Source organism: Coptis chinensis, chromosome 9 (genome assembly GCF_015680905.1).
Source record: "Coptis chinensis isolate HL-2020 chromosome 9, ASM1568090v1, whole genome shotgun sequence".
Classification (NCBI taxonomy): domain Eukaryota; kingdom Viridiplantae; phylum Streptophyta; class Magnoliopsida; order Ranunculales; family Ranunculaceae; genus Coptis; species Coptis chinensis.
In genome coordinates this window covers 61,261,065-61,405,243 of record NC_141464.1, presented here as the reverse complement: position 1 = coordinate 61,405,243, position 144,179 = coordinate 61,261,065, and the positions used below count along the sequence as shown (strand labels likewise).

Genomic DNA, 144,179 nt, shown 5'->3' with positions numbered 1-144,179 from the left:
AGGAACAACACTCTTCATGGGCATTAATGGAATTTCCTTTTTCAACTAATCCTGATGTTTCCAACACAAATAAGTCCCACTGATAAATTACTTGTTACCAATGAGGGTACTAAAGAGTAGTCACTACCAAGGCGACGGGAATCTACTTGAAGAGATCTGGATTCAACCAATCCCTACAAAATGAAAGATATTAAACAGAAGTTAGAAGCAGTAGTTGATATGGCAATAGAAGGAGACCTCTGAAATCAGGCAAGAAACACTGCTTACTTGCTGATGTCATCAAGATGATCATCAAAGTCCACGACTCCTTCCCATTTCTGAGACACAATGTAGTCCAGTAAAACTATGTTTGCTGAAGGTTCCTTCAACGTTAAAGAGCCACTTCCACCTGATCCAGCCTGCTTCCAATTCTTGGATAGATCCCTCGTGTAAAGCTGTTTCATAAGTAAGAACGTGCAACTTAGCAAATCAAAATCAGGTCCCTGAGGTGAAGTGCAGAAGATCTGACTACAAAGACAACTGCTAATTGGAACAAGACTAGATACTTCGTAACAATAATGGGAATAGAGTACTATAGACACTAGGGATAATGACACAGATGAAAGTTCTTCAAGTTTCATGCAATTCAGTGGCTGCAAAAATGAAGAAAACTTTTATTCCTTCGTATGATTTCCAGTGGAGCCTTTGCCAAGACATAAGACACCTGAACAAATCCTTCTCTCACAGTACCAATAAAAACTTGCAGCCTATCGCATTCTGTAGCATAACTAGCAGGACCTTTGTAGGGTTCATTAAAACAGAGTTCATTTCTCTTGATTGTTGACTATTCAAATCATTTTTTAGAGATCCAAGGAATTAATAAAATCTACATTTAGGAGGGTTGCACTTGGCCCGGCGTGAAAAAAAGGCTTCCAAGAGTGACTTCCTATCACTAAATAGCAATAAACACAGATAGCTCAACTAATGCAGAGATTATAGTACCAATTAAACAACCTAATGTTATGGCATCCGGACAGCTCAATGTAGGACAAGTTTGAAAATCTCTGAACAATGGGAGGAATTAAATGTAGTTATTAAGACTCAATTCTAGATCATGTAGGACTTAACCTAGGCTGATTTGGTACAACCAAAATGCGGACATGATGTAAATCAGCTTAAGCTCAAAATTATACAATTGATATGTAAAGCTGGCTTTAAGTGATAGTATGTTCAAAAAGTACTAATTTGTGAGATTTTATATAAAGGCCATGAACTGAAAAAAGAAGAATGGTTTGTTTAACTTGATCAAAACTGTGTTGGTTTGTTGAACCATTTGGACCTTTTGGAAACAAAGAAATCAACAAAAAAAAAAAGTGGCTCTAGTCCTCCCCAGAATATACTAAAAAAAATTCAAATACTTGCATTCACAAAATTTTCATGTCTGAAATCTGAATGTCTGGTATGAGTATATGGCGTATGAAATACAGTGGATTTATCAAATGGTTCAGACCACACTACCACAGAAGATACAAACCTGGGATTCTCAACTTTCTTCTTTACTTTTATCTTTTGATCAGAGGAGGTCCTAACTTCAACTGTCGGTGAAATGCTTTCATAGCCATAAAAAAAGTATCTAAGACATGAAAAATTAAGATCAAGTTGGCAGCCAATTCGAAACTTCTGATGAGTAGTTCAGATTTGTTGCGAAATTGGAGAACAATTTTCTGTTGCCAAAAATGTTATTGGGGGGCCTCTACGCGATGACGATAAACAAGTCATGCAACAGTCAAACCAAACACCATCTCCGTAAAGGGAATACTCATAATATTTTGAGTAACTTATGGACACTACAAACAAATGCAGACCAGTGAACTAAATGGCAAACTGAGAATACAAAAGGATAATTCAACTGCAAGAGATAGAACTTACCTGCACAACCGGGTTACGATCTTTCCCCTTGATAAGAGATTCAAGCTTTTTATTATCCAACTGAGAGAAAAATAAAGGAAATACTTAACATACATAATAAAGTTTAAAAAGAGTGCTCCAGGGGTTAAATAAAAAGTAGACCCACCAGAAGTACGGAGACCTGAGGAAAATATCTATAGATGTGATCCCCAATCTTTTTAGCAACGTTGCCCAATTCGAGGTCATCAAACCTCTCATTGGCATGGTAATAACCCACAACACTCAAGCCTTGAGACCCAAAGTGCTCCTCAATCTGATAAGATATATAGACACCAGTAGTATGAGACTGAAAGATGAAACTTTATTATTATTATAAGGAAAAATAGGAGACCTGAATTAAGGCAATTTCAAGGGTGGGTAGAAGGCCGATGTGAGAGTGGGAGAGTGGGACTGCATCAGATATCTCGACCACTTCATCTTTAATAAGACGACCAATTAGAACACCATTAACAGCAGACGCCTTGTGCTTTAGAGCATGGAGAACCAGCTTAATGTATGCATTCTGTCCAATTTCGTACTTCAATTCACCTCCCATCACTAAAGTAATCACCTTTATCTGCATTCAAACTAGAATTAGAGAATGTCCCTAATAAAAAAAACAAAATTTTAAGAGCCACACTTACCAGATTTGCAGGAACCAAGGTGAGAAAAGAGAAGAAAACAGTCTATAATACTTTGATCGGGTTCGGCTGGGTGTTTATGGAGCGGGTTGTCCAACCGGCCCATTTGTGATGGCACATGGGCACCTACTAAAGGGGTGATAATTTGGCCATCAGGCACTCAACCCGGCCCTCAAAAATGCTATCAAAATCCTCAAAAGTTGGCCTCACAGATTTGAGGCGGTGCTGGCCCCCTCATGCTTGTTAGAATAATTTAGGTCTAGGATTACGGAGCATGGGCCTTGCCCTCATTTGGCCCTTCCAAACCCTCACTTGGCCCCCAGTACTCATAAGATATATTTTATTTTTTTTTACATTATATATGTAGGGTACCACAATTATTTCTATTTGAACTAAATATTTTCACTACAAATAATGTTTAATAATGGTAGTTTACTACATATCATATGGGGTATTTTGTTATTTGAGTAAAAGAGGTCAGATATAAAAAGAAAAGTGAACTATGATTATTTTGTGTAAACCCAAAATAGGAGTAATAATTTATGTATTATACTATAATTATCTAAATTGCATAAAAAAAATCATTAAATTAGTTTTCAATAGGGGATAAATTAGAATATAATATAGCATACACGTTTTTGTAATTGATTTAATGATATGTGTATATAAGTCATACGTAAAAGCAAATCCAACCTAACAACATAGTTAATTATAAAAAATGTAGATGTTTTAAGAATATCATCTCTTCCACTATCTCTATCTATTTTTTTCTAAAGACATAGGAATTAGTTTTGTCTACTTAGTTAAAATTGATATTCATAATTAAAGTATGATAAAAATAAATAAAAAATCACAAAAAAAAGTAAACTAGTAAAGTATAATTAGACCCGGCCCTTATTTGGCCCTAAAAAATGAGGGTCGAGGGGCGGGTTAAGGGCTTGAGTTTTCATGCTTGACCCTACTCGACCCGACCTCAATACAAAATAGGGGCGGGTTGACCCGACCCTCAATCATGAGAACTTTTATGGTTTGAGGGGCGGGCTAGCCCGGCCCGACCTTTTTATCACCCCTACCTACTATCAAAGACCATTAATACTGAACAGTCAAGAATGCTCCCAGTGAAACACGTCAGCCCCCTTTTTTCTCTGAGGCGGACACGTCACCGGCAAAAAAAAAAAAAAAAAAAGGCAAATCCACGCCCTTTTCAATTGTTCGTACGTCTGCCAAGGAAAAATAAACCTAAAAATATAAATTTCAAAAGAAAAATCGTTGTTCGCCCTCCCAACCTCTCTTTCCTCTTATCGAATCTCTTCAAACTTCAATTAAATAAAACGATTGCCTCAATCTCAAAATGGGTAAAAGCTTTAAAAAAAAAAACTGATGGTGGCAACATCTCTTAAATCCCTCTATACTGAATTTCATTTTTGTTTTATGATATTAGAAGAATCCAGACTTCAAATTTATCTTCTTCTAAAACAATCCCAAATCCAAAAGGATAAGCTTTCGAAATAAGCTTTTTCGTTTGCGCGTTTCTTTGGTTATTCCAAGTTAGCAATGAGACGTCTGATCATCGATGATGATGATGATGATGATGATGATTGGGATTATGGTTCTGTTGATACTGGTTTCAAACCGAAGGTATTTTATATTTTTTTTTTTTTTTTAGTTATTGTTATTGTACTTTTATTTCTTGTAATTTGATTAGTTGCGTAAATTAATTTTCTTCTTAGAACATTTTGTTGAAGAGTGAGAGTAGTTCTGGTAGTAGCAACCATACGAACGGAATTTCGGATAATGATGATAAGGAAATCAGTGGTGGTTTGGATAAGGATGTTAAAGATGGGAATGATGTTGACAAAATGGGCGACAATTCAGATGAGGATGTTAGTGATGGTAATGTTGTTGAGGAGAAGGGTGATGGTTTGGATGAAAATGAGAGTGATGGTAATGATGAGGAAGAAGCGGACAACCGTTTGGATGAGGATGATGATAGTGATGGTGATGATGCTGATGCTGATGCTGAGGAAATGGGTGAGGAAATTAATGATGATTGTGACAACGAGGAGAGTGGTGGCGATCAAGAAGAAGATGAAGAGAATGAGGTGATTGGTGGTGATGAAGAAGAAGATGAAGAGTGGTTTTTTATTGATAACCAAGAGGAGCAACTTACTCTTGCTCCTGTTATTGATGATAATGGTAATGGTCTTGAGGAAAAGGGTGATTGTAACCTCAATTTCTTGAGATGAGAAACGATTTGAACAATCTGTAGTTTGAAGACTACAGTTGTTCAAACAAGGTATGTGAAAACCCTAACTCAACTCTAACACTTTTCTATTTAAATTACTGATTTACATTAGAAAACACGATGCACAATTTTTTTTCTCTCTTTGATTTGAAAATTGATTCTATTAAATTCAAAATTTTTTTTTTGCTTTCACAGTGAGCAAGTGTAGAAGAAAGGAGAAAATGGGTTCAAGGCAGCTCAAGTCATCAAGTTTGTTTCAATATAATCTACAAGTGATTCATTGTCGTCCTCCGCTAAAGGGATTTTTCTGATCATATTGATTTGAAGTAATGCTGCCAACAAATTTGCGAAGAAGTCTAGTTTTATTTTATTATTAATGAAGTTCAATACTGAAATCGCAACATGGATTTGCACACATTGTCTGTCATTACCATCCTCATTATCACGAATTACATGATCATTAGATCACCACTAAATGCAATTTTAATTCTAACCACATGTCTCCTTTCCAAGACAAACTCCATACCTTATAGTGTACGTAGAGGTGAATAAAGTGTTAATGGGTTATGACATCCTCTGTGCACTTACTAGAGAGTGTGTCAATGGTCCACAGTTCACACAAATACTGAACATAGTGGTTATTGATAGTTTTGTCTTCTTTATCATTTGCCTATATTTATAGGACTGATTTTGATTATTCATTGAGTAGATAACAATAGTTGGTTGTCATCAGAGGCATATATGTGACTGATTTTCTATTTTCATTAAGTGGATAACAACAGTTGGTTGCCATTGGCAAAGCAACCGAAGATACGTTAAAACCAATAGACATACATCTACTCTAAGGTCAGCTTATAGGTATGGACAACATTATGAATGTGTGTTAGGTTTTGTCAAACATTTTATTTTTTCCATGTTCAATTAATGAGTGTGTGTCTTCGAATTATAGTGTGGGTTAAACAATTTTCAGTTATTCAAAGGATAAAAGAATAGTAGATTGCGAGCGGAGTCAACATGGCCTACCCTATAAACTTTCATCTGTAAGAAGGAATGTTGGTTAAGTTTACCATTAGTCCAACTAATGTCGGACTTTCTTAACCAATTTTAGTTTACCATTAGTCTAACTAATGTCGGACTTTCTTAACCAATTATTGCCCTGGAATCTTTAAGGAAATTGTTGTGACTACTGAAAACATGTTGAAGACACAGTTGGTAAATTAGTCTCCAAATGATATGAAATTGTTCCTAGGCATGACAACCAGGTATAGGGATTATCTCATCAGTGGCAGCCCACATTCTCTCATACATGGTAACACTCATTTCCCCTCAAAGGAGGTGGGCACTTGCATTTGAAACTGCAACTCATCCTCAGTGAAGAAGAGCGCAAGCGGATTCGAACCATGGTATGATTCTACAATTTGATTCATCTGTTCATTTAATTGTGTGGATTAAGTTGAAAAAAAAATTAAAGCTAGGTGAAAAGAATTGTATGAAATTTTGCTCTAGAGAATCTATCTTGATCAATCATTTATTAGTTTTTCACAATGAATCTACTAAATATATGACTCAAATAATCAATCATTTATTGGTTTTTGGCACTTTGATTAGTTATTATATTATGTTATTATCTGTCACAACTTCACTGCTAGAGGGAGTATGCATTGAAAAAGAAACAGGAGGAGCTTCTCATTAACAGTAAAAGGTACCCAGAAGCGACTACATGCGGGAGTGTTTTTTAAGTTCTTATATGATTTTTTATTGTAGCATTTTGGAAGTTATATTCTCTATTACATGTTGATCCTCTAATTTGTTGCAAGCAATAAAGATTGGACCCTAGATTTCCTTTACGTACTACGAACCCTAAACTAATAATCTACATACAGATATTTTAAATTTAGTGATGTAATACTATCCTATATAAGTAATGGATATAATGCTTGCATGTGATGGTACTGCATTATATTCTAAAATTAAGCCTCTAAAGTGTTCAAGTCCTACAACGCGTTAAGGTCATAGAAATTGTGTTGATGTACTTTTGGAACTCATGCCTTATGTTTAGTAATATTTCTTCTTTATTCTCTTTTTGTGTCTATTCATTTGTGTGAGGGGATGTTATATCTACTTCAGTTTTTATTTGTGATTAAAGTCTACATTTAATATATTTTTTCCCAATTTTTATTTTTCAAAGTTGACTAGGATTCACTAATGCATCAACGTGACTATACAGACTACTGATTTATCATAACAGTGTTGACATTACCATATATATATATATATATATATATATATATATATATATATATATATATATATATATATATATATATATATATATATATATATATTGGAGCATTTACTGCTGATCTCTTTTGTTGCTAGAATCCATTACATTGAGTAGTTGAGAGTGCGGATATGATGCATGTAGCTTGCACTACAGGGCATTCAATGATTACATTATTGCCAATTGGAGTGACATCCGCAAGTGCCAATTCTACTTGGTATGAATAATGAACGGGTGCCAAAATGGTTGAGAAAAATTGAAGCAAAGGACGACCAACACAGGCTTTTGATGCAAACATCCATTGATATCTTCAATTTTTAGGTACCTCATTAAATGTCATAGAAATTGTGTTGATGTACTTTTGGAACTCATGCCCTTCTGTCTAGTAATATTTCTTCTTTATTCTCTTTTTTGTGTCTGTTCATTTGTGTGAGAGGATGTTATATCTTCTTCAGTTTTCATTTGTGATTAAAGTCTACAATTAATATTTTTTTCCCACGTAACTATACATACTACTGATTTATCATAACTGTATTGACATTACCCTATACTTGTCATTTTTTTTTATATTTCGGAGCATTTAATGTTGTTCTCTTTTGTTGCTAGAATCTATTACATTGAGTAGTTGAGAATGCGGATATGATGCATGCAACTTGCACTACAGGGCATTCAATGATTACATTAGCGCCAATGTGATAAAACTCTCTTAATACACGTTTATTGTTTTCAGTTACTTATTTTCTTAAGTCCGAGGTCCACATTCCAAAGTCCGAAGTCCAAAGACCCAAGTCCAAAGTCCAAAGTCCAACATCCGTATAGTCGTACGTTTTAGTCAAGTTACCTTACTCACGTGGGTTTGGTAGGATAGGTCGAGTAAGGGATCGTCCAAACCTTAGGGCTCGGAAAAGGTTCACAACTGGAATTACAACTTTTAGTGAGTAGGATTTTAGGTTTTTTAGTTGGTTTTAATTAAAATTAACGGTAATGCAAATAATGTAAATTACTACGGTGATTATATGTGGGTAAACAAAAATAGAGAAACAGGGAGAGAGTTAATCATACTCATGCAAGAATCATTTTTTAACAGTTTATATTACCACATCACTACATCTCTAATTCGTCTTGTGTTCGGAGACGACGTCGAGTATTGATCCCTAGCGCATGCCCACATCTCTGAGCTGCATCACACTAGCATAAGGAATTGAACTAATATTTCATCTTTGGAATATCATTTCAGCTCTTGGCTCGATTCCACATTAGCTGGACAAATTGGAGAGTCAGTTCGACACCATAGAAGTCGCTACATGGAGACATTTTTTAGGTCGCTACCGAGAGCTGTTTCTCGAGCATCGAGACTCCAAATTTATCTGATCTCGATCATTTTGGGACCGGATGTCTAATCTATGCCTAATTCCTAAGTAGTGATTCTAGAATATTAACGAAGTCAATCCGATTCTCACACGAAGCAAAGATAACCCTCCCCCGAGGGGGATTAGCTCATGGTCATTGAAGGAATAATAAAACTTCTTTGTATACATTAAGTAAATAAATGCGGGGCGAGGAATTACACTAGAAAAGAAATGATGTTATTATTAAGGGCAAAATGACTTACAGTATTTAAGCTGCTGGAAAGTAAATGACGGAATGTAAGTGCTGAATTAAAACTAACTACTACTAAGCGGAAGCTAGAGCATAAAATGCTGAAGGGAAAATAATGAAGGCTACCCCCTCATATATATAGGTGGAAGACCCTTCACGTGAAATCCTAACAATTAATCAGGTTTGTTTGTTACCTAATTGAAATGTTTAAAACTTTGAGAATCAAAGTTTTGTTTTACCTGTATTAAATTTTGTCCTTTAGCTTATAAGGTTTTGTCTTTATATGTTTTAGTTTCGTCTTTTAGCCTAATTCAATTCAAACATTGAATTGGTACGTGTCTTTCTCATTGCAAGGTGGCACAAATTTGTGACCATTACTTGCCACCTGCCTATGCTGACTCGTCATGCCTTTTGGGCCCGCAGAGTGGGTCCACTTAGTATGTCCAGTGGCGGCGCCGATTTTGGCATTTTACAACTTTCTGTCTTTGCGTAGAGTTTGTCGCCCTGGTCGCTCTGGTAGTTCACTAGCCAACGTCGGCACCCCGATTTATCCGATTTGAGCTTCGGAAGTTTGCTGCTTCTTTATATGTGGACCAGTTCTGCACTGGTTTTGTTCTTTTGGAAACTTCGGCTCTAGTCAGGCTCTATTGGGCTTCACTGGGGTTGAGTGGGAAACTTCAAATATTCCAGTATTCCCGTACTTCGATGCACGTTTTATCATTATATTTATTTTAAATGCGGAAACCTGCAAAAGTACGAAAATATAATTATTACATGATTATTAAACACATAATCGACCAAAATGCTATGTCTCTTGGGGTTTAATATTACAGTTTTGGGTGCTTATCACACCACCCCCAAACAGCATTTTGCTTGTCCTCAAGCAAAGAAGAGACATCAAAATGATAAGTGGTCAAAAATGTGTTGTCCTAAGCTAAATCTCATTTCGCAGAGTGCGGTTGCATTGACCGTATGCAACAAGGCCTTGAACCACTAGGAATTCCCTAGTGGACGAGTTATAACCTCGTGAGAGTTTTCCAGAGAAGATACTCACAAACTTCATTTATACTACAACGACTCAGTAACAAATCTTGTTTCCTTAATTAATCTCAGGTATCTAGACATCTCACTAGCAGGGAAACAAGGATTTTATTCTTTCGAAATTCAAGTTAATATACATACAATAATCGAAACATCTACGTATGAGCATGCATGCAGTGATCTAATAATGAAATGTACTGAAGCGAGGGGCCGTTTCGGATCCCTTGGATAACGGCCTTAAATTAGTTCTCACGGTATGTGTCGAAACACAATTTCTCTCTTATTTTTCCACTCAAGCTTTGCTATCTCCGGTGTCAAATGTGGGCACACATTTCCTCACATACTCAATGACAAATGAGGAGCCGAGGTTGAGAAGTCACAACTACTACTTATTATCACACTATCCTATTCCTAATTGAGCTAGAGGTCTTTATTAGGTGTTATGGGGCTTAGGTGGTAGTGTAGAAGAAAATGGAATGGAAAATTCAAAAATGATAAGTATGAGAGAATAAGGTCTTGAGATATTTATACTAGAGAATCCTTATTTTATTTCCCGCTTCTAACATGGGTTTCCATACTTGGATTTTTCAAGCTTTTGTATTCCTTTTGATTTGATTTTTTTTGGGGAATTCTAACCTTGATATTTCTTTTGATTTTTGGAAACATATTTCTATTTTTTTTTTTTTTTTTTTTCAAAACAGTAACCGATTTTGATTTGTGACAAGATTTTTCTCTTTATTTTTTTCTCAAGACTTCATCCTATTTCTCATACTCATCATCTAGGTAGGCTTATTTATTTGTGGTTAATAGATGGGTAATGAATTTTTGGTGAAGTAGAAAGTATTAATGAAAGGTTGAAAGGTATATATATATATATATATATATATATATATATATATATATATATATATATATATATATATATATATATATATATTTTTTTACAGTGTGAATTTTTGGCTATATTGATCCAAAGAAGGTCTAAATTCTCGCCTATGATTTTAGTAGTGATCAAGTAAGTAGACGTGTGAACTTCTCTATTCGGAAGAACTACTCCTCCGTGTCATTACTCATATATCACACATTTTTAGGCTTTTGGTTAGATTCTTACAGGATATGGAAACTAAGTTGTCTAACCGTGGGTCCCAGAAACTTACTGCTATGTACATTTAATGATAGTCAGTGCATGCATGAATGCTCATGAAAAGATGTAAAAACTATTGCATACGTATTAAATTAAGTTTCTAAGAACAAGTCCTAATTCTGATGCTAGGGTGAGATTTCTAAATATTTTTCATCATAGAAAGGGAAACGAGAATTTGTCACTAAACACGATATTTAGACATTAAGTAAACTATATACAACTATGCATGCCTAATTTCTGCAAAAGGTTCTCACCACCCCAAACAAATGGGAGGACCGTGGTCCTCAAAGTGTTAAGAGGAAGAAAGAGTATACGAGAGGCTTTGAGCAAAAATCTAGTGACATCTTCTACGTAAATTTATTGTAACACACTATATATTATACATCACAAAAGTAGAAACACATCGTTAGAGTAGCACACTGTTAGGCTATTTATTTATTTCACATCAAAACGTAAAACAAATATGTACATGCATCAACTCACATTGCCCCAACCTTGAGGGGGGGATAGTCCATCCTTGCCTCGTCCCTGTAGAAATGCCATTCCCTTGCATCCCGCCAATCTATCATAGCTTTCCAGACTTCACTCCACTTCCTCTTTTTCTACATTGTCTAGATGAGCTATCATTTTATCATCATCGTGACGAACGAACTTTCTTTAGATACCTTGCATGGCGCCGCCATGTCCTAAATCGCAAAGAACGAATTATCTTGTTTGTTGGACACATAGAGTCGATCTTTACCCAAATCCGAAGGTGGCCGCGAACCGTGGGAAGTACGCCCTCACTATCCCCGCATGCGTGAATCGGGGTGGTGATATAATCTTTGCCGAAAAAGACCGAGCCTTCTTAAGATTCTCAATCACTAGGGTCAGAATGTCAAAGGCGGTATGTTCTTTGGGCCAATGCATGGAATGTCTTACACGCTGATTTTTTATGCGGTGGAAAAATGCCAATCCCCATGATGTTCGAAGAAAAAAGAACATGGCGGTTCCAACATTCATGGTCATATCGGCTAGTGGAATAGTGAAGTTCGGCCATCGGCCGCCTTCGCACGTTTTTCGACGTGGGCAATGCCATCGCCATACCGGCAGCAAAATCTTCCCTAGAATAGTCATTAAAGTCATTATCTATCATGTATTGAATTGGGAGGTCTGGCTGAAGAGGAGGAAGATCTAGGGCCATAGCAACAGTTGGCTCGTAAAACGAGTGTCTGGTGTTACCAATACGTAGTGTAAAACCATTCAAAGGAAAACCCCGGACGTTTGGTAGATCTTCCATGTGATCATAAAAATAAGTTGCCAAACCGGAGAGTATGTCCGCTCGGGTGTAGAATAAGAGAGTTCCAACCAACTTGAGTGATGTAGTCTCCGAAAAGATGTCCATATCTTGGGAGAATTCAAAGAACAAATGGAAAGATTGTTCTGGAATCATCTTTGGAGCTTCCATTGTAGAAGATTTGAAAAAAATGTGACCTGTTTAGACAAGGATAAACAAATATTAGAGTATGATGAGAATAATTAAGTAAAAACAAATTACCATTAAAAACTAAAAAGAAAATGACAAATAATATAAAATTGCTAAATTTAAATGGTTTCATTGGCCCAAGTAACGGCGAGGATCTTTTTGTGGGAGGGATCCATTTATAAAATTTTCTATGCTGTCAATCCGTGCAACAGCCCGTTGCAACATTTCACTCTCTGTTTGGTAAATCTTGGCGTGGTTCTCCATTATGAGAGTGTGATTTGCCAAGAACTGGTTGTGGTTGTGCAAGAATTGTGCTTGTTCCTCTTCGTTTATTGTCCGCAGGTCTTGAAATTTAAGAAGACTGTTGATGATAATGTTCTGACGTTTGAATAATGTCATCAGTCCTTGTTGCATTAAACGAAGCCCTTCCATGGGATTAAATACGTTGCATAATGCATTTTCAGTGAAGATGTTGTCAGCAGAACAATCTTCGTCGGTTTCATCACCGACATGGTTCTTTGCAACGTCGGGATTCCAGAATCCGTTCCTACATACTGAGTGAATGGTAAGAATGTTAGCTGTTCGAAGAGGTGTGTGAGGAGAAGTACTAGAAAAAGATAAGTGTCACAATGGTTGGTAAAGGAGCTGCCTTTTTCCTGGCACGTGCGATCGCGTTCCAGAGAAATTTAATAATGCAAAAATCATTGCAGTTACTCAGAAGACCCGAGTAGATGGAGTAGGGTTTGGTTATTTCGAAGTCTTAGGCGTCGCGAGAGCACATTATGAGCTACCCATTGGATCACAGATAATTGGTTATTTTGCAAAGATCGCTGATAAACAATACGGTTTTTCTGGTTGTATTCGCCGTGAATGATAGTTGCAAACATCAGATGCCTGATATTGTCGAAAGGTGAATCCTGAAGGTGTACTCCTTGGTTTGTAATAGGAATTTGAAGTATCTCAGAGATGATTTCCATAGTCAATTCACGCTCGCATCCGTTAGCACGAACAAAGAATTGCCCGTTTTGGAAATAACCGCTTTTATAGAACAACAAGACCAATTCTCTGGAATAAAAATCTTGCTTATGATGTAAAAGAGGGTGACATCCTCGACGTGATATTTCTATGTCAAAAAAGGGATGAAAAAGACCATTTTGGAAATTTTCCATAAAATTTTGCTCGGGCACAAAACTTCGAGTAAGGGCCATTAAAGATGGAGTGGTGAAGAAAAATATTTTTGGAAAAAGGGAAGTTAGATTTTTGAGGTGTCTATCCTTGTTATAAATAGGCACCAATCCGAAATTGTAAAAGATAAGGATTGAGGTGTCATAGGGTAGTTAGACCACATGTATCTTCTAAGATATGTGCAAAAGTGGATTTAGTGTGGATGAGAAGAATGGGGTATGTGACAAGAAGTGCCATTTAAAAAAAAAAAAAAAAACTATAGCGTAAGAAGAAGGACAAGGAAAATGTAGATATACTATCACAATAAGATGTAAGAACGTACAACGGTATGGAAACACAACATATTGATACGGGAAATGAAATACAAACCTAAATATTAGATAGAACTATATGCCACATTAACAACATTACTATAATGAAACAAACAAGCATGAAGACTTGATTAGCATATTCAATTTGCCGCTACTCAAACTTTTCTAGTGCATCCATGAAGCTTGAAATTTGGAGCGGACTAAAAACGATTTTGTAGAATAAGAAGTGTAGAGGGAAGAATATGAAATGAGTGAATGTGGAGGAAGTGTTGAACTTATTTATAGAAAGAACTTTGCCGTTTTCTGACCGTTTTTTTTTTGTGCATTTTCATGACCGTTTTTTGTGCGTTTTCATGACCGTTTTTTGTGCATTTTCATGACCGTTTAATAAAACGTTAGATTACGGTAAATTTTGCTGTTAAGTGTGACATCTAAAATATATAAGTATATATAATTATATATAATTATATAAATTATTATTACTAATATTATTATATATGTTCCTACCTATATAATATAATATTAGACATAACTAATATATCCAGGTAAATTTTTTTAGGAAATAACCTACTATTAAGCTGGAAATGCAAACACGTAAATCAAATATCTGACATAAATATTATACAAGACTGGAAAAATAAACTAGCTACTGATGATCCTCGTGGGGTCAGAGCGTAATCCCTGGGGCAGAAGAAGAAGAACCAGAGTCCCGCGACGCCGCGGCAAGACTGAGCTCCGTGGATGCTAACTGCTCTTGGATATCACCAAGAGTATCCATCACCGAGCTCAAATCGATCTGGCTCGCCATGAACATTCATTTGAACCGGTTTCCGCGAGTAAGCATATTGTCCTGAAATGCAGTCATGGAAACTCTCATTTCCTGTTGGAATTCGCCCATGCTGTCTGTTATCGACTCGTGGCGAGTGGTCATATCTGTCCTTAACTCACCCAAGGTACGTCTCATCGATACCTGGCGAGTGTACATGTCTCTCGGACCATCGCTCACAGAGACGTAAAGGCCTCTATGGGGTGGGTGATCTTACTCATGGCAGTCTCATCAAAGTAGGGTGGTTGAGAGGAGCCTACGCTAGCGTGCTCGGCAGCCCTAGGTGCTGTGGGTTCCTAAGGGTCCTGTATGCATTTCTTGAAGACAAACATATTCTCATATTGTGGTATAGGGAGTAGCGGGGTGGAGGACAGAAAACCCAAGGTAATCATAACTTGTGTTACCAGAACAGCAAGAGGGGCAGATCTAAGAGTGGCATGTGTAATAATATCAAAAAGAAAGGTAACGATGCAGAAGTTACCCTTTCGCTCCTGCAGGATCCAGAGAAGGTGGAGGAAGGTCTTGTTGATGTCTGAGGGCTTCGAGGTGCCAATGACGCGTTGAGTCCGACCATTGATCGAGTCCCGGTACCGGTTCCGCGACCGAAATACCGATACGCACATTTCCCGTCTATGTTGTACTCTCCCTCAATTAGTGTGTCGAGCATTAGGTCATAAGTCCGTGGATACACGGATCCGCTGAGAATCGTCGACGTGGTCGCACTGTGAGGAATGCCCGTGATCCCGGAAAGCAAAACAGGTGTGACTTCATGGCGAACACCCTCGACGGTAACCCAAAAATGGTCGCCATTAAAGCTCCCATTATCGTAGAATTTCATCACCAAATCCTTGGAATAAAGCCCTCCATTAGCATATAGCAAGTACTCCCATCCTCTAGAGTGAATTTCATTATCAAAGAATGGAGCAAACACCCCGTTTTCAAATAAATTTCCAAAAATTTTCTCCACGCAAATACGTCTGTTACCGGCCATTACTGGTCTTAGGGAGAGGCTGGATATGGATTAATGATGAGGGGAAGAAATGGGACTTGCTGACGGAAGGGAATTGTGGTCGGAGCTGTAAGAGTCGCGCGCGAGACCTGGATATAGTGTGGGCCTGTCTCGTGTGAGACTAAAGCGAGAGGGGGCAAGATCCGGTTTTTTGGGAAGAAGAAGAATGTAAGGGTGACGCGTGTTTTCGGGTTTTTCGTGTTTAAATGGACCGAGAATTCGATATTTTGGTTGGGCCAAAAATTTTCCGAAGCCCAAATCAAGCCAAAAGCCCGATTTAAGCCTAAAAAATCTAAACGCTTACCCACGACTCGTTTGGACTCCGAATTGGATGAATGAGATATCAAAATGATCGGCACGAAAAATGCTATCCAATTGTATGAGTCATTCAAAGGTCACAAGAGTTTTTGAAATGAAGGAAAGTGTTTTATTTATAAACAAGGGTTTATTTATATACAAAGGAGATATACGTGAAAAACACTGGATGTCCAGAAGAGTCACCATCTTAAATCATAGACAACTGTCATGTCGGCTTTGGAGCGAACCCAATCCAGCCAGACTGTGGCTTTACCTCTATGTATTATGGGGTTAGGGGCAGGATGATACCATCCTGGACCGTGCGCACTACGGTCTAATAAAATTGCCCTTATTACATATGGCTATCCTCAAACCGCCCCAAAGTAACTCAAAGTAACCAATTCTAGGGTTGGTTTGGTGGAATCCATTGCCCGTTTGTGTTCGAAGTATGCAACATCTGAGGTTGGACACGAATCTCATGTGCAAAACTTAATGCAAAGGGAAAAGGCAACAATATAAACATATCTACAAGGTGAGTCTTTTAACGTCAGATCCTCAAGACGAGTCGGGTCTTTTAACATCAAATTCTCAAGATGAATCCCAACCTGTAGGAGAAACGGCGCTACGACGAAGATTATCCTGCGCAGCTGGTGTCAGACAAAAGTATACCTTAAACTGGCTAGTATCGGATAGGAAGTCAGGGCCTAGACAGAAGGGTGTTTGACAATGCATACACCAGCCCATCCTTCGCGCACGTCGTTTATGAGCAAAAGTACTACGACTATTCCCTATTCGTGATGAGTGAGACTTACACCAAATGATTAGCTGAAGTTCGCGAGGTAGAGAGTAGAAAAGGGAAGAGAAGGAAGGAGGTGAAATTTTAGGTACCCATCGTTTACCGAAAAGCACGTTTGCTTTCGTCTTGGCCGTAAGACATTTATATTTCGGTTTGAAATAGAGTTTTTGTGGACTAAGGTTCCGGCGCTTGCAACCACACACTTCAAAGAACTATGGAGATCATGAGATAGAAGATGGCCCGGCTACCAAAATGGCATACCCTCTATAGAAACAAGATTGAGTACGCCAAACGAAACATTTAGTCTGTGTAGACCGGATCCTGAAGAAGAGTCTGTTCAACATCTGGTGAGCGTAATTCGTGGTAATGTTTTAGGCGTTGTCCGTTAACTTGAAATTCGCTGTTGTCTTGTGAATTAAGTAAAGAGATTGCCCCATAATGTTTCACAGCTGACACAATGAAAGGACCAGACCATCGTGTTTTCAATTTACTAGAAAAGATGTGTAATATGGAGTTGTACAGTAAAACTTTTTGGCCAATTTTGAAATCTTTACGCAAAATGTGCTTGTCGTGCACTCTTTTCATATTAGCTTTGTAGGATTTTGAGAGATCATATGCATCACTCCGAATCTCCTCAAGCTCATTTAATTGTAGTTTTCGCTTCTCGCCTGCCTCGATGATATTGTAATTGAGGCTTTTGATGGCCCAAAGGGCATGATGCTCAAGTTCAACTGGCAGATGACAAGGTTTTCCAAAAACAATGCGGTAAGGAGACATCCCTATAGGTGTCTTAAATGCGGTTCGGTATGCCCACAAAACATCTGATAAGCGGAGAGACCAGTCCTTTCTTGATGGGTTGACAGTTTTATCCAGAATAGATTTTATCTCTCTGTTGGAGACTTCCACTTGGCCACTCGTTTGTGGGTGATATGGAGTAGCAATCTTGTGAGTAACTCCATATTTTTTCATTAAAAACCCAAAAATTTTATTACAAAAATGTGTACCCCCATCACTGATGATAGCTTTGGGGACACCAAAATGAGAGAAAATGTTTTCTTTAACAAATTTCACGACAGTCTTATGGTCATTTGAGCGACATGCGAGTGCCTCAATCCATTTGGACACATAGTCTACAACGACTAAAATGTATAGAAAACCTTGAGAAATAGGGAAAGGTCCCATAAAATCAATGCCCCAAACATAAAAAATTTCCACAATCAAGATAGGATTTAGGGGCATCATATTTCATTTGGTAATTCGACCTAGGTGCTGACAACGAATGCAAGCTATGCAATGTTCGTGTGCATCGCGAAAAAGGGTAGGCCAGTAAAAACCACATTGTAATACCTTGGCCGCAGTTTTCTTTCCACTAAAATGACCTCCGCAAGATTGTTCATGGCAAAAGGATAATACGTCGGTGTGCTCCCAGTCGGGAATGCAGCGATGAATGAGTTGGTCGGAACAATACTTAAAGAGGTAGGGGTCATCCTAAAAATAATATTTTACAGTGGATAAGAACTTTTTATGATCAGGACGTGACCAAGAGGAAGGAACTTCCTCAGTAACTAGGTAGTTAACGATATCCGCGTACCATGGAGATGAGAAAATAGAGTACAAATATTCGTCTGGGAAGGAATCACAGATGGCTTCAGAATCACTATCAATGTCACCAACCAGCCTTGATAAATGGTCGGCCACGACATTTTCGGTTCCTTTCTTGTCCTAGATTTCCAGGGTGAATTCTTGCAAGAGAAGGATCCAGCGGAATAATCGTTGTTTTGCATCCTTTTGCGAGTAAGTACCGAAGTGCGGCATGGTCAGTATATACGATAGTAGGTGTTCCAACTAGGTAAAGGCGAAACTTATCCAAAGCATAGACAACAGCTAGGAACTCTTTCTCAGTTGTTGTGTAATTACGTTGAGCGTCATTAAGAGTTTTACTAGCGTAGTAAATGACAACGGGTTTGTCATCACGTCGTTGGCCTAGTACGGCGCCAATAGCAAAGTCGCTAGCATCACACATTAGTTCGAATGGTTGAGACCAATCAGGGGGTTGAATGATAGGAGCGGTAGTCAGAGCGGTTTTTAGAGTATCAAAAGCTTGTTTGCAATTGAAATTAAAGTCAAATACTGCATCCTTAAGCAGGAGATTGGTTAAAGGTCGAGCAACTTTAGAAAAATCTTGAATGAATCTCCTGTAAAACCCAGCATGGCCTAAAAAGGCACGGATATCACTTAACCGCACGCGTGGGAAAGGTAGCGAAGAAATTTTAACAATTTTAGCTTTATCAACCTCTATCCCGTCTTTCAAAACAATATGACCTAGAACAAGTCCTTTGGTAACCATGAAATGACACTTCTCCCAATTGAGTACCAGATTTTTCTCTTCGCAACGCGTTAATATTTTAGAAAGGTTGGATAGGCAGTCATCAAAGGAATTTCCGTAGATGGAAAAATCGTCCATAAAGACTTCCATATAACGTTCCACCATATCACTGAAAATGTGAAGCATGCAGCGTTGGAAGGTGCTTGGGGCATTACAAAGACCAAAAGGCATTCGTCTGTATGCAAAGGTTCCAAAGGGAGATGTGAAAATTGTCTTTTCTTGATCGGTGGGATCGATGACAATTTGGAAGTATCCGGAATAGCCATCAAGAAAACAGTAGTAAGCATGACCGGCTAAACGTTCTAGCATCTGGTCAATGAATGGGAGAGGGAAGTGATCTTTACGTGTTCTGGCATTAAGTTTGCGATAGTCAATGCAAATTTTCCATTTTAATGGAATGCGAGTGGAGATGCACTCACCATTTTCATTTTGTACAACTTGAATGCCGAACTTTTTGGGAACAACGTGAACAGGACTAACCCAATCACTATCAAAAATAGGGTATATGATACCCGCATCAAGTAAACGTAAAACTTCCTCTCTCACCACTTCCTTCATGGCGGGATTAAAGGCATTATGGTTCTCGCGATGTCTCTTTGTGCGTCATCGAGATGTATCGCGATGCGTGCATATGCTAGGGTCTATTCCCTTGATATCATCCAAGGACCATCCGATAGCGGAGCGGTGTTCACGAATGACATGAATCAAACGTGCCTCTTCGTCGGTAGTCAAGTGAGCATAAATTATTATAGGGTGACTACCATCGAGATCGAGATGCACGTATTTTAAATCAGAGGGTAGAGGTTTTAAATCCGGAGTTGGAGGATTGGGGATCAAGGATTTGTGAGGGATCATCTCTTCAATGGAAAAGATCGAATCCGGTTCTTCTGAATCAGTTTGCAATGCAGCAGTAGGATCGAATAGTGGTACCGACTCGAATAATGTGTGGACATCCGTTATGTACGAGTCATCATCAAACTCAGGATTATCAAAAGAAAGAAATTGGTGTATCTCATCTGGGGGAAAAGAGTTTGTGAAATAATCATGTTCCAGATTATCAACCAAACTAATCTCTCCCTCCATTATAGGATCGGGAAATTGTTTCATTAATTTGAATACGTTGAGTTCGACAGAAAGGTTCCCGAAAGACAATGTCATTGAACCATCCTGACAATTGATGAGAGCGTTAACAGTTGCAAGAAAAAGACGTCCCAAGATGATAGGAATGGAGTCACAGGCTACTTCAGTATCTAAAATTACAAAATCAACTGGGTAGTAAAAATCTTGGACCTTGACTATGACATTCTCTACTATGCCCTTTGGGTACTTGATGGAGCGATCCACGAGTTGCAGAGTCATATTGGTAGGTTTTAATTCATGAAGACCTAACTGCTTAAATAAGTAGTAGGGAAGTAGGTTAACACTGACACCTAGGTCTAAAAGTGCGGTAGCGGTATACTTGTCGCCCAATATGCATGGTACAGTTGGTCGATCTGGGTCTTTATACTTTACCACACCATTGGTAGTGGTAATCGAGGGAAACTGCTCAGTGAGGAACGCTTGTTGAGGAACATTCGTACGTCGTTTGGTGGTGCACATGTCCTTCAAAAACTTGGCATGCTTGGGTAAATGCTTAAGCGCATCTAGGAAAGGTAAGTTTATGGTCAAAATTTTGAAGGTTTCACGGATCTCATCGAAATGTTCGTCACGTTTGTTCTTTACCAAACGGGTAGGGAACGGAGCTTTTGGGCGAAATCGCTCATAAGGATCAGTGGCGTCTTTCCCTAGGGACGTGGGTGTAGAATTGGAAGGTACAACTTCGTCCGTTATAGGTTGCGAAGTAGGAGTTTGAAGGACATCAGCCGTGGTTTCCGTCGATTCCTCGTCTGGCATATGTATTTTATTATCGATCGTTCAACTAGAACGAAGAGTGGTAATGGCATTTACCTCACCCTGGCTTGGATTACTAGATCCTGGTGCATTGTTGAGTTCAAAGGCAGTGTTTGTAGGCTTAGGGTTTGGAACCGCTTGCCCGGGGAAACACCCTTTGACTTTTATCCCGAAAGCTAACGATTTGAAGAGACATTGGATAGAAGCTAGGATTTGATTATGTTGATTCATGTATGTCGAGAAAAGTTTCAGCTGTTTTATCGGCTGTGGATTGTACTAGCGGAACAGCAGGAACTAGTTCACGGTTATTATTTACGGGTTGATTTTGGTTGTCATATCCTTGATTAGCGGGAACAAGGTTGCGGTTGTTTTGGTACCCTATATTTGCATTGTTGAGAAAATTACTTTGCCCTTGCTGGAATTACAGAGGATTTCCTTGACGATAGGAATTTTAGTTCGCGGGTGGTCGTACAGGAACGTTGTTGACACTCGGAGGAGCTTGTTGTTGGGCAGGGGATGCCCAAGCTAAATTCGGATGTTATCGCCAAGGTGCATTAGGAATGTTGAAAGCACAAGCCTCTTCAGAAGGTTGGGGAGGGCACTCGTATACCAAAGGACAATAAGAATCGGTGTGCTCAGAACTTAAGCAAAGAGGACATGAGGAAGCGTTGGCAGCCATGACCTGTTTGGGTTTTTGATCATTTACTTGTACCGAAAGAGCATCGACCTTTTTGTTTAGGGACTCGATCAGAGTTTTTAATTCCGGATTGGGTTTGACCTCGAACATAGACATAACTTTGGTAGGAGTGTCTTTAGAAGATCTAGAAGAATAAGTGTTTCCCCAATGGGTGCTTCGTGAAGCCTGTTTCTCAAGAAACGTGTATGCTTCAGTAGCGCCCTTGTCTATGAAACAACCGCCGTTCATGATATCTAATGTTTCCTTTTGATGGTTAGAGAGACCATTAAAGAATGAACGAACTAATACAGCGGTGTTGAGTTGATGATGGGGACATTCGAGAAGCAGATCAGTAAATCTGCTCCATGCTTCCGAAAAGGATTCCTGGGGGTGCTGGCGAAAGAATTGAATCTTTTGAAGCATTTCTGTAGTTTTCTTCTGAGTATAGAACTTTATCATAAATGCTTGTACGAGTTTGGCCCATGTGTCAATGGATTCGGTGGCGCACCGCGGAGCCAAACCGAAGCTCTATCGACTAAGGTGAAGGGAAACAACCTAAGCAAGACTTGTTCGTTGGTAACGGTCGGATGGCGGAAAGTGGTGACTACTTCTTGCATCCGGCGAAGGTGATTGTACGGTTTTTCATGGTCTAGACCCGGGGGTAAACAGTAACAAACCGAAAATTTTTGCGGAATTCGAAAATCACCTACAATAGCATCGAGTTTAATGTAGGAGGGTGTCCTTCTTGTAAGGCAATATAGAAATCCGAAGGGTTTTCGACCGTGGGATTTTCTGGGCCATAATTACGGAGATGGCGGCAATGGAGATGTTTGACGAGGTTGGTTTACGAGGAGGAGGAGCTATGTATAGGAGATAGCATAAGCGGTTTTTATTGTATTTCGCCCGATATGTAAGTTCTAATTCCTTATGTTTACGGGACCGTAGTCTCATACAAATATAAATTTTAATTTAAGGTTCATAAGGAACGAAGTTATGACCGGAGGTTTTAGAATTAAGGAAAGAGAGAGGTGAAACACGCCTTCCGACATTGCTAACTTGAGTAGGTAAGCTAGGATAACGTGTGAATATTCTAGCAGTGTCAGGTCACCGAGAGAATTGAGGGAGGTTGTTTCGTGCTAGCACGTTCCTTAATTAGGCAACCTTAATTTTTTCAAGTTTCCTAGGCAAGCGATGGAATAGGATGATGATTTATGATAGTGTATTATGCGGGGTGTTATTAAGATGATTTAGATGAAATTTTTAATTACTATGATATTTTTTTTTTAATTTTTTAATTTTTTTTAATTATTATTATTATTTTTTATTATTTTTTTAATTTACGTAATTAATGTATTATGGAGACGTGATTACGAAATATGCAATTAAAAACGATAGATGCCCAAATAGAAACTAACTAACATATACTAGTTTACGTAAAAAGTCTACACATGCAATCTATATTACTTATACGTGCAACTATATGTAAGTTATATGTGAGCTAGGGGAATGTCGAGAACGAACTCATATAAATGAATACCGCGTACGTGAATTGATGTAACATACACATAAAAAATATTCTAAACAGGTGGTTTGAAACTACACATACATCCAAATATATTCGAATCATATTGATCGTGTTAACGTGAATATGTAATGACGAACCACATTTCTATGCAAAGAGTTCTTATGCCACACACAACATGCAAGGTAAAATAGATTATAGTAACAACCAAATAATATCCTCGACAAAGTTTGAGGAGTTTAAGGATTTGAAACCTGGTGTCCCGTGATTCCTCGTACACGATCGAACTAACTCCCGAGCTCGTGAACTTACTGGAAAAACTGGACAAGAGAGTCCAAAAGAGTACTAAAAAGGAAAGTGGCTTGTACCTGAAAACCGGAGTGTTGATACTCTAGGTTAGTCTCTCGCGCTACTAATTTAGTCTCGTCCGAGACTCTTTTGTCAGTTCAGTACTTCAAGTTGCTACGGAATACTTAAACTGTGCTAATAAAAATAAACAAAACTTGGTTAACAGATATTTGTTAGTAGAAAAAGTTAAGGCAAACAGTTACGTAACACGTTAGTATCGTAAAAGAAATGGAAATTTAAAAAATGAAGAGGTAGGGGTGGGGGTTTATGTTTGATGTATTCCAGTTATTACGTTAAGTCTAGAGTCTTTTAAGTCTTGTGCGGGGCCATTTGGTAAAACTCTCTTAATACACGTTTATTGTTTTCAGTTACTTATTTTCTTAAGTCCGAGGTCCACAGTCCAAAGTCCGAAGTCCAAAGACCCAAGTCCAAAGTCCAAAGTCCAATGTCCGTATAGTCGTATGTTTTAGTCAAGTTACCTTACTCACGTGGGTTTGGTAGGATAGGTCGAGTAAGGGATCGTCCAAACCTTAAGGCTCGGAAAAGGTTCACAACTGGAATTACAACTTTTAGTGAGTAGGATTTTAGGTTTTTTAGTTGGTTTTAATTAAATTAACGGTAATGCAAATAATGTAAATTACTACGGTTATTATATGTGGGTAAACAAAAATAGAGAAACAGGGAGAGAGTTAATCATACTCATGCAAGAATCATTTTTTAACAGTTTATATTACCACATCACTACATCTCTAATTCGCCTCGTGTTTCGAGACGACGCCGAAAGTATTGATCCCTAGCGATGCCCACATCTCGAGAGCATCACACTAGCATAAGGAGTTGAACTAATATTTCATCTCCGGAATATCATTTAAGCTCCCCGGCTCGATTCCACATCATTTGGACAAATTGGAGCTGTCGACAACATAGAGTCGCCTTGAGACATTTTGGGTCGCTACCGAGATCGCTGCTCCGAGCATCAAGACTCCAAATTTATATAGTCTCGGTCATTTTGGGACCGGATGTCTAATCTATGCCTAATTCCTAAGTAGTGATTCTAGAATATTAACGAAGTCAATCCGATTCTCACACGAAGCATAACCCTCGGGGGGGGGATTAGCTCATGGTCATTGAGGGAATAATAAAACTTGCTGTATACATTAAGTAAATAAATGCAGGACAGGAATTACACTAGAAAAGAAATGATTGTTATTAAGGGTAAAATGACTTACAGTATTTAAGCTGGAAAGTAAATGACGGAATGTAAGTGCTGAATTAAAACTAACTATTGCTAAGCGGAAGCTAGAGCATAAAATGCTGAAGGGAAAATAATGAAGGCTACCCCCTCATATATATAGGCGGAAGACCCTTCACGTGAAATCCTAACAATTAATCAGGTTTGTTTGTTACCTAATTGAAACGTTCAAAACTTTGAGAATCAAAGTTTTGTTTTACCTGTATTAAATTTTGTCCTTTAGCTTATAAGGTTTTGTCTTTATATGTTTTAGTTTCGTCTTTTAGCCCAATTCAATTCAAACATTGAATTGGTACGTGTCTTTCTCATTGCAAGGTGGCACAAATTTGTGACCATTACTTGCCACCTGCCTATGCTAACTCGTCATGCCTTTTGGGCCCGCAGAGTGGGTCCACTTAGTATGCCCAGTGGCGGCGCCGATTTTGGCGTTTTTACAACTTTCTGTCTTTGCGTAGAGTTTGTCGCCCTGGTTGCTCTGGTAGTTCACTAGCCAACGTCGGCACCCCGATTTATTCGATTTGAGCTTCGGAAGTTTGTCGCTTCTTTTATATGTGGACCGATTCTCAGAGCTTTGGTTTTGTTATTTTGGAAACTTCGGCTCTAGTCAGGCTCTGTTGGGCTTCACTGGGATTGAGTGGGAAACTTCAAATATTCTAGTATTCCCGTACTTCGATGCACGTTTTATCATTATATTTATTTTAAATGCGGAAACCTGCAAAAGTACGAAAATATAATTATTACATGATTATTAAACACATAATCGACCAAAATGCTATGTCTCTCGGGGTTTAATATTACAGTTTTGGGTACTTATCACAATGGGAGTGACATCTACAAGTGCCAATTCTACTTGGTATGAATAATGAACGGGTGCCAAAATGGTTGAGAAAAATTGAAGCAGAGGACGACCCACAGAGGCTATTGAAGCAAACATCCATTGATATCTTCAATTTTCAGGTACCTCATTAAATAAAATTTTGGTTTTCTTTCTAATCTATCATATTTTTTGTTTTAATTATCAATTTTATGTTGTAGTTTTATGTCTCTCTTGATATCTCATGGTAATGAATGTTGTAGTTTTATCTTCTCTATAGGTGTTGTATTACTTCTTTTCCTTATTCTTTTTTATTTTCATTGTTTTTTTCCCTTTTGGTTTGATAAATCACTAAGTTAGAATAATTGATCGATATTAACGAAACTATGGACTTGGATTACGCCGTTGAGGTTTATAGAACTCTTAATCCCAAGGTTCTTTTAGTTGTTCACAAATTCTTATGCCCGGAGTACTCTTGCTTTATGCTGTCTAATTGGGCAAGGTATAAGAAATTGGGGTTTGAGATAAATCAAGACCTGAGTCTGAAAATTGAAACACACAAGCGTTAGATTGGGTCATCATTAACACACGCAGTCTCATATCTAGAGTGCAAGACCCACATGCTAAAATTGTTCTACATGGAACTAAACAAAGTTGCAGCGTTAAGACTTTTAGTTATATTAATAATCCTTCTAGATATACCGTAGTGAATAAAAGGCCCAACTAAAGTTCCTCTTAAAAGGATCCCCAAGCTAACCTTTGGGGAGTTGTACAATTTTTCTAAATGAAGTTCAACAAAGGGATTATCCAGCTCATCACTCTTATTTCTATTTGGATTTCTAGTAAAGTAAGTATGATTAATGTAACCCCGTCGCCCTCCTCTTACGCTCTCTCACTAATTTCAATTTCTTTTCTTCCCTAGATTCACAATGCTTGCCCTTTGTCCGTAATGAGTCTGAAGTCTATTTCCATTTCTCTTCACCAACGTTTACGCTTCGGAATTTCATTTTTAAATCTCATACTGAGGAATAGGTATTCTATGCATAAACTTAGACTGCAATAGAAGTTATTTGCTTAGGCTTAAATATATAATATTTCAAATCTATGTTAGGTATTTCCTTCAACAATATGGAATCATCTTTTGATAGTGGGAAAAAGCGCAAAATGAGACGGTAGCTTGCTACTGTAACATGGAGGTTTGATGGAATTTCACAACTGTTATTTTTCTTGGTTGCAATTGGTAAATTTCTATATATTTCTCTTTTGTTAATGTTTTCTTATGGTGATATATATTTTATTTGGTGGACATCTGGTTTGTGTGTGTTATATGCTTCACATTTTGAAACTTCTATATGTAGAATGCACTAAGATCTCAGGACACAGAGATGCTAGAGTCGGGTCAACTACTATAGAATTCAGCATAATTCAATTCATATATGCTTAAAAATTTGAAAAAAATAAAAATACCTAAGGAACTCTTTTCAAACTAGGTAAGTTCCTTTTTTTCCCTTAGATTTATCGTGTTCGCGTGGTGTTAGTCTATTTTAATTTTCATGTTTCTATATTCCAATTATATTTTATTTTGTGTTTCTTTGGGCTTAAGTTAAAGTTTTTAGTCCGTCCTTTTCCTTTTGACGTCGCGTTGGTTTGTCTAAGTAGCTATGATGATCCTCCAATCTCAATTACAAGATGATGTCAATCCGTTTGTTGGCAAATATTATAAACTGCAATGGTCAAACACCATGTTTTGACTACAAAGTTATATGCCTTGCATCCTTCAAAGGGACCATATATAGGTATGCAAAACCAGCATATAAGGGAAAAACACTATGGATTTCCACTACAGTACGTATTAGGTTAGTCATGAGAACTTCATAGCAAAGACATTTGATTGTAATGTATACAGATAAAGAGTCCTTGATTGAGAGACCTCTATTCAAGAAAAATATTAGCCTTATAGGGTTTTAAGGAGATATGTTGAATTGATTAAATGAGCATGATTGTACGGGTTTACAATTCTAAGAGTTAGTTATACTGGCCTGAATCATCAAAACTCTGTTCAATAAGTAGAAGAAATATATTATTTTCTTACTTGGTTGTTAAATGTTAATCATTCATGGGTCATGGGTCAGTTGTGATTCTAAGTTTTATTTAGCAAGTTTCCTTCAGTATCATCTTTGACAGTTTTTTTTTTTTTTTTTAGATTTTTAGATTTTGATTGTGATTAATTATTGCATTTGATCAATTTCCTCATGCAAATCAGGACGATGTAGCAACTACTGCATAGGATGCAGTCACCATCATACATGGACTGGACGATAGATAGCTTATGGTTGTTCATCAGAGGATAAAACTTCGAGGCATTATGTGGCATACCTTGATTAAAGACATCGCTTTACAAGTCCAAATCTTAATGTCTATATACATTTACATTATATTGTTTATTAAGACAAGGCGAATAAACTATCTTTTGTTGTCCACAGTCCATTCCATGTCCATTACTCCTTTTTGGGAATAATGTTTTATCTTAAGGATGCACAAAGTCGAGGACATACTATTGAATGTCCATATGTTCGTGAAATTAAAATTTAAGAAGCGTAAAATCATTTTTCTTTCTTTCTTTCTTTTTTTCCAATTTTTATTTTTATAATTTCAAGTTTACATTTATTTTTCTTTACATGATGTTGCTCGATTAATTTCAGTTTATACATCTATCTTTTGGTTGACATAATGCAGGTCTAAGTATAACAGTTCCTAGGACTCTTGAGTTGGCTGCTCCACAGGTTATTATTTGAGCTAAATTTGGTGTTGTCAATGATTTTTCAGGCAATTGTTGAGGAAGGCATTGTAGTTGGTCGAGGTCGGGTGCACCCTGTTGAGACTGAGACTTATAGCATAGGTTGATGCTATCAGGGATACTCTTGATAATGAGGAGCAAATGGTACATGTCGGCATATATACTTATTTTGGACTTGAATAACTTTAGTTTACTTTTTCTTTCTCTGTGAAGGAATTATGCATTGTTTTGTTATATTGCTTTGCACGGTGTTCATTATCATGGGCGGATGGCAGGTTGGGGCAGGTATTGAAATTCATGCGAACAACCTTAAGTATAAATCAACCATTCTTTCTTTATGCTATCAAATGGGGTCCTTTCTATGGACTGTCAGGTTAGGCTACAGACCATATGATTTTCATGCATACATGATTCTCATTTTCATACGTACACACCAAAATTTTGATTGGGTGAATTCTTTGTTTGTTGCATTCTATTTTATTTAGAAATTTTTCATTTTGATTCAGCTTTGGTTTTGTAGATTCTTAAGATTTTTATGATCAATGTTATCTAGGTATGCTTACGTCTACTTGATAATTGATATCACACTATTAGATGGTAACTCAATTATGTTTGGATTGTTTAGTTTTTGCTTTCAATCTCGATGCCCCATCTGAGACCATTTGTTTGTATGATATATAGCCCCGATATATCATTAATCAATGTATCAACTTTTTGTTCAAGATGTGCGCCTAAATTTTTAAATAATTACAATAGTTCATTGAGCTGCTGGAGTGTATCATTTAAAATCGTTGTTCAAGCAATATTTACTTTCTAAGTCTGAAATGTAACGTATGTCCCAATAGTTCTCCACGAAATAGTACTTCTCTTCCTTTTCATATTTTTCAGTGAAAGGGTTTCTTCTCTCAATGGAACAGAAGGAGGTACAATTCTTTCATGTCTCAATTGTTTCTTAGTTTCTTTATTGTTAATGTGCAGGAACACTTCTCCAATCAATGTATCGCCGAACAGTTTATTTAACTTGGATAAGCAAATTTGGATGATGAAGCTTCAAAGAAAGTTGGCAGTATATGTAAGCATTTTTAATTAGTGTTTCCAAGTCAATTCGATAGTATCTAATATCTTTTCAAGAGTATTGAATTTGTGGTTTTCCTTTCAATACCCATTTTGGAGCTGAGGTTTCACATAACAGGTTAGTAAGGAGATGGAAGTACTTTTTTTGTGCAATTATGTGTGTTTGCTGAATTTTATTATGAACTTATGTAATGTTTGTAACTGGAATTATCCAGATTACAGAGTCGTTGTATAGAATCACATTTTCATATTGTCTCTTTTTGTCTCTCAGTGTAGATAGGATTGAAATTTAAACAGCCATAGATGAAAGTCTAAAATGTTTTCTATAATGGTTACAATCTTATTTGTAAGTTACCAGATGCATCGACCTCAATTATTTAATTCCATTATTAACATTTACGCAATGTATGATTGCAAGTAATACCCCAAGTAATTTGATTTTGCACTGTCACCATTTTCTTGATACCGTTGTTGACAATTTTGTAGTGTATGATTGCAAATATGATCCCAATGAATTTGTTTTAGTTTCGATCTCATATTGCTTTGTAGTAACCTTGAGTCTCCAAGATCAACATTGTAAGTACTAAGGTTTTTTTCTTGCAAACCTTATAAGAAACTTATGTTCAAGCTTTTATCAGAGTGTTGCTGGTTGAATTTGATTACAATTTAGAGTATTTAGCCGTTTGAGGTGGACTCTACATTATACCATCTCTCTGACATCTGAAAACCCATTTAATTGTTTCAGCTCCATCTGTCATAGTTACTAAGAATTCTATATATAATTCATACATAGGCAGTAGTAACGAAGTTTTATTTAGGATGCAAGCAAAGGGTATATAAAGTTGGGGCATTAGCTGCATCTCATTGTTTCCTTGGAGGTTGTTCTTTCCTGCTATGATCATTTCTCCTCTTCGAAGGTTGCATTCTAGTGGTGGGCCGGGAACAGGGTATTGGGATAGGGCTTTGCTATAATGCAGGTAAATTTGTAGTTGCAAATAACTTTCATTGATTTAGGCATGTTGCTTTGATGGATTGCTATTACTATATTGTACGGTTACTCATTGATTAGATTATCTAAATGCAAAATTACTATGTACTTGATTCATGTGGCATGATATTACAGTAGCATTACTGTATGCGTAATTGTATCTTAACTTTCTTTTAAATTCAAAACGTCCATAAGGATTGCTATTGTCATAAGGTTCATTTCAATGTGCTATGTTGGGCAATGTTTTTATTTACGTTGCTATGATAGTCTTTAGTAAGCACTTTAGTATTTTACGTATTTGATGCATAATAGGACACTGCCATAATGGTTTGTTAGTATACATATGGCTTTAGATGTTACGTGTACATTACCAGTTACAATTCTCAAGATCAAATTAATTTTGTTATATTTATAGCAGAGAAGAAAAGACTCGATTATTCGTTCATTCAAGTTTATTTAGTATTTCTTTTATTTTCCTTGCATGAGCAACTTTGGATTCCTTGCATGTAAAGGGTGTAGAGTTCTATATGATTGCTTTTCGTCATGTGCAGTTCTCACAGACCTAGGAATTAATTTGGGACTGATCAGAAATCAATCAATTTCGCGCTCGAATTGCAGGGACATTGTACATCGCTTCGTTTTTTGCTTTTTACGCTATTTAGTTGGTACTCGATTTCATTGATGATTTCATGATAATAAACAATTCCTTATGCTGTTTAGATTATTAAAATTTGCTTTGTCTTTTCTGAAATTAACGATTTAAAAAATTTCCAACAGATGGTGGGAAACACGCATCCATGACTGATGGAGAAATTATTGCAGTGACCTTAATTCTTTGCCAAAGCTCCCAATAACTTAGAGCACTATGAAGGTTTTCTATTGCTGGTAGAACAAATGGAGCATAACTACTAGGAATTGCTTCATTTCCCACAACAATATAGCGAAAATGGACATCAGGCCAGTAGCTTCGAATGTTCTTTTCAACCCAATCATTTGCTGCGGTGTAAATTATGCAAGTTGTTCTATATCTGTATCATTGCCTCCTAATAATATTTGGATTCCTAACCCGCGATGAGCTTCAAACATGGAAGAGTCTGATTCGTATAGTCTGATTCGTCCAATGTGATTAGATTGGTACAAGGACACAACTTCAGTAGGCAAAGGCAAGTTTTTAGCATCCATTTCGTTGTCGTCAAGCATTTCGTAGCATACTCCAATATCGGAAGCACCTATAGGAGAACACAATATAAGTGCATCTACTGTAGTCCCTAAAAAGAATTAATAGTCGATGAATAGTACTTAACCAAGCATACAAAATAATTTAATAATGAAATCTCCCCAATTTAAACAAGTTATACTTTTCTTCATAAACTTGCGTAGAAGTATATGAACCTGTTAATTAGGGGTAGAGACTGCTCCCAATATGTTGGGATTGGGGGTGTGTATTAGAATGAAAATCAAGTTGGACTTGAGTTCACGCCTTCACGGCGGCCTGATGGTTGAGACAAAGTTTCTCAACCATAGTACCATACAAGCCATGGTCTTTAGTCCATTTTTTTCACTCCCAAGTAAATGATCAAAGGCCGTTCTTCGGACTTTCTGCCCATCTCCTCACCTGCTAATTTTAGCCTAAGATTGAGAAGAACCATGCCTGAGATCAACATGTATATGCATGGGGATTTAGTCCATGCCTCAATATTGAGTTGAACAAAGTTGCAGAAATATGAGGATCTGAAAAGAAAATGTTATTTTTCCATTTCTCTTCTCTATGAGCTCTGGGATTGCAGGAACAAGCTAGGCTAGAATGGAGAACAAAGATATATCTCCAAAAGACATTTTGCATATCACTGATTTTAATAGAGCAAGATGTTCTGATGCTTTTAGTAAGGATCAAAAGATGGAAGCTCATATTTATAAACTTGGCCAGCTATGCATTCTTTTAGATACTTGGTCACTTTCTATCTCACCATGGGCTAAAATAAATATTGATGCTAGATTTGATAGGTTTGGTAGTAAAGCTGCAGCAGGAGGAATATGTCGTACAACTGATGGAATTATATTAGGAGCAACATTTATGAGATTTCAAGTTGAAGCTTTTGGTGCTGAAGTAGTTGTTTTGTTAGCTTTGAAACTTGGTCCTTTTGTTGTTTTTGAAGGCTTAAAGTGATACCATATAGATACCATATAGTGATACCAAGAGACCAAGACTCGTACTTATAAATAATCATTCCTCTCATGTTTCAGAAATAAACTGTAATAATCATATAGCGCATACTAACATGGCACAGCCCAAAAACTGTAATAAAGAATATATTCAAAACATTGAAGCAATTCCGAACTCGATATATATTAGGATAGATTTGAACTTAATAGTCACAAACTGAAAGTAAATAGTAAAGTTAACAACAAATCACATGGTGAAATGAAATGTAACATTTATTTAGTTTCCGGCCTACGTTGCTGGAACATGCATGATACTGGGTGAAATCTGACGCTTCAATTTTAGGATCTGGTCTACTTAGTTGACAGTCCCAGCGACACAGATCCACTGGCCAACAAACAGTTTGTCACAGTTGATATTGGGATTGATAGCAATGAAGAATTCGGTGGTCAAACTAAACTTCTGTGTGATATCAAAGCATGTTTCATTTTCAGGTACTCCAAACACCGCTTGGCAACTTGGTGCTGCTTGAGCCTTCACAGTTTCAGCTGACAAGATCAATAAGAATGCAGATTATTCCGTGAGGAAGACAATGACAATATCAAATCGATGAAAATGTATTTATATAATGCACATGAAGACATGGTTTTCTAGTTGTATGAATCATGAGTGTTCCAATGACGGACGTACTTCACTCATTGTTAGGCCTCGTTTAGTTGTTTATCACTATATACTAGACAATATCTGTTAACTTATTATTAAGAGGAGTTGTTCACTCATAAAAGACAATTTATTTAAAGGAAACCTCTAGCTTGCAGCCCTTACCACCAAATAGTCTTCCCTCGACCATGCAAACAAGAACGAGAACCAAAACCAGTTTAAGCAAAATGTTTGCCATGGTATTTGCCTTTTGCGATGATTTTCCTCTGACTGTAAGTGATTAATCTGTTTGAACATCTTAGTTAAGTATTTATAATAAATTTTCTGTGTAAGGGACAAACATGAAAGAATTAAAAAGTGCAACTTTGTGTGTTAAACAATGAGGCCGGGTTATCCATTTATTTAGTCTATTGATTCGACAAAAACAAGACGCGGGTTCATGTAGACAAAATCATAGAATGTTAACCCAAAGGACGGCAGATATGCTGTGCGGAGGCAAGGCTTCCAAGTATTATCGGAAAAAAAAAAGGCTAGGCCACTACACCATATCGGTTGAAAAAAGACACTTTTGGATGTCGTTTTTCCAAAAAAAAAGACACTTTTGGGTGTCGTAAGGTGACCCGTTTTTTTTGCAGTTTTTTTTTTTCTACAACACTTGACAAGTGTCTTTTTTTTTCATTTATTTTTTAAAAAAGGCTGAATCAGGGCCAAAAAATGCCCCTACAGTTTTGTAGCATTAATAGCATCAGTAATAAGCAGATACTTGTGCCTTTTGAAGTGTGCAGTAATAGACAAAGCCCAGTCCTCATCCATCATCAAATGGCTAATAGAAACAATTTTATAGCCTACTCAGCGTCTCAACCTAATAGCAACAGTTAAAGGTTCCCATCAAGAAGTTACTCAGCTCCTACTAACAAACCATCGCAGCTTCTTTTAGTACTTTTACAACCCACTAACACTACCACTGATTCTCATAACATATTCAAGTTGAGGATATTCCAAACTTCATCCAAACTTTAGCAAGGGTAAACGAGATTCCCAGTTTAGCAAAAACTTTCACACATCCTAGCTTGACAGTTATAGAAGTTTTTGAAGAGGACACCATGTTGATAAGCACTTCCAAAAAGATATATGCAAAATCCACGCACAACTTCGAAAAACCCAGCGGTGAAAATTGATGCTTTTACGATAGACATCAAATAGATTAAGAAAAGTTCTTAGTCAATATTGTGCGTTGATCAAGGACTTGTCAAATACTTCTAATAACCATAATGAATTTCAGTTCAACTAAAAGTAGATTACTCTAATGCGGATACCATTGATGAATCGTAAGAGTAGAATCAACAAATTCGAACGAAATAAGCACCAAGATGTATTTCAAGGTATCATGCATCTTGTAATTTACTTATATTTGAAACAGAATATGCAAACTCAAAGCGTTTTTACTTTCGACATATTTTATTCTCTTGTTTAGGTGTTAACGTCTGCTACTCTAAAAGCCATAAATCTCTTGCATGAGATAGTAACAATACCTCCAAAACATGGCAAGATCCTAAACTTGACAAGACCATGTGGCGTATTTCAACACTGTCTTTTGCAAAATCAGACCAACAACCAAGGAAGCATAAAGTAATTGCTCTGGATTCAACATCCCCTCTGTCGAAAACTATCTTCACTCTTTTAAGAAGTTGTTCATAATTTGCAATCCTCTCCTTAGCCAGAAGACCTACATATATATTTCTTACGTTGCCTTGTCTCTAAAAGAAAAGGTTTTAGGATACATAGCTGGGTATGTTTGTCTCCAGACTTAAATGCATCTGCAAGATGAAGAAGAACCACATTTGCAAACAACCTGTCCTCCCCCGGAACGAGACCATAAATGTTCGATATTCTCATAACACTACCACTGATTCTCAGATAAATATCCAAACTTTATCAAACCCCAAGTCTTAAAACTAAAAAATCTCACTGCCCAAACTCTAATTTCTTGAAAAAAAAACTAAGTTCCCACAACTGAGCACTATTTAGTACCAAATGTGAGGTATTTGTTAGTAGAATTGAGCTTAGAAAGTATGGTTTTTTGCTGAGAAAGAAACCAGCATTACATCTCTTGTACTGCCTTCACTATCATTCGGTGTAATTTGAACAGTAACCCCACAACCTAAGACTTCCAAAGTTTCAGCAGCGTTTTGGGTATCAAGACCAACATCACACATGTCCAATGAATTCTTGCGAATCCCAGTTGCTTTAAAATGCCTAGGTGAAGACTCAGGGTTCAGCTTTTGATCCAACTTCTGAAAAAGATTTTTTCCACTTCTTGATTTGGATGCGTGTAGTGTGTTATCATCCTCATTTAATTTATGCACAACTAACCTCGAATCTGAGTGAGTTGAGCCCATAACTTTGTGATGAAAATTAAACTCTTTTCTCCTTTTCCGAGCTTATCCACTGTGCCTCTGCCCTTTTTGGCACCTAGTGGCTTAAGGTTTTTGGGTTGAGTATAAGATCTTCGAGCATGGCAGCTGCTTCCAACTAACTCCTCTTTCCTCTTGCTAAAGAAATAACCACCTCCCTCATCCTCATGGTTGTCATCCCACTCAAAGACAGCAACCTCTCGAACTGGGTTTCTACGACTAACTCTTTGAGCTAAAATATGAGCACCCTTTGCATTTGAGACAGGAGGTGACTTCCCCCTCATGTTACTTCCCCCGTTCACACAAGGCATCGCAATTCCATTTCATCATCTAAAAATAACCTATCCACAACATTCAATGCATTGGCTTGAGATAGCTCATTAGGTTCCTGTGAATTAAGATAGCTTAACCCTGGAAACTCATGATCCTCAGCAACAAACTCAGGCAAGTCTTAAAACTAAAAAATCTCACTGCCCAAACTCTAATTTCTTGAAAAAAACTAAGTTCCCAATAACCTGCCTTTGCTTAGTACCAAATGTGAGGTATTTGTTAGTAGAATTGAGCTTAGAAAGTATGGTTTTTCTTTGAGAAAGAAACCAAAGACATTACATAAATGAAGTCAATTGGAGTGGAAATTGAGTGATTATATTCATACCATAAAACCTTCCATTACCATAAAAATGTATGCTATTATATTCAGCTTAAAAAAAAAAAAGCTAAACTAGAAACTAGATATATAGACTTGGCCATAACTAGTCATTCTAAGCAAGTATATATACTTGGCCGAAAATCACACTTATCCTAAAATCAGCACTTTTCTAAAGACAAGTCATACTCACACACAAGAAATAAAGCCAAGTCATACACACACAAACACAAGAAGTAAAGAAATGATAACACAGACAAATAGAATACCGTACCTAAAGAAAACGAGTAAAATCCTTCGGCCATTTGACTGCTGTAGGAAGGTGTAGCTCCCCGAATGTTCTTTTGGATCCAAATAAGCGCTCAGTGCGGTCAATGACAAGGCATACACGGACGTTGTAAATGTCCATTGGGGTATCCAGAGTTGCATCAAGAATGATATTTGCCCTTGTTGCCCTTCCCTTGGCAACAACTTCTCGATGCATGTTAAACATCAATTCACATAATTCCATCCCTCTAGAAGAATCACCATGTGATTGTGAGCGTGTTGGATCCCTCGCCTACAAGCAATAAGTTAACAAAGACAAAACCATGATTTAGTTATCTCATAAATTAGCTTAAGCCCCTAGGCACAATGTCTCACATTCAAATCATACATTTGACGGCCGATGAATGCAACGATCCTTCTATGTGATTGCCGACTGCCACTTCTTCTCTTGTCTCTAGCAAGATCTTGGTGAGGGTGACCATTTGTCGCTCCAAACTTCCAAACCGCTCTTCGAGCATTGAGTGTTGTTGCTTTTGTTGGCAAAGCTGCTCTTTAGCAGGAGCTAATGATGCAAGGGCTGTCTTTGATATGCCAACACTCATACCCAGCACTCGACCAAATTTATCACTTGGAAGAGACTATAAAATAAAAATAAATAATAAAATTACTGAAAAGGCAAAAATATGTCACGTGGGAATATATAAAAGAATAACTATCAACAAATAAAATTACTGAACAAATACTATATGTACCACAAGAACCTCCACCTCCAGAAACTTGGGAATCACTAGATGATGATCCTGGAATCAAGAAAATTTATGATATCAGGTACAAGTGCAATACATTTAATAGATTATAATGTTTTTCTTATTTGTGTTGCAAGGAAATCCCTACCCCCAAGATGCTCAAAAAAACGGGATACTAAGGAAGGCCTCGAGTCTGCAAGTATAAAAGGACTAGAGAACTTAGTATTGAGTAAATAGAGTGCCTATAATTGCCAACCCTTCATTAGATTTAAACTTTGTACTGAATCGGAAATATGTATGCCACCGTTGAGATCTCTAGCCATCATGGCCTCACGTGATAACATTGTCTTCCTAGCCCTCTTTTCCGCTTGCTTTGAGCTCTTAATAGGATAAAAGATAGACTGTTAGGCAGAAACCATTAACAAACTAAAATTTTACGTATGTAAAAGAAAGTACCTCTGTGCTCTCCTGTCTCAACATATCCGATCCTATGGATTTCAACAAATACACACTTAGCAGAAACCCCAACACAGCTGGAAGAAAAGCACTATACTTGACCTGCAAATAATGCCATACATGCAATCAGATTTAAGTATATCATCCATAACATACATGCAATCAGATTTAACTAAGAAGAACTTTATTAGTTAAGCCACACCCGACTTACCAGAACTCGTCAAGAATTATACATACACAAGCAAGATGTATTACTTATAAACACCTATAATATGAGTACAAATTTCCATTGTCTACATACTCATAAACAAGCATCCTAAGAGAGAATCAAACAAGTACATCAAATAATGCCCTTTTCGTTGCGGTTGAAGCCAATCTAACATTGCGACTAGCTCTTTGAGCAATGATGCATCAAAACAAAAAAGAAACAGCTACTCTACCTAGCACACTACCAAGATCTGAAAATGTGAGACTGCAATGACATTGAGTAATGAGAATAATGTACCTATGAGCTCCTTCAAAGACAAGAGCCAAGTAACCTCACTAGATTCTTATGCTAACACCCAATTGCTTCAACTTCAACCTTAAACTCCCTCTCGGCTTGTCCCCTTGATCAAAACAAAACCCCAATCATTTGAATTATAAGTTCATGCTAAAACTCCAATAACAAAACCAATGCCAATATATCCATTCCCAATACCAACTTGGGTTTTCTTCAAAATTACACTACAACTCAAATTCTTATCAAATTACAAACACCAAATATAAATGCATATAATTCAAGGTATAAGTACGTTATTTAGCAAATTCTTCACGGCAACTATACTATTATCAGGCAAAACACCCCGATAAACAATACCATATCTATCTCAATATGGTACATACACATAGTCAAGAATTATACATACACAAGCAGTGCCGAACATACGAACAAAAAACAATATTAACACCTAATACACTGCCAATACAAAAGCATACAAAGGCCCCAGATACGCAATCCAAAACTTAGAATGCAAATTGTAGCGTATGGAACAAATATAAAGTAACAGACGCTTCAATAACACTGCCAAATGCTGCCTCAGACAAGCTGATATAAAAAACCATTACTAATTTGTAATTACTGATTAGGAAAGAAGACTAAGCTACAGAAATAGTAATTACTGAAAATTCTCCTAGCTATCACAAATGAGGAAATGGTGCTCCATGGATTACTAATTTGTGACAAATCAAGCGCCCTTTTTATAATTACCTTAGTCCATGTCCTGTCAGAGCTAAGAATGCCTAAATAATGAAAGCTCTTTAATAACTTCGCCACTCCGCTAATATCACATTTCATTCTCATATGCAAATTCTTTGAACTTCGTGTACTTTTACATTGTGAGTTTTACATGGATCCCGGGTTGAAGAGTTCCATTTCTAGTTCGCCAAATCTTTGGCAGAAAAACGAAAAAACAAATCCAAGTTGTTCATGACCTCCTAAGATCCAAGTTGTGCGTGAATTAGTTCAATATGCAAGATTTACATATTTAACCGGGAACAATAACAAAACCAATTTTACGCAGCAATTTTCAGCCAATTAAAGAAGCTATGTAGGCGCACCGACAGGCCAGATCATACATAAGAACATCATTGAAATCAATGACACCAATAATGGCTTCAGGAATTAGTATATCATGCCATATGGTACCATACTTATTCCATGTAATGAAAGTTATAGTAGAATATATATATATATATATATATATATATATATATATATATATATATATATTGAGTAAAATACCCTCACCAATGTCTTGTCAAAGGCAAGAGTTTCTAGATTAGGGAAGCTCTCTAACAACTTAGTTTGCACCAATATCGCCTTTTGATTTCTTACCCTATTTGCTCAACTTCAGGTACTTTACATTGTCAAAATTAATTTCATTCTGATTCCAAATGTCTAGTACAATCTCTGGCCAAAAATTTTGCTGGGAAAAAAAAACAATCGAAGTAATTTCGAATCATTAATTTCCATTTACCAAAAACAATCTATGTCAATATTAAACATTATTCTAGACGATTCCTACATTTCACATGTAATATAAAAAATTACACTAACAAGTAACAAATGTTGTACATTAATCAATACATGACACTAATCATCACCACCATTGTCTACACAAATACTAATTCCTAAGCTAACCAATACCATATACAATTCCAATTATAGTAAAATCATAATTGATGGATCAGAGTCCTAGCTTGATAGATCTCTAAAAAGAGAAATATAAACGCATAGTATAATCATTGTCGATAAGCTGGGGAAAGGCTCATCACTTCCATCATACTTTTTTAACGAACTAAACAATACTAACACAATAAAGTCTCAGATGACATCCAAGGAAGGAATAAAAAAAGATTAACTCTCAAGCCCCGAAAGGCTTAAAGCTCTTAGTCGAAAGAATCATAATGTTTCGAGAAACAAGCCTTAGATTTATCATCATTGACTCTTGTTTTTCCACAATCAATATTCACAATGGTAATAAGCAATGCACTCAGAATGAAAAGGACTAATAATAAGTTAAAAAAATCACAGATCTTTCGATCTCTTTTTCAATATGATGGAACCTGATTACTAATTAAACAGAATATGAATCACTAATTAAAGTGTAGGAATCTAGTATCGAAAAACAGTAATAAGAAAGTAAGTAAAACTTATCACTGAGGATTGTGCTCGGCACAATTTCCTTAAGACGAAAAACGCCGCCGGTATGGTTGCCGCCAAAGCCGCCGCATCGCCTCCCGAGGATACAACAATGGATGAGCGTGTCACCGACCAATGACCCGACTCTGCGGGAACTCTCAAAGATACTCGGACCAGTTTTTAATAAGAGGAAAATAATGTTGTGTTTTTCGTATTTTCTAAAACAGGAGGAGAGGGTTTATAGATCTGAAAAAACGCAACTTCACAAACCCACGCGAAGCCCAATTGGGTGGATTTGCACCCCCCCCCCTGCGCGCGACGTGCACTAAGGTTTTCTGGAGCTCCCACCTCCCGAGAGCCCCCAAACCAAGGAGGCCTTGTGTGCGCGCGAGCACCTCCTTATATCTCTACACTATCCCTCCATAAGGACACAACCAATATAAACTTAAGAGTCTTAAGTTTAGTAACCAATAATGGGACTAAAGCCCCCACATTAGAGTGTAGTAGATACAAAAGGTCATGGGTTCAAACCCATGAGGACACAAATTCATTCACATTTCCAACATAAAGCACTAATTTCGAACCTGATTACAATACTACTCTGTTTAACTAATTTCGAATCTGATTACATGTTTAAAGATTATATGAATTAATCTTTAAAAAACGTTAAAATCTAAACGAAATCGCTTAGATCTGATAAAGAGATTGTAGATTTGATAAAGAAATAATTGAAATTACCTGAAGAGATTGTAGATTTGCTGAAGATAGCGATTTAAGGATCAATCAAATATTATGAAGATTTTGAGAGTGATTTTTCTTATTTTGGTGAGAGAGAACGAAACAGGTTATTTTCTATGGGTTGTGATAATGTGATCCGACGCTTAGGGGAGTTCAACGACACGTGGTGGGATACTCACAAAAAAGACAAAACAAAAGTGTCCGTAGGTTTTTTTTTTTTAAATCCGTGTAGTGGGCTTCCAAGAGTGTATGCGTGTTTATCTCACTCACTAGACGCCAATCTACGATAGGTGCAATACCTACCATGAGAGTCAGTGTTATGTGACGGTGAGATGAGTGTAGTCTTATGCATCTAGATACAATTTGCAATGTGCATCGTAAGCCTTTTCTTTTTTTGGGGACGCTCTACGAATCTTAACTTTAAATTCGGAAAGAAATTTCCTAACATCGTGATTTTATTACTTCAAGAAATTTGTAATTTGAACAAGTCAACAACAATCATCGAACAATAAATCCATATCTAAAGTTCCTCCGGAAGGTAGTTAATTGAGCTAGATCGATACTGGTGTGGAAATTCCTTCATGACATGCCTAATGAATTGCTTAATTAGGTGCCATTTAGATGCATGAATTACACATGATTGAATGTAAAATTTTGAAAACAAACTCATAGGTCGAAAACTAATGTCCGGCTCCAAATATTTGAAGTTTCGGCTTCATGACCGCCATATCTTGCCTCGCCTAGTTAGGGCAGCTTTTTTTTTGTTTCAAAGGGCCCAATGCAAAATCTGAAAAATTGGGCTTTTGTCTAGATTTCTAACACTATAGTGGGTTTTTAAGAGTTTTATGGGTCCTTTTTCTTTTGTTTATATTGGGGGCCCTATGCAAAGCCTTAGATAGCATAGGCCTAGGGCCGGCCCTAGGCCTAGTTGCTAATAACATTATAGTACAAAATATCAGGATATGAGTGTTTATCGATACTCAATTTTTTGATATGTATCGTGGATATATCCCTCTCTTTGGGGATATTTTACATTGTTTGATATGCAATATCGTGGATTCGTAGATATATCTAAAATATCGACAAATATCATAGATATTGTGGATATTTCTTAATATATCACGATATATTATTTATATTTATTTGAAATATAATGGTAAATATTAAATAAAATTGTTATCTAAACAAAATATCAACAAATATCCCCAAATATCACAATATATCCTAAAATATTGACAATATCATAAATATCATCGAAATATCATCGATATTTACAGTTATATATATCTCTAAAATTATCGTGATATTTATATATTTTTTGCTGAAGTCTCGATATTTATCGCAATATTTTGTACTCTGGATGACACCATCCATTGAGACTTTGATCCATTGTTACCAAGTTTGGCGTAAAAAATGCGTTTAAAACCCGTTATATTGGTAAGACGTCTTGTATCAGTTTAAAACCCGGGTTTTTCAAAATATCGCGTTTTAAACGCGTTTTAAACTTAAAAAACGTTTAAAACCCGAGATTTTCAAAATCTCCCGTTTAAAACTTTATTATTATTATTATTTTTATTATTTTTATTTTTATTATTATTTTTATTTTTTATCTAAAAAAAAACGCGAGAAGAAAAAGAGGGTTTTGGAGTTTACTTTTTTGAAAAGTGGGCGTTAGATTGACTTATTGAGACAGTTCTATTTTGCTTTGGACTATTAATACTTGGAAATTTTAAAATCATTCACTTATTTGTAGTACTTGATTATGCCATTATGGTTGGTAATTAGTAGTATCTTATTTATGGTAGTGTTTTGGTACTGAATCTAAAACTTATAGTATTTGGATGAGTAATTGATAATTTGATACCTTCATGTATATGAATTTTCTTTCATTTGTATTATTTTTATTTTTATTTTTTGTGCCTATTATTTTTTCCACGCTTATAAAAAATCAAACTCCGTATCTATCGTATTCTTTATCATCAATTTTTAATTTTTTTTATATATTATACGTTTTAAACCTGTTTTACTGTTTTAAATCCGTTTTTTATGTCACACATTTTTTTACGTTTTTTTCCCCGAAACGTTACGTTTAAAATACGAACTAAGTTTTTTTTTCAAATACAACATTTTAAATCCGTACCGTACTTGGTGACAATAGTTTGAGCTCAACATTCTATCTCTATTTTAAACTTTGTATACAATGCTTACTTACTCTAATCCTGCCACCACTTGTGTTAAGATAGACAAAGTGTGCAGGGACTTTTTCTGGAATGGAACTGATGAGAAATCCAATCTGCATACCATCAGGTGGGACAAGTTGTGCTCAGCCAAGGCTATGGGGGTCTTGGATTTAGGAAAACAAGGGATATGAATAAAGCTTTATTAGCCAAACATGGTTGGAGGCTATATCATGACCCTGATTCTCTTTGGAGAAGATCTTTCAAGTCTATTTATCAGAAATGGTGGCCACCTGATGGTGCAAGGCAATATCCTAGAAATTCTTCTTATTTCTGGAAGGGCATTGCCAAATCCATGGACTTGATAGATAAAGGCTCTATCTGGAACATTGGAGATGGCAAAACAGTGCAAGTTTTCTATGATCCATGGATTACCATACAGGGAAAGCCTGCTACCCTAAGTGAATTATGCCTATACAAGACCTAATAATCACTTAATGAAAGTAGCAGAGATGAGACATGCAAATGGTTTTGATTGGAATATGGAGCTGGTTAATGAGTTGTTTCCTAACCCTCTTGCCCAGGCTATAAATGATATCATCATTAGGCCTGGGAACAGGAAAGACAAACTTACTTGGTTTAATTATAAGAAAGGGTTGTTTTCTGTGAAGGAAGCCTATAGATGCCTGAAAGATGATCAGGTGTTGGATCATTGTGTTAGGTCTAGTTTCAGTTTACTTACAATAAAATGAATCTGGAAACTAGATCTTACTGCAAATTGGCAAATATTCATTTGGAAAATGTATTATGGTGGTTTGGCAACTTGGAGATACCTTGAGAAACAAAAGTTGAACATTCACCTTTATTGTCCTTTTTGTTATAAGCAAGTAGATGATGGTCTCCACCTCTTTTTTTCTTATGTGAATGGACAAGGAGTGTTTGGTTTGCTTCATGTCTTTCTTATAGGATTGATGCTCATGATCATTGGAATCTAAAAGATTGGTTGAATGAGATCATCAACTGGTGCTTCAGCCCAATTGAGGAAGTGGCTGATAAGGGGGTGTTTGCGTGTATCCTATTGCACCAAATATGGACACTCAGGAACTTAGTGAAATTTGAGCTAAGTTCCTGAGTGTCCATAGGTGAAATTTGCGTGTATCCTATTGCACCAAATTGCCTTCCCTGGCAGGCAAACCTGACAGGGAAGGATTGCTGAAAAAGACTACTAGTCTATAGATAAAGTGCTTGGAGTCTTTCAGGAAGGAAACAACAACAGAACAGGGAGTAACTTATAACTCAATGAACTCTACTAGAAACTATGCAACTGGGGGTAACTCAAGTGCTAGTAGAAGCAAAGCTAGCAGCAGTAGCATCAACTCTAGTTCTGGTGGTATAAATAATGTATGTGCTTAGAGCATCTTTAGGAGTGATATCAACCTAGCACAAAACACCAAATTACCAATAATTTGGTGTTTTTTTAACTTCAGGAGAGTTACATGTTGATGAAAACACCAAAAAAATACCAAACCAAACACCAAATCGGCCAATATTTAGTTCCAGGTTTAGTGCTGTATCAAATCACCTACGTGGTTTTAGAAAAACCACGCGGTTTTGCCAACACCGCGTGGGCTTGGGCTGCTAAATGGGCTTTTATGGCGCGGTTTTGGAAAAATCGAGCAGTTTTTCTAAAACTGCGTGCTCTCAATGACAACAATGGGCAAAAAATGGCTATATCTTTCTAACCCTATAAATTGAAACACTCACACCATAGTTTTACACTCACTTCTTTTCTCTACTCTCTACTCTTTACTCTCTACTCTCTACTCTTAAAACAATAATGACTAGTCAATAACCAAAATCAAAATCTAGAAGGGCTTCATGGATACAAAAAGAAGATGTTGCTCCCACCAATAGTTGGCTACAAGTTAGTCAAGATGGTGTAGTAGGAAATGAGCAAAAGTCGAACAATTTTTGGGCTAGAATTCTAAATGCATTTCATGCAAATCTAGGAAGAATGACCGAACGCAACTTGACGGGAATGAAACACTGTTAGACTCTCATTCAAGCTAATATCAACAAGTTTCATGCTATTCTTTCTAAGATTCAAGCATCTCTTCCAAGTGGCTATAATGACAATATGATGGTAAGTATTTACTTTTTATTTGTTATTTTGATCCACAAATATATTTTTCAATTCTAATTTAGTTTTTGCTTAATTGGTAGGTTGAGGAAGCAATAAGTGCATATGTGATGCATAATGGGGTTTGGAAGTGGATGCAATGCTATAATATGGTGAAAGACTCACCCAAATGGAAGAGGCTACAGTTGAGAAATGATTTGCATCCCACCAAAAAGTCGAAGTCAAACAGTGGGGAAGGAGGATCATCAGCCCAATATCAACTACGCATTAACTCAACCAATGGATTATGATCCACACCAAGTTCATGGGCTTGAGGATAGGCCTCTTGGAAAAAAGAAGACAAGAAAAGAAGGCAAAAAGAGAAAGAATAAGGTGATTATAAATTGGAGGAATCCTGGGCTAAGAAACTTAATGATTTTTCTGGTGGAACTTTCTAAAACCACCGAGAAGGCTATGAATTGGAAGCTCAAAGACAATTGAAAAAAGATGAGATGGAATTGAAAAACTTCAATTGAAGAAAAGTTCGATGGATTGGAAGCTCCAAATCCAAAAGAAAAACTTCAATTGAAGAAAGGTGTGCTCCGAAGTTCGAGAAGATGAAAATGATCACGAAAATACTAGGAATGAAATTAGAATGATTACCAAGACGAAATAAATTTGGCAACTCAAAGGGCAGAAATTTTACAAAAATGAAAAATTGACTTGGTAATATCAACGCTAGTAGTCAAAGTAGTGCATAGTTTAAATTTGAGTATTTTAATTTGTCTTTTAATTAATGACGTACTTTAATTTGAGTTTGTATTTTGATTTTAATATGAATGTACTTTAATTGAATATTGTCTTTTAATTTGAGTTAAGTTACCTTAATTTAAAGTTGATACTTTTTATCATTCTAAAAAAAATTCGGCAGAGTCTACTTTAATTTGTATTTTCAAAATTCTCATATACACAAATCCTTTCATAAAACCACTAATACATAGAAATAAACTTGGAACACAAATACATAGAAATTGAAACGATAAATAAATACAAAGTCCAAATGAAGTGCAAATAGAAATAGAAATCAAGTCTGACCACGCCGCCCACACCGGCCTACTCCACAAATGCTCAACCAGGTCATTCTTCAATATATCATGAACAACTTTTGAATGAACCCTCTCGACGCCAGATGCCCAACGAGATAGAACAAATTGGCGTTGATCTTCAGATGCACCTTCTCTACTTGGTATTTCCAAATCAGGAATATACTGCGGGATATCCATTTCACGTTCATCTTCTACAATCATATTATGTAAAATGATGCAAGCCCTCATAACAGTAGTCATGTTCTCCAAATACCATAACCTGCACGGATTCGCTAAAATAACCTAACACGACTGTAATATACCAAACGCTTGCTCTATGTCTTTTCTAGCAGCTTTTTGCTTATTTGCAAAATATTTGTCTTGTGCAATAGTCGGTTTAGCAATTGTTTGAATCAATGTGGCATAATTAGGATAAATACCATCAGCCAAGTAATATCCCATATCATAATGATGGCCATTCACAGTGTAGTTACAAGGAATAGCTTCATCATTGACTATATCATCAAATATTGGTGAGCGGTCAAGCACATTAAGATCATTGTGAGCACAACAGAAAAGACATTTAAAATCACTCCATAAGTGATGTCAAAAATATACGACGTCACTTTTGCAAGTGATGTAATGGTGGCTTACGTGAAAAGTGAGGGGTTTTCCACATCACTTTTAAACGATGTCCACAAGTGATGTTACTTCACATCACTTTTAATTGATGTCCACAAGTGATGTTATAACTTTGCATCACTTTTTAATCGATGTCCACAAGTGATGTTATAACGTTACATCACTTTTTAATCGATGTCCACAAGTGATGTTATAACGTTACATCACTTTTTAATCGATGTCCACAAGTGATGTTATAACGTTTAACATCACTTTTTAAGTGAAATCAATAAGGCCGATTAACATCACTTAGGAAGTGACGTCTCATTCAGATTCTAAATTACTTGTAAAGTGATGTGAAATAACTCTATACATCACTTTAAAAGTGATGTCCCATTTATCAAAATAATTAATAAATAAATAAATAAAATAATAAAAATAAAATAAAATTGCCAATATCATCCCAATATAATACCATTTTCCTAGTCATTTATCATCAAATAAAGATGAAACGTATCTTAAAATCACATTCATCACACAAATATCATCTCCAATTACAAATATTACACTAAATACAAAAAATTGTAACGAGCCAACATATACCAACAAAATCTAATCTGCAGTACCGAACTGAGCCAAAGAGAACACAATCACCCAACCAAGAACCTATCACAGCCTAACTTGATGCAATCAATTTAATCCAAGAACCTATCACAGCCTAACAAACCACTCTGTTTTCTTTTTTCTACAATACGAAACATTGTACTAGAAAATCAATGCAGACTTGTACTCATGCATGCAAGAATAGTTTGACAATGTCTGGATCTTCATGAGAAGCAAGATAGGCTATACAAGGAACAAAACCAGGCAGTCAGATAATGTACTTGATAGCGTAACAAGTTTTCCTGCATCCATCTTACACAAACAAAACCCTTGGAGAGTCACCAAGAGAAATATTCTTCAAAGCACGTCTGGAGATATTAGCATGGTCAAAGATGTAAGGCTCAATACTCCTATTATTTTCAACCTAGAACATGTGATGCGTTAAATGAAGAGAGGAAGACCAACTGAATAGAGAATAAGATCTTCCTTTTGACGTGCGTTGGTCAGTCTAAGTAGCTATGGTGATCCTCCAATCTCAATTACAAGATGATGTCAATCCGTCCGTTGGCAAATATTATAAACTGCAATGGTCAAACACCATGTTTTGACTACAAAGTTATATGCCTTGCATCCTTCAAAGGGACCATATATAGGTATGCAAAACCAGCATATAAGGGAAAAACACTATGGATTTCCACTACAGTACGTATTAGGTTAGTCATGAGAACTTCATAGCAAAGACATTTGATTGTAATGTATACAGATAAAGAGTCCTCGATTGAGAGACCTCTATTCAAGAAAAATATTAGCCTTATAGGGTTTTAAGGAGATATGTTGAATTGATTAAATGAGCATGATTGTACGGGTTTACAATTCTACGAGTTAGTTATACTCGCCTGAATCATCAAAACTCTGTTCAATAAGTAGAAGAAATATATTATTTTCTTACTTGGTTGTTAAATGTTAATCATTCATGGGTCATGGGTCAGTTGTGATTCTAAGTTTTATTTAACAAGTTTCCTTCAGTATCATCTTCGACCATTTTTTTTTTTTTTTTTTTTTTTTTTTTTTTAGATTTTTGATTTTGATTAATTAATTATTGCATTTGATCAATTTCCTCATGCAAATCGGGACGATAGCAACTCATCGATAGGATGCAAAGTCACCATCATACATGGATCGGACGATAGATAGCTTATGGTTGTTCATCGAGGATAAAACTTAATTATGTGTGGCATACAACGAGTTAAAGACATCACTTTATAGGTCTAGTCTTAATGTCTATATACATTTACATTATATTGTTTATTAAGACAAGGCGAATAAACTATCTTTTGTTGTCCACAGTCCATTCCATGTCCATTACTCCTTTTTGGGAATAATGTTTTATCTTAAGGATGCACAAAGTCGAGGACAAACTATTGAATGTCCATATGTTCGTGAAATTAAAATTTAAGAAGCGAAAAATCATTTTTCTTTCTTTCTTTCGTTTTTTTCCAATTTTTATTTTTATAATTTCAAGTCTACATTTATTTTTCTTTACACGATGTTGCTCGATTAATTTCAGTTTATACATCTATCTTTTGGTTGACATAATGCAGGTCTAAGTATAACAGTTCCTAGGACTCTTGAGTTGGCTGCTCCACAGGTTATTCTTTGAGCTCAATTTGGTGTTGTCAATGATTTTTCAAGTAGTTGTTGGGGAAGGCATTGTAGTTGGTCGAGGCCTGGTGCACCCTGTTGAGACTGAGACTTGTAGCGAAGGTTGATGCTATCAGGGATACTCTTGATAATGAGGAGCAAATGGTACATGTCGGCATATATACTTATTTTGAACTTGAATAACTTTAGTTTACTTTTTCTTTCTCTGTGAAGGAATTATGCATTGTTTTGTTATATTGCTTTGCACGGTGTTCATTATCATGGGCGGATGGCAGGTTGGGGCAGGTATTGAAATTCATGCGAACAACCTTAAGTACAAATCAACCATTCTTTCTTTATGCTATCAAATGGGGTCCTTTCTATGGACTGTCAGGTTAGGCTACAGACCATATGATTTTCATGCATACATGATTCTCATTTTCATACGTACACACCAAAATTTTGTTTGGGTGAATTCTTTGTTTGTTGCATTCTATTTTATTTAGAAATTTTTCATTTTGATTCAGCTTTGGTTTTGTAGATTCTTAAGATTTTTATGATCAATGTTATCTAGGTATGCTTACGTCTACTTGATAATTGATATCACTCTATTAGATGGTAACTCAATTATATTTGGATTGTTTAGTTTTTGCTTTCACTCTCGATCCCCATACAGACCATTTGTTGAATTGTATGATATATAGCCCCTGATATATCATTAATCAATGTATCAACTTTTTGTTCAAGATATACACCTAAATTTTTTAAATAATTACAATAGTTAATTGAGCTGCTGGAGTGTATCATTTAAAATCGTTGTTCAAGCAATATTTACTTTCTAAGTCTGAAATGTAACGTATGTCCCAATAGTTCTCCACGAAATGGTACTTCTCTTCCTTTTCATATTTTTCAGTGAAAGGGTTTCTTCTCTCAATGGAACAGAAGGAGGTACAATTCTTTCATGTCTCAATTGTTTCTTAGTTTCTTTATTGTTAATGTGCAGGAACACTTCTCCAATCAATGTATCTTAAACAGTTTTTATTTAACTTGGATAAGCAAATTTGGATGATGAAGCTTCAAAGAAAGTTGGCAGTATATGTAAGAATTTTTAATTAGTGTTTCTAGGCCAAGTCAATTCGATAGTATCTGATATCTTTTCAAGAGTATTGAATTTGTGGTTTTCCTTTCAATACCCATTTTGGAGCTGAGGTTTCACATAACAGGTTAGTAAGGAGATGGAAGTACTTTTTTTGTGCAATTATGTGTATGTGTTTGCTGAATTTTATTATGAACTTATGTAATGTTTGTAACTGGAATTATCCAGATTACAGCGTCGTTGTATAGAATCACATTTTCATATTGTCTCTTTTTGTCTCTTAGTGTAGATAGGATTGAAATTTAAACAGCCATAGATGAAAGTCTAAAATGTTTTCTATAGCGGTTACAATCTTATTTGTAAGTTACCAGATGCATCAGCCTCAATTATTTAATTCCATTATTAACATTTACGCAATGTATGATTGCAAGTAATCCCCCAAGTAATTTGATTTTGCACTGTCACCATTTTCTTGATACCGTTGTTGACAATTTTGTAGTGTATGATTGCAAATATGATCCCAATGAATTTGTTTTAGTTTCGATCTCATATTGCTTTGTAGTGACCTTGAGTCTCCAAGATCAACATTGTAAGTACTAAGGTTTTTTTCTTGCAAACCTTATAAGAAACTTATGTTCAAGCTTTAATATTTTATCAGAGTGTTGCTGGTTGAATTTGATTACAATTTAGAGTATTTAGCCGTTTGAGGTGGACTCTACATTATACCATCTCTCTGACATCTGAGAACCCATTTAATTGTTTCAGCTCCATCTGTCATAGTTACTAAGAATTCTATATATAATTCATACATAGGCAGTAGTAACGAAGTTTTATTTAGGATGCAAGCAAAGGGTATATAAAGTTGGGGCATTAGCTGCATCTCATTGTTTCCTTGGAGGTTGTTCTTTCCTGCTATGATCATTTCTCCTCTTCGAAGGTTGCATTCTAGTGGTGGGCCGGGAACGGGGTATTGGGATAGGGCTTTGATATAATGCAGGTAATTTTGTAGTTGCAAATAACTTTCATTGATTTAGGCATGTTGCTTTGATGGATTGCTATTACTATATTGTACGGTTACTCATTGATTAGATTATCTAAATGCAAAATTACTATGTACTTGATTCATGTGGCATGATATTACAGTAGCATTACTGTATGCGTAATTGTATCTTAACTTTCTTTTAAATTCAAAACGTCCATAAGGATTGCTATTGTCATAAGGTTCATTTCAATGTGCTATGTTGGGCAATGTTTTTATTTACGTTGCTATGATAGTCTTTAGTAAGCACTTTAGTATTTTACGTATTTGATGCATAATAGGACACTGCCATAATGGTTTGTTAGTATACATATGGCTTTAGATCGGTTATATCTCAAAAAAGTAGGACGCGGACGCGGCAAAGGACGCGGAAATTAATTAATATTTATAATTTTATTTTATATAAATTAAACATTAAAAACTTAATTAAATGTATCAACATTCATAAATTAAAAACTATTAAAGATAAATAGCCACAAAATTAAGTTTAATATTTCCTAATCAAACTTTAAAAACATGTTATAAGTCTTAACAAAACAAAAAAAATGAAAAAATTGAGTTTTATAATATTATTATTATTATTTTTTAGGTCAAAATCCGCGTCCTGACCATGTTGACCGCGTCCTGACTGTGTCTTGACCCGCATCCTGACCATGTTGACCACGTCTTGACCACGTCCGACGGGCGTCCATGCTGCGTCCGAGTCCGCGTCCGCGTCAGACACGGACACAACCTATTAGAAGGTGCGTCCGTGCTTTAGAGGCTATGAACAATAGGTATGAACAATAAATGTTTACACCCAAAAAAAACATGAACCCAAAACAGACATGAACATTGATTGTTCATATCAAAAACATATATGAACAATAAATGTTCATACCCAAAACATATATGAACATTAATTGTTCATTTTTCGAGGTAGCGCCGCAGGCGCGTCGAGGTCTCGTGGGCCGTAGGCACGGGCATAACTTCAAAGATTGGTGGACGTTTTTCTTTGATAACACGAGCTCAGGTCGCATTTTCAAATAAAAAATATAATAAAATGAGATAGGACAAATTTGCGGTAGACACACCTGGGCACCCTAAGGCTAAACAAAGATCAGTTGATCATGGTACCAAATAGGGGTGTTCATGGGTCGGTTTTTACTGGTTTCGAGTTGCATTCTATTTTTAATGGTTCCTATCAGGTTTGGTTATTTTATTTTATTTTTAAGAAAACCCGAAACTATACCCATTAATTAAGTTGGTTTCGGTTTTTTCTTGGGTTATATATTATTATTACTAAAATTACGTTTTTAATTACGTAACAGATATAAAAGTTAGTTTTTAGTGCGACAATAACACTTATAATGGTCATAAATTCGATAATCTTTGAATTTTTTAGAAAAACTTTAAGTACAACTCATAAATTGTGCGTACGCATATATTAATTTCCATTTTAAATCGAACAAGAGTATATTATATTATACATACATACATACGATCTATATAAATATATATTACACACTAAATTTTAACATATACAGTGTATTAATTAATTCTGGTTCGGTTTTAATTCCGCTATTAACATTTTTAAACCCATAACCGCTATAAACAGTTCTAATTTCGATTCGATTTCGGGTAATTAGATACCCATACACACTCTAGCTCCCAAACATATATAGGATACTCACAAAGTAATATTTTCTTTGCTTGGGATTAAGAAGAGATAATCAAAAGCTCCCCGCATTACAACCGCAAAGTTTGGTGGACGTTTTCGCTTTTGTAGCAGGTGGACACATTTTAAAACAATGGAATTGAAAATTAAGAAATGAGATATGACAAAGTTCTGGTAAACACACCTGGGCAACCAATAGATAGACAAAGATTGATATGTGTACCACATACTTAATGGTTATGAACAATAGGTATGAACAAAACATATATGAACAATAAATGTTCACACCCAAAACAGATATGAACATTGATTGTTCATACCAAAAAAAAACATGAACCCAAAACAAATATGAACATTGATTGTTCATACTCAAAACATATATGAACAATAAATGTTCATACCCAAAACAGACATGAACATTGATTGTTTGTACCCAAAATATATATGAACAATAAATGTTCATACCCAAAACATATATGAACATGATTGTTCATTTTTCGGGTAGCTCCCCTTTTGGCCTGTTTGATATATAAATCATAGTCTTTGTAGAAATATCAGCTAGTATCATATTGAAGCCATTGTACTGATCAACCTCCTTCATCACTTCCTCTGCAAATTCCTTGGGACTCTTCTTACTCTGCAACCATCCATATATGCACTAGAATTCAGAAATAATCATAAATTCTTTAAGAAAACAAAATTGTAGTCATCGTGAAGAAAATCCGTATATCAAGCATGTTGAGATCGTAAAAAGCGGGATGCTAATGATTTTAGTAAACCGAGCTAAATGTCCACAAATATGCTTTTTAGTCTATCACATGGTAATAGCATGCTTGATGTCTTAGTTTTTCTTAAGCAGGTCGGACAAAACACATAGACATACGCGCACTATTTACGGTGATAATTAGTTTTCAAGTCTTTCCAAGCTCAAGTCAGACAAAAAAAGAACACGTTAAAAAACAGTTAAATAGGCGATCAATAGGTAGAATTGATGGATAGGTACTTGCTTACTTTGCTTAGTGATATACATATAATCAATTAGTCAACAAAGGTTGTCAAAAATCATGATTAGTCAAAAATCTGTTTTACTAATCTTTGTTGATGTATCGGCTCCTTAAGCATAAAAAAACATAGAATCGCCATAATATCAACACACTATAGTGCATAGTCGAAAGTAATGCCGATTTATGTGGAGCTTTTATACTCTTCCAACAATGCATTAAAGTAAAGGCGACAAAAAGACCAAAGTTGTATTCAATCTTGGGAAAATCCCGTGATCAGATTTTGGTGCTTAGATAAAGCACAAAACCATATCAAACTGTGGTGAGCTCGGTTACTCGTAAGAAAAGTGTACCAAAACACGCAATTGGCATTACTTTTGAGCCAAATTTTACCTCCAAGAAACGACTGGAAGGTCTCCTCGCTTCTTGCCTCGAGGCAAAGTAAACGAGATTCCAAGACATTTGTAACAAAAGCAAACTTCCCTTCTCTTGTACAAGCCAACCATGTTCCACCAAAGAACTTCATCTCTCCCTCCCAAAATCTCACAACCTTCCCACCATGAAACTGGCTTTGTAGGCCTTAAAACACAGCAACAAATGAACAAAGCAACCAAGATAGTGTCACATACTCATTACGTTAATCCCATAAAAAAATGTCACTTACTAACTACATCGGTAATGCTTAGTATATGGAAACTAATAGACTAACATACTAAAAAAACTTTTAATCCGCCTTGTCGGGTTCCTTGACAAAGCAATGAGTTCAGCGATTGTCACTTCGGATGATTGGGAAGTTTGTAGCATTACTCGTGGAATAAGCAAAGGCGTGTGTTGCGTTTAGCTCCAATTTGGGCTACTTGTTTGATTTATGGCATTGTAGGTCCAGGGTGAAAACTAACACTTTCTGCTTTAGATCGTGAGATGACATCTTCTCGCCCATCACTCCCGTGATTCACCGTCTTCATCCATGTTCGAGGTACGCCATATATGAACAATAAATGTTCATACCCAAAACATATATGAACATGATTGTTCATTTTTCGGTAGATAGCGCAAGGCGCGAGATTTCGTGGGCGTGAGAGCGGGCATACCCTAGTTACAAATAACTTCGACTCAATGGAGATAATTCAGTCAAAGAACCTTTGCGACATTCACTGCAGAAATGCTTGTGTCTTTCTCCCTTTCTCTTGCACTCTTGAAGGTCGCTGACTTGATCGACCTTAAGCGGTGACTCTAAAAGAGTTATGCACTTTCGGATGCTTTTTTGAGGCCATCTTTAAAAATCCGTGGTTACCGTTTGAATATCTTCACACCTATCGGTGTTACCCCTGAGCTTGAACCTCTAGGGAATGGTCTTCAGTTCTTCATCAAGCAATATGTTGTGAATGCCGACCATGCCGATAAAAGCATCTCCAACAAATTCAAGATTGCTAGAAAGACCTCGAGTAACATGGAAGGAATTCTGATGTGAACTTTCACTAGACTTTGAAATGGAAATCGATAATTTGTAACCTCTCCCACTCTTTATGGTTACAGTTGCTAGGTGGCCTTCATGTTTTGTTATTATTGTACTTTTAAGTTACATGTTTCAAATTACATTATTTTAAAACTATTATGTTATGTAAACAGCCAATGAATACGATGCTCTTTTGGTAAATTCGAGATATTAGATTAATCTATGTTAGCTCTCTGGGTTAATCATGGGATTTTCACCATGGAATTTCAAGCTATTTAGTGAATTCCTAATCTGTACATTTATCTTTCTACCCTAGCCCTCCAGTTAGATATGCCCTTTCACAGCCACAAAATCCTAGTTAGCAAACTATGGCTAAGAAAGCTTAAAGTGAAGCAGGTTCGATAACTTCTCTTTTTACAATTGTTCTGCAAGTCGTTGTTTTTTTAATCAAAATACACTTAAAACCCACAAAATCTAAAAACACACCATCCATTGAAGAGCACAGAGGATCTACAGTCTCAACTAAAATGAAACAAATAAAGGGTAATAGTGCTTGTCAAACAAAACGATTATAGATTGATTGGTTGTTCTGCAAGTTGTTTGGCAGAGGCTTGCACTTCTTCCATGTCAGAATCAGGATCCGATATCTCAATTTGCATCTTCTTCATCTCGCAGCCCGCCGGGAATCTCCCTCGCCTTAATATGGACCATAGACGAAATTTCTTCAGCAGCAAAAAGTCTTCTCTTCACTTTTGTAATTTGTCCATCATGATCCCCGCAAATCACAGCTTGAGTACCGATTAGCCATAGTAGCAAAAATTCAAAAGAAGCGCCTTTAAACTGGACAAGTGCATTACATGTACCATAATAGCAAAAATCCAAAAGAAGTGCCTTAAGCCACTAGAAGGTTGTCCAAAAGCCACTCCTTCCTAAGATCTTCATCATCAAAACTCAAAAAGATTTCACCCATGTTTGGGCTATTTCCAAGGAAGGTCATTCCAAGCTTAAAATTTTCTTTAGACAACTCAAGACCTTTCAAGGCATCATGAACTTTTTGCATCATGCTAGGAGGTCGCTTCAAATTGCCCGCCATTGCCTTAGCAGCTTCTGAAAGATGTTTGAATGTCTTAGCTATCTTCTCATCGTTCACATCTATGTGAGGTTTTTTTTTCTTTTGCCCATTCGAATTTTGACGCGGTGATTCTGCTTCCGCATTCACCCCTGAGCCTTGGGTAGCATCTCCGGTATTGTCAACATATTCATTTACATTAACGGGGTCATTATCATCAGTTTCATCTATTAAAATAAACACACAACATAGTTATGAGTTTAGTAATATCTTATCGCATAAAGAAAAACCACAAATAAAAAAAAAAATCGCTTAACGTACCATCCAATATGGGTATAGCATCAGGATCATGCGCATTAAAGTTTCCACTTCCATTTGCAAAATCATTTCCATATATGAAGTCAAGCATCTCATAGTTTGGAAGCCACTTGGTTTTATAACTTGCTGCAGCTGGGTGAGCCTACAATGATAATGTGACTCACAGTTAGTCCTCTAGGAAGCTAGCTTCTCTTAAATGACAAATATATTAAAGTGAAATATATATAAAATGGCTAAATCAAGATCATTTACCTGAATATACCTCTCCCATACATCGGCATCAGCTTGAATGTACTTAGTTTGATGGTTAAAGGAGAAGCCACTCTGGCCTAGCAACTGTGTAGGCACCCCTTAATGACCTTAGCCTAGAGCGCACATGATTCCAATCCACTTTTTGAGAACCAGAATTGGTTACCACACTTGCAACTTGAACTAGAGTATCTTTCTTGGAAACGTTAGAATTCTGAGAACCCTTCCCTAGAACAGTAATGATGTCAAACAAAGTTCCGACAAGGATCTTGTCCATTCCATCGTTCCAACGTATTTGACGCTTCCCCTGAACAACTTCTGGAATTGGCGGAGGCGGGGGTGGAGGACGTGGTGCTTGGCTTCTAGCATTGTTATGTGACATTGTTCTGAATATAATAAACCAAAAGAGAATAATATAATAATCAGTGTTCTATATCGACACAAAACCAAAATGTGATAGTGAACTTCGTAGTGGTAGGACTTGAAACCAAAACAAGGTTTAGATATTCATACACAAATCTAAACAAAGAGTTACTAATATAAGGAAGGCTATAAGAAACCATATTGTCATATAGATTAACAAAAGTCATAAGCCATAATAATACAAGTATCCCGTGAGGCAAAACATCATTCAACATTGCCAAAACAAATGACAACAAAAACATAAAATTAAACCACTATTGCCAACAACACACTAGTTATTCTTCTCCATTTCGTTCATCTCAACGCTCCCACATGTCCACCATCAACCCATCTCTCCACGCTATCCAACCATCACTCGGAGTCATGGTTATCCCCACATCATCGCCTACTTCTCCATTTCCTTCCTCTTCAATAGTCGCTCTTTCTTCTTCCCATATATCATCATTATTATCGAGCAAAAAGTTATGCAACCCACAACATACACAAATTATTTTTGCTTGTGTCTCAACATCATGGTGTGGAGCGTGCCTAAGATACGCAAATATTTTCTTCAACACACCAATTGTCCTTTCAACAACATTCCGCAAAGATGAATGACGGAAGTTATACATTTCTTTTGCATTATGGGCACCGTTGTATCTAGAGTTACGTTGTTGGTCACTAAGATGATATCTTACAGCACGATATGGTGTAAGGAAGTGTGGAACTAGCAGGAACCCAGCATCGGCGAGATAATACTTACCTATGTAAAAAAAATTAATTAGAATGATTGATGAATTTTAATAATACTCCAAAACAGTTGGGATTTGAAATGTTTTAAGGATACATACCATGTGGTACAGTTAGTTTGTTCCCTGGCCGACTCAATCGCGACATCTCAAGAAATCCACCATCATGGATGAACCCCTCCCAACCAAGAAATACGTAGGTGAATCTCATACCAATTGTACATGCCACTAAGACATTTTGAGTAACCTGGCCCTTTCGATTACGATACCTAACTTGATCTTGAGGTTGTACGTAAGCTTCAAAGTGGGTGCCATCAATTGCACCCACAGCATCCTAATTAATATAGCATCATCAAGAAAAGAATTACTAATTAACATTATGTACATTAGATATATAGCTAACAAACCTAGAAAAAAAATGGTGCCAAGATTTAGGTGTTCCACCCACGGTCGGCTGGAGAGTTTTCTATGGTGGCAGGTCGTACTTCGTCTCTATATAGCCTAAGCAGTGCATTTAAGACTCGGTGGAAGTACCGGTTAATTGTTTCTGTTGATCTAAAAAATTGAAGCTCAAAAGTCCGATTCCTTAAATCGTGCCCAACTGTGTGTAAGAAAATGGCTACTTGTTCTTCAACCTTAACGGACCGACTATCAACTAACCCATAACCCCGCAATCGAGTGCATAGACGTTCAAATGTAAATATCCTCATTCTCAACTGTTCGTAGCATATACGGTCACTACACCTGAACATTCGCATGAAAACAATGTTTCTCTCGAAAGTATCCCAATTTCTAATGAGGGCCCTAGGAACTATAACCCTTCACTTATTTCTCCTATACCATTGGTACCACATCATAGCCCGCATGATTGTTAGCATCATGGTAACTACAGCTAATTTTACGTTCTTCTTCAGGTTGGCATTCTACCTAATTAAATGGACAATCATGCATGAGACCTAAATAAGACAAAGCAAAAACATAGAATGAGCAAAGAATGACAACAATTTAATTTACCAAGAAAGAAACCAAGTTCATAACTCAATCAAAAGCATGTCAACTAGATTACTAACACAAGTGACAAAAAATAGATTTATACCAAATGCAACTACAATGAATCCAAATCTGATGAATTATCCAATTACTTATTAAATTGAACAAAAAGGCAGAAAATATTATTTGGGCATTCAATATTTGACTTTGTACATGAATTAATTATCAAAGTTATTAATTCCCATAGTTATAAACCCTTCATCTTATTTCAGAAATCACAATTCATAGTGTTCAAGAGTTCACAAGTAACATTGTATACAAAATAAATCCAAAGATATTTTACGATCTATTTTTCATTTCTTTTCGAATAAATAAAAAACAGAGCCAAATACTCAACAATCATGCATGAATTAACAATCTAAATAAAAAAAAAAAAAAAAATTGAAATCATTATATATACTTGAACCCTAACCCTAACATAAAAGAATGAGAGAATGAAAATTAACATGCACACACATGAGAGAGATTGAGAAAGAGAAAGAGATGAACAAACCTCCTCCGTCAAGTTGTGCAAGTCGATGATTATGTTGCTTGTCTCCAAATCAATACACGTACAACTCTCCAAATCAATACACAACTGTATGAGGAGAGAAATTAATGAGAGTGTGAGAGAAGAAGAAGTTCATGGAAAATAGGAGAGAAACTAATGAGAGTAGAAAGAGGGATTGAGAGAAAATGGGAAGAAGACGAACCTGGTTGAGCGCTCCAGTGAGAGTTTTTTTTTTTTTTTGGCAAATCCACTTATTTTGGTGGCAAATTTGTGTACAAATTTGTCGTGGTAAAATTTACTCAGCTCCCCCAGAGTAAATTTTGCCACCAAAATCATGGCAAATGACAACTTGTGGCAAATCCAAAAAAAATTTGCCATGACTCAAAAAACACATCAAATAGTGCCAAACAAGTGAATAGTGCCATTTATTTGCATTTGCCGTGACAAATGGGGATATCAAACACAGCCGAACGTGGACCCCCTTTTTTTTCTACAAATTAATACCCAAAATCTAGTAGGCCAAAATCCTTCATTGCGTAACAACCCAGTGACCCACGTTAGCCTCTTTTTTTTCTCTAACACTGACACATCAGATTTTACAATAATTCGGCATAAAAAAAGTAAATCTACGCTCTTTTTTGCAGATTTCAATTGTTCGTAACTCAAAATAGATAAAAAAAAACAAAACCCCTCTTTCCATTCTTTAAGTTCATCTCTTCAAGCCCTCCATTCATCAAGTAAATCAAACTATTACAATAACCTTACCAACATTATTGAAGTTTCAAGTCTCTCTCTCACACACACACACACAAAACTCAAAACAATATGAATTAAATCATATAGTTCAGGAGTGGTCCTAAATTTTCAAACAATAAACGCCAAGCAAGCAAGAGTTGAGAGATTCCAGATAGCTTTCACAGTACCGTTGACAGGGGAACCGAGTTGAGAGATTCCAGATAGCTTTCACAGTACCGTTGACAGGGGAACCTCTTTTTTTCCCTAGGGTTTCTTTCTTTTCAATTTCTAGATTAATTAAAATTCGTCGACATTGATCAAATGTTGCGTGTAAATTAGTAAAAAATACCCTTTTTTTTGTGGTGGTATGGAAGATCACGAGGGTAACTTATTTATGCCGAATGGATTAATAATGTCTTTGGATAATAATGAAGAAGAATGAGGAGTTTATTGCTGAAGAGAGAACTATGGGCTAATGATGTTCACATTATCCTTGAGAATGAAGAGAAGAGTGAGACTGCTGAATTTCATGTGAAAGAGGTTCAGTGCATTCAGCCAATAGTTATATTCATGCATGATTATACTCGGTTATACCGTTATAACTTCTCACATGTGACGAAACTGAACTGGACATAGTTTGGAAGATAATATAATTAGTAGTTGCTATTGGATAAATATGTTTTTTCAAATAGTTGTTGTTTGTAGTCCTTTCAGTATTATGTTTTTGGGGTTTTCTTTTTTTATTTGGCTTTTGTAGTCTGGTCTTGAGGTAACTGCTACTGCATCTATATCAAAATAACGATATTTTACTTATTAATAAAAAATCTCTATGGGCACGAAACCAAGAAAGTACTATTTTTGTGGGAGTATTAGAGAACACACACAAAAGGAACATCAGATGTTGATGAAAATATCAAAGCTGTAGAATCACTATCCTCTTACCCCCTCCCTCCACATGTAGCACTGGGCTTGCCATACTGTATGACTTTATTTGTTCTATTTGGTTTATCTAAAAGTAGAGTTGGTTTACTATTTAGGAGATAATTGTGAATTTTTACGCATTGTCTTACTTTTGGATGTAATTACTCTACGATAAGATATACATAAGTAGGTCTGTACTAACGTTTTCTCTGTTTACAGGTGAAAATAATAAAATGCCTTGTAGAAAACATTGTCGTAGACATATCTTTTAATGGTGTTTTTATGAAAATCGTATATTGGGTGCTCATCATGGACTTATTTCAACATATGTTCTTGAAACACTGGTTCTATACATTTTCCATATCTATAACAAGTCCTTTGCTGGACCATTTGAGGTAATATTTATCACACATTTCAAGTCATTATGTTTCCTGCAAACCATGTTGTTTGATTTTGCACCTTAACTATTTTGTACATATACAGATTCTTTATCGTTTTCTGGAGTTCTTCAGTAACTTCGATTGGGAAAACTTTTGTCTTAGCCTTTGGGGTCCAGTCCCTATCAGGTCACTTCCGGATATGACGGGTAAAGATAGATACGTAAATAAGCTCTTTTTTCTAATTCCCCTAAACACACACACACACAAATTTCTCTCAGCAGGGATTTCTTTATTGAAAAGAGGAATGAGAAATAGTTTGCGACCCTTCATTTATTTATTTTTTCTGTTTTGACTCAATACAAGTCATGAAGAGTACAAACCATTCCCATGTACGTATAGGTTGTGAGAAGCTTTCCAACTTTTTATATGGTTGATGCTTGGTACTCTAAACACACTCTTAGTAATTAAATAGCAGAGAATTCATAACCGAAGCATGATGAAACACTACTGCAATTGGAGAACAGGTTTGCCTTTCTCTCGCCTTTTCCTCATCTATATTTCATTTTATAGTTGATTAAACTAAAACATGGGACACCATTTTTTTACTTTAGAGTTTAGGATCAGATGGTCTAGAGTTGGAACCTCCTTAAAAAGGAGAATTTTAGGATTTTTCCCTTTTTGATCGGGTATAGATGTATAGTAAAGGTGCAATCTACTACTATAAAGAGAGAACGTTGTAGGATGAGAACCCCATGTGGTTGGCGGATGCTCGCGCTTAACGGGATAAATGCTTTTACCCGGGGTTCATGTCCTCACATATTGTGTCAGCAGGCTTGGAAAAGAGTCATATTAGTAGGGCTATGAATTGATGTTAGTTCATGGAAGCCCAAAGTACATTTATTGCGCTGTCTATCCACCACATGATGAGACCCTCAGTCCTCGAGATGGCGCAATACGGGCTAATGTCGGAGACAAGTATGTGTTCATTTGCAATTCGTTGAGGTTCCAAGTAGTACATATATACTCATTACTCAAGATGTAAAGGCATAACATAAATATTTTTTTAAGTGCTCAGTAGCTTCAAGAAGATCGTCCTAAATAATGTCCCAGAAGGCCTGGTAAAAGCTACCAGAGAAGCCATCAAGACCAGGGACACTGTCACCATCTCAAAGACGGTTTCCTTAAGTTCTTCCAAGGAAGAAATATCAGTCATAAAGTGGTTATCAGCTTCATTAACAAGAGAAGACATCAATAAAGTTCTCATCGATGACTGATCCTTCAGAAGATTCCATTTTGAGATAAAGTTGACCGCTTCATTGCTCATTTCCTATTCATCAGAAATATATCTACCCTTGCCATCCTTCATTTTCCTTATGATACTCCTTCGATATCTATCTTTAGCAGTCGCATATGAAATAGGATGAATTGATAGCACTCAAAAGCTCCGAGGTGAAGGTAACCAGCGTACCCCTAACAGGACCAAGCATCACTGTAGACTCCATGCACCCAAAACGATCAAAAATCCGTTTATATAAGAAAGCATACTCTGTCACAACCCGCATCCCCTCCACAACGACAAGACCCTTCCGATTACCACGAGAAGAACCTCCAACATGCTCACTCTGGGCGTCGGTCTCTGTATCGAACATGGCCCCTAACGGAATGGAACCAAATGGAATATCCCCGTGCTTTCTTCCGGGATATCAAAGATCAAAAGAACAAGTGCAGCGGATTCACCACTAAGTGAACCTCTACCAGGTGACTCAACGAACTCTCCATCTTTGTCCCCTGGTCCAGTGTCTAATTCTGAGCCATCTGCCGGATATGAAGCGAGAGAAGCGGAAGTGGGAGATTCGGTGGTTCCATCGTTCGCTGGTGAACTCGAAGAGAAGACCCTGCGGATGGATGATACAAACTAGCTTCGGCTGCTTCCGTTGCGGCTGATGCTGCTGATACCGGGATACATAGATACCCAGCTAGAAGAGGAATGACTCGAGCTTAGGCCTGTACTCATTCACATCGTCACTGATAAAGGCTGAGGATACCCATATGCAGAAAGAGCTGTAGACAAGTACCATGGTAAACTATTTATAACTAAGATTAGTAAGCTTCCATCTAGAGAGTCAATTTTTTAAACCAACCCATTGGTTTTTCATTTGCAGGTGTATCCAAGTTTGATCCAGCAACTGGAAAGCAGTTCAAAGGCAGCAACAGTACTCACTCTTACACTACCTACTTTGCAGAGGCTTTGATTGCTGAAGCAGATGTAGATAAAGGTGTTGTAGCCATCGATGCTGCAATGGGAGGAGGGACAGGCTTGAATATGTTCCTCCGCCGCTTTCCCACACGCTGCTTTGATGTTGGGATTGCAGAGCAACATGCTGTCACATTTGCTGCAGGATTGGCCTGTGAAGGCTTTAAGCCTTTCTGTGGCATCTACTCATCATTTTTGCAGAGAACTTATAAGCGGGGGCATTTTTCATTTTTAGTATTAGCTTCTTCTTTAGACATGATCTTATTGCTAAATATGGAGTTAATCTATGACGTAAAAAAATAAATATTGTAGCTTATAACTCACGACAATGGGATAAATAAGTGACTTTTAAGTTCCATACAAGCTGAATTTTACTACTTCCATTTTAGCAATTTCTATCATTGCAGAACTTTTCTCATGTGCAATCCTTCGTAGGCCATGAGCATAGAGTCATGAGTGTGGTCTTTGTGTCATATCTATTTTTAGACTGTAATAGTTTTACATTGTAGGTTTATTATCTGTTTTTGTTTCTTTCATTTAGTTACATTTGATTGTGTAACTTCTTTAGTTATCAACTTATCATACATTGTACCAGGCATTTACTAAGAGGTTCAGTTGACATAAACAAAACAAACATGTTTACAACATTCAGAGCTTTGCATTCAAAGGCTTTCGGAGATAGGAGAGAGCACATTCAGATTTCAACATTCAGAAGCTAAAAAAACCAAATTGGTCCCTAACTCTAAATTTCAGATACTCCCACAGATAAATGAGAAGCACATTGCATTCAGAGGCTAAAAAACCAAACGACCTCTAACTCTAATTTTCTGACACGCTCACAGATAAATGAGACGGTATTCACAACAACATACCCTTCCAAGTGACTAGAGAATAATATCACAACATGCATTAGCCAGAAAAAATGTACACATTACACTTATTAGATCAAGGTTTGAGAGCTTGCAATCTCTTTAAAAAAAATAGAAAAACATAAACCTTTCAAACAAAGTATACAATGAATCATTAGCTATCAATATACATATATTATTTATTCAAATGGATTTTAGGCTTTTGAGTCATTAGCTATCTAGATAGCAAGTCCGGCCATAGGCCGGGCCAAATGGCTAGTCTGATGGGTATAACTCACTTTTCTAATTCATGATCAGGAACATTCTTTCCAAAACAATGTCAGGCCTTCAGTTTTCAGAGTTTACTACGATGTTGTTGGATTTTAACAAATTGCTAAACTATTCTTTTGTTTGGAGTAAATGACCATGCACTAACTCCTCAAAGCCCCTCCTCTCTATCTAACAAATCAATAATATGCTTGGCTATCTTTTGCTCTGTACCAACCAAAAGTGGTAAAAGAAGATAACTAGAGATAAATGAAACGCAATCTTCACATGCTGTTCATTTACTGAAACCGTGCAGAGGGTTGAGAAATTCAAGTTCAAATCGGAGAGGGTTCTTTACAACCATCACCCCATGACCGATGTACACTACGTTTAGTCGATATGAGGATCATTCTAATGAAGTTAAGAGTTCAAATAGCAAGCCTCACTAGACCCTCAACCTCTTTAGAGGCTTAGAGCATTAGTGGAAGGTTGGGCTCGGTGGATCGGACCTTTTAGATTGGGACCCTTTCAATAGTATGTAACCATGCTCTGAAGCTGTCGATAAATGCTAATTAACAGCAAACAGAAAGCAAATCACCCTATTTTCTGAGAGTTAGACGTCTGAATGCAATTCCAATATTTCCTAACAAATATGAGTGACTAGATGGAAAATAGAGACAAGTGGAATTTCTACAAAAAATGGATGGTTTAGGATTCCAAAAACTTGTATGTTACAAGGTAAAATGGCACGCTCTTCATCCCGTATGCACCAAAAAGCCAAAAATTCACTGGACAGCTTATAATTATATGGCTATAGGCAAACTCTTCTGCCCTCCAAGGGACTGTTGTGGCCGGATCTCCCATGAAGAGGCATATTCTGCCTCATTTGAACGTATAAACGGCAAAGAGATCTCTCGAATCATGAGGTCACCACAGAATGGGCATTCGCTAGCGATAGCATCATCCAGCTGTGAGCGGAGCTGAAACAAAACACAAAAGTCCATAAATTCAAATGAATACCGACTTTTTTCTTTCTGGTGAAATGATTAATGATTTTTTCCAATTCCTGTACGTTAAATGCTGAAAATGTAAGACCAACAGTAGAATGAAAAGATCTATATTTGTAAAGAAATAGCCAACCTTATCTGTTGGCGTCACATTCATAGATTCTTCCTCGGTGATGGTGCCATTAGAATCTCTCATGGCTTCATTACCCAGTAGAGTAAGCTGCTTCTGCAGATCCAATATATACTCCGCCTGGAATAAGGATTAAGAGCATAGTATGAAAGTTAAAGCATGTACTACTTTTAAAGTGGATGAAAATTTGTTCAATCTACCTATGAAGCGGGTCCAGATCGAGATAAAATATAATAAAATCAATATAAAACACCAGCTAATTAATAAAAGCATATGATACTTTTATTGGACATATATATTGGTGGGGTAAGTTCGTAGCTGTATAAAAATGTGGTTTCTTACTCAATTGCGAGACTCCTATTTTACAGTTACTCCTGTAACACCAGATAACTTTTAAGATGCTTTCTTGCAAATATCACATTAACGGGGAATATCTCTAATATGAAAATGTAGGTATTGGCGTAATTCAAAATACCCAACTTTTCTATCATACCCGCAGATATGAAAAAACTAAATCAGTCATTAGCAAAAGAGTTTACAATGCTTATTAAGAGCAACTAAATACAAGAGCAAGCAGATAAACATTATTGATGGTTGAACAACCAATAAGAACTTACTTGAGCTTGGTTGCAACAACGTGTAATGTGAGCAATCAGACATTGTGCATGGAAGGCATGACCACAAGGAAAGACATAAAACGGAGCCATGGGTCCAACTGTTGTATAACCTCTTGCCATCCGACTTGCTCCTACAGCTAAGATCTTCCTTTTACAAACCTAATAATGGACAGATATCAGATGCTACGTCAAGCCATATCGCCAAAGAAAACTCATGCTAGGTCCATCCATCTTCCTGTGTTTTAAACTTTCAAAATTTTGTTCTGGTTTCAGCTTGGAAGTAAGAGACAACAGCTCAACCAGACCAAAATTTTGAAAATCCAAAAGACAGCAGTCACTTCACAACACACTCTTCTTTCAAGTCAAATAAAAAAGGTCGACTAAAAGGTCAACTCTAAATAATGAAGTATACTTCCGGGATGCTAGATTAACATAATAGAACCAATGCAACCAGCTCAAAAGGTTATGCACTCCTCCCATCATGGTGGAGACAGTGGGTTCGAACTCAACTCTGGGGAGTTGTCACCCATGTAACCATTTAAGCCCATCAGGGTCGGTGACAACAGCCTTTGAACCAGGCGGACGCTGATTTTACTTCTTAGGTGGACCAAAGTGACGTAGGATAAGACTGAATTCAGGCAGAATTCAGTTATCTGCAGACTGATTTCTAATAGAATTCAGTTACTGGCAGTTATTATTAGTACTTGGAATTATCTACTTTTAGAATGCAATCTATAATAGACTGCCAAGTGTCCCTAGTAAGTTATTTCTGAGAATTAGTGTCATTGTAATGGATTGGTATGCAATTATCAATAAAATTCCAAAAACTTTTATTATTTGTTCTTGATATTTCAAGAGTGATCCTTGTGGATTCAAGAGTAACAATCGTATTGTAAGACGTGATCTACAATTCAACACTTCCACCACGCCACAAAGAGACAGCAAGCCTATGTGAGTGACTTGGAGGTAATTAGACTACTTATGTGGTAGTGACTGTTTCTTTAATGGGGACAAAACTGAAAAGGACAAAATTCCGAAATAACGAACCAAAAAACCCACCCTCATTTCAAAAACACTCTCAAGAACAATAGTTGACTTTTGTCCGAAAAAGACAATAGTACCCTGGTATGCACAGGTGTCGGTGCATACCACCTTAGGTATGCCACCTTAGGTATGCACAAATGTCAATGCATACCAAACATCACAAAGAAAATGGTATGCACAAGTGTCAGTGCATACCACCTCTTGGTATGCGAGGTATGTACAGACGTCTGTGCATGCCAAACATCACAAAGAAAATGGTATGCACAAGTGTCAGTGACATATACCACCTCTTGGTATGCAAAGTATGCACAGACGTTAGTGCATACCAAACATAGAAGGGTAAAATTGGAAAGAGAAAAAATAAAAAAGTCAAGTTTGTCCTTATTAATAATTAAAATGTGAAATCCGGTTTTTCTAATAGTTATAAGCCAAAAAATGTCCTTATCAATGGTTTCAAAACCCATCTGTCCTAGACTATTGATTAAAATTAGAAATTGGGCCTTTTGGCTTATTTCTTGTTCTTTAATACCTAGTTGCTTGGGTTGTTAGCAACATTTCTATATGTAAAGAGATTACTGGAAAAAATAATAACAATAAGAATAATAAGAATTAGATTATAAATATCCTTACTCCACATCCCTCCTCATTTTCAATAACAGCGTATCTTTGAGCAAGGGAACTAATATCATTTCTTATGTTGTCTGCGCCACGTGTTGCATCATTCATCTCTTGCTTTAGTTGTTCAATTTGCTTGTTGTAGTCCTCTAATGATGAACAAATTGCCTCCTAAAGAATAAGAAGAAAATGGATTACAAGCTGAGGCCAAAGTCCATTCAGATAATGCATACAGCCTTCCAAACAATCATATTTATTACTGTTATGTTTGACAACATCCGTGCTTAAGCATAAACAAAAAGCAAAGGGCTAACAATGAAACAAGCTAAGCAGGATTCATACATAATCCATAAACAACGATATAGTGACATATTAAATGGTTCTCTCAATATGGACATGATAAAATAACGAAATACTCTAAAGTGCATCATATAAGATACAAGACGCCCTAAATATAACAACGATGATACCCTTAGCGCAAAATTCACAATACTACTACAAAACAAAATGGACCAAGAGGGGCATTTATTTGTCACTCAACACTAGCAAATACGGCAATTTTTTTTTTATCCTAACCTTAACTTTGCAACAAATATATATTCATGGGTAACATAAATGGCATACACTTGTATGCTTAAAAATTAAGATGAGGGGAACCCTTACTTTGAAATCATCGATCAGGGCAAAGTCTGGAAAGAATGGTAAAATGTCCTCAATCTTTAACAGCCCATCTGTCTCTTTAAGAAACGCTATTGCTTTCCTTATATTCTCCCTTTTAGTCCCCTTTTCCTGTTCAATGACATGCTTTGCTACCATAAGCCACAGCTTCTTCCTCAAGTCTTCATCATCTTCAACCTTATCAGCTTCTGCCATAGCAAGCTCAGGGTCCACCTAATGCATGATAAGGTGTAGGAAGGGAATATAATTAGATTATGTATACATAATGAGCATATTAAAGAACACAGGAAAGGCTGTGTATACGTACAAGCATGTCCAAGAAAACGACACAGTAGTCTAGTTGGTATAATATCCTGAGTCATTTTGTTTGACGTTTCATATTAATTAGTTGTGAGTGAAACCTAATTCTTGTGTGAATATTTTCTTGCATAGCAATCTTATAATCGACATCCAGTGTTAGCTTGTACACTTAAAAGCATCAGGAAAAATCTCTCTTATTCATTCTACAGTCCATAAGAAGATTGTTTTAGAGCATCGACTATCACTTACCTCCCTGAAATTTTCAGGTCACTTTTTTATGAAGTTTTAGAATGCCCAATTGCAAATTACTTTATTTTCGTACTTCAAATATCTATTACTTGATCAGAGTCTTATTGTAACACCGTGTGCCCTTGGTGCTAGCTGAAGTTAAGTTTGAGTTCCTTGACTTCTGTACCTACGATTTCCCATTACCGTACTAATGTGGACCTATGGGTCACGACACGTGGTCACTTAGTTTCTCAGTGAACAAAATGCAGAATCCAAATGGAAAGCTCATAGGGCTAGGCACATGGTAAGCCACACTGGGTCTAACGGCACGTGTTTGTGATGAGCAATTTTTAAAGACGTATATAGAGCCTACCTAGTAGCGAAGATATACTATCTAAAATGATGCAGTCCGTCCCCCTCACTAACCCGAAATGTAACTATACTTCGTATATTTACATTATCAATACAACTTGCTCACTTAGCGGAAAAAAAGGGTCTAACGGCTTACTAAAATTTCAACAGAAGATTCAAATGAATAGCAGCATATGGATCAGATTATGCAAAATTCATTAAGATCTTAAGAACCAAATGCTCATTCACTCAGGAATAAATAAACCATCGTTTTACTTCTGCCAAAGTAAGCTCTACGCTTGCATTTTCTTTATGAACCAAGGAGAAAGAGAGTTGTAGAATATAAAGCCATGATATAATTACTCAATCTACACAAGGACCAGATGGATGATGATGCAAAATATCTACAATACAACAGAACTAAGATGGAGGAAAGAACTGACATGACTACAAAGACAAGTAATTTAATAGGTTGTATAACTACACCTGGAGAGCCAATGCAACAGCTTCTTCATGCATGGACATCATGCTATAGATGTGGACACAAGCACGCATTCTCTTTTCCTTGAGGCACAGGCGCAAAGCATACTTTGGATCATAGAAAAACTCTGGACCATTAACTCGTCCTTTGCCGAACTTGCATTGTAGGAAACGCAGAAGAGCACTATCATCCTCCTGATTATAAACATAAAGAACAACATGAGATCCTTGTTTGCATGCAATGTCATTTGTGCAAAAGAAGAATGTGCCAATGAACCAGTCAGAACAAGTCTGGATGCATTTTGAAATGCAGCATATCATTAAACTCGCTAATTTTCATAGCCAAAAGGATTTTCAATCATACAGTTAGTTTTGGTTAATCAAAGGGCAAAGTTTTCATAGAAGGAGAAAGGATTTTGGCCACTATATCATATAGTTTATATTTAACCTAAGGCTCCTCTTAACCTAATAGGGTGTGGGCCATGATCCAGTGGTCCCACACCTATTACACCCGTCCAAAATATACATTTTCCTCTTACATGGGACGACTTTCAAGAATGCCTAAAAAATGACGTACTGGTTGTCATTAGTTCCAAAGGCACAGGGTATCTCTAGTAAACAAACATGAAAATACACAAAGTCCCATAGAGTCATAGAGTTTAAAATTCCTAAATTAAAATGTACACAAGGCCTAGGTATCTTGGAGCATAACGACCAAATAAAACTAAATTATGAATAGAAATATGAACAACAGATCATATCAGTAGAATGGAAGACCAGGGAAGAGAACATAGGTGGTACACACCTAGGAATGGGGTGAAATAATCTCAACACAACCCAAACAAAATACTAGATCCCGTCTAGGTATCCAAGAAATTGAAACTTAGTATCCAAGAAAAGCTGTAGATACCGACTAGGTACGAAATACTAGGAGCATGCTCTAAATGCTTTAAACATTTTGGTCCATAGATAAAGCAGTTCCTTAGTAGGTAACTTAATATACCCATGTAACATTGAAGCACCATGAATAAATCATTGATTCCCTTCAAGCCAAGTTCTCCATATGAAAGAAAAAAAATTAACTTGTAAACTTCGAAGGCAATTAAAGCTATATTCAGCTGTAGAACTCATATGGAAATTACTTTCTCTTCGTCATGTCTTCATAATTTAGTTGGTTTCAGTCGTTATGCTCCAAGACACCTAGGCCTTCTTGTATACACTTTAATTTAGGATTATTGAACTCTATGACTCTATGGGACTTGTGCATTTTCAGGGTTTTTTACTATAGATACCCTGTGCCATTGGATGACAACCAGGATGACTTTTTTAGGCATTTAAGAGAGAACGTATTTCTTTCTTTTTCCAACTTTTACACGTAGGTTTACTCGCTTATTTTGCTTTTATTTATGAAAATTTATTTTCCCAAGCAAAACCAAAAAAATCATAACTAGCTATCTTGCTGTACGTTTGGCATTTTCTAGATCGCCCAAAACAAAAAAAGGGGAAAATATTCATGCAGTAAGCAAGTGACTAATATCTTCCCAACCAGGTGAACCAGCCAAACAGATAAAGCTAAAACTGACATGTGACAGCTACATGATATACATAGAAACAATTGATAAAATGATAGAGATGCATAATGCTTTTACAAACAAGAATAAATTGACAAGATCTTGCATTTCGAGTTGAATAAAAATAAAATAGTTGCAAACGGAAAGTGTAAATCATTGAATGGGCAGTAAACAAGAACTATGAAACAAAAGTGTTGGAATTCTCAACCTGCTTTGCATACAATGAGAGAAGTAAGTTGTGCACACCAGTATCCTCATTAAGCAAGCGATGGACACAAAATTCTAAATATTTGATAACTTCGTGTGTCTCATTCCTGCATACAATGTACAAATAGTGGAAACTTGTCACTAAAAGTTCTAAAACCATTTTCACACCAAAACTGCTTGTTGATTGTACAAACCTACATTAATAAGAACTAAAATATCAAACAATCACACAAGCAACAGATTATTTTCTAAAATGGTAAAAAAAAAGTGGACAGGTGGTACTGCGGTACTGCCATGACACCAAATGATAGGTATACATGCTCGCAGAATATCAAAAAGGTTGGTGAGACCTATAGAGGTGCCAACAGTCAAAGTATTTTAGTCACCACAAAAATTCAACTGCACTACTGCAGCTATCTTTAATTACACTCATGCACTATACTTTGGAAACTCTTTGATCAAGTTAAAGAGAACATTAAATCATGGCAGAATGTACTATAACTTCCAATTCAAAGTGTGAGTGAGAGCCCATTACTTTGCATGAGGTTCACTTGAATAACGCATCATTGCAGGAATTAACCGCCTCGGGTTTAGGTTGTTGGTAACCATCCATGATTCAACAGTTTCATATGCATCCAGCATGATTAGGTCCGGAGCAAATTTGTACTGCAGATATTGTAAACATAAAAAAAAAATGACGGAAATTAATAAATATGTTTTACAGGATAGAAGGGAAACAAAGAAGATCTCAGTTCGTTCACTACAGTAAGCTTCAACGAATGAACCAGAGCATATATTGACCTTAAATAGAATGAGATTCGACAACCTTGGGGGAAAAGTACAAATACTATTTTAATCACATTTAACATAATAATAATAATAATAATAATAAATCATCAAACCATCTCTAATACCTGCAAATCTATAGGAACTGCAGGTTTCTGGAGCACTTCCAATGCTTTTTTCGCTTCTCCTTGCTAAATTAAACACGGGAAACATAAAATGAAACAAAATTAGATGCTATAAACTTTTATGCGAGATATCATCTGATTTCAGACTTAGAGGTTTTTCATGCATTCCATTAACTGTAGACATGCCAAAATAACTTCTTCACTATATACTGTAGCTACTAAGGACCTGCTTGCAAATTAAAAAATAAAACAACCCACCACCAACAGCAACAGTAGGGCAAGTAATCATTTTACTATGTAAATGAATTGCTAAGAAAATTAAATGTGACGCAATCATATATTAAAAAAACAAGATAGGAAAGATTATGGGTGGTAAGGTTTAAGACATATATCTGAAGATACAGGCTTTAAGCTTTACTAAGAAAAAAAATTACTTAATAAATATATGAGTGCAATAAGTCTTTATAAAGTGTTGCAGTGACAAGAAGTCGAGAACATATTTGGAAAGTTTATATTCTTGAAAACAAAACTGGCTATAGGAAATGACCACTTCTTCAAATGTTAGTAAACTGGATGTTGTATATTTACACAATACTTACCAACAATCAAACACACCATTGGTTCACAGAAAATGGAAGCTAAGAAAAAGTAAATGAAGCTCCAGATTGCACGTAATGTTAGTATCATGTACAAGATATATGAAGATGTTAATCACTAGAGGTAATCAGCACTTATAATACATTTGAAAGAAAAAGAAAGCAGTTATTTGGTCGCACTGAGATTAATAATGGAGCAAGGATGACAGAAAATAAAATAAAGAATCCATTTCATAGTTCTCATGCAAAAGGAACACAAACCTGAATGTAGTGGTGAACAACTATCTCATAGTGCTCCTTCAGACTAGCAAAATATACTAGTTCATCAACTCTACCGTAACTGCATCGCCATAATATACAAGTATTATAAAAACTACAACTTACTATTAAATATTAGTGGAACAGAATATACAAGAATATATGATTATTAAATGACGACCATCCATGACATAATCCAAACTAGGGAGTTCTATGCAAGCAGTCTATACATTTAAGAAATGGGGGTATGTGAAAAGTACTAACATTTATTATTGAATGGAATTGGGGCTACAGAAATAAACGGTGGTGTTTGTTGAGATTTAAAATCCCATATTGGGCATCTAAAGCCTCGCATAACAAAGTATAAATCATGGGGCTGCTCAGCTTGTTGCCAATTGGTTTTGAGTTGGACACCCAAATTTGATATGCTATCAGAGTGAGCTATTTCTTTGGCCTAAAAGGTCCATGTACTCCACATCACCTGTGTAAAAAAGTTCTCCACGTGCTTGGCTCAAGATACGGCACGCACAAGGGGGCGTGTTATGCTATCTAAATCCTCACATAACAACATATAAATCCTGGGGCAAGCTCCACTCAATGCCAATTGGTTTTGAGTTGGATGCCCAAAGTTAAATGTGTTATTGTCACAATTCTACCTACGCAAAATCCAGCAATCTTTTCAGTGGTTTCGTATGAGAATATGAGCAGTTATACTATTGGTACCTAAACAGCTTCAAACCGACCTCTTTTTCAATTGGAGATGACTGGATCTGTTCGAAGACTTCTTTCAACATGAGTTCTAACCTTTTAGAAAGGAAGTTAAATTGTGCCAACATTATCCTACTCCCCAAAAAGCAATAAGTAATTGATATGAGGGACCCACAAGTTCATGATCAGAATGTTTATAAAATCGTCACAAAAAATCTTGGTTTCTAGAACGAAAATGGTTCTACATTTTTTTTCTTTTCTGCCTATGGAGAACAATCCATATGGTAGAATGGTGAATCTCATTTTGACGAAAGATATCGTACTTCAAAATTTCAGTTTAAGCAAAACTTTCAGCCACTTTAAAAAGGACTACACCCAGAGCGTGACTAGTCATGCGCTTCAGTGGAAATAAGGGAAGCATCTGTGACCAAAGCTTACCTTTCTAATAGCCTCATCGTTGTTGCTTCATCCAGTACATCCTTGCAGTCGCTAAGAAAAGCACGGAACTCCATAATAATAGATTGGTAATCCGGACTGTGCTTCTCTGGAACTGTGTCATCCTCCAGTAATAGTCGATTGATCTACAATATTGAGCTATGTAACTTGCAAGTAAAAATTGTACACCAGCTACAGAAAGATAACCACCTTATAGTACTATTTATGCACAGAAACAAAGGACTATCAACCTAGCATAGTAACATGAATTCAATATACATTTTCCCCCTTGCAAGGCTGGCTAGGATACTGAACAGACTAATCAGACTACATAATGCAATTATTGAGATTTAACCAAATATAAGATTTCCAGGTACCAATTCAATCAGCAAAGCAGTATATAGAGGATCTTAACGAAAATGGGTAAGAGAAAAGATAGTAGATTCATTTAAGAAAAAGGTATGTTAATAGTAGGGGTGCAAACGGATAGGTTCGGATTCAGATATGCCTGTATCCGAATCCGAAAATTTATACCGATATCCGAATCCGATGGATATTAAAAAAATTATCCGAATCCGATTTTGGATTCTGAATCAGATATCGGATAAATATCCGATCCGAAAATTAAAATTAATTAAAATTTTATTTGCTTTGAATAATCATTTTACCACTATAAAAACTAGTATAAATATATATATTTGTCATTTATTATTTTTATTTTGTTATTATAGTTTTATATTATTAGTTTATGATTTTATATAATATTTTATATAATAAAAAATGAATAAATTAATTATATATAATAACTAATAATTTTTTAAATCAGATCGGATATTATCGGATGCGACGGATATGGCAGTATCCGAATCCGTATCCGAAACCAGTTTGGACATAAAAAATTATCCGAATCCGAATCCGAAATTTTTGGATAATATCCGATTTTTGAATACAAATTCGAATCGGATTCGAATATTTGGATATCCACTTGCACCCCTAGTTAATAGGCTCATTTAACAGAGAAAAAACAAAGAAAGAAAACAAAAAACAAAAAATAAAAAAAATAAAAAAACAGTGTTGATATAGTTTGGGGGTGTGTGTGTGTGTGTGTGTGTGGAGAGAGAAGAATATGTTCTTGATTAACAAAAGAGTAAGAAATAACCACGACAATAATTTGGAACCTTGGGAGTTCAAGGACTTGGAACCTGGCCGAATTTATGTCTACCCTTCATATCACTACTCTGAGCCCAACCCCTACAAAGAGGCTAGTTTCAATACATTTTCGGAGCTGGAGACAAAGCTACCAGCTTTATATCACACCGAAAAACAAGATAGGATCCACTACCTCAGAGCAGACATATAGTTGCCAATCGATAGGTTGCAGAGCCTCTTACTTGATCTGGGAATTTCCATTTTCTTACCAACTTCCATGCTCTGCAAACATTTTGAGTGCCACCAAAATAGCACATAACTCTTGTGTTTCATGAGCGTGGCAAACAATTTGAGATTGATTGTCACTTTGTTCACTTCAATCATTATCAGAAGTGCTCTTTGGATCTTCCCAACCACTCCACAAGTCCACAACTACAGCTTGTCGACTTCTTTATGAAGTCTGGCATGCAACATTTTTTTGGCATCTTCTTGACAACTCACAATGATTCTCTCTGCTTTAAAGCTAGGAGGGTGGGTATCAGTATTAAGAGGCATAATGTTCTAATATTAGCATTGATAAGGCCAAAGGGCAAAGGCTCTTTTGCACTTTTCGCCTTTAGGTTTTGTAGAGTTCGCCACTCATTTATCCCATCTTATGCACAGTAAAAAGGACGCTTAAACTTCTTCTTTTCTTGTTTTTTAGTCACGAATTTCACTATAGTCTCTTTGGGAAGAAGGAAAAGTTAAAGTATTCAACAACACAGAGCACAACGAGGACTACCTAATAGAAACGTCAAAGAACTCTTTCAATGGTATACATGCAATGGGATATTAACTGGCTACATTATAGGATTTAGGATTTATTTTTTGTCGGATGTAATTATATAATAAGCAAGGTGTCTCTTAGCGAATCATTATTGTTTGTAGGTGGGTAACACCTTCACTAGTGCTCCCTAACGAACTGTACTTCTTCTGACCAAAAAAATAGTTTTTAGCCTACCTATTGTCATTCTACACTGTTTCTAGGGCACATGGCTGAGTTCTAAGGGCTGGTGGGGACAGCAATGGCACATGAGCACCAATTGGCATACTTACAGTTACGCTTCAAGAAAATATCTCGTTTAACCAACAATAAATAAATAATTAAATTAATTAATTAGTTAATGTTGAAATAAAAAAATAAAAATAAAAAATGTGAATGGGAGCAAGCACATTGTCATCTTATCAGATATGATAGGGTGACCTGAAATAGAAGTTTATTTTAACCGAGTACCAATTTATCCATCATTTCAAATCGAAACTGAAGAAACATGTTGAGTTGTTTGTTATGGTCCCACACGGGATGTGTGAAGCCTAGTAGTATAGCATAAATGTTCTTGGGGCTCTCCACGTATCACCAATTGGTTTCAAGTTAAAAATATTTAAGACAGTGTTAGAGCAAGCTATTGTGTACAGACCAAAGGGCCGGATTACTCCACGTCACCCAAGTGTGTTGTCCACGTGTTAGGCTCAAGTAATGCCACACATGAGGGGGCATGTTGAGACATTTATCATAGTCCCACATGGGATATATGAAGCCTTGCATTATAATATAAATGTTATTGGGCCTCTTAAACTTATCACCAATAGGTTTTAAGTTAGATATTCATAATGTTTAAGAAAACCTACAGTGAAGCTTTTAAAACCATACTGCCTTCACAAGATTAACAAATAATGCTATGTAACAAAGAAAAACTCTCAAAATGAATTTTGACACCTCCGTGTGAATTAGCAGCAATATGTACACATTAAGAATGAAAAGAAATTAAGTAAGACTTAGTTGAGATTGATAGTCCCACATCGGGAGTTGATAGCCTCGCATTAAAATATATCAAATTCCTGGGTCTCTCCACTAATTGCTAATTGGTTTTGACTTTTGAGTTTGTTTCTTCAAAATTTAATATGATACCAGAGCATGCTATTTCAGTATTTGGCCCCAAAGGACCCATGTGTGCTCTTTGTCATCCACTAAAATCAAAGTGCACATGTTAGGCTCACCTCGTGCTACATGTGAGGGGACGTGTTGAGATTAATAGTCTGAGATCAGAAGTTTAAAGCCTAGCAATTAAATACATAAAGTTCATGGGGCTGCGTCACTCATTGTCAATTGATTTTGAGTTGGATACTCCAAAGTTTATTAAGACTTTCGTTATCAATTAATACGTCGTTAAAAACTAAAGCAAACTAGATGGGACTTGGGATATTGTGCCAATGTATTTAAAAGATTCAAATTCAACCTTGTCCAAGTATAACTCGGTTGCCCATGTGGAAATCATTGTTATTTGGCACTTATCATCCTTCGTGAAATTATCAAGCTTCCGCAACAAGAAAGTCCTCAGAGCATCCTGCAAGAAAGATAATGACCACAGTCAAAACAGGAAGGCTACTTCCAAACAAAGGTCAGAGAGTCGTGTTAGACATACTTTTCTAGGAAAGAAATAAAATCAATGCAAATGAATTAAAAGCTTCAAACCTTAATAGAGACAGATATTACCTTACTCGCAAACTTTCTTAGCTTAAACATCAAACATAGATCACAACATATTGCTTCTAAGTTGCACTTTCAAGCTCTAAAGCATTCACTCGACCAATTTAAAGCAAGAACCTAGTCTTAATATACATAGTTTGCAGGGAAAGAACTAAGATAGTGCAAGTGATCTAAACCTTAATCTGAACATACAACTTTAGTAATCTGAACATAAAGCAGAAGGCTGACGACTACTTCAGATAGATCTAACAATCGACGCAGTTTGGTAGCTATTGACTCTTTTTTTACTAGGTTACATTGACAAGGACACGTGTCCGTATCCGACACGGAGACGAAGTGTCTGACACGGTTAAATGTCAAAAATTGAGATATATCACATACAATGTGTCCGTGTGTGTCCGACACGGACACGTGGATACGTATCTGACACAGATTATTTTTAGAATATGGTGTGTCCATGTAACATAGTTTTTTTTATCAATAAAAGTATCAATATTATATATATAATCAAACAGAGAAACAAAGAGAGTTGTGTAGGATAAGATATGTACAGTAAAAGAACGATGAAAACAACAAACATAGTAACATAAGAAAGAGAAAATAAAACAACGCTGTGGAGCTGACTAACTCATGCACATCAATGAGCCCATCGAAATGCAAAGTTCCTGAAAGGAGTCTCCTCATCCCAAAAATCTTCAACCAAAAGACCATCAGTCTTTTAAAAGAAATGACCAGCACCTTCTTAACAGATAAGGATATATCATCAAAATATCTCATGTTCCTCTTCAACCAGAGGCACCACGTAGAAGTGCAACATATATGATAGTCCACAGCCGACACCCCCTAAAGAACAAACTTTCTAGATCCAGGAATGTAGCAGCTCCTTCACCAATCGAGGAACTACCCAAACCACCCGAGACTGATTAGCAAAATGATACCAAACCTCCCAAGAATACAGCAATGGGCGAGTGTTTGACTAACTGACTTCCCATTGGACAAACACAGAGGACAAAAAGTTATAATCCATTTCCTTGTTTGACTAACTGACTTCCCATTAGACAAACACAGAAGACAAAAAGTAATAATCTGTTTCCTTCCCCTAATGAGGTTATCAATGGTAAAGATTATATCCTAAACAGCACACCAAATAAAAAATAAAACTCGTGAAAACATTTTGGAACCCCAAATTTAGGCACTAAGGAAGCTCGGGATGGGATTGTCTATCTGTGAGGCCAGAAGGTGAGAGCAAAGAGCAAACCAAGACTTAAAAGAGGTTGCTTAATTGCTTTGAGGTAACTTATCTAGCTAATCTGTTTGACTGCTACTGGAATCGGAATGAAATACATGATACAGGCATGTAAATATTGAACTCCAATCATAGCCTTGCTCCTTAATATTTCAACCTTTGCAACATCTCCACCACCCTAAATCCAGCTTCCAATGAAAATCATGAGGTCTTTAAAACCTTATCTAGTGAGAACAAAGAACAAAACAAATCTTAAAAGAGGTTCTTTTCTTTTCCTAATCTGTTTGGCATGGTCATTTCATGGAATCATGAGATAATGAAATACATGATGGAATCGGAATGGCATGATATAGGCATGTAAGTATTGTACTCCAATCATAACCTTGCTCCCTTAATAAGCTTCCTCTCAACCCAACCAACAACCTTTGCAACATCTCCACCACCTTAAATCTCATATCTAGCTTCCAATGAAAATTAGCTTCCAATGAAAATTATGAAAGTACGACGATAACAACAGAAACTCTTTAAAATATATATCCACCCTTCTAAATTCTCCACATTCTTATAGAATCATAAATCTCATGAATTTGTAAAAAGCTAATAAATATGGAAGATTGGAAGGTGAATCTGACAACACTAACAAAATATGATTTTTCCAAATGATAAAAATATCAATCTCCACACAGCAGGGTACAATATTTTGCATCAACGTTCAGAAACCAAATCATTAAAAGGAATAAAATCATAAAGAAGTAGAGCGCCAAACACACCTGTTCAGCGTTACTTACAAACTTCAAGGTGATCTCTTCAAATGATAAAACATAGTTAATCTGCATCAACACAGTCAAATTAGTTAGTTACCAGCTACAATAGTGTCGTCAAGGAAAAGAGACATTACTTAATTTATAGACAATATTAGATCTCAAAAGCAATAAATATCCAAATGCTATATAAGAGGAGAAGCACCTATGTTAAAGTTAAACTAACCACTAAACCCACTGTCGGATTCATTGCCAAAAACGAAGAGAGAAAGCCTCTTCAATTCATATTATGGTTAACCATGGAAAACAAGGCATCAACCTTTATCATGACTTTCTTGCTACCATCCCTAGAACATCTTTTGTATTTACAACTGGATTTAGACTATTGAAAACAAAGTTTTTTACTGTCAACTTTTTTCATGGATAGAGTATACTGTTATATGTGAGTTGGTCCGTACATATAACAGGTAACTTTGTGGTGCCAAGGCCAGGTTGTATATCCTAAGAGTCCAAAATTAATAAATGAATGAACGTTGAAATTTTAAAGTTCATTATTGACTTTATCCAATAAAAATATTCAATATGTGAATGAATTTGAGAAACCCATGGCAAGCAACAGATGCTGGAGTCAATTAGATATTTTTCAAAAAAATAGTCAAATGTTGACAAATAGAACTTTGGCAAAAACCAAAATATTGCTTGAATTATTGTTACGGAGTAGAACAAGATTCCTCCATATATTGTCTAACAGTTATGTAAGTATATACTTACAAAAAATGGTCAAAATATTGCAAGAGAGTGATGTTATATAGGTGGAATCATTTAGCAAACATCGGCTTCTCAACTCACTAAAGAATTCGATCAAGTTCTGTTTACCAAACTACGGTACCCGAATACTATAAAATGACCTATCCCTGTCCTGTCGAGGTTGTATTTCACCTTCCTAGGCAACACATATGCACCAAACTCAATGTGGCTTCCCAATATATCATGGTAACCCCTATATACATCATAGGTTCCCTGACACATCAGACAAAACAAAAATTTTGACATGGGCGATCTTATCCACGTGATCAAAAATGTGAGAAGTCCAATTATGAAGTATTTAATCACAAAGCAAACCAAGTAATAAATCATGGGTAGATGTCAAATCACTGTTTGAGTTAATAGAATAGGTGCTGAAGTGTATATACATGAATAATAAGTCACACAGTAATTTCTGAGTTAATTTTTTTTTTTTTTTTATCGGTAATTTCTGAGTTAATTGATATGAAAGATGTGAAACACACCAAGACAAGGATGGGAAGTTACAAATTGACCTGCTTTAACAGTTAACACAGAGGGTAGGCCTATCATGGAATTAAAACCGGAATGACGCACCAATTGATTAAAGCACAAAACATATGAAAATGCCATTCCAGAAATTTCTTGAAGTTTGAGGTGAAGAGAATAAGATATTTTTAACTTTTGGCTCTAAAGTCTAAAGTCTGATAGACAAGAAGTTTGTCTACAAACTGCAGAAAGAAAAATAGGCATATCCTCTTGATCTTTCTTTGCGAGTTCTCACAAATAATTGGGTTCCTTGGTCATGTAGTTCACTAATTTCTCCACCACATTTACGTTGGCTTTCTTATATTTGTTATTCGCTTCTCATGGAAGTATGTCAATCTATACAAGCTCATTAAGCTACACATTCTACTATAGTGAACAGGTGTTGTATCTTCACTTAATAGAAAACGGAACAGTTATCAGACTTCTTCCCAATGATAGCTTTACAACCTATGAGCATATAGTTACTTAGAATGATCCAAACACAATAGCTAAGAAAGAAGAACCTCACTTTTGAATAAAAAGATGCTGCTCTGAAAAAGTCTTTTGCGGAGAAAGCAGAGTCAGCCTGCAAAACATGTAATGAGTTGTGCATTCTGCAAAATTTAGCTTCAACGGGAAATTGAAATTGTGACAGCTTTTTCAGTTATAAGGATGACGCCAAATGAAAGTGAAAGGAAATTCCAGTTTCCCATCACATCAACTTGACAAGTTATAGACCAGTAGGAGAACAAATATCAAAAGGCCCTAACCTGCACTAGATATACTTGATCTCTTTGAAAAGGGTCCCTGCAATGTTCCAAAGCTGTGGCATATTCCTTCTTGTCCAAATAAACCTTCCACATATCTCGGCCTTCATCATGAACAGAAACCTGCAAAATTTGTATATCCAGAGTTTAAATAACAAATCAAGTATAGAAAAGAATTTTAGAATTAGGATGAAGTCAAAACCTGAAATATGGAGTTTTGATCATAAGCATAGAACAAACCAGCTGTGGCATCACTGCATAATCCAATGATTCCTCTAGAAACTGACTCTGATGCATGGTCAAAATGTAGTTCTTCGATGATTTGTTCACTAATCCTATTGACAACCTACAGAACATTACGACATATATCAACCAACTTGGAGGTATGTAGTTTTACATCAGCCTTTTAAAGGAAAAATTATAATTCAATGATCAGGTAACATAATCTCTAAAATAAAGGGGTCGAGTTATTACATTAGCAAATACGGAAAATATTTTAAATTCTCTTCAAAAGCATCAAACTAAACCCTTCCGCTTTAGGAACTCTTGAACTAAAAATAAATTATATACAGTTCTGTCGTTCTGGTAATGTATTGCACAAGTACTATAAAGCATCATACTGATGTTGGTAATACACATTTAAGACATACACTAGTACTGAGATATATTGGATACAGATGGGGATTTTCAGTACACATAAAATGTATTTGACTTCTCTATATAAATTTGCCACCCACCAGGTCCCCTCCCCCCTTATCTGACTGTTCTAAACACACTGAGTAAGAGACCTGGTATCACATCTGACACCAACACAGCTATGCAAGTTTTCACGGGATTTCGTAACATATCTGTTGCTGAAAAAACAGGTTCACGGTATCTCAGGCATCTAAATTCTCGGTACTATGTACGAAACCTTTGGGTTTTTCACTATGTCAAGAATTTGAATATCTCACTTTTCAGAGGGTTGAGAACTCGACCAATCCAAAACCTTGCTATTATGTTCTAATGGACAATTAACAGGATATTTCCAGCTCTTCGGCTCTTTAGCAGTTCTTTATGTTGTTCACCAGCGAAACACTCAGGCCTTCAGAACTCAACCCGTCAATTTGAAATGTGCATAGATGAATGCAAAGACCTGCTTGGTATGTCACTCTTGCACTTCCTATACATCTTAGAATGTGAATTGGCAACTTGTGCCTTCTTTTCAGCAGAGGGATCACCCACCTCTTTCTTTCTGACCAAGATTCCTGACCTAACTTAATGCCCTCTTTCACAAGACATCTAAAAAAAGAAATTGCATTTGTATCCGCACCTTGACCTTTTCCCCAATGAGTAGCAGAAAATGAAATTCAGATACAGCGAGTGAACGAGGTTTAAGCACTTCAGCACCTTCACTCATTTTCGTATAGTCCAACAAGGCCTTGTTTTCCACGAAGTTTTCATCCCCATCAGGTGAACTGCCCACGAAATTACCAAAAATTTAAAAAGAGAGTAAATATCAGCACAACGCAACTACAAGCACTTTTACAGAGGAAACAACTTTTTATATGAAATTCAATTAGTCTAAAAACCATAATCCCAAATTGCAGCAAGCAAATGCAAACTTGCAAAGACTAATGATGACTTCTCAACTAATTGGTGTGTGTGTGTATGTGTGTGTGTGCGCATGCACACTTGAACTCGCCCAAGAGAAGAGGTGCTGGACTTGCACAAATATAACAACTAACCTATGTTGTGCTCCAAAATTTAGATCTCCATGATAGATGCCTGCCCCAGAAAGCCAAGCAAAATGTGCAGCTCTCCTCTGCTTAATATAGAAATGCAATTCACTGCAAAACAAGTAACACAAAACAAGTCACGAACTTTGTCTATGGAAAAGTAGAAAACACATTTAAATATCACTTGCAAGAAAAATTGCATATCCACAGTCACGGAAATCCACCAAGCTCTCACTGCGAATTAAGCTCGGTTTGAGGTTTAGCTCACGGTAAAGAAATTAAATGACATAAATCTAACTTGGTTCACTTAAGTTAACGTATACTGAAAGGAAATTAGGTCTCCACCCAACAAAACTGTTTTGATTCGGATTCAGAAAGGACAACCGAGTTTCTCAATACAAGTACAAAACTTAATTTACTTGGTTCAAATTTTGAATAACGAGTTTTATAAAATGCCAAAATTTTACCCATGAATAAGAACTAATAATTTTGCGATACTCAAACAGAAGGTACAACACTAAGTAGCAAATGAAATATTTCAAATCTTTACATGAAGTTTCTCATAAGACAAAATAAGTGAAAAGAGTTGACTAATCCATAATAAAGGTATACTTCCTCAACGAATTATCTTCCTGGAACTAGAACATATCTTCGTTCTGCATCATAAACACATTATTCCATTGAAAACCTCCGAAATGTTATGTATCCATTTCCAAACATATAACTTGTAGGTCATATTTAAGTTTTATAGTTATTGTTGCTTTCAATTTTTGAGGCCGGAAACCTTCCCAAAGTTTATCAGTCACCTCTTCATAATTCCACAGCCAAATACTAGTCAAAGCCTTACTCATGCATAACTTATTCCCTGTAGAATCCTCTGAACCCTATGTAACTCCAGATCACCACAGCCATGTACACTGGAGAATACGAAACATAAGTGAACTCTCACTAACCCAACTCCTAAGTTTAAGGAAACCAATAGCCCTTTTTTAGGGGTCAAACTTTAGACGCCTGTCCTTTATGTTCGATGGTCAATTGATCATGTGCTTTTGAGTTGTCCATTTCCTTGGCTGGTTTGGTCTTGCTTTCATTGGGAGTCGGGGTTGGTTTGGGTCTGTCCTGGTTGGGTGGTGGATCTCCTTACTCTGTGGCACACAGGGCCATTTTCAACTAGAGGGCAGAGGTTATGCCCCCTTTTGCAATCATGTGGAGCATTTGGTTGGAACGTAATAGACGCAACTTTGAGGGCAAATCTATGGACATTCAGAACGTCGTATTGTTATTGGAGTGAGAGTTTTGTGGACCTCAGAAACATTTGATTTGAACAATTTGTAGCTTGATGGTAGGATATTATGTACAGGGAGTCTTGAGTAGGGTGGTTGTTTTCCTTTTGGGTTGTTTTGTTTCTTTGTACAGTGTATTTGTAGGTTGCCTCAACCTACATTTCTTTGATCTAATAAAATTTAACTTTTACAGCTCCAAAAAAAAAGACTAACAGTTTAAATCACTAAGCAGCTTCCACAAATTTCTTTATCTGGTACAACAAACACCAAGTTCTAGAAAAAACCTCGGAAAGAAAAACATAAACATAACCTAATGAAATCGATTAGATTGAGATCTAGACCAACATGAATCTTGACAACCGACTACATTTTGTTGAATGCAATTTCCCTGTTTAAGAGATATTCTCTAGTGGGTTAGAAAGAGCCACAAACCTATATCTAGCTCTACACACACATCTGAGATGTACAAAGAATAGGGTTAGTTAAGGATGACCCCCATTACTAGATGCAATTAGGGATAACCAACTTTCTCAAAACTTACATTAGTTGCTCCAGTTTGGGGGAAACGTGTTTAATGCTTAGAAGTCTTACTGTGCTATCCCAAAGCTACACCAAAACGGATCTGTTCGACAGGCACCAAACACATGAGAGGCAATAGTCGCACTAAGTTTTATTCCCGCATCTGCTCGGAAGTTGCCCTAGATCTCGAACACATAGTCATGATCTATCAAATACTATCGTCAGGCCTTCTGAAAAAACCCCGCGGCCATAGATGAGACCAAGCTATGGGCTTTGGGCCTTAGGTGAAAGGTGGGGACAAAATCAGCACGTGGTATGGAGCGGATCGTTAGAAGACCGTTACAATTATTAGTTTGAAATTCCTTGTAAAGAACTTCAATAAAAGTTTTGCCTAATTTGTTCAGACGTTTGAGTGGTTCCATATCCATGGAGACATTCCCGAGTCCAATTGTTTAGAGATAAAGTATGCATGGTCTTCCCCACCAAGCTTTAGGAAAAGTAAATTATCTTAGTGGCCCATTTACCTTAGGTGGATAGTTGATATAACCTTACTATTAGGACGAGTTTTCAGGTGATCTGTACTCATTAGAAACCTTGGTTTAGATTAAAAATCTATCAAGAGACAGGTATTGGCAGTATTTGTGTACATATGGGAGAAACTTATGACAAAGTCTTATCAAACTGCTTAATCTCAAATGGTCTATGGAGTCAATTCAGAGTGTTCAAAATGAAAATTCTTCTGGACATTATAAGAATTAGTCCCAATTAAATAAACAATAACTCTAATACAATTACTCATGCAACTAAGGAAAGGCTCTATTACTTATCAATTCTTTGCCCAAAAAAACACTAATAAACAAAGCATGAGAATGACACGTTATACTACAAACAGCAGGCAACAATAATAAAAAGCACAAAGCTTACACTTCTACAAACAGACATTTTCTACCTTCCTTACACAGCTTCAATTTGTCAATAAGTTATCTGGAAAAAAGAAGTTGTCTATCTTGAAAACAATGCACAACAATGGCGTGGATAACAGCATTCTTTATGATGTAAATTTTATTTTTAAGGCCGTAAGAATAAGATAGACTTGAAACCACCACCTCATGGTTTGGTGGGCTTGGTTGGGTCTGGTCTGGATCAGGTAGAAAGAGTCCTGGGTGCATGGGGGTCTTGGGGGTCTTGGGGTCTCTAATCTAGGTCCTAGTAATAGCTATTGGCTAATTCTAGGTGCTAATCTAATTTGAATTAATCATATCAACACACTAACTTTTTTATCAATAAATATAAAAAAAAATAACCAAATGAATAAACAAATAAACAACAACCAAACAAAACTTGTCTGTCATCTAAGCTACAAGCGCAAACCCTGATATAAGTTTTTATTGCATGTCAGTTATTCATAATTCAAATACTTATCAGAACGAGAGAACATGCCTGTTTGGTATTTCACCAGGAAGTTCCATAAAATGCACGGCACGATCGGAGTAACTGGAGAACATAGTCTGTAAAAGTCAAGTAGAAAAGTGTTTTAAACTTCCCAAACAAATCAATGTCTTGGGTAAAAAGATCTAGAGATATATTGCTTCAAGTGGGTAATCAAAATCTTTCGGTTGTTCTCTTGTAATGTAGGCCTTCTCATCCTACTTTTCTTTTATTAATGGAATATCACTTTTACCGAGCAAAAAAAAATGTGGGTAATCAAAACAACACATATCGTTCTAAACAAGCTGACAAAAGATTCCAAGACATTCAAATTATAACAAACTACTGACTATGCAAGAAACCAATTCTTTGCACGCTTATGGTGCAAAGTGTGGAATGTGACTAACCAAAGCATGAAGCATGAGAACTGAGCATCATAAGCATGTAACATTCTCCTGAATAATTGAACACATACAATACAAAATAAAACAAATATACATTGCACGACGAAAGAATATGAACCAAGAAGTTTCCTTCTAAAGTGTGTTTCTTCATCTGGACGGTTGTGTTTAGGAGAACTCCTACAATCGACAACCTCATAAAGAGAGGTAGTATATAGCTAACTGGTGTGTCATGTGTGGGATGAAGGAGGAAAACATTCGTCACTTACTTTGGGATCGTAATGTTGCAAGATGTATTGAGGGCATCTTTTTGGCTAGCTTTGGATGTACAAGCGCTCTTGAAGGTCTGATCGGAAAAAATAATGCTAGCTACTTTTCCATGCAATTTTGAAGACAACTTATGTAAAGCATCTTTCTTGGAGTAGGGGCCCTTCCAAGTTCCAATATTAGGGTGTGGGCGTGGGGCACTTCGGATATTAGGACCATACAGGTGAGATACAAAGAACTAATTTTTGGGATGTAAAATGTAACCCTTGCCTAGATATGTAGCATTTAGTCCTTCATGTGAAAGTCTTGGTCAAATTAATTTATCAATAAAAAAACGTTATTTATTCAATGCCGGAAAATCAATTTTCAAACTTAAAATAAATTACATGACTCAGACTTTCCACATCACTAAGGAAATTGGGATTTTTACAAAAACGACATATAATGCTTTCAATCAAGTCCATTTCAATTATTAAGGGAAGCCAAAAAGGAGAAATATTTTTTTATGCCTAAAGAGACTAAGAACATTCAAGATAAGATATGTACATACATCTAACGCCCCAATGCCAGTGAAGGAATAAAGGCGAGTAGGAGTAACAGCCATGACATAGTACCGCGTCGAATTACCAATAGCTGCTGTTTCCATCTGAAAAAACAGAAGATTAATGAACCATATGGATGAAAATAAAAACATTTAGAATACTTGAATATACCTGCAAATCCATGAATGGTTCCGGGAGTTCAGTTAGCTCAAACAAAAACTTGACATACTTCTCTTTCTTATCCTTCTCGTCAACAGCAATCTCATAGAGTTGGGCACTATCAGTGCCAAGAATAATTTCCCGTGTAGCAGCTAGAGTTGGTTCAAATAAGATAAAGAAGATATGAATGTAGAGTCTAAGAGAACGCGTAACAAGTGAATAATAATCCATTGCTACCTTCTGTTATCTGTTGCCTGTTCCAGGCTACTGCATTTATTACAAGACCTTTCAATTTATTTATAATACGAGGCTTGCTCCATTTAGCATGTGTATAATATGTCTCAGCCTCGCCACTAATGAGGACAGTGGCAATGCAATGGCTTCCTCCAGGATCAACAAAAACAGTGTGCACAGGTTGGTCTCCAGTTCTACTAGAAGAAAGCTCGAGATCTGCAATTTATATGAAACGCGTTCATTCATCATCAAGTGGGTAAATAAGCTATGAATTGGGCATACCAAATGAATCTCCGACACCAAAGTCGTGGCGGATAAGCCAGCCTTTACTTGTTCCGAGAACAATAACATCGTTTCCAGTTGAGATACAAGTAATAACTCCTCTTCCCTTTGCAGCATGTCTTTCAAGAAGATCCACCGAAAACAAAGCTCGTGTCTTATCCATATCCCCAAATAGATCGTACCTCAAATGTCGGATTTTGAGCTCCGCGCCAGAAACTGAGTCCTGTTGTTGCCGTTTTATGGAGAAACTTTTCGTTTATAAATCGTACTCAAATACGACTTGGCATATCGCGATATATTATAATTTCCGCTGTTTTTTGTCCTCAAATTTTGACGGGCACTGAGACTGGATTTCAAGTGGTTGTTCTTGAGTTCGAACCTTCTCAACGTCAATTAGGCTTATTTGGAATTTGGCTTGGGCCCCAAAGTGTCAGGGCCTCTACAAAAGCTTTAGTGGCAGCTATAGTCACAAAAATCTTTTAAAAAAAAACGTAAAAAGGCTCCGAATTTACTGGTTACCGAATTTTTAAACGAATAACATTCAAAACCGTAAAAACTTCCTAATTTTCGATATTTACCAAGTTTTTAGCAATTTTTATGATGATGAATTGTTTTATATATATTTATTTTAATATTTTATTTCTGAATTGCAAATATTTGTAGGATATTATTATTATAAGGAATAACAATATTTTACGTATATATTTGTAAATTTTTAATTTGATATATGTTCAAAGTAAGAATGACATGATGCACAACACACTGCATACTATTTTATATTTTAATTATTTATAACTTTCAAGATTTTTTCTGATCTTTTTTAACAAATTAATGATTTCATCATTACCGAATTGATGCCGAATTTCAAATTTGTGACTGTGGTGGCAGCATCTTTTGCTTGAATCAAGAAGTGAAATTCTTACTTTCTCAGCTGACTTCACATTGAGGCTCCTGTATTTCCATCATCTAGCTGATGGCATTTTGTCTAACCACCTTTTCATTGTAACTTTCATGCCATGATAGGAAATCAGACATATATTATAACACCCTTATGTTTTTTTACTCCCCTTTTTAATTAAATATATTAAGTTAAGTAATAATAATAAGAAAATAAGATAAAGATAAAAGAAGAGAGAGAAAATGGGTTTAGTTACAACCGAACCTCTTTTGCTCCCTCTTGGATATTTTCACGGGTTAGAAAAAAAAAGAAAATGAAAGTTAAGAAAACAAAAAAAGACGTAAAAAGTGAAAAGAGAGAGATAGAGTGTTATTGTCTTGAGAGTGATAAAGATAAAGTTTCGAAGGAGAAAGACTATATTAACGCCGGTTGTTGAGTTTGCCTGATTTCGAGTTTGTTATGTAAACTAATATTTTTGTTTTTCAATTAATTCTAGTGAGTAGTCTAAACTTGCTTAATTCTTTTGAAATTTTATTGTTTTATCATCACATAATTTGTAGTAGTTATACATTTTATTTAATGGATTTGGAGATTTAAAAAGTTATTAATTAATTTTATCAAAATCATATATTGTTTAAATATAGTATTGTTTTCCTTAGCACATCAAACGATTTTTTTTTTTGTTTTTTATCGACAGCAAAGTACTTATGGTCAATAATCTCAACCAAGTCTAGGTGTGATTGATTACTTAACAAACAATATTTACGTACACCTCAGTTTAAATATAATTTTTCCTCGACATATTGAAGCTTTTTTGTTTTTTGTTTTTACTATATATTGTTTTCGTTGAAAATTGAATACTTACGACCTGTAATAGTTCTCATTGAATATTTTTGAGGTTATTTGTGAATTGAATATTTTATACTTGTATGAAATGTTTTTTCATAATCGATATATATGAATATATGATTGGTTTCTGATGTCTTTTACAGCTTTTGCAATTTTATATATAGATGCTTCGGACCGACCATGGAGATACAACAACTTTTCTGCGACGTGTCCAGCGAGATGGAGTGTAGTTATTTGGGAGAAGACACATTGAAATTGAAAGTATACTATAGGTTTACTCGCTGCCAATTCAAACACCTGATTATCATATAGTCTTGTTATTTTACCCTATATGTTGTTCAAATGTTCACATTGTATTGAATATTTGTGAGGTTCTTTATGTATTGAAATATTATTACTTTCTTCATAATACATATGATTGGTTTTAGAGGTTTTTGACATAATGTTGTTCCAATTTGTAATTTTTAGATGATTGTTTGTTTTTTATGTAGTCGGACTTTTTAGCCGCCCGTAGTAGATATGCTATTTCTTACTCGATGGTGGTTACGGCGGTTACTTCTTCCTTTTATGATGGTTCGACGACTAGTGTAGTTGCGCTTGTCTCGCAGCCTTTTAGTCGAGATAATGCTTTTCAGAGTGCTAGTAGTAGTAGTTCGATCATTGTTATAGGTTTTTTGCGTTCTCTTTACGAGCGAGAGGATTTGGTGTCGTTGTGGATGAGCAGTGTTACTTCTGGTTTGCTTATTTTTTCTCGAGAGGTAAGTATTTTTTGTTTTAACTTCAAATCAGGTTGTATGCACTTCTATTTATTTATTGTATGAGACAAATTTTTGAATTAAGTGACTTAAATTAGTTGGTGTAAAGGACAAAATTATGTACATAATTACTTCACCAAACAAAAGCAGCAGAGCTTATAGTCAAATTTTACTCAAATAACCAACTCAAAAGTGAAATTGAACTCAACTTCAAAAACCAAATTAAACACCAACAAAAAAACACAAAATAGAAATAAGTACGAAATTAAGTATAAAAACAATATGATAAAATTGACACAACAAATAGCACAAAATCTAGACAGGCATTTAGTTTTAACATTACTCAAATTCCTCCAAGAACGTAGTTTATACCCAGACGGCCAAATCCTTAAAGCTAAAATCCAATTACTTAACAAAACTAACATGGTTGATTAAGCTATGGACATTCATAAATCTTTTTATAAAAGTAATAAAACTAAAGAGGTCTGACCTTTTGTGTTTTTTTTATGAATTTGACTAAGCCTCGATATTATAGGTTTATCATTAATGTCAGGTAAAGCCCTTGGTATCCTATGCGCTAAAAAGAGGAAGTTAAAGGAGCTAAAATGGGAATCCACTTCAACTATTCGTATTAAATAAATAATACAATACTTTGTAGTTGGAGGGAAATATCCAAACACATGTTCTATTCTTTGCGATAATCTATATCTATATCAATTAAATATTATTGTTCTTTCCCAAAATTATATATAGAAATTTGAGATTGAAACTAATTCCCATGGGTCGATGTTAATTCCTTGTTAGTATTTGTACATGGAGTTCTAAAATTAGAAGGTTGGCTTCGGCATAGGAAACCTCCTATTGAAAGCTCTGTGGTCAAAGGCTTACGTATACGTAGAGTTCAAGTTGTATTAGGGAATTTCTAATTATTTTTAAGTGTCCATGTGGCATAACTCTCTCTCAAGAATGCGCCACTTGCGCCACCTAAGAAAGAGATTGTCTAACTTTCAAGATTTTTTTCGATATTTTTTAACGAATTAACGATTTCATTCTTACCGAATTGATGTCGAATTTCAATTTTGTGACTATGGTGGCAGCATCTTTTGCTTGAACCAAGGAGTGAAATTCTTTCTCAGCAGCTGACTTCACATTCAAGCTCTTGTATTTCTATAACCAAAGCTTCATCTAGCTGATGGCGTTTTGTCTAACCACCTTTTCATTGTAACTTTCATGCCATAACAGAAAATCAGACATATATCGAAGCACCCTGTCCTCCATGAACATGTGGATTTCATTTGTGGTTGGGACCAAATTTTGCAAGCGAGCACTCTTTCACAGAAAAGGGGAAATTTGTGTAGATAGAACCTCACATCTCCCATACTGCTTGTGAATTCATACTTTCATAGGAAATTTATATGATAACTTTCAACTGAAACTTATTACTGATTTACTCTTACATTTTTCTTATATGATATTCAATTTGGGCAGGCCTAATAACGATAAACTTTTGGGCCTCTTCCCTTGGTTTTGATGGTCATTATGACATGCTCGTAGAAATCAATTTCGAACTTGCACGCCATGCAGGCTCGACTAGCTACAATTAGCGGCAAAGGCACAAAATATCGGTTCCTGAAAATTTCGAAACAAAAAATCATTTTCGAGAAAATCAGATAAAACAAAGTCCAACGGTCAAATTCTTATCAAACCGGCCACTTCATTTTTCTTGCAAAAACGTATCTCTGCTTCCCTCCTTCCAACCATCTTCTTTTCAACACTTTCTTGTTACAAAAGAAACAAAGAAAATGACTTCTCTTCATTACCCACGTGGAACTACAGCTACAGATGTTCAGGTATGGAGAAACAATGCTGCTTTTGATAATAACGCTCATCATGACAGCATTTTTAAAGATGCATGTTCTGAAACTTTAGATTTTGAATCTAGTAATAAAGAAAACCATGCCCCTTCATTTGTTAACTCAAAGTCTGAAGGGAAACCATTGAAGCTTTTGTTTAAAGAAGGTGTTCGTTGTTCTTGGGAAAATGGTTTAAAGAATGAGACTGAAGAAGAAGAAGATCATGATATAAGAAAGATTGATAGTGAGATTAAAGTAACTGAGATGGAGATTAGTCGTTTGTCGTCTAAGTTAGAAGTACTTCTTCTTGAAAAGAAAGAACAAGAGTTGAAAATGGTGGTGCCTGAAGAAGTTGTGGGCAAGAAACAGAATGACGAAATAGTAGGAGAAGGCTGTAGAACAGATATTCGACGAAGGGGTTTGAGTTTGGATCCAGAACAGATTTCTGGTGGTATTAGATCAAGAACAAAAGAGAGGGTGGGGAGTAGCATTTCATTTCAGTCGAGGAAGAATAGGCGAAAATCGTGTTTTTCCAAGCTTCAAGATATTGGTGAAGAAAAAGTGGCAAAAGGTAGAGGCATTAGCTTGGGGCTGCTGGTGAATAATGCAAATGCGACAAGGAAGGCTAGAGTGCAAGTGGAAAATACTAATATTGATTCTGCTGGTATGAGTAGTAAGAAGTGTTCTTTTAATTTTAAGGAGTTTAATGAAGATAAGGTGACTAAACAAAGGGGAGGAAGGAGTTTAAGTCCTGAACCGCGCTTGCCTGTTTCGATGAATCAAGCTTTGAAAAGGGGGTTAACTAGTGTGGGATTGAAGAAACTTGGAAAGAAGGACAGTGGAGTATTGTCTAGTGTTCAACCAAAGAAGCTCTTCAAAGAAACAGAACTATCTCTTGGCAGTAAAAAGGCAGTTGTTAGGAATGGGAAGGTTATAGCTAGTCGTTTCAATGGAAATCAGAAACTAACTGAACAACGAAAAAGGTCATTGCCTGAAGATAATGAGGAGGATGTTGAAAGGTGTGAAAATAAATGTAGCTTGATAACTGAGGAATCACGCAGCTATCTGCAGGATTCGGGGTTGAATCAGGTGATTGGTACTAGACGAGTTAAGAAGAGATGGGAAATTCCTAGTGAAGTGATAATTCATGAGAGTTTTATGGAAAGTCCTCCACCATCATTTTCTAAAATGGCTAGTTTACTTCCGAAGATTAGGACTAACAGATGCACGAATGGAAGTCCTCGTGATTCTGGACCTGCTAAGAGAGTGGTTGATTTAATTGGAAGGAAGACTTATTTTGGTGCTAAGTTGGGGGAGGCTGATACTTCAGTTTGTCAAGCTTTGAGCTATGATGAAGAAGAAGAGTGATAGTCAGACTATGCAAATTTTGTTCAGTTTCTACCCTTAGTGCAAAGCTTGAATTTGGTAAGCATGCTTTTGCTTCCTTTTCAGTTTTATTGTAAAAGGATCTTATTGTTGTTTTCCACTTTAAATGTATAATGAATGAATATTCTTTTTCATCGAGTCATGTAGTTGGTTTCTTTGGTGCTAAGAATAAATGGTTTGGCTTAGAAGTAAAAGTTTTCATGGATTCGACGGCAATATTTATCTTTCCCATATGTTTGAGAAATCATGCTTTTTAATAACAATGCTATAACTATGTTATCTGAGACTGTTATTTGAGATTTTTCCACAATGATTCAAGTTGACAGAGTAGAACTTGTATAGAAGACGTTAGCGTAACATTATACGTTCACTAAAGCTTCATCAGTGACTGAAGTAGTGGTAGCAAGTATAAACATCCTAATTTAGTACAAAGTAATAGAATGAATAGCAGCTCCATTTGAGAAGTAGGCCAACACGATTATTTTGTGTTGAGACCCTCAAAGGGGTCACTGAATAGTAAATAGTTAGTGTGGCCTTCTTCTTTGTGAGACCCACTAAGGAGGACTGAATCTGATTATAGAATGGACAGGACATGGAGAGCATATGCGGTCCCATATCTCAAATGTAGAACCAGCCAACTTGTCAGGAAAGTTTTCAGAGACCAAATGTCTGAATCAAGCCTATGAAACAGTAGGGCTTCATCCATTTTTCCTTGAAAGTAGAAGAAGGATAGAAATCTTATTTCAAAAACTAATGCCAAAATACATGCCCCTCTAAGTGGGTAAGTCGGGAATCAAGATTGACCCATCAGTGACTGTTGAAAAAAAATGCTCTCATATGGATTGGACCACTGAGTCATGAGTTAAATTGTTTCTGGACCACTGTCCCATATCTCAAATGTAGAACCAGCCAACTTGTCAGGAAAGTTTTCATAGACCAAATGTCTGAATCAAGCCTATGAAACAGTAGGGCTTCATCTGTTTTTCCTTGAAAGTAGAAGAAGGATAGAAATCTTATTTCAAAAACTAATGCCAAAATACATGCCCTTCTAAGTGGGTAAGTTGGGAATCAAGATTGACCCACCAGTGACTGTTGAAAAAAAATGCTCTCATATGGATTGGACCACTGAGTCATTAGTTAAATTGTTTCTGGTTTGTGGATTTCACATGTAAAAAAAGGATAAGAGTTTAACATTAAATCCCTAGGCCGACCTCATCACTGATCAACATTAAGAGTTTAACATTAAATTCCTTGGTAAAATATTTTGTCGCTATTATCAGCTTGTAGTTGATCAACCTGTATTACTAAGTACCTAAGATCATTGACCAAAGGAACACATTGAGCACAGATAAGAGATATGTCTTCACCATTTCTTTGTGCATGAGGATGTGCTTGTTTATGTGCATGTGTGGGCTCAATGGAGCTTCAAGATATAAAGTCATGATTACTTTGTACATTATGTTATATACTTATATCTGGAATCTGGACCAAACAAACATGCAATTACTGTATATAGTCACTTCACCAAGTGCTGCTGCAGACTTTTTGTATGGTTCTTGATCACAAGACACCCAACAGAAACTGGTAATTAAGAGTGGAAGTCCAGTACATACGGCTTCCAGTATTTTCCATTTTTGCGAGCTTTATCATATTTCAGTGAACAACAAAGTGTGGTATAACTATTATGCTAGCTTCAAATTGATTAGAATGCTGTTGTGTGTTACGATTCCTAGATTGTGAGATTAAAATGAAACCTGCTCACAACAACAAATATCAGTTTATCCCGAAAGTAATATAGAAGAAACATTTTGTAATCTTGAGTGAAGACAGGAGAATATTTGTCTATAGATGAACATTTTGTTAGAGGTCAGAGATTGATAGAATATTGAAATTTAGTTTTCCACAATAAGGTCTACAGTGACACCATTGGTGCAAATCCGTATATCTATGTTGCACAATATACAATGAGTTGGTTTTTCTGGGTTGTATATCTGAATGGTTGGTAGTTGAGTGTGGATTCTCATCTAATTGGGACACAGCTCCTTCCTCTATCCCTAGAGTTTTACTGCTTTGTTTCCCAATATATTTGAATATGAACATTATTCCTCTGCAAAATGAGGTTACACTTGAGTGTTCCAGATTCCATTTCCTCTGCAAAATGAGGTTACACTTGAGTGTTCCAGATTCCATTTAGTATACTACGAAATCTGTTGGTAGATAACTTCTTAATTATTTTTTTCGCCTCCATAACTTCAGCTTCTGCTAGCCTTTCTAAGTTTTCAAGATGACTAGAAATTGCAATCTTTTTTCGTCCGCTGTTGGAATTTGTTAATGTCAATAAAATAGAGAGCAGGAACCTTGAGTCACCTAATTTATTTTCCTTTGGATCAAGCAATTGTAGAATTCTACTGGTGTTGGAATCTTCCTCCATGAATCTTCTCTTATTCCTAGGTACCTTGAGCATGCCGGATAGTGCCTCAGCTGTCATTTCGCGGATACGAAAACAGTTTGCGTCAAGCAATGTTAAGAGCTCTGACATGAATCCTGCATCTCCCATTGCCTTCATGGCCTCCTCTGATGTCCCACGTAAAAGAAGTACTGATTTCACTGCGGATTCCTTGAGGGAAACCTCATTGCCACGGAGTAAGAACAGTAGTCGGTCAAGAAATCTGTGACTCATTAGGATATTTACAGAGTTTTTCGAGGAGAAGCACAAGCTCTCAATTGCTCCAAGTGCTGACTTTCGAGCTTTTGTTGAAAATGTTGATTTTGTATTAAGTATCCGAACAAGTGGTTGGATGGCCCCTTCTTTAATGATCGTTTGAAGAAGCGGTTCATCACTGAAAGCCATGACTTGGAGGAATGCAATTGCGTTTATTTGCACTAGTTCATCTGTTGATCTCAACAGCTTGATGTAAGCTGACACTGCACCTTTTTCAACCATGAATCTCTTGATCTCTTCTACTACTGCTATATTCTTTAAAACCCCAGAGATTGGACCAATTAGCTCACTTTTGCAGGCACCATTGCTGCAGATCTTTAGTAGTGTTGTTACTCCACCATGAGCAGAAACCGACCAAGCAATATCTAAGTTCTCCGTAAGCTTTTGTAGACACCTTGCTGCTTGTTCTTTCCCCAAGTCACTTCCAGAATCCAAAACATGTATAATGGTCCAATGATCCCAGCTTCAACAAGAGTGGACTTGTAACAGTCGACGCTTGTGATTACAGAAATCACCTTCATGGACTCATCTTGAATCTCCATATCTTCTACTTCAAGAAATTTAACCAAAAGACTTAGAATTCCGCCTATCTCAACAACTGTAGTAACATACTTTTCATCTTCTATTAGAATCTCATTTAAGGCCATCAAGGTTTGGTTTTTCATTCCAGAACATCCGATCTTCATCCATGTCATTAAATCGTTCACATAGAATTTCACGTCGTCACAAGAAGCACCAGCACAAGGCTTCGACACCACGACTGCATAACCATGAGTTAAGACTCCAGCATTATAAATTTCTGCAAGTTTCTTGATGTGTATATCAAACTTGACAGAAACTACATCAAGGTTGCTCTGCATCAGAAGCTTCCCTTTATAGGAGAAGTCAATGCAACAACGTGCAAGATCATAACACTCATTAACTGTCACAAGTATGGCTGAAACACTGTCTGAGAATGCCATACTTGCACCAAAATCACAATTCATGGCTGTGGTTAGAACAGAATTGAGCTCCTCAAGCTTGCTTCGAATCAGTTGCCACTTTACATGAAATACTTTGATCGAATGCGTAAGTAAAATAAGCGACGATAATGCACCTATAGCACCATGAAGACTGTATTCATTGCTTGGCAAGCATTGCTTATTTTCTTCCTTGTGCACCTCTACCATTTCTTTTCTCATTGTTTTGGACGTGAACACATTGCAGACAAACTCAGTTTAGGCACACTATCTTTAAAAGAATAATGTAAGATAATGCAGGTAAATGATTGGAACACTATAAGATGAGAGATTGAAAGAGCATCTAAATTGAATTTCTTTTACGTAGAGTAGTCCAATAGCCTTCACTAGTTATCAACTTGTCTCTTACGTTAGCACTTTAGCACATGAAATATATTTGGAAGGTAGTAGTCGTTAGCTGTATTGACCTTTTGAGAATAAGGTTATTTTGGATAGTGACTGGTCTGAGGATAAGGTTTGTTTGGTCTCATAAATGGGCGACCAACCTTGTTGCTAATCGATCAACAATGGTGGGCAAATCCTATTATACATAGGGATGATGTAAATGCGAATATGTTTATTTCCTTACCATCCTTATGTTCAGCTTAGTGGATGAGACCACCACAGTTTGTTGTAAATAGCTTAAATCGCGATATGCAGGGTGTGTCTACATCCCGCATTATTATGCAATAAATAAATAACTATCTTTATCAAAAAAAAAAAAAAAAAAGAGAGTTAGACTTGATTAATTTAGGGAAGGGTGAGTAATGATGAGGAAAATGTCATAGTAAGCGACAAATGGTGTGGTGTAGTTTTATAGCTTGTGATGAATGTAAATGAAAATTCAACAACCCTAATGAAAATTTTTATAGGAAATTATAAGTTAAAACTATATTTTTTGCTAGCCTTTAAGGTCATGTGTTTATGTTGAAGTGTATTGTCCCACGTTTCTATAAGTGTGGATTGCTGGTATTGGCGTGTGCCTATCATGTATACTTTATCTATAGCTGCGCGGCCTATCAGTTTGGAAGGGCAAACTAAACTGTGTCTATTATTTATTTTCTCATGTGTAAGGGTAACTTAACACCCAAGGTTAAGTTAAGTATATATATGAAACTTTTTTTTTTTTTTTTTTTTCTGGTAGAAATATGTCATATATATATTATAGCATCAAAGGTACAATACTACTCTCCAACATATGCGCAGGCAGCAAGCTCACATCATGATTTTTGAATGCCCACTTTGTTAGGTCGTGGGCTTCAAAATTTGAACCTTTGCTGATCCAGTTAAACTTACAAAATGTAAACGGCTGACATAAGCTCATAATCATACACCTAATAGAGTCTAATTTCCAGTTTAGAGAATCTAAATTACAGGAGCTCTGTAAGTTCTGTACAACCTGCTTACAGTCTCCTTCAAAAAGAAACAAAGTTTTGCCTGTTGTCCTTGCTAACTTGGTTGCCACTTCCATTGCCACCATCTCAGTCTCCTTAGCATTGCCTGCTTCAAAATTCCGAGTAGCTGCTTCCACCAGTTTGCCTTCCCCATCCCAAGCCAATGCACCCCAAGCAGTGACTCTCTTATATTCCAAGTAAAGAAGCGCATCAAATCTAATTACCAAAGTATTCTCTTCTATCATAGGGAACATGGTATAGTAATCCATTTTATTGCATAAAAAGGGGGGGTTAGAGTGTTGTGTGGTCACTCCCTGAGCATCAGTAAAAGTTTGGCTGCTTCTTCTCCTCTTAGCATAGGCCCTACATAACAGACCCTCTCTGTTGGGTGTTTTACCCTCAAAATTTGTTTTATTCCTCATCTCTCATATCTCTTGCAGAAGAATACATGCGAGCAGACTCTTTTCGGCCATACCAGGATCCTTGGCCTTTGTCCACTCTAGAAACTCGTCCAGCCAATCTCTAATGGTCAGAGCTGCCCTCTCATCCACTCTTGCTGCCAAATCAGAGGCAAACCAAACCACCTTAATCCATTCACATTGGAAAAACAAATGATTTGGGTCCTCTTGATCAGTCCAGCAAAGAGGACAAACATAGTCTCCCTTAAGGTTGTGTCTGGTCAGTACGTCCCCTGTGGGGAGTATGTCCATATAAAGCTTCCATAGGAACAGCTGGGTACTAGCGGGCAACTTAGTTTTCCAAAGAGCCTTGATACTCTTAGCATTAAAGGAGGATGTACCTCCTTGCCATCCAGAGTTATGTAAGAAATAATAAGCAGATTTCACAGAGAGTCTACTATTCCTGGTGCCCCATTTGGCTGAGTCACTTGCCAAAGTAGAGGGTCTAATCACCACTTGTTTGATGAGGGTTGCTATTTCAAATGGGAACAACCTGGCAATCTTATGGTTGTCTCATCCAGAATCATCCCTAAGCATCAAGTCCCTCACCTTAAGGCTCTCAAGGTCTGGTTTGTCAGGTAACATCTCTACCAGTTTGATGGGGGCCTCATTTATCAGGATCCAAGGTTGCTTCATGACATTGACCTTGTCCCCTTTGCCAATGCTCCAAACAACCCCTGGTAGGATATCCCTAGCAGTCCTATGGACTTCCTTCCATAACCAAGAGGCCCAAGATGGGGGTTCAACTTTAACATCAAACCAAGACTTCCCATAAGCAGCTAGGAAGGTTTTTGCCCATATAGAAGTGTTATCTATGAGAGCTTTCCAGGCCATCTTTGCAAGCATAACCCTATTCATGTCCCCAACTTTTCTCAGCCCTAGGCCTCCCAAGGCTCCCAAAGCCTTAGGTTTGCATATACTATCCCACCCTATGGTGTGGATACTGCTGTCTTCTTGCCCATGCCACTAGAAATTCCTACAAACTTTGTCAATCTTTTGACATGTAGATCGAGGTAGTTTGTAAGTGGCCATAGCAAAAAGAGGTGTAGCCTGTGCTACAACTTGTATAAGGGTTGTCCTCCCAGCTTGAGAAAGGACTTTTTCCCTCCACCCTTTTATCTTATTGTGCACTTTGTCCACCAGGAAGTCAAAGTCCTCTTTTTTCTTTTGGGATAGGACTATATGAACCCCCAAATATTTGTCCTTTCTATCAAAGAATCTCATATTCCAAAATCTTTTTAACGTCTTATTATGCATCCTGTGCACATTTTTACTATAGAAGATACTAGACTTATAAAAGTTTATTTTATGTCCAGAAGCTTTGCAGTAGTCCTAAGGATGTTCTTAAGCTTTTCACTCTCTGCTAGATTAGTTTTAGTAAAAATGATAAGATCATCAACATACATCAGATGAGTAATAGGAGGAGCATTCATTATGATTTTAATGCCATGTATATCTCCATTACTCTCTGCCTTTGCTATCATCCTTGAAAGAGCTTCTGAGATAAACAGGTATGGGGAGAGAGGATCTCCCTGTCTCAGGCCTCTATTCGGATTAAACTGTTTAAGGGGAGACCCATTCAGCAACACCCTATAGGAAACAGTTGTGATGCATTGGGAGATGAGGAGTCTCCACTTATCACTGAATCCCAACCTTTGAAAGATACTGTCAATGAAGGACCACTCAACTCTGTCATAAGCTTTAGCCATATCTATCTTAAGGGCCAAAAACCCTTTTTTGGTTTTCATATGATTTATATTGTGAAAGATCTCACTGGCTAAGCCAATATTGTCTCCAATACTCCTCCCTTTTATGAAGGCACCTTGAAAAAGGGAGACAATCTTATTGATATGTGCTTTGAGTTTATTAGCCAGAATCTTTGCTGTAATCTTGTAGCATAAGTTATATAGGCTAATAGGTCTGAACTTAGCCATATGACCCAGATTAGAGATTTTTGGAATAAGAGCAATAAAAGTCTCATCAAAACTAGGGTTCATGCTACCTTGAGTATTTTTTTTTTTACACAATCAATAATAGAATGACCAATAACATCCCAACACTGCTGATAGAAGCAATCCTGGAACCCATCAGGTCCAGGTGCTTTAAGAGCCCCCATCTTCTTTACCACATTCCAAATGTCATCCCCAGTAGGACAAGTAGTGAGAATCTCATTTTCTCTGTTCGTTATGCAGGGAAAGAACAGAGTAAGAATGTCTTCATTGATATCTGGTTCATCAGAGGTATAGATACCATCAAAGTATTCTTTCACTGCCAGTCCCACTTCCTGCCTTCCCTCCCTCCACCTGCCCTCATTGTCTTTAATCTTATCAATATGGTTTTTTCTCCTTCTATAAACAGTGGATAGGTGGAAGAACTTGGTGTTCCTGCTACCTTCTTTGATCCAGTGTTGGCTAGACTTCTATTTCCAGAAGTCTTTCTCCTTTTCATACCACTCAAACAAACTAGTTTTCAGCTGTTTTGCTTTCTCATAGTTGGTCGGATTGAAGGCTTTTTGGAGAACCCTATCCAGATCCTTTTGGATTCTCTTAATATTGTGGAAGATATTACCAAAAACTTTTTTATTCCAAGAAGTAAGCCTTTTTTCATTATTTTTTAGCCTATTTATAACCCTCAAGTCAGGCATATCATGAGTTATCTCATTCCATACCTTATCAATAACAGGTTTATAAGTGGCATCCTTTAGCCACATGTCAGAGAACCTGAAAGGCCTCTCCGCATTCTCCACTGTTGGCTTGAGATAGATCAAAAGAGATAGGTAATCTGATGTAGCATTAGCCACATTCCTAACCACCATATTGGGGAATAGATCCATCCAGTCAGCAGTGGCAAAAGCACGATCAAGCCTTTTAAGGATGTTATCTTTCACCTTTCTATTGTTGTTCCAGGTAAATTTGAGACCTTTATAACCCAGGTCAATCAAACTCAAATCATTAATCAGAGAATTAAAATCAAGCATGCAATTGGTAAAAACAACTCTGCCCCCTATTTTCCATCTAGAGATTTTATGGCGTTAAAATCTCCAAAAATGATCCAAAGGCCAGGTATAGCAGGGGAAGTTTCTCTAAGTTCAGCCCGGAATCTATGTCTAAGATGTGCATTAGGTTCCCCATAGACAAAACTAAAAAACCAAGAAGTAGAACTATAGTAATCTGAGAGTTTACCTGTTATCTGGTTTGCCGTAGCTCCTAGTACCTCCAGATTTACTCCCTCTTTCCAAAACATAGCCAGACCACCTCTCATCCTATTAGCCGGGACACAAAAGGAATTATCATACTTTATCTCCCTACTTAACTGACTTATCCTATTTTCTCCTACTTTTGTTTTAGACAAGCAAATAATTTCAGGTTGATGTTGCCTCACCAGATCCTTTAGATTTTGAATTGCTGTGGAGGAACCTATTCCCCGGCAATTCCAAGGTTGTATCATTTTTGGCGAGGCAGCTATTTGGGGACAGCCGCCTTGAACCCTAGAGGAGGACCACACAGACCTCCACTGCTACTTGACTCACTACTGTCACCTTTTACTCTTGCACCCCCACCATAGCCACTACACGCACCCCTTGAATTTTTGATTCTCTTGCCTTTCCACTGCTCTCTGAACTTGGGATTGAGACTTTTCACCACCGTTGAGTCATCGAAAGCAAGAGGCTGAGGTTGGGAAATACTATCCTCTGACTCATAAACCAAATCACGAGGGGCATTTCCAGTTGATACCTCCTATTGATAATTCTCATTATACACTACCATGCCTTGCTCCTCGTCATCAGATGGATCCTCTTCTTCTTCGTCTGTTGAGTAAGCATTTACCTCTGATGAATAATCTTCTTCTTCCTCTAAAAAAGCATCTGAAGGAATGCCTTCTTCAGGGATGTCCCCTCCTTCATCTACAGAGGGCTCACTAGAATCTAGCGAACCTTCAGATGGTACACTTGATTCCATCGACTCACTCGATACTGGGATGACTGTGGCATTTTTCGGTATTAGCAAGTTCCCCATTCCCCTTGACCTCAGATCATCAGCTTCAAGTTTTGCCCTCTTCGACTTCTGTATTGCCAACTCCAACTAATCCTATGCCACCCATGATCACCCATTCTTTCTGTTTCTAAACCGTTGCCTGAGAGGCTAAACACTTTCCTTTTTTTCCCCACACCAGACTCTGTTGATTCCTTTCTAAAGCATCTGAAAAAACCTTTTTTTTTCCTCCTCGAGTCACCACAGCTTTTCCCCCTTTACCTGTGTTGGTTGCCCAATGAAATGAAAATTTGGTGTAACAGGTCCAGTCTGGATGGAGGCATGCTTAGTCCCATCTGATTCATGGTAATCAAGATGAGGAATAATTGCCTCGGTAAGGTGAGAAGTACTGTTTTTCGGCGAGGTATAATCACTCCCTATTGCTTTTTCAGTTCCCAAGCTAGCACCCTCCAAGCCTAGGTCTCCTATTTCCACCGTGACACACTCCGAATCTGGGTTAGTTGCGAACCTTCTAGAAGTTAGATCATAACCTAGGCCCAGCTTCAAGTCCACCGATCCACTTTCCTTACCCATGTCCTCATCCAGGTCCATACCTGACCCATTCATGTCTGGGCTCCAGACCACCAAATCCCCATAACTGGTTCCTGTCATATTTAGAAGGCCCATGTGTCCATCTCGTACCTCTTGGGCTTGGGCTTGTGTATCTGACCCATGACCAGGTCCAATGAGGTTTGGGCCCCCTAACCCAGTAACAACAACGGCCACTGACAAGGACTTTTCAAAAAGAGTCGTTCTGCTCTCTTCCAAACCTAGTACTCTCTCCTCAGCTGCCACAGGCATGTTGTCAGTGGGCTGTTCCACGTGTGGTCTTCTTCTTGGTGGTGTTGTTAGAATCCCCGTCCCGTTCCAGTTTCGTTTCACCGGTGAACCTCTGTTCTTTGCTGGAATCTGGTCATACCTCAATTTTTGTGGTGTTCTAAAGATCGTAACTGACATAGGGCTTGAGCTTGTTGCCTCATTATAGAACACATTTGCTCGCAACATGAATGAGAAATTGTTCTTTACATCCCTTGGAGATCCCCCATACTTTCTCATTTCCATACTGTACTTTTCATGTTGGTAACAATAATGTAGATCATGCCCGATACAGCCACAGAAATAACAGAAAATATCCAATTTTTCATATTTGAAAGTGATTGGAAAAGTTTCTCCCAATTATGTTCGGAGATCTATGCTTTTTAGCAGTCTTTCCTTGATATCCATCCTCACTCTGACCCTAGCTACCGGTTTGTTGAACTCCGGTGAGCACAGTAGGTCTACCGCATTGACTTTGCCCAAGCTTTGCCCCACCTTGTTTACATTCTCTTCATTGATTGAGCCCATATATCTGAACCCATAAATCCACCATATCAAACTTCCACTTCTCATCTACTAGTTCAGAGGCCTTTCATTTTTTAATCAAGAGAATGAACCCCTGAACCATCCAAGGTCCATTTTTTCTTACATGATCATATTCCCCAGGATTCTCGAACTCCAGCTTAAACAAACCCTTCGCTAAAGATTCTATCTTGGTGTTACCCCTCGTTTGCCAGCATCTATGGAGCTCCTCCGCAAGATCTTGAAGGGGTATGGTTTTACCTCCAAACAACTTTCCCAGCAAAGTGTACTGTCCCCCTGCACTTGCCTCCACATTCTTGCAACTAATATCAATTATTCGTTTTTCCTTGTTGCAAAAAAGATTCTGCATCTCAGCTTGGAGTATTTCAACTTTAGATTTGGATGATTCAATACATCCTTGTTGGTGGCTCCCTTATAAGGGAGTCCATAGTAGATGCTTCAATACAAATAGAAGGGGGGGGGGGGGATAAAGATGTGATTGATAGAGGAAGCACCAGGAAAGCAAGGGAAAGAGAATACTAAAACTACCAGATCTAGCCAAAGCCGATATAACAGTATCCACAGAAAAAAAATAAAAAATAAAGGAGAAAAAAAAAACCAAGACTATATAGAGAAAGTGTGAGAGAGATGATATGCAGTAAAGGAAGAGAGCCTATAGACATCAGGGGATCAATTTGAATTTTGAAGTTCAATAGAGATAGAGGGAAGTTGCTTTGAGCCGCAGCAGAGCTAAAATTAACTCTTTCATAAACTCTGGGTAGAGTATGAGTATTCTCTCTAACCCTTATTATTCTTGCCTCCATTCTTCTCCTTCTTGGTTTCCCTCATTACAATAATGTCATAACTCTCCTAGCATCACTACTAACATTTCATATACAGTTTCGCTCGTGAGAAATAGAAAAATAAAATAGTGGTTGGAAATTCTATATTTATAATTTTTTTAAATATGGAGAGATATTATGAAACATAAAAATTATCGACAGCCCTTTTTTTGTGGATTACTTGGAGGTATTGTTAAAGGATACTTTTTTTTTTGTAGATATGTACTCCACGTCATGGATATCATCCTCACAATCATAAAGAGTTAGCTTATTTGGATGTCTCTAACCTTGCCAAAAAATCAATAATTGTGAATTGTCAAATAAATCCTAAAATGAACAAAAAGTTTTGGCAAGGCTAGAAAATTTCAAAATGAATTTTTGTGAGGATGATTTTCATAATGAAGAGAACATCCTCACAAAAGAATTCAGTTGTGAACTCTTCTCCATGTGTTCCCGACATCATGCATTCCCAACATTAATTGTATGCCATTTAATTTTTTTTTTTTTGTGTTATAAAAACTCTCATCCTTTTAAGTTACTGATGTGCTTCACTTAAATTCGAAAAAGAAAAATTGTTATTATTACTATGTCACAGCATGTACAATGCACACACTTTTTTATTTAGAATGAAATATTAGAGGACATCAAATATTAATATTTTTGTACAGTTTCACATATTCTCAAGGTCACATCTCTCACTTAACAATTATGCCATTTTGCTTCTTTCACTCTCATTTGTGAATTTGCTCCTCTTGCTAGTTTTTTTTTTTTTTTTTTTTTTTTTGCATCACTACTATTTTTATTGTTTTTTGTGATCTCAATTGCATATTTGAATCTCGATCTTGCTCACAGAAAATTCTTCTCAATTGCATATTTGAATCTCGATCTTGCTCACAGAAAATTCTTCTCATTTTCGCTCAATTGCCACAAAGATACAAGCCAATTATACTCATCGATGCCCAAAACAAATGGTTTGCTATGATTTGTTAACCGTCTATATATATATAGTTGTTTGTCCAATATTACAATATTATTAAATACTACTGATTATTCTTCAAAGTTTACTAAAATTTTAATTCATAATTAAAAAAAAAAAAAAAAAACCACTTTTTCACATCCGACTTATCGAAAATGGAGTGGAGAGTAGCACCAAATAAAGTACCAACCAACTCTCTTATACAAAACTCTTTCTCCACTCTCATTTCCTATTTCACTTCCATTTCACTCTTCTCCAAAAGAAACTTAATTTTAACAATTTTCTAAAGTGACTACATGATTTACCAAATAAAAATTTCATATTCCAATTGTTTTGTGACTTTGTCTAGACCAATTCAAATTTTTTTTTCAATATTTTACTATGATTAAGATCTTTTGCACTAAAATTAAAGTTTATTCAAAGTCTCTACACTATATGATAGCCGAATATCCTATGACCACCCCTCACAATTGAATATGTATATATATATATATATTATACAATTTAGAATCAAAGCATCAAAATTATACCCTCCTAACATTTTTATTTTTGTTTAAAAAAAACCTATAATAATAGTTCACATACTAGATTTTGGACCCGGGCATACGCCCGGGATCTATTAAATATTTTGTGTGCTGAAAAGGCTTTACAAAATGTCTCACACAAATTTTTGAATCAGAATATATTTTTATTGAAAATAAATCAAAATACGTTAATGAGCAGCGATTATAGTGCATAAGTACTTGGAAACTAAGGGATCAAATTGAGATAGCCTATTCACTTTGTGGTTTAGGATATTAATCCGTAATTTTTAAATAGAATTATCTTAAACTCGATCTAGCTTGTATAATAGTTTTCTTAGATTTATAGTGATTTAGCGGCAAATTTTTGAATCAGAATATATTTTTATTGAAAATAAATCGAAATACGTTAATGAGCAACGATTATGGTGCATAAGTACTTGGAAACTAAGGGATTAAATTGAGACAGCCTATTCACTTTGTGGTTTAGAATATTAATCCGTAATTTTTAAATAAAATTATCTTAAACTCAATCTAGCTTGTATAATAGTTTTATTAAATTTATGGTGATTTAGCTGTAAATCATCACCGTTCAGCTTACGTACTAATGTGTACAAATCACTAAAACAGATTGATTATTTCCATATCATAAAAAAATACACTACTCACATTTGAAAAGATTTATCATATGAACGGGTGTTATTATATTAAATTATTCTAAAAAATATTAGTAACTATGCATAGCTATACAAAAATAAAAATTATATTAATTACTCATTTAAATTTCTTGCACTACTCTCTATAAAAAGGAAGCACCAAACCTTGATAAAACTCATCGACTTCTTTTTATTGTTAGGTTTAATAATATAAGTTTGATTAAAGTTTTGTGAGAATGTCCAATGTGGCCAAAATAATATTGAAGCTGCTTGAATAGTAATGCATTCCAATCACAATAAAAGAATTATAATAAATACTATTTAAAATGCAAAACTATATTTGTCGAGACATTTATTCTCCCTACATATAATACAAATATATTTTAGGGTTATTAGTTCAATGCATTTGCATCAAATTTTTGATTTTTCATTAATTATATATTCTTTGAGATTAGTTTAATGTAGTACATTGCATCCAGTTTCTAATTTTTCATTAATTATTCTTTAAGGCTAGTTCAATGCAGTTGCATTAAGTTTTCAATTTTTTATTAATTATTATTTGAGGTTAGTTCAGTGCAATTGTATCCATTTTATGATTTCCCATTAGTTATTCACTAAGGTTAATTCAGTACAGTTGCATCCAATTTTCGATGTTTCATTAATTAGTCTTTGAGATTAGTTCATTGTATTTGCATCCAAGTTCCAATCTCCTGTTAATTACTCTTTGAGGTTAGTTTAATACATCTGCATTCAGTTTCTGATTTTCATATTAATTGTTTTTCTAGGTTAATTAGTTTGATAGTTTACAATTTATATACAATTTACATATATGTAAGGGTCTATTTTTATAAATTCACTTTCGTTTTGGGTTCCTAATTACTCGTAATTACTCATGTGAGAAGGCTAAAAAAGTGGACATTTATCCTTTGAGGTCAGTGCGATACAGTTACATCCGATTTCCGATTTCTAGTTAACTATTTTTTGAGGTTATTTCAATGCATTTGCATCCAATTTTTGATTTCCCGTTAGTTAATATCTGATTTTAGTTTAATGCAGTTGCATCCAGTTTTTGGTTTTCCGTTAATTATTCTTTGAGGTTAGTTCAATGCAGTTGCATCTGATTTCCGATTTTATGTTAATTGTTTTTTGAGATTAGTTCAATGCATTTGCATCAAGTTTCCAATTTCCCGTTAATTATTTTTTGAGGTTAGTTCAATGCAGTTACATCAAATTTATAATTTCCCGTTAATTATTCATTTAGGTTAGTTCAGTGCGGTTTCATCCATTTTTTAATGTTTCGTTAATTAGTCTTTGAGATTACTTCATTGCATTTGGATCCAGTTTCCAATTTCCCTTTAATAACTCTTTAAGGTTAGTTCAATGCATCTGTATCTAGTTTCTGATTATTTATGCTTTGAGGTTATTTCAATGCATTTGCATTTAGTTTCCAATTTTCCACCAATTATTCTATGAGGTTAGTTCAATGCAGTTGCATTCAGTTTTTTATTTTTTGTTTATTATTTTTTGAGTTAAGTTCAATGTATTTGCATCAAGTTTTTGGTTTCCCATTAATTATTATTTGAGGTTTGTTTGATGTATTTGCATACCATTTCCGATTTTTCGTTAAATATTTTTCAAAGATTTGCATCCAATTTCTAATTTCCCGTTAATTATTATCTGTCGTTAGTTTAATGCAATTTGCATAAAGTTTTCAATTTCCCGTTAATTACTCTTTGAGCTCAGTTATGTATTTGAATCTAGTTTTCGATTTCCTTATAATTATCTAATGTGGTGTGTAATACCAACTTCTACTAATCTATCTATAGTGTCATTGCAAACATGACATAAAAAGTAAATTATGCTTAATTTATTATGTGGGATCATCGAAGATTATTCAGTTTTCGATTTCCCGTTAATTATTCTTTAAATTATGCATGACTCATTATGTGGAATCGATCTTCAAAGATTATCTACGAACGGGTGTTTTTATATTAATTATTCTGAAAAATATTTGCAAATATGCAGAACTATTATATATTAATATTATATTGATCACTAAACCAAATTTCTTATAACGTGAAAACCTCACTCTCCATAAAAAAAAAAACTCATATTTGATAAAACCCTTCAACTTCATTTTGTTGTTTAATAATAAAAGTTTGATTGATGTTTTGTGAGATTGCCTAATAAGGCGAAGTTTATATATATTGAAGCTACTTGAATACGGAAAGAGATAAAATAAACACCATTTTAAATACAAAACTATATTTATCGAGACATTCCCACAATATATAACTCAACTATGTTTTGAGGTTAGTTCAATGCATTTGCATCCAGTTTCTGATTTTCCGTTATTTATTTTTTGAGGTTGGTTTAATGCAGTGGCATCCAATTTCCAATTCTCGTTATTTATTTTTTGAGATCAATTCAATGTCGTTGCATCCAGTTTATGATTTCTTGTTAATTATTCTTTTTGGTTAGTTTAATACATTTGCATCCAATTTCCAATTTCCTGTTAATTGTTCTTGGTCGATTCGATGCATTTTGCATCCAGTTTTTTTTTATTTCCGTTAATTGTTACGTGAGATTAATTTAATGTATTTGCATCCAGGTTCGATTTCTCGTTTATTATTTGATAAAGTTGTATTTGCATCTAGTTTCCGATTTCCGTTAATTATTTTTTAAGATTAGTTCCACGATTTGCATTATTATGTTTCCAATTTATAATTAATTTTTCTTTGAGGTTAGTTCAACGGTTGTATTGGTTTCGATTTCTGTTAATTTAATCTTTGAGGGTTAGCTCAATGCATTTGCATCCAGTTTCCGATTTTCTGACAATTATTTTTTAATGTTAGTTTGATGTATTTGCATCCAAATTTTGATTTTCCGTTAATTATTCTTTGAGGTTAGTTTAATATAGTTGTATTAATATTCCGATTTTCTATTAATTACTTTTTAAGATTAGTTTAATGCTTGTATTTGCATCCAGTTTCCGATTTTTCGTCAAATATTATTTGAGGTTAGTTCGATACATTTGCATCCAGTTTTTGGTTCTCATTAATTGTTTTTTTACGTTAGTTTCATTCAATATTATACATATTTTAAAATATTTGTCATTATTGCTTTGTCGTTATTTTTTTTTCATTTTCTATTATATATTTTGTGATGTTATTTTTTGTATAATTGTTACGTGTTAAGGATATATTCGAAATAAGTCGGTGCTTTATCATAGTCTCATAGATACTAAAATTGTATGATTTGTAATATGGAATTAGTTTCTACAAATCACCTATTTTTTTAGCAATTTTTTTTTTATTTGATCAAATATATAAAAATTAGAACAATAAAAGTGTTTGATTCGTAATATGAAATTACATTCTACAAATCACCTATTTTTTAGCAATTTTTTTTTTATTTGATCAAATATATAAGAATTAGAATTACACTCAAACTCTCCAAAGAGCTTCAAATATAATAATTAGAAATACACTCAAACTCTCCAAAGAGGTTCCATGTACGTAGGATTGTAGCATATTAAAAAATACCATCTTTCATATTATAGTGCCACATAGGATAGAGAAAATGTTAACTCTCATATTAGAATGAGACATAAGAGAGAGAAAATCCTCCTTTAAAGGTCTCTGCTTTAGTATATAGATAGTAGATAGTAGACTTCTTATGCAACTATTGATCGACGCATGAGAACCGAGTAGACAACTATGGGTATGTTACCTGGGAATTGGGGCCATAGATATAAATTTTGGGCCACCTATTATTATGTTTTCAGACATAGGATACTTTACTTTACTCTATGGTCCGTAATAAAAACGACCACACACAGACACACGGCGTGACAATATATGAATTCCCATAAATACCCCTAAACTTCTGGATATATCTCTTTCCTTGTAATTTCATTTCGCAAAACTGAAAAAAAAAACTTGATGTTTTCAGCTCTCCTCTCAAATCCTCACAATCTCTAATTCTTCAAATTTCTTCAATTTCTTTGTTGGGGTTATTTAATTTTGTGTCAAGGTAGATTAGATATTCTTTCTCGATCTTGAATTACAATAAGGATTGGCGGTTAAAGATATTGGTCAAATTGACGTGATTTGTGATTCAAAGGTATGTTTTTTATGGGTTTTTTTGTTATGAATTTGATTTGTGTATTGTTTTTTTGATTGGTTTTGTTAATTAATCGTTGGATTTGAGTGTTGGGTGAATTTCATTTTTTCATGATTTTTTATTTAATTTTTTTAATTTTTTGAGTGTTGGGAATTTATCTACTATTAATTATCATTTATTTGAAATGTATGTTTGTCAATTTTAGAGAACTAATGATTTGATTAATTTGGTAAACGTATGGTTCAGGTATTGGATTGTTTCATATATTTTTCCAAACAATCTAGTGGGCGTTGTGGAGGTTTAAAGTAGTCATGCGGGATTATGGTAGAAATGTAAGTGGCTCTGTTGAGTTTTCAATCATGTTGTTCAATATGGACCATATAAGTGAGTTATAGTCTTATTTTTTATGTTTTACTGGTTATATAGGAGATGTATCGGAGTGATGATGTAGATGAATATGAAGAGTATGAGGATGAACAAGAGGAGGAAGAAGGTGAAGAGGAGTTTGAAGAAGATCCAAAACCTACCAAGGATGAACTGGATTACCTAGCATTGAGGCAGAAATTGAAAGAAAACCTTCGGTTACAAATGAAGAATGAAAACGGTGCTTCTCTTGTTAATTCTCAACAGAGAAAAAAGAAAATTCCTAATGATAAGTAAGTGGCATTTTTCTATTCTGTTGATTGTGTCTTTATATATTTGAAATTCCCACTGTTGGAAAAAGTTACTTATATCTGGTTCATTTTCTTATTGAAATTAGCTTCCCTTTACTTTGTACTTGTCTCCCTTATGTCTGGCTCATGTCATTTTTCTTTAACAAGGACTGCAAGTTTTTCTTCACATTATTTTCTTATGCCTGAAGTCCTGAAACCAGGATTTTCCTACTGATGATTTGATAATCTTGAGTAATCTTATGTTTGGTAACAATCTGATAACCTTTAGTAATCTTATGTTTGGTAATGATCTGATAATCTTGTGCTTTAGTAATGGTTAACTTTGAGATTCAAGTAGATTGTTTTATACCCTATATTAATCAATAAATAATGAGGGGAATAAAGTTTAAGGAGAGCAGTGAACAAAATCACGTCCTTTTATCTGATGAAGAAATAGTCGAAAGAAATATTTGACCGATGTTAGGAGGTCTCTTGGGATTAGGGGGCTAAAAAATATTTGGGCGTCCGCCACTAAAACGTGTCTGTCACAACTTCAATACTTCTTCTGCCCTTTTTTTCCCCAATTTTTGCGATAAACATCTTAATTTTCTTCTACATTTAGTCTCCACCCCACAGTCTTGCCCTTTTCTTCTTCCTTTCTACCTATTTCATCCTCATCTTATTCTTCCTTTATTCTATATCCTTTTTTTTTATCAGTAAAATTCACTTTGTATATGTAATAATGATGATAAAGATTACATTGCTTTCGGTCCAAGTAGCAAGGAGCTATTCGGCCGATTTCACCTCTCAATACCATTTATTCTACATCCCACAATCTTATCTTCTTCTTCTTTCTTTTCTTCTCCTTTTGTCTACGTAACGTCTGTCTCCACCATTTCGCAGTTTTCTAGTCTAAAAGGTTGTCCAATACTTTTATCATGGGTGCTGATAAACCCTTACTGTTGGTCAGCCTTTGGTATGTGGTTCCCTCCACATCCTTGAATAACTATTCTTTTGGTGTGTGTTTACATGGGCATGCTTTACGTATTTTAAAACTCGAAAAGTCAGAACTGTGAATGTGATTCAACTTTTGACTTGTTTTTGCACAAACAATTCTTTTGCGGCTGGTGGTGGGGGTGAGTGTGCTAGACTTTCGAAAGTGAGTTCTATGAATTTTAGATTAATATAGACTTGATTTTGATTAGTGGTTTGTTGGTTGAGAATGAATCACTTCTTTATAGAATTATGATATTATCCACACCTTCCTCTTCAATGTTCATTGTTCTTTGTTTTTTTTTGGTCTGAACTGTCAAGTACCTTTTCTGGGAATTCCTTAATTTGCATCTATGCAGCTTATGCTTTTTTATGTAAGGCTTTAAGCCTTGAGTCAGTGGCTTGTCAAACACCTTCTTATTCTATTGCACTAGAGAGACCCTGCCTGAAATTATAATTACGATGATCTGGCCATTCATTGTCTAATTTTGATTACATTTAATCTTTGTATGAGTTGGAATTTCTGTTATAAGCGCGGCTTTACTTTTGAAATAGCTCTTCTTCATTGCCCATCTTGCTTCAGCGTACTTGGATAATTGATAAAAGAACATAGTGTATTGTGATTGATTTGTGTTTACTCTTTTCCTTATAAAGAAGGTTGCAGAAAAGATTGTTTATGGTTCATGGGACAAAAGTACAGGATGGGTAAACTCTTATTATTCTGCAGAATAAGTATTTGTGTCTTTGGGGGTTGAGGGTACAAATTTTTTATGTTGCAAGCATTTTTTTTTGGCTGGACACCTCTAAAATTCCACTTTGTCAGTGTCGGATGCGGCTTGGACACAGTTTCTGGTGCGGCATGTGCGTGTCCCGCATGATAGGGTAGTTTGGACACGGCATGGACGCGGACATGACTTATATAGTTGTATGAGATGTCTTTATGACTCTTTTCATTGTTCCTATGTTTATGAATCTTGAATTATTATGAAACGACTCAAATATAATGTTACATCAATATAAAATGAATTTTAAAATATTTTAATATCTGTGTTCTTGCTTTGTCCGCGTCCTATATTTTTTAGGATATGCCGCGTCTGCATCGGTGTCCGTGCTTCATAGGTTTGGTATGTCACAAGGAAAATTAAAGTACAATAAGTAAAGATCTATGGCTGTGATTTGTGATATGGGTGAATAACCATACTATTGAATGCATGGCTTGTTATGATGGAGTATCTTTAGTTTCTAAATGATGCTTAATAACCTTTCAAAATGATTTATTTACTCACATTGTATAGTGATTTGTCACAGTTATGGAAATTTTTTCGGCCCTTCTCAGCCTGTTATTGCTCAAAGAGTTATCCAGGAAAGCAAGTCATTTCTAGAAAATCAGCATTTGGCAGCTAGGATTTCAAGCTCCGGTCACGTTGTAAGTATTTTGACTTAGGTCGGTCACGTGTCAAAAAAAAAAAAATGTTAGGTCAGACACTTTCTTTTGTGGTCTGCGTTCAGCTTATAACCTAAAAGTAGAAGCATTACGATCAATCAGACTTGGAATGCCTTGTAAGACCCTATACCTCTCAAATTGTGTTCCTTTGTGGTGGATGGTTTTACTTTCCAAACATCTGTTTTGTTCCTTTAAGACAGAGAGTGTGTGGGATGACTGTTGCAGACATTAATGAGTAGAATTTTAAACATAATAGCGATTTAATTATGATGTCATGAGTGGCATAAGTAGCATCTATATGCCCCAAGGACATGTTATATTTTGTTTGCGCAAAGAGTATGTTTGGGTTGGGCAGGCTCCCAGTCAGTATTTCTTAGATGAAATATGCCCCTACACTTCCAAACTAGTTTGGCACCCCTTTGAGACACCAATCATGTGCTTACCACCGACAGAAGTAGTTGGGGAGGTAGTCGCCATGCAAATAGGAAAAAGGTACAGATGAAATTGGGAGTCAAAAACTTAAGTAACACTAACAAGTTGTTCTCAGTTGAAACTCCTTAAGAGTGGTGATCTCTCCTGGATGAGTCATTTTTTGTACCTCCAAATTGCTTTATACTTCATTAATATTTTCACCCTAATATTAGCAGAGCAAAAAGGCATCTTACTCTACAAATACACAAACAAGGCCTGCTGTACGTGATCAACCGCCTAAAGTTCATGAGGTAATTATTGCAAGCTGCTATGAACTATCCAGTCTTCTTGTTCCTTTGAGTAATATGGTCTTTGCAGGCAAAGTTGAAAGCGCAGAAGCTCAAGAACAATAGAGATTATTCGTTTCTTTTGTCAGAAGATTCTGAACTTCCCGCTCCTAGAAAAGAGCCCGCACCTCGCAATGTTTCAGTCCGAAACTCTGGTCAGTTTTTTGTTATATGAAGTCAGGTCTTGTTGTTATTCACGTGGCTTTGAACATAGTAGTTTCATAGAGGAAACTCATAACAGGTTTTTGCTGATGTCAAAGATGCTCGATCTGCTCCGGTGCAACCCAAAAGCAGGCAGTCAGGGAGCAATCATTTCAGGCCATTACCAAATGGTCGCGAAGAAAGAAAACATGTTCCTGCAAATCACCAAATGCAGACCAAAGCTTCGTATGGCCAGGTGGCTTCTGGAAGTAGGCGGCCCAATATGGCGTCAGCAGATTCTAGGAAGCACCTTGGAAGTAATGCTGGAAATGGGCCTGGCCGGCCATCAACATTAAAAGGATTGGCCTCTAAGACGCAAGTGTCGAATAAGACACAAGTGTCGAATAAGACGCAAGTGTCGAATAAGTCCCCATCTTTGAACATGCATAAAAAGGCTTCATTAGTTGGTAAAAAACAGCCTGCATCTATGCAGAGAACACCCTTGTCTAAACCGCACTCTTCTGTGCAAAAGCAGTATTCAGAACATACGAGGGACATGAGAGGACTGCCGAAACCTAACCTAAGTTCAAAGATGTCAGTTGCTTCATCAAAATCGCAGGTTTACATCTTTTCCCCTCTTCTTAATAACTCACAGACGAGGTAACGTCATTGCTATCTTGTCTGATGTGTAGACTTGTTTCTGCTTGAAAATTTTCAGGTTAAGCCCCCTCAGCAGTTACAGCCACGTGCCTCCATGCAAGTGGATCGCTCAAAGAGAAGGCAACAGCCTTACTCTGACGAACTTGATGATGAAGAGGATCCCATGGCTATTATCAGAGGCATGTTTAAGTAAGGGTCCTTAAACTCCTTACGTGTTATCCTTTTATGTTTGTATCTACATCAATCAATGGTTCATCACTTCCACAAATTTTAGTGAAGAGTTGAAAAGTTAATTTACAAAAGCTGTTTTATAAGGTTTTTGAGCGATTTACACAGTTACCTTTAAGCTACCAACATAAAATTTCCTGTAGCCATTAACTCTCTTGGTCAATTACAATTACATTTGTTAAGGACTATTTTAGGAGGCTTTGTTAAAGGAAAAGATAAACATGTCTGATGTTAATCTATCACAGAGAATGACACATCAGAGAAGATTTCATCAAGTACATAGTTAGCGTTCTACCCATCGCTTATTAGGGAAATAGGATTCTCTCCATCATTGTTCTTGTTTATTGTTTCAGTGGCCACTATTTTAAGTTCAAACGAGACAAGTCATAGTTCTATCTTAAATCGAAATTAAACATGATAGAAGCTGAATACATGATGTAATCAGAGGTTTAAATCATTTACTATATAGACACATTAGTTTATTCATCAAAGAAAAATATAAAACAGATTTGTTTTATATACACTAATACAATCAGTCTGGTTGTAATCCTATTATTGACGAGTACAGTTGTATATTAGAATAACATAGGATCCAATGCTTGCAATGTTTCTAGTGGTGGGTTTTACGGTATGTACTTGAAGTCTTGAACTGTCTCTGATTGTTGGATAACATAATATAAAATGTTTAATGTACTTACATACTTGGAAGTCGGAATACATATTAGTCAGTTGGCCCCTTTTATTAAGAAAAAGATAGTTGTTTGTGTTGTTAGTTGGTGACTGCGTGTGAGAAGTACAGTTTGTGTAGATGCACTTGTTAATTGTCATTTTCCCCTTCAAATTGGATCTACATAGAGATTGCTATAATTAAAAGAAGAAAAGAATTCTATTTACCCAGCTAAATTTGAATAGGACGATTTGTTGCTTTGAACTACCGAAAATCCATCTCTTTGAACTAGTGGTTCTGGTTAGAAATGAATCATATAGTTACAGTTTCCTTATACAGTTGTTTGTTTACTGCCGTTGTATCAATTCATAATAGTTATGAATTTCGTATTTCATTTGGTTTTATTTTCATTTCACGTTATGCAGTGCGTGTGAACATCATTTCCCTGATGTCTGCCTAACCCCAAAATTTAATTAAAAAAAATGGCGACTGTCAAGGAGAGTAATCGAACTGAGTGAGAAAATCGTAATTATTTACTGTCTTTGCAAATGAGTGAGTAAGAGGATGGAGAGTTATTATGTAAAGATGGTTATTGATGTTGACTAAATTTAATTCCATGGGATTTTGTGTTTCTTTCAGATGTCTTTTTTTGTTATTTTTCCTCTTATTGTCATTACCTCACTTCTATTTTTTTGCATAATTATTATTAGGTGATGCAAATAATATTGTTTTATGTTTTTTAGATATGATCGAAGGAAGTTTGACGGTGTTGATGAGGATGACAGCGACATGGAGGCTAATTTTGATGATATCCAGAGAGAGGAGCGGAGAAGGTAAGGGAAGTTTATTTAGTTAAGTTGCTGATTCTGTTCTTCCTGTTATTGGCTGGAATAGTTTTTTCCTATTCACAGGGAAACTGGGTCGGTTCTTCTTGGTAATTGTTCAGGAACACTCATAATATACAAAGTGTTGATGGTTATTTTGCATTCCATAAAAAAAATGAAGCCACCAGTTCTCTAGTTTAAGCTGCAGGTGCCGACTAGCAAAGTCGGTAAAACCTTTGGGTGATGATACTAGAGGTCTGGGGCTCGAACCCCGCCAGCATCAAAGAGTTACTGATCTCATTTAAAACAGGCTTACCAATAATAAAAAAAAAAAACTTGTTTAAGCTAGGGGTGTGCACGGATCGGTTCGGGTCGGTTTTGGAGTAAAACCGACCACCAAACTGACCCTGTCGGTTTATGTGCTTCAACAACCGCTCTGAATCGATACTCTAGACTTAACCGATCTGAAACCGAACCAACCAATTTCCATCCTAACCGTATCCGATCTGAACTGATTTTTTTGCGGTTTTAACTGATATTAACTGAACCAATTCTCTCAACTTGTTCATCCGAAAACAACAAGAGATGTATAGAAAATACAAAAAGCAAAGATAATTGAAATAAGATGAGAAAATTAAAATAAAAGAAATGGAGCAGAAAAGAGGAGAAGAGAGATAAAGGAAAACATAGACTGGTGGCGGCATGGTGGAGTATTGGTGGTGCAAAATGAATAAGAAATGGACTGGTGGGAAGTGGTGGCTATACCTCTAACTAAGAAGTCAAAACTCAAAAGTGATAAGGACATTAGGGTTGCACGGTTTCTTTTATTTCTTTATTAGTTTATATATTATATTAAAGGTGGGGTTATTGGGTTACATGGGGCTTTATAGATCTATATTTGAAACTGTTGAAATTACATACACGGACTATACCGACATAGTCGGTTATGTAAATTAGCAATCCAATCTAAGTGGATAACCGACCCATATAACTCGGTTCGGTTCGGGTCGGTTGGTTGGTTACATGACCGTCTGCATTTATGATTTCGTGTTAAATCTGAGATGCTATTTGATCCTTCATATGGTTATAGTAGTATGGTACTTTTAAAGCCTGATTTAATATTCTAGTAGATTTGATGTACAGTGGCTTTGACACAGTGTTTTACTACTGATTGAGCTCCCCATACCTTTCTGCAGTTTTTTACCATTTGCTTTTTGATGACTATGAGTATTCTAATAATTTTAGTTGTAGTTAGGAACATCAATTGTGTGTTTTTAATCTGCTAAGTACAATGGGACACCTTTACTGGGCTTATATATAGATGTGATATATAACTTACTCGTAGTAATTTTAAACGTGTATGTGTTCTGTTTGTGTTATTAAGGTTTTTCTTTCTTAAAGATAACATAATTTTGTTTTGATGATGTGTTCTGTTTGTGTTATTAAGGTTTTTCTTTCTTAAAGATAACATAATTTTGTTTTGATGATGACGATGAATGTAATATTTTCCTTTTCAACAGCGCCAAAATCGGTCACGAGGAGGATAGAATAGAAGCACTCAAAATTGAAGAAGAGGAGAGGCTGGAGAGGTTAGCAAAGAAGCGCAGGTTAAGCCAACGGTGACTCGAGAGCATCTGAAGGTCTTGTTTTATTCTTGTGAAAATCAATCTTCTAATGAATGCAAGTATTAATGAGCTTTTTGTTATTTAGCTTTGTTTTACTTGATTCATTGCCCCTGCAAAGAATGATTTTATCGGGGTGTTAAGGTCAAAAGGTCATGCTAAGCAGGCCTGCAACTAAACAATGTGTTAAAGAACTGTGACCGCCTCCCCAACCAGAGAACAAAAAGAAAATGAAATCCAACTTGTGGCAATCTTACTTTGGGTTTGAAGTATATGAGTGTTGGAGTGGGGTTGTTAAGTGTATGTTACTTCGCATTTCTGGACAGCAAAGTTCTTCCTTGTTGCAACTTCTCTAACTTCTCTTCATAAATTTCCGGTTACAGCAGAGCATGTAACATAAAAATAATTATTAATTTCCGTCTGTTTTGATCTTAAGCCCAATGAACACTGCAGTGTAATGTTGACCTGCGAGAACACGATTTAAGATTTAAGTGAACGGATTAGTAAGGCTGAGGAACGAACAGCTTGATTATCTTCTTAAAAAATAGAGTTGACAGACTCAAGACTACAAGGAAGCTGACTACCCAGGAAATTGTTTGAGAGACCAAGAGACTAGTCTGCCAACCCAAACAAATTTGTAATCCTCGAGACTTGTACATACTGGAAAATAGAAACATCTTTGGAATCTTTGAAAGTAGAAAAAACAGATTTGCTATTTGGCTCTCAGAAACTAGGCCACCCATGAACAAAAGGGGAGTGAGTACTCTTTGACGAGCAAAGAGCAATAAAACCTTAATTCTATTTTGGTTTTGCCAACCATTTCCAAAGACGTTACATTACATGAGAGGGTTTGGTTTATTTTCTAATGACTTGGGATAAATTATTATTAACCGCACGAAGGTCTTTTGCAAGGTATCGAAAGAGATAAACCATAGATGGAAAGAAGATACATGCCTGGTCGTTCTGTTATCAGTAGCGTAGGATAAAAGAAACAGTCCGACTCTTGCTACCGCACTCAGTCTCCTAAGCATCAAGGCATCATTATATTGTTTGCGCTGTGAGTGCTATAACTCACGATACCTTACTGAGTTACTGTAGTACATAAGTTTTTCAAAGTTCAAACAACTTTCAATCCTTTCAAAAGGAAAACTCATCATGGTCAGGCTTTGGCGAGGTTAGCAAAGCTGTATATAGCCGGAGTCTATCCTCTCCTAGGGAAGAAGAACGTGACAAGGGCCTTCGCGGCCTTATAAATGACAACGATGTGAGTGTCAAACGATGTTTGTACCTTCTCCAAGCTAATTGTATTGCTACAGCTGCCCAAGTCCGCCAGCCGGGTGAGTAGTATCGTGCACTCCTCTTCACTTTCTCATTGACAAATGTGTATCGAAAATTTTGAGTCACGTACTTAACATCTTGCGCATCAAGCTCAAATGCCTCTGTGGTCTCAAGTGTTACTAATGTCGATGATGACGGAGGTAAACGTTCGACAAATGGTCTTCTAAGGCACCATGATAACAGCTCATCTCCACTGAAGTTCCCAGGACCTAACATGCAACAACTCGTTAAGCCATCTCGTAGAACTTGACTACTCTGTAGATGTCCCCTTACGACAAACAACATTCTCTGAACTGGATCACCTTCTCTAGTTATCTACAGAATGAAGCATTGAAAAGAGAATTATGTTGATATTCATATATATCCATTCATCTGTGAATCTAGATGAGAAAGTCTAAGTTAATTCATTTTTGAAACTCACTGTTTCTCCCTTGGGAAATATGAGGGACTTCACGCGGTCGCATATGTTCTCTAGGACCAACTCATCCATATGTTGAAACAACGGTACCTGTGAACACACTGGATTACTCGAAAACTTGAAGCAAAAAACCAAAAATCTTTATCTGTTTAGTGGCCCACCCAAATGGTGGAAATGTGTAACAGTACATCAGGTTTCAATAATTGTAATTGGGACCCCAAGCCGCTTAGTTGCTTACATATCAAAATATGGCCCTTACCACATACAGTTTGAACACAGGGACCAGAATGAAGACCATGCATATGCAAATGGACAGGGAACAGATCAAGGAAATTAAAACAAAAATTATACCTGTTTCACTAGGTCCAAGCAGAGATGGTACTTAATGTTTCTCCTTAGTCCTTCAGGAAGGTTTTTGATGATCTCACATTCGTCAACGCCACGCATCGCTGCCCATTTTTGCCTTTCATACAGGCGTACTCTTTGCCGGAATATTGGAGGCAAATGTCTCCTCCTCATCCACCATTCCATATTTCTCAGCTTTATATGCATGGCTTGTTTCTTTGATGTAGTGGCATGTAAGAAAACCTGTATGGTGTGTGCCGACAGTTACGTACAATGTGCATTTCATAGTTATAACTTACTACGTGCATGAGGAAAATTGTATCAAGTGGATGGACCATTTGATCTTAGTTTCACTCTTCACATTGTGATCCTTGATTAACTACACACATACCTCCTTCCTTGGTCATGTCGTTGTTCCGTCATGCTTTTATAGTACGATGCAATCAAGGCAGACAGAAATTGAGCATGTTCTGATGAAAGTAAGAGGTCTCCAAATCTCCAATTATCTATTGTGACCCTGAAAATTTAAATTCTAATCCTTGGCATTGTATGTCTGCTTTTGTCATATTAAGGTTGCAAAATCTTTTACAAATCTTGTCAAGGCAGACGTGCCATGCTACGGTGATATTGGAAGTGGCTCGACTCACTTCTGGTCACGGGTCAGATAGGGACCAGACTATCTATCCTCAGAGTAGTACATTATTGAAGTAACCAAGGGCTCTGGTTTTTGAATGCAATAGATGGAACATAGCCTAAAGACAAATATTGGTACAACATAAGTCAGTTCTTGTGTTTGGGCTATAAAAAATGAACTTATTTCGTGGGTTATGTTAGAACTAAAACTGCTAATCAAGAGTTCCGCACTTTCAAGTTTCAAAAGAATTGCATAATGCGTCAGTTTTTCGTAAACCAGAATACTCGAACACGAACACTTGGAGATCTCATTAAGCTATTGAAGGATGTCCTTACCTTGATATTCCCTATCAGCATAGTGACCAAAATCAGCCCACTAGTGAGAATGATGATATTGAAAACTACTTCCACCCATTCTGTTGTACTCTCGAGGTTCCCAAAAGTGCTAGTTAATTGACATAAAACAACACATTTTAAATTGCAAGTAACACAAAAATATTAAGTTGCTAAACTACAAACTAATTGACACGCACCATAGAGGCCTAGCCTCATTGCTCATCAAGCGCATCAGTTGAAGTCATGCTTCAGGAGATCAGTACTAAAACAAATTCCTACTGTATGAAGGTGATATAATTACCTCAAAGTCATTAAACCCCAGAAGATTGGGAACAACGTCTTCTCAAAGCGATTATGGTTTGTTACCAGCTGCACAGTCCATTTATATACTCCGTAGTCGAATTGATCATCAGGACTTTCTATGCAGATAGTCCTGGCAGTTTTATTCTCTGCCCAAGCCAATCTGGCTCTATCATTCAACATGGCTGTTCCGAAGTAAAATATTGGCTCTTCACATGATAATGTCTTAGGCCCGCAACCTGGTGTGCCTCTACATTGGTTTCTTAGGCACTTTGTAGCTCTTTGGATTCCTAACAAGTACCAGCACGCCCCAGCAGCCTAACAATATTGCTTAGTGAGTTCAATTGATCGAACGAGTTTAATGGAATTGAGGGATAGTTATGGATGTAGTTACAAATTTGGTGAGATTTACATTTGCTATAGCGAATACTCACATGTGCAGCCACGAAATATGCAAGCATGTTGAGAGCAAAACCCCACCATACATTGTTAAAAATGTATCCAGAGGAGTTCTGCACTCGCCGTAAGAGGCAACTGGAGTGATAGATTTTTGGGAGATGCTGGAACAAGAAGACTATCAAGAATACTGTCATCACCACCGTCGTCAATCCTTCGCTTAAAAGAGAGGGAGTCACTACCCATAGCACAATCTGCAACAGATAGACTGAAAGATCAGGTCATATAATGTTAATGATGTTTTATCTTGCTTTATGATGGCGTGCTTAATTATACATAGAATTTGAGCAACACTTGTGAGACAGTAATTAACAGTTAACATTGTGCTAAATTATAACTAAAATGCAAGTACAATTTGATTTTCCTGAAGCATGCACTTGGCCTTAAAACGTATTTGTGATTCGAAAAATCAGAAGGCATATTATAGTGACCGACATTGATACAATTATACCAAAAGAATGGCCCATCTTGCACAGTTACGTTGCACTAGCTAGTTAGTGGGTCATATTGGCTCCCTCTTGCACAAGGGGCACTTGGTGTATAGGCAATCGCAATTGAAAGGTATGTCTTGTCTTGTTTTAGAAAGAAGGAGAACGCCAAATATAGTGAAGGCACAACCTATTCATTGCACATACGAAAACATACGGTACCTTTTTTTTTTTTGCATAAGGGTAAATTTCTGATTCGGCCATGATAATGTCATTTTGTTCTTAATCCGAACATTGTCAGCAACTCAGTACAAAAAGTTATCCCACTAGTTGCAGACAAAATGCCCTGAGTTGCATTTTGTGACCGAATTAGGAACACATTGAAATTATCATGGCCGAATCAGAAATTTACCCTTATTTTTTGGTAACTGAAAACATACATAAAGTACCTGAGAATCTCAGAGCAAGGTTGAGAATATTTTATATTTGTACAATTGTGCTCATGGAGACCTGTCTATAATTCTGCAACATGACACCATATATTGGATTTTTTTTTTGGTAATCTCACCATATATTGGATGGGAGAATATAAGGGTGGTTTTTCTTTCCACTACTGTTTGTGCTAATCATGGTGGCCAAAAATATTTAGTTCCATAACTTCCAGCAAACCAATTAAGCATTGGCATTAGCATAAAAAAATTAAACTATACAATGCGATGAATTAAAATAGTGAGGTGACGAAAAATCTCTACCGCTCACACCGGTTCATTTTCATGTTGGATGGTACATAGCATCCTAGTTTTCTACCATCTGGCAAGTGCAGTCGTGGTAGCAATTTTATTACCCCAGCCAATTTACATGTTCGATGAGTGGAAATAGGGGAAAAAAAGTATTTTGGGAAATGTTCAAGTTTGAGGACGGTGCTATTCTGCAATAAGGTATAGACCAAAATCTGTTCACTAAAGCAGTGATTATGAATAAAAAATTTCTCTTAAAATACTAGAACTGTAATTCGAATACCAAAATTAAAAGTTGTAAGATTTAAGTTTTTTTTCCCCAAAAAATGGCTTGCTGACATCCAAATGCTTTATGCACGCTGGCAATAGAATGTAGGGACGGTTAGCTCTAAGCCTCCAACTATGTAAACGCCTGCCACACATGGCGTTATTGTTTTAAATTGACACTCATAGGTTGAAGCTCAAGTCGACTGGTCCACGGTTTGGGGATTATTCCTAGCTAGTTTGATTAGATAATGGTCGCGGTGCAGCATGCCTAGCCACTGGACTAAGGGATGTAAGTATGTTTTACCTCTGCGGTTTAAGGTTATTCCAACTTAGTGTCGCTGAGCTAAAAAAATCCGTCCAATTAGACAGTGTATACTAATAAACAAGCGAACATGGTCTTACTGCTTTGCAAAGAACACAGTTACTCAACATGCACAAAAAACCAACTAGCATATGGAAAAGCTTATATTGAAACAAGCCATTTATATATACACTTGTCCGCCCTATAACACTAATGTACAAAATCTCACCTAACTAGCACTGTTCTAATAATACAGTACGTGATACTTATCACTTGCTTAGTTTGTACTCTCATTAAGATGAAAAAAACTGCAACTAGCTATTAATGAAAGGGTACCCTTAATGAAATGATGAAGACCAGTGTGATTGATGATGAAATTAAAGGAAACTCAATCTCACTTACTTGGGGCAATGGAAGGATAACAAAGAGATCAAAGAAGAATCCCTTCTTGTCTTTCAAGTACCTGATTGCCACTGCTTTAGCACTTGTGTTATGAAGCTTTTCTTCTTCCTCTCTTTTCATAAGAGATGCAAATTTCAGCATCTTGAATTGTAGCAACATATTCAAAACATGCAATGCATCAGTCATGCAGCGGAGAACGGTGACAGTAATGGCAAACCATCCATCAATAAAGAGGCACATGCATGCTTCACTTATAGAAAGAGAGTAGAAGAAGAGAGGATCGACGAAAAGACCTACAACGCATACAAATAGGAACACCCTATTCCATTCTTGAATCCATCTTGTTCTTGGATCCAAAACCTTCCCTAGAAACCAATTTCTCCTTTGGGCCCTACATATTGTATATAAGGGATGACACTCGTATGAGTTTTCTTCTTCTTCAACATCACTCATAATATCATCATCGTCATCACTCATGATATCATCATCATGATCATCATAGATCACATGCATTTGTGGAGCATGTAAGGGTTCTCTAGGAACATTACTTGCCATATTCTGTCGCCTTAAACTCCTTAGAGCAGGGAGAGAACTGGTGGTGGTGGTTTGTGGGGTGGAGATATTATGTGGGTCTTGGTGAAGAGGTTGGAGAAAATGAACATAACATTTGAACTAAAACATATTCATTTATAGACACAACAAGTGGAGTGGAGAGTGGCATGGACAAATGGATCGGATATAGGATTTGTATAGTTACCAAATTTTCCTCTCTACCACACTACCATGTCCCTCAATGCAATTTTTTTTTAACGGCTTGACAGATTTGTCCAACCCTTTGGTGTCCCCATCTATGATCATCTATTTTCTAGTTTTATCCCCAAACATGAAATTGAGTCAACCACTACACACACATATATGTAGGAATAGAACCATTCTATGGACTTCCAAATTGAATTAAGACTCATTTTTTGTAGATATGATCTTCGATAGCATGCTTATTTTTCAGACTCATTTTATGTTCGAGAAAATGATAATGGCTAAGTTTGAAGCAATCCAATTCTATTTTAGTTAAATCAAAAGCCACTAGTTTTATAAAAATAACCTATAGGTTGGGAGTGGAGACTGGAGAATGGAGACTATATATATATATATACCATTGAAACTTGAGAAAGACTATGAACCTGTTACAACTTACAAATCATCGTGATATTTTATATATATATATATATATCTATTAACGTAACATGATACTTGTTGAAAAATAATGCATCATATGAAACATGGTCAATATTTGTTGCACTGGTAAATAAAATTAACAGCGAAATCTCAATTGTAAGGGTGCTCCGAGAATATAATAAATGCGATACGGAAAAGACATCAGAGGCAGCAGAACGATGGCATGTGGATAGAACAGAACAAGATTGTATTTTGTAAAGGCCCCAAATTTTAAAGGACCCAGGTTCGTTGCAACTTCCCTTATTTTGTTTGCTTCTATGCCAATACTTTTACAGACATTTTCAGTTATAAATTTGATACTCCAATAACCAATAAAATATATGCTAGTATTCTTCTTACCTCTGATTAGGACACTACTAAGTACGGAACGAAAAACAAAGATCATCTCGTCATGCAAATAAGGTGTGGATGATGCAAAGCCAACAACTTACATTTTATGGTGGACTAAGGATTGTAACCATTCAAATATAACGATATCATATGAAGATGGCTCACGAGATGTGGAGATGGCTACGTTGGAAAGGCTTCAGAATTGCTTGCTATAGTGAAATTGGTCCTTCGCCATGTGAAGTGGGACATATCACACACACATGCTCTGAACAAGAGTGTTCACATTATCAACCTGTACTAGATAGAAAATTTTATGTAGTTTGTACTTTGTAGGTGTCGGGAAACATGCTCCCCCTCAAGATACACTATCAAGTCTCAATTTATTCTCGAGGAATAGGTTCCTTCCAAGTATTTTACTGCATCTTGAGGGGATTTGTTATACTCCGAATTTCGACAGAATTCGGAAAAACATTATTTGTTCCCGACTCTTCGATCTCCTCGGTGGCGACGACGACTCAACTCCCAAAACCCAAAAACAGGTTTAAATATTAGGATAATAAAACCAATAAAAATTTTAACTTAAACAAAAGTTTCTTCTTCATGACAAAGATTCACAAATAAGATTAGGTTACAACTATCCTTTCAATAACTCTTTAATAAAATTTTACAAATGAAAATACAAAAAACATTGTTTAGACTAAAATTTATATCACCTCAAAGGAAAACAAAACAAATCGAGATGAACGTATTAATGAAAACCACAAGTTAAAGAACCACTCTTCTTCAACACTAAAACTCGCTAAAACTTATCAACTATGTTCATTGAATGAACACACCCGATAAAGCAAACATGCAAATCGGTCGACAAGATTATAAACAATGCTTTGGTGTGAGTAGTCCTAAAATACAACATATAATATACATATATATATACACAATCCATACGCGGCTAGCTTAGTTCCTCCACGAAGAGGCTTTTAACTTTCAACGACTAATACAACATCCTTAAGTACAATAATCTAGGGGTGTAGTTCCTCCATCGAAGCCTTTAACTTCCCACTAACCACACAACAAACTATATGCATCATAAATAAGACATGTAGTTCCTCCATCGAGGCGCCTTAGGTTCGAACTAAACCAATAACCAACCAATCTTATTACCATAATTATATTATTTCAGGCTTTCTTTGAGTGTCCCTAAAATCACGTCAGATCTATATCTTACCTAGTTTCCCGGCTACCACAATCGCTATCCGGCGCCGAACATGTACATCCACATGCCTCCCCTTACATAATGAACCACTCAGGTGCATAACCACCCCCCGGCGGGATGCCGCGACACCGTAAAATCACACACGGAAGCAATTATGTAAGTAATGCCACTATTCGCATAAAATATTGCGCGATCATCGTTCTATTTTGCGAACGGAATAATCAAGCCAATTATTCGGCCGGGGGAGGGCCATTCAAATTTTATCAAACGCCGGAAGGCCGCTGAGAAGGCCATTCAGATTAATCAAACGCCCGGAAGGGCCAATCACATGAGTTGTGGTAGTCAGGTTCTAGGATTTTCGTTACGTAATTTATTCAAGTGTCATACATTAATGACTCATAATAAATTCGATCACTATATCACGTGCAGGTCAATTACCTTATTGCACTAAGCCATAATATTTAGAAATATCTCAATTATATCTCATAACCACTTTCATACTTTCACGTGCCAATATATTATTGCACTACACCACACTCCCGTGGACAAATATTCACCAATACTATGCTACCTCATAGTAGCATCTCACATATATAATAATGGAGTATTTATACATTTATGTCTCTAAAACTATTCCATTTAATATATATATCCCAACATATATATGCTTTACACACTACTCACGTCAAATCTTAATTAGATAATGACAACTAGATTTATATTAGCTTCCACAGCATTTCCACATTTAATTTGTCCATACCATTTACAACATAAAATGTAAAGACAATTATATAGTCTACAATCCACAATCAAAGCCCAATATATATATGCTTTACACACTACTCACGTCAAATCATAATTAGATAATGAATATAAACAAACGTGTGAAAAACTAGAAAAGTCAACGTTTCCTAGTCAACGGTCAAAGTCAAAGTCAACGTCAATCGTCAATGGTCAAAGGTCAACATGTCCTGGTCAAAGTCAACAGGTCTTGGTCAAAGTCAAACTGTCATGGTCAAAGTCAAATATATCATGGTCAAAGTCAAACTGTCGTTTTCGTATTCGACAAGTCCATGGTCATAGCCATGGTTCATGGCTAAGGCTAAAGGTGTATGGTTTATGGGCTCATGGCTAAGGTCATTGTTCGGACCCAATTGGCCAAGCCCAAACCTTAGAACCCGAAAGTCTAAAACCAACTTATTAATTCTACCCGACCCAAATGGGATCTATATTAAATTATATGGACAGGCCCAAGCAATATTAGAAATGGCCCAAAACAGTTAAGTGGTTCGGTCCAAAAATACAAATGAAACGGGCCCATAGACTAATATTAGAACTGGTCCCAAAACTTAATTAAATTGGGCCCAAACAAAGTCATAAAAACTGGCCCAAGAACTAAACTAGAATCCGGCCCAATAACAACTTAACTAAAAACCGGCCCAACCAAACTAATGTTTTTGGCCCAAGGCCCAAAGCCCAAATCGTCAACAGTGCATCTTCTTCCTCAATTCTCCTCCACCACCACCAAAACCGACCACCACAAATTCTAATCGCCTACCCATTCCAACCTAGCGGTTTGACTCCAAAATGAAAACCCCACCTCTCTTTAATGAAAACGAAAACCCCAATGTTAGTAAATCCAAACTCTTTCTCAACCTAGATCTAAAATTTTCTACCGCCATTAATGAGTTTTGGGAGCTTCCAACAGCCCCCATCCATCCTACTACCCCCAAACATCATCAAACCACCCACAACAATATCAAAACAATTCAAACAACAAAAAACCCACAAATCAAAACCATCAAGAATACAAGAAATGGCTACAAGCCATTAAAGCCTCCCTCAAGCTTCATCGCCCCCACTCGACCCTCATGGGGTCACAACTCAACACAAACAATAAAGTTTGAATAAGAAAAGGCGATTCACTGCCGGCCGCCCTCAACAGTACGGTTTCAAAACAAAGACTGGGCGCTTCCTCGCGACGCCATTAGCGCCTGTTCAGAGCGTGAACAGAGCTACCACAGTTCAAAACAACAACTATAATAAAAGGCAGTACAGTTCATGGAGCTCGCGCCTCCATTAACAGAGCTCCGAATCTTGAACCGTTCCAACAGTTTTAATGAAGGGCATCAACAGTTCAACAGTATAACAGTATTACAGTTTCGACAGTTTAACCAAAATATAGAAATAGAAACCTATACACCGATATACGAAAACTATAACTTTCGGTGAAATAGCAAAATAGCTACTCACCTGTATGAACAGCTCGACGAATCCTCCTAGTCCGAATCATCGCGCTCCACCCCTCCAGCAAACGAGCTTCAAGCTCTGCCTCCATTTTCATTATTTTATTATTCTCTAAACCCTATTTTCCAGAACAATGTGTTTATATACTTGGGTCCGAAACCCAAGCCTAACACCGACTCGGGCCCAAAACCAGGCCCACGTATCCCGAATCCAATCCGACGAATTTTGAAAATAAATAATTAAATTAATTAATAAATAAATAGAAAAATACGTATTTAAAAATACGGGCGTTACAGGATTGGTATATGAAAGTTTATATTTGCAACCTTGGGTTTTATGAGGCTATAAGCAATTCACTAGTTATCGAATCCGTCCTATAAACGGGTGCAGTTATATTAAATTATTCTAAAAAAATATTAGCAATTATACAAAGCTATGATATATATATATATATAGGAAAATTATATTAATCACTCATTCAAATTTCTTGCACCACTCTCAATAAAAAGAAAACACCAAACCTTGATAAAACCTATCAACTTCTTTTAGTTGTTAGGTTTAATAATTGAAGTTTGATTGAAGTTTTATGAGAATGCTCAATGTGACGAAGATGATATTGAAACTACTTAAATAGCAAGACACTCTCAATCATACTAAAAGAATTATGATAAACACTATTTAAAATGCAAAACTATACTTGTTGAGACATTATATTCCCCTTTCAAATAATATAACTATATTTCGAGGTTAGTTCAATGCATTTGCATCAAGTTTCTGATTTTCTATTAATTATTTATTGAAGTTAGTTCAATGTAGTTATTGCATGTAGTTTCCGATTTCCCATTAATTATTCTTTGATGTTAGTTCAATGTAGTTGCATCAAGTTTTCGATTTCCCGTTAATTATTCTTTGAGGTCAATTCAGTGTAGTTGCATCAAGTTTATGATTTCTTGTTAGTTATTTATTAAGGTTAATTTAATGCAGTTGCATCCAGCTTTCGATGTTTCGTTAATTAGTTTTTGAGATTAGTTCATTGCATTTCCATCCAAGTTCCAATTTCTCATTAATTACTCTTTCAAATTAGTTCAATACATCTGCATCTAGTTTATAATTTCCAGTTAATTATTTTTAGAGGTTAGTTCGATGTTCAATGCATTTGCTTCTAGTTTCAAATTTTATGGTTATTTATGTTTTGAAGTTAGTTCGACCAGTTACATCCGATTTCTGATTTCTAGTTAACTATTGTTTAAGGTTATTTTAATGCATTTGTATCAAGTTTCTGATTTTCCATTAAATATTCCTCAAGATATTGCATTAGTTAATATCTGATTTTAGTTTAATGCAATTGCATCCAGTTTATGATTTTCCGTTAATTATTCTTTGAGGTTAGCTCAATGTAGTTGCATCCAATTTTCGATTTCTAGTTAATTGTTCTTTGAGGTTAGTTCAATGCATTTGCATCAAGTTTTCGATTTCCCGTTAATTATTTTTTGAGGTTAGTTCAATATAGTTGCATCAAATTTATGATTTTCCGTTAATTATTAATTGAGATTAGTTCAGTGCAGTTGCATCCATTTTTCGATGTTTCGTTAATTAGTCTTTGAGATTAGTTCATTGCATTTGCATACAGTTTCTGACTTCCCGTTAATAACTCTTTGAGGTTAGTTCAATATATCTGCATCTAGTTTTTGATTATTTCTGCTTTGAGGTTAGTTCGATGCAATCACATCCGATTTCTAATTTTTCGTTAACTATTCTTTGAGGTTATTTCAATACATTTGCATCTAGCTAGTTTTTTATTTCCCGCCAATTATTCTATGAGGTTAGTTCAACGCAGTTGCATTTGGTTTTTGATTTTTTGTTAATTATTTTTTGAGATTAGTTCAATGCATTTCCATCCAGTTTTCGATTTCCCTTTAATTATTATTTGAAGTTTGTTTGATGTATTTGCATACCGTTTCCAATTTTCCGTTAAATATTTTTCAAGGATTTGAATCCAATTTCTAATTTCTCGTTAGTTATTCTCTGGCGTTAGTTTAATGCAGTTATATCCAGTTTCCAATTTTTAGTTAATTACTTTTTGAGTCTGGTTTATTGTATTTGCATAAAGTTTTCGATTTCCTATTAATTACTCTTTGAGCTCAGTTCAATGTATTTTAATTAAGTTTCTGATTTCCTTTTAATTATCTAATGTGGTGTGTAATATCAACTTCAAATAGGATATAAAAATAAATTATGTTTGATTTACTATGTGGGATCATAAAAAATTATCCAATTCCCTAATTATACATGACTCACTATGTGGATCTTCAAAAATTATCTACGAACATATGATGTTATATTAATTATTCTGAAAAATATTTGTAACTATATATGCAGAACTATTATATATGAATATTATATATGTCACACCCCGAATTTCGACAGAATTCGGAAAAACATTTTTTGTTCCCGACTCTTCGATTTTCGAGGTGTGACGCACTCTCCACTCCCAAAAACCCATAAACAGTTTTAAAATATGCGGATAATTAAAAACCAATAAAAATTTCAATTATACATAAGTCCTCTTCATTACAAAAATTCCCAATTAAGATTAGGTTACAAATCTCTTTTCAATAACTCTTTAATTAAAATATACAAATGAGAATACAAAAACATTGTCTAGACTGAAAATCTATATCACCTCAAGGGAAAACAAAACTTATCCTGAGATGCAATGCTAACGCAAACCACAAGCAGCAACCAATCTTCTTCAACACTAAACCTGTCAAAACTTATCAACTATGTTCATTGAATGAACACACCCGATAAGCAAACATGCAAATCGGGTCAGCATTATAAACAATGCTGGTGTGAGTAGCTCTAAAAATACAACATATAAATATACAAATATATACTCAATCCCTAAGGCAGTTAGTTCCTCCACCGAGGCGCCTTAACTTTCAACGACTAATACATCCTTAAGCATAATAACTAAGGCAGGTAGTTCCTCCATCGAGGCTTTAACTTCCCACTAACCACACAACATACTATCGCATAATAAATAAGGCATGTAGTTCCTCCATCGAGGCGCCTTAGATTCTAACTAAACAAATAACCAACCAAGCATGTTACCATAATTATATTATTTAAGATTTTCTTTGCGTGTCCCTAAAATCACGTCGTATCTATGTCTTACCTAGTTTCCTGGCTACCACAATCGCAGAACCCAACTAACATGTACATCCACATGCCTCCCTTACATAATGAGCCACTCCGTGCGTAACCACCCCGAGCGGGATGCCGCGACACTGTAAATCCTCACACGGAAGCCAAATCTATGTAAGCACCGCCACTATTCGCATAAAATATTATGCATCATCGTTCTATTTTTTGCTTAACGGAATATATCAAGCCACTATTCGCTCACGATTGCCCAACACATGGGTCAATCAACATCTTATATATACACCCAACACATGGGTCAATCATATCACATAAGCCCACACAAGGCAAATCTCATGAGTTGTGGTAGTCGGGTTCTAGGATTTTCGATTTACGTAATTTATTAGGGTGTCATACGTTTATGACTCATAAGCATTTCTACTATACCACGCAAGGGTCAATTACCTTATTGCACTAAGCCACAATACATAGAAATATCCCGGTTACCTTATAACCATTTTCATCCTTTTCGCGTGCAATATATTATTGCACTACACCACACTCCCGCGGCAAATATTCACCAATACTATATTAGCATCTCACATATAAAATAATGGAGTGTATATATATTTTTCTAAGATATTGCATTAATACAACTATCCCAAAGATATTATATCATGTCACAATGCTTCAACGTGATCGCGATACATTTTATTATAACGATATTAGGAATATAATGTCTCCTAACATCTCAATATCGTCGCGTGTCAAAATACACAATATCAATGTCAAATCTTTATTAGATAATGACAACCAAAGTTGTACAAGCTTCCGCGGCGTTTTATTACTACATATGTCCATATAATATACAACATAAAACGTGAGTACAATTAAACAATCCATACCCACAATCAAAGCCCAATATGCTTTTACACACTACTCACGCCAAATCTAAATTAGATAATTTACCAACCAAGTTATACAATATCCGACAAGATTTTATTACTATATATATATCCATATAAACAAACATATGAAAACTGGAAAAGTCAACATCCACGACCAACGGTCAACAACCAAAAGTCAACGGTCAACGGTCAAAGGTCAACACCTCATGGTCAAGGTCAAACTCAACATGCCATGGTCAAAGTCAAACTGTCATCGCCAAAGTCAAAGGTGAAAGTCAACCGTCCATGGTCAAAGGTCAAAGTCAATCGTCCATGGTCAAAGGTCAAAGTCAACTGTCAAAGTCAACGGTCGATGGTCAAAGTCAAACTGTCCTAGTCAAAGTCAAACTATCCTGGTCAAAGTCAAACTGTCCTGGTCAAAGTCAAACTGTCATAGTCAAAGTCAAACTGTCGTTTTCGTGTTCGACAGGTTCATGGTCATAGCCATGGTTCATAGCTAAGGACAAAGGTGTATGGCTCATAGGCTCATGGCCAAGGTCATGGTTCGGACCCCACTGGCCAAGCCCAAACCTTAGAACCCGAAAGTCTAAAAGTTGAAAAACCCAAAAAGATCTATTTTAAGTCCAATGGACTGGTCCCAAGCAATATTAGAAACGGGCCCAAAAACTTTAGACTGAACTGGCCCAAAACCTTAAATTAAACTGGTCCACAAATTAAAGGCTAAAAAGAATTGGTCCAACACAAAACTAAAAAGAGTTGGCCCAACCAAAACTAATGTGGTCCGGCCCATAACACTTAAACTAAAATCGGGCCCAACCACAACAAAAATTAGAACTGGCCCAAATAACTTAAATAGAACCGGCCCACATAAAACCAAAAGGGTTAGGCCCAAAGCCCAAGCCCAAATCGGTGAACAGTTCACCTTCTTCCTCAAGCAATTCTCCACCACCACCAAAATCGCCGGCCACCATTCTCCTCTTCCATCAAATCGGTTTTACACCAAATCAAAACCCTATAACTTTAATAAATACAATTACTCTAATATCGATTGATTTAACCCTCTTCTTCAAACTAGATCTAAGAATCGGACCGCCATTAATGGCTTCCCCCAAGCTTCCAAACCCTATCGACAGCCCACTACCACCATTCATCATCCCTCAACCCACCATACAAAACACGGTTTAAACAAATGTTAAAAACGCTTTAAACCCCTAAGTCCCAAGAATGGCAAGAACGGCCATTAGCTTCTCCCTCCAAGCTTCATCGCCCCACTCGGCCCATCATAATCCCACTACTCCAAACATCCTAACCCAACACAACAAAACAATTCAAACCCAAGAAAAATACAAAAAAACACATCCCACGTAATCACAAGAACGCCATGGTTGAGCGCGGAAAGCTTCACGACCACCCCCAAGCTCTCCACAAAGACTACACACACTACCCCCCATCATCATCAATCACTCCCATAACCACATACAACAGGTTTAACATAAAAAAAAACATAGTTTATACAATATGAACAGGGGCGATTTCGTTTCCTTTGGGTGGGCGACGCCATTGACATTTCATTCCCGAGCTTTGAACAAATTTTAAGCTCGAGTTTCCAAAACCGAAGTTTACACGAAACACAAACCGACATCTTCTTTGTGGGGCTTGCGCGCCATTATTATCAGATTGTCGATCTCTCGAAGTCTCCACAGAGTTCGAAGACGGTTTAAACCAATTTTTAACAACTACAAGATTACCAATAACAATAACCGAATAATACACAAAAACTTTGAGCAGTACAATTATACGTGAGATAGAAAACTAATCTACTCACCTGACGTAACAGCTCGACGAATCCTCCCAGCCCGAATCGTCGTGCTCCAAATGCTCGAGTAAACAAGCTGCCTCCATTTTTAATATATTCTATTCTCCAGGAACCCTATTTTCTAGAAAAATGTGTTTATATACTTGGGTCCGAAACCCAAGCCCAACACCGACTCGGGCCCAAAAACCAGGCCCACGTATCCCGAGTCCAATCCGACGAATTTTGAAAATAAATAATTTAATTAATTAATTAAAATAGAAAAATACGTATTTAAAAATACGGGCGTTACAATATATATTGATCACTTATCCAAATTTCTTATAACGTGAAAACCCCACTATCCATTAAAAAAAAATAACTTACCCTTGATAAAACCCTTCAACTTCATTTTGTTGTTTAATAATAGAAGTTTGATTGAAGTTTTGTGAGATTGCCTAATAAGGCCAAGTTCATATTGGAGCTACTTGAATAGCAAAGTGTTCCCAATCATACGAAAAGAGATAAGATAAACACTATTTTAAATGCAAAACTATACTTATCGAGACATTCCTACAATATATAACACAGCTATGTTTTGAGGTTAGTTTAATGCATTTGCATCTAGTTTCTGATTTTCAATTCCGTTATTTATTTTTTAATGTTAGTTCAATGCAGTTGCATCTAGTTTCCGATTTTCCGTTATTTATTTTTTGAGGTTAGTTCAATGCATTTGCATCCAATTTCTAAATTCCTATTAATTGTTCTTCAAGGTCAGTTCAATACATTTGCATCCAATTTCCGATTTCCCGTTAATTATTCTTTGAGATTATTTTAAAGCATTTGCATTTAGTTTTTGATTTCTCATTTATTATTCGATAAGGTTGCATTTGCATTTAGTTTATGATTTACCGTTAATTATTGTTTGATGTTAGTTCAATGAATTTGCACACAGTTTTCGATTTTCCGATAATTATTTCTTGAGGCTAGTTCAATGCATTTGCATCCAGTTTATTTTTTGAGATTAGTTCAATGCAGTTGCATCCGATTTCCGATTTCCCATTAATTATTATTTAAAATTAGTTCTACGCATTTGCATCCTGTTCCCAATTTATAGTTAATTTTTCTTTAATGTTAGTTCAATGCGGTTGCATTTAGTTTCCGATTTTTCATTAATTTAATCATTGAGGGTTAGTTCAATGCATTTCCAACCACTTTTCGATTTCCTAAATTTTTTTTTATATTAATTCGATGTATTTGCATCCAAGTTTTGATTTTCCGTTAATTATTTTTTGAGGTTAGTTTAATACAGCTGTATCCATAGTCCGATTTCCCATTAATTATTTTTTAAGATTAGTTTAATATTTGCATTTGCATCAAATTTTTGATTTTCCGTTAAATATTATTTGAGGTTAGTTTGATGCATTTGCATCCAGTTTTCGATTTTCCATTAATTGTTCTTTGAGCTTAGTTTCATGTAATATTATATATATTTTAAAATATTTTGGTTTGTCATTATTATATTTTATATATATATATATATATATATATATATATATATATATATATATATATATATATATATATATATATTTGTCATTATTGGTTTTTCTATTATATGTTTTGTGATGTTATTTTTTGTATAATTTAATTTTCCACTATCATTTGTTTTAATTTGGTATATATATACATATATATTATAAAATTGGAAATTACATTATAGTGTTGTTGTTTTTTTAATAAATTCAGAAATTTAATTGGAATATGTCGTAATGACTGTGGTTTTTGAAATCCTTAACGATGACTAAATGTCGAAATCCCAAAGTGGATGATGCATTAGATCTATCCAACTTTATTTGTTTAGACCATATAGACATATAGTGCATACAATACAATTTTATTTGTTGTCCGCTTAGTTTTGGTTGTACAATGTTACTTATTTTATGATTAGTTGACTTTTATTTTTTATTTTTTGTCCCAGTCACATGTGTGGTTAACAAATGTATAAAGTAAATGTTCAGGCAACTCAATTCATTTTTCCTTCGTTAGTGTGGAAATTAATATTTTATTAGTGTGGAGACTATTTTTTGTGTCATAAGGGTTTTAGGAAAATTGTTTTCGGTGGAAACTATTGTTTTTAGCAATTTAGTTTTTTGTCTCATATTTTTTTTTGTAATTAGCTATAGTGTTTAAGAAAAGTTGGAGAATCTGTAAAACTCTAGATCGATGGGATTGTTTCTTTCTTTATATCATATTTTTTTCGTAATTAGTAATAGAGTTTAGAAAAAACTGGAGTCTCTGTAAGTGCTCAAATTGTCTGATTTTTCCATATTAGTTTCATACTTTTTCGTAACTAGATAATTTGCCCGGCATTCACCGGGCTTACTACATTAATAGCTGTACTAAAGAATGTGGAGCATATGTTCCCTAAACCCCATCTAATTGACATCAACATCAGTTAGCATGTCTAACTGGTATCAAAGAACATAACCGTTTTCGGGCGCCAAAGCAGAGTCAAGTTGTGACTTGAAAGATCCAAAGATCTCGGTAATGTTCAACTACAAATTAGCATCCTTCTTCATGTTAATTACTCTTTCATCGCATCTTTGTGCTACATACTCCCCTTGTGTTCTTCACTACAAATTATCTTCAAGGCTACATACTACTTTTTTGCTTTCATGTCCATGGAAAACAACTTGCTAATTTTCACTCAGATTAAGACTTCACCTTTTACCCTTTGCCAACAATATAAAATACAACCGGCAAGAATATGCCGAAGGGATGCAATCTCGATAATTGATGCAGATAGTATCTCTCGTGGGCAGAAAGAACACCTTCTACAAATAAAAATAGTGGATACATAACCGGAAGGGAGCAATGTGTGAACTAGTGATCGATAACGGCCTTCAGAAGATCTACACTTCTAAAACGGCTCTATCAAGGTATAGACATGATATTTTACACAGAATTCTACAAATAAAAATAGTGGATACATACATAACCAGAAGGGAGCAATGTGTGAACTGGTGACTGATACGGCCTTCAGAAGATCTACACTTCTAAAACGGCTCTATCAAGGTATAGACATGATATTTTACACAGAAACATAAAGCATTCACACGATATCACACACATTTCAAAGTTGCCTGGTTACCGCGATTCATTATCCAGTATGTCTGCGAGATGGAACCAATCACCATATACAAATGCTGAGAAGGTATATACCATCATATACTATTTACCGGTCTTTTCAAAATTAAATTGAAACATCATCAGGCTTGCATCTTTACAGGTCAGCACCATCTGGTATCAACACTACAGAACCAATTGTTTTACGATTTTCAAGATCTACATGAGCTTGTGCTGCTTGTGAAAGAGGGTACGTGTGGTTAACGCGAACCCGCAACACACCAGATGTGACATTGGTAAACAGTTATCTAGCAGCTTTTAGTAGCTCATCTCGAGCTTCTGTGTAGTGAAAGAGTGAGGGCCTTGTTAAGAACAACGATTTTGCAGCAAATCATGTAGTACAACTTATTTGATATCTTTCTCTATAACTTTCTTATTAGATATCAAATGCTTGAAAAAAATGCTAGCTATCGGATTAATATGACATAACCACCTCTCTAAAAGGTATACAATGGTAAGAGAGGGAGGCATCCATGGATAGATTGGATTTTACGTTCATAAATCAATTTATTTTAAGAGTCCTACTTACTCTAAACTAAACTAAAGAGGAATATCCGACTTACCTCATAACTACTCTAGACAATCATCCTGTTGCATACATCATTCGACATGCTCTAATTGCATAATCTGATTTAGTTCAGGTAGTATTGTTTTTTCTACATTTACGTGACCTCTATTAAAATATTTGTTTTAAAAAAGCCTCAAGTTAGAGCTTCTGCCTAAGGCCTCGCCTTGGGTTTAGCCGGCCCTGTGCGTATACATATTTACTTGCCTTTCATCCTTAAAGTATTGCATCTGTTTTTTTCACATGCACGACACCATGCAAAATCTCATATATTAACAGTCTCATATTAACAGTCTCATAGTTGTCTTTTTGGTAGAAACTCGTAAGTTCTTGCAAAAGAACATATATAGTGGACAAAAGCTCCTATCAGAACTCTGTAGTAGTAGTAGTAGTAGATAGTGTAGTGGCTGGTACATGCATGCAATGTTTTGATGAAAAATGAAATCTTGCAGCTCTATATATAATTTGGTAGGCCTTATGCCAGTACATAACCAGACATACACACTATGCATTTGGCATTTTGGTGTTACATGACCTTGCCTCTTTTTGTGTATGTAGATGGTGTATGGTCGTTGAACAAAACAGAAGCGTATCAAAACCTAATTATCCCTCAATAAGTAAAGGATGAGTAGGGTATCGTTCCACTTTTAAGTGTATGTTATGTGAAGGACAAGACTGGAAAGGGGGTTTAAGGGATTAAAAACTATGACTGTAGAGATTTTAGATTCTAATGCTAAACTAAACTAAATTAACTAAACTATTGAGAATTTATAAGAGAGGGAATTCAAGAGATTAGAATTCACCAATACTTTTAATCTATGACCTTCTGCTTCATGGTTGTTCTTACAAGTAGACTACAATTAGGCAATCGGCGAAAGTGCGATGTGCCTCTTGGATCGAAAACATCGTTAACAATTAACTCTACTTAAGGTTGTTCTTATGTTTATGCTATTAATGTCTTATTTCCTTTTATGTAAGCTCGGGCAGCCATTCAATGTATTACCAAGAGTAACATCAAGGAGTACTTCCTAATAGGGTGGCCATTCAATGAATCCCAACTTAAGGCAAACACAAAGAATACTTCTCCTAGGCAGCCACTCCCTGAGCTACCCCTTCTAAGGCAACACAAAGAATACTTCCCTAACTCTAAAGAATTATACTACTAGAAGAAAAGTAAAGAACACTAGCATGATATTAATATTGCAAAACATAAACCCTATTCTATACTTCCATCCCCTGGTGTACTAAAAACATAAAGAACTAACCTGATTGAAGAACACCATGAACCAGAAGAATCATTAAACCTTAAAGCACTGGCTTCATCTCCTCCCTTGAAGGAGAAGATTAGCCTTCCATAGAGAAGGAATAACACGAAGAATGAGAAGAAGAAGAGTCAAAGAACATAAGATTAGAAAGACTAATTTATTAAGACTCAGCTAGTTAAAACCGATCTTTTATTATTAATCTCTCTTTGCCTCAAGTTCTGGAGACAAGAATATAAGTGAATTGGCCAATTACATGAGGCACTTAGGTCCTCTATTTATAGAGGTTACAATGAGCT

At 36.1% G+C, this 144,179-nt stretch overlaps 6 protein-coding genes, 1 long non-coding RNA gene and 1 other non-coding gene across 9 annotated transcripts in view; 2 read left to right on the top strand and 6 right to left on the bottom strand.

The window, feature by feature from the left end:
- EMB2731 (ER membrane protein complex subunit 8/9 homolog) overlaps positions 1-2,698 on the bottom strand; it is a 2,774-nt gene extending 76 nt beyond the window's left edge. Inside the window, exons 1-6 of the mRNA XM_086582421.1 lie at positions 2,571-2,698; positions 2,279-2,503; positions 2,054-2,200; positions 1,909-1,968; positions 268-434; positions 1-173 (exon numbers count right to left, since the gene is read on the bottom strand). The exon at positions 1-173 is cut by the window's left edge and continues 76 nt beyond it. Coding sequence (XP_086438547.1) covers positions 143-173; positions 268-434; positions 1,909-1,968; positions 2,054-2,200; positions 2,279-2,482 — 609 coding nt within the window. The 5' untranslated portion in view covers positions 2,483-2,503; positions 2,571-2,698 and the 3' untranslated portion in view covers positions 1-142. The remainder of the gene's footprint in view (positions 174-267; positions 435-1,908; positions 1,969-2,053; positions 2,201-2,278; positions 2,504-2,570) is intronic.
- A 37,388-nt stretch (positions 2,699-40,086) lies between these two features.
- LOC147477163 (small nucleolar RNA Z103) lies at positions 40,087-40,185 on the bottom strand. The gene has a single exon (XR_015209931.1). It is a non-coding gene; the product is annotated as a small nucleolar RNA Z103 (small nucleolar RNA).
- Positions 40,186-56,942: 16,757 nt separating this feature from the next.
- LOC147477162 (uncharacterized) lies at positions 56,943-60,165 on the bottom strand. Its single transcript, XR_015209297.1, has 4 exons — positions 60,110-60,165; positions 57,419-57,801; positions 57,170-57,308; positions 56,943-57,075 (listed from the first exon to the last, which is right to left on the bottom strand). It is a non-coding gene; the product is annotated as an uncharacterized LOC147477162 (long non-coding RNA).
- A 5,931-nt stretch (positions 60,166-66,096) lies between these two features.
- LOC147477161 (zinc ion binding protein) lies at positions 66,097-90,665 on the bottom strand. Its single transcript, XM_086581844.1, has 23 exons — positions 90,242-90,665; positions 89,963-90,175; positions 89,738-89,877; positions 89,575-89,670; positions 88,369-88,436; positions 85,136-85,237; positions 84,721-84,865; positions 83,611-83,754; positions 83,412-83,531; positions 83,171-83,227; positions 81,340-81,399; positions 79,073-79,180; positions 75,651-75,793; positions 74,508-74,586; positions 73,654-73,716; positions 73,275-73,405; positions 72,741-72,846; positions 70,968-71,156; positions 69,588-69,815; positions 68,940-69,095; positions 67,266-67,424; positions 66,652-66,768; positions 66,097-66,491 (listed from the first exon to the last, which is right to left on the bottom strand). The coding sequence occupies exons 1-23, from the start codon at positions 90,402-90,404 to the stop codon at positions 66,315-66,317; spliced, it is 2,964 nt and encodes a 987-aa protein (XP_086437970.1). The 5' UTR covers positions 90,405-90,665; the 3' UTR covers positions 66,097-66,314.
- A 3,880-nt stretch (positions 90,666-94,545) lies between these two features.
- Positions 94,546-95,964, top strand: LOC147477160 (uncharacterized). Its single transcript, XM_086585931.1, has one exon. It carries the CDS (start codon positions 94,546-94,548, stop codon positions 95,962-95,964), a length of 1,419 nt encoding a protein of 472 aa, XP_086442057.1.
- Positions 95,965-97,592: 1,628 nt separating this feature from the next.
- Positions 97,593-100,006, bottom strand: LOC147477159 (uncharacterized). Its single transcript, XM_086583255.1, is given in 2 exon segments — positions 97,593-99,150; positions 99,153-100,006. Coding segments are annotated over 2 exon segments (1,737 nt in total). The 5' UTR covers positions 99,886-100,006; the 3' UTR covers positions 97,593-98,146.
- Positions 100,007-113,818: 13,812 nt separating this feature from the next.
- LOC147477158 (uncharacterized) lies at positions 113,819-122,380 on the top strand. Of its 2 annotated transcripts, none has more exons than XM_086581971.1 (10): positions 113,819-114,043; positions 114,290-114,375; positions 114,470-114,699; positions 116,998-117,115; positions 117,781-117,855; positions 117,923-118,046; positions 118,152-118,651; positions 118,751-118,881; positions 120,331-120,420; positions 121,932-122,380. In XM_086581971.1, the coding sequence occupies exons 2-10, from the start codon at positions 114,355-114,357 to the stop codon at positions 122,032-122,034; spliced, it is 1,392 nt and encodes a 463-aa protein (XP_086438097.1). In that variant the 5' UTR covers positions 113,819-114,043; positions 114,290-114,354; the 3' UTR covers positions 122,035-122,380. The 2 variants fall into 2 exon arrangements, with proteins under 2 accessions (XP_086438097.1, XP_086438096.1); XM_086581970.1 differs by having other exon boundaries at positions 113,840-114,043; positions 117,778-117,855.
- A 564-nt stretch (positions 122,381-122,944) lies between these two features.
- Positions 122,945-128,685, bottom strand: LOC147477157 (cyclic nucleotide-gated ion channel 4-like). Its single transcript, XM_086581969.1, has 7 exons — positions 127,995-128,685; positions 125,838-126,053; positions 125,405-125,721; positions 125,104-125,212; positions 124,141-124,377; positions 123,793-123,879; positions 122,945-123,686 (listed from the first exon to the last, which is right to left on the bottom strand). The coding sequence occupies exons 1-7, from the start codon at positions 128,547-128,549 to the stop codon at positions 123,171-123,173; spliced, it is 2,037 nt and encodes a 678-aa protein (XP_086438095.1). The 5' UTR covers positions 128,550-128,685; the 3' UTR covers positions 122,945-123,170.
- Positions 128,686-144,179: the final 15,494 nt, after the last annotated feature.

Excerpts from the sequence above, each read along its gene's own strand:
- LOC147477161 (XM_086581844.1), bottom strand. The coding sequence starts at position 90,404 with ATGGATAAGACACGAGCTTTGTTTTCGGTGGATCTTCTTGAAAGACAT. Across the intron at positions 69,816-70,967 it reads CTGTTGCATTGGCTCTCCAG|GTGGACCCTGAGCTTGCTAT; the intron begins GTGTAGTTATAC and ends ATCATGCATTAG. Across the intron at positions 66,769-67,265 it reads GTTGTTGCAACCAAGCTCAA|GCGGAGTATATATTGGATCT; the intron begins GTAAGTTCTTAT and ends TCCTTATTCCAG.
- LOC147477160 (XM_086585931.1), top strand. The coding sequence starts at position 94,546 with ATGACTTCTCTTCATTACCCACGTGGAACTACAGCTACAGATGTTCAG.
- LOC147477158 (XM_086581970.1), top strand. The coding sequence starts at position 114,355 with ATGCGGGATTATGGTAGAAAT. Across the intron at positions 118,652-118,750 it reads TTGCTTCATCAAAATCGCAG|GTTAAGCCCCCTCAGCAGTT; the intron begins GTTTACATCTTT and ends GAAAATTTTCAG. Across the intron at positions 120,421-121,931 it reads CAGAGAGAGGAGCGGAGAAG|CGCCAAAATCGGTCACGAGG; the intron begins GTAAGGGAAGTT and ends CCTTTTCAACAG.
- LOC147477157 (XM_086581969.1), bottom strand. The coding sequence starts at position 128,549 with ATGGCAAGTAATGTTCCTAGAGAACCCTTACATGCTCCACAAATGCAT. Across the intron at positions 125,722-125,837 it reads CATATTTCGTGGCTGCACAT|GCTGCTGGGGCGTGCTGGTA; the intron begins GTGAGTATTCGC and ends CAATATTGTTAG. Across the intron at positions 123,687-123,792 it reads TATTTCCCAAGGGAGAAACA|ATAACTAGAGAAGGTGATCC; the intron begins GTGAGTTTCAAA and ends TTCATTCTGTAG.